Raw genomic sequence first — 144,179 nt, forward strand, 5'->3', positions numbered from 1 at the left:
ATGGCTGACTGAGAACACTATAGACAATCACCCGTAGTGTGGAGGCTTAAAAAAATACTTAAATATAGAGACAAAATGAATCGTACACCACATTCAATAGTGAAGACATTTGGCCATATGTAGGAGCAATAAGTGCTTTCGTTGATGCGGTGACATGTTCTATGCATATAAGGGCAAAATGAGTAGTAAAAAAATGCAAACATAAGACGGCAATATATGTATATTTGAAACCCATTGTCTTCTGGTTTATTATAAAAATATTTTTTATGGCAATTGATTTAGTACATTACCACTCACTGAGATTTTTTTTCTACCGGTTATGAGACATACCCGTCTCTTTATCTGAACAATTACTACACCAGCATGCAAACAATACTACCATAGTACTATTCACACACGTGTCGAAACCAGCAGGCACAAATCTTGGTGAGTGGTTATATACTAACGTTTTTGTAAAAAAAGTAGAAATGACTAACCACAAAGTATATAAATATTAGTGATTTGTTATCATTTAAACTGTGCTACAAAATCTTCCTCAAGTGGGTGCAAAACTTTAGCTGGAATAATAAGACTGTGCAACGGCTTCCCCAAGTCAGTGGCGCTCATTTCTCTCAGAGAACACGCTTTTATTTGTTGCTCCGGTGATCCAACTCTCGCCACTCCGATTACTAAGGTGTCAGCAATGATATCTAAAAAATAAATGTTCAAAATGAAACAAAATTCCCTCCAACATTATCGTTCAACACATCTGAATTAAACCCATTTGCAATTTAAAAAAAATGTAATTTTAATACCTGTCCCAATTCTTTTTTTAAACGTTTTATCGCAGAGGTTTTGTCTTATTTGTTTGCTATTTTGTTTAATATTTTTTTTTATAACATTCTAAATATTTTTCAAATGTATAAAAAACCTTCAGGTTTTACCAAAAAAATCTGTTGCACAGTAAAAAGGTAATAAGTGGCTTGATATTTATTTTTAATGCATATTTTTCAATTTTAAAAACAATCTCCTGAAAAATCTAGTTTTTTTGATATTTGACGTTGTTGAAAGGAGTGAGCGAAATGTATAATTTACTTGCTGGTAGCTTATAAAACATCTTTACCTGTAACAATAATAAAAATAATAATACCTGATGCTTCAGTTTTCTTCCTATTTTCTATAATTTCTAGTAATTGCTTAGATGCTTCCATTACAGACATAAATTTGGGGTCCATATATGTTCTAACCTTCTTTGTTAAACTTTCCTCTGTTGGTTCTTTGACTTTAATATCTGAAAACAAAATGATATATTTCCACGTTAATTTAAACTACGTTACAATATTTTGATTTATTCTTAAAACAACATGTAAAATAATTGGAGAAGAATCTTACATACATTTCATGAAGGTCTCTGCTAAATAAAAAAGCTTACTCAACTCAACCTTTACATGGTGCCGAGTACTCACATAAGAAAGGTATCAATTAAAGCATATATATATATATATATATATATATATATATATATATATATATATATATATATATATATTAAATTCTGAAAGTTGAGTAGTGTGGTTGTAGAAGAATGGTGAATATTACAGAAATATATTAGATACATATCGCTCACTCCTTTGAACAACGTCATATATCAAAAATCGTCAATTTTCAGTTGTGCATGTTTACGGAATGCCAAGAAAATGTACTATATCCCAGCAAAAGCGGCATATTTTTAACTTAATATTTACCCGCTACAGGGCAGAAAGTGTTGTTTTTGCATTTTGAAGTAAAGGTTTTGTTCAATTATTTTTTTAAATATACTAAATATTTTTAAATTGGAGAAAAAACATTGAGGTTTTACATAAAAAGATCTGTTGCACAGTAAAAAGTTCAATAAGTGGCTTGATATTTATTTTAATACATTTTATTATACATTTAAACTTAAAAAACGATCTGAAAAATCAAGTTTTTTGATTTATGACGTTCTTGAAAGGAGTGAGCGATATTTGAAATATATTTTACACAAAGAGCAGTATCAGGCACATAGTAATTTTACGAAATAATATATTGTTGTACATAAATAAACATAAAATACCTAATAAACATAATGTGTGCAGTCCCCTGGAATAATTAGACAATATTTTAGTGAAAAAGCTGTCAGGTTTCCACGTCTCAGTCCAGTATGGAATAGATATGGTTTCTCCGAAGCTATACAATTGTAATCCGCAACATCCAACTGCATTCAGGATAGAAGCGTTATGAACTACCTAGAAAGAAATGCAAACAGAGAAATTATAAAATTCCAGAATTTAATGAGAAAGTTCACTACTGTTAATAATTGTTATTTAATTTCACTTTGGATTATGAAATTATGTTTATTTTACATAAAGGTGGGGACTGACCTCCACATTTCGTCGTAACGTAACACATTACGATGCGAGCATTTGTATAATCAGTACAGCTTTTCGAGTGCTCCATCCGAAGTTGGATGCTCGCCGCGAATGCTATGTTACGACGAAATGTGGAGGTCAGTCCCCACCTTAAAGTTTAATTTTGTTTCAATTAACAGTAGAACCACAATTTTCCGGAACTCTATTATCTGGATTTTAAAATTTTTATGATATCTGATTAAAATATATATAAAATTAAAGTATACAAAAATTGTGTGCGACCCATCATGACATGGGATAGAATGCAGAGCTGACACTGCAGTAACAAAAAATACGCTAAAGGTATCAGAAAGAGGACTCATGAAAGAGCATATCTGGCAAGAATTTACGAGATAGAATGAGGAACACCAGGATAAGAGAAATATGCGAAATCGAAGACGTCGTTAGGCGGGGAAGACAACAAAGAAGACGGTATGCGCATGTGAGGAGAATGGAACCATTCTGACCACCCCACATCGCACTGAACGGCCAATCCCAAGATAAACGAGTCCCAGGCAGACCACCAAAGAGATGGATTGACAACTGGGAATCGACATCGCAGAAGGCTAATCCCTCTTAAAAACAGACCACAGGGTATGCCCTGTGTATGCACCAAGAAGAAGAAGAAGATAATATCTGCCTTAATCACACTCTATTTTCCTTGCATTAGAGAATTGATAAATGTTCGTAAGTGATCGGATATGTAATATACTACAATCGGTATTGAAGATTTGGTTAAAGTTTTATTTCCACTGATTTTCGTCCACTGCACGCGCAAGTCAGTAAGTCACGAAGCCCGTACAAAATATTTTAAAATTAAAGTTTACGTAGTAGGGAGCTTCGTCGTTTGTTAGAATGTTTTATTTTGTAATATTTTAACAATATTTTTATTTCAGATGAATATTTTTTACACTTGCAGACCGCTGGCGACGGGATTTGATAATTATGTATGTGTAGTTAAGACCTTAACAAAGAGATTGGTACATAATATTCATATAAAAACATTGGATAATTCCCTCTTTTCTGACTTTGAAATGAGGCTGGCCCAGAAGGTAAAAATACATTCCCATCGTTAAGCATCAATCGCCCAAAAGGTAGAAATATCTTTCCCGTCCGAAGTGTATGAATACATGTGTGATAGACGCCAAAAGATATAAAACGATGAATGACATATATTTGAATGGTGAAATAAGAAAAGAATGCAGGGCTGAGATAAGCATTATCGATAAATTGAGAAAGATACATTGAGATAGTTCGGACACATGGAATGGTAAAAATACCCTTCTCGTCCTTAAGCTCCGATCGACTGAACGGGTAAAAATACGTTTATTATAACCGCAGACAGTTGGTAGAACTCTATATTGAATTGTTGGGTAGTATATCCAAAATAAAACACGGTTTTTTGGATTGAATTATACATTAATTTATGTACATGTTAATACGTGACGCGTTTCGTCTTCTTAGGATATTATCAAACACTCGTGTTTGATAATGTCCTAAGAAGACAAAACAGGTCACGTATTAACATTTACATAAATAAACGTATAATTCAATCCAAAAAACCGTGTTTTATTTTGGATATATTACCCAACAATTTAAAAATACGTTTCCCGCCTGAAGTGTGTTAAGTAGCGTAACTCACCTGGAAGGGAATGCTCATTTCCTTCGCTCTCAAGAGCATATCGGTGTGTGTTGTTGCTCCGAGAGGATCTCCAACAACTAATAGTGCAACATCCTTATCAGTGGCCCCGGCCATTATGTCAGCTGTACCACTTTCACACATTTCTCTGTCCGCAACAATCAGTTCCCGTCCGTAAAATTCTTCCTGCAAACGTTTGGTTAATATAAATGTATGTATTGGGAAAGAAAATAATAATAATAATAATAATAAAACCCTTATCCGCACCCCAATGGTGCATAGGGCACTGCGTCATATAAACGCAGTGTTATCTTGATGGTTTACACATGAAGGAAAGGTGATCAGCCCTCCGCTTCAGGTACCAGTCCAGGGTAATATTGAATAAATATGACTGTGAAAAAATCACTTATATTTATTTTACCCCCCTTGGGAATCGAACCCGGGACCTCCAGAACGGTAGCCGAGCGTGCTGACCATTACACTACGGAGGCGGACGGAAAGAAAATAAGATGTTGATATTCACAGGGCGTTTTTTACAGTTCACAGTTCCTATAATTGCTTAGTTCTAATTAAGACAAGAGATGATTTAAATTATTTAAACATACCAAAGATTCCTTGCCTACTGTCAATATTGATGTATATGCCTCTAAGTAAACTCGGTCGCATTTTTTTATTATCTCTAACCCTTTCACTGTAACATCTTTAGCATCGCCTAGACCCAGACCTATCAGAAAAAACATGGCGTTTTTTGAGAAAATATTTAAAAAAAATAAAGCTCTGGATTTCACGCTATAACTGATAAAATATTTCTTTAAATGAAAAGAGGTTATATCTGTCAATGTGTGAAAATGACAGATACAACGTTTGTTGCCATAATTTGTTAATTTTTCGTATACCAACACTTAAAATTATTTTTTTTAAGAAGGAACCTACTTACTACTTATCTTTAAAATTACCCTAAGAATAAAATGTTTTCACCCAATCAAAAATAAATAAAAAATAGTTTTTTTCGTTTTATGTAGGTACCTCGAATGCAATATCTTTAATAAAAAATTAACATACCTTGCTGTAGTAATTGAATGCTGAAATTATATAAATTATATCATTCATAAAATAAATTATGTGCCTACATAAAGGAAAACTAATAATAAAAATAAGAAAAATTATATTCTTACTCATAAAATTGGCTAAATAATAAAAGTATTTAAACATGATCAATATTAATACAAAAATATATTTTAAGAAAGAAATATCGAGAAAACAAATGAAGATTTTGTTTTTTTTAATGAAAAAGGTTCTTAATAATTTATGTCCAAATGATTATATGTGTGTAAACATGGTTGTTAGCTATCTTCGAGGTATTGTTATTCGTTTTGAGGTAGCTGAATATGATTGTGATTTTTTTAGTTTATGACATAACTTCTCTAAGATTAGATTTTTTATGAGACGTATAGAATTTTCGAATCGTTAGCGAACCATTTCATTTTTTTGAGCGAGAAAATCCGATGAAAACCCTTACAAGGGTCTAGAAGACATTTTCAGTTTCAAGATTATCAATTTCATTTCATTTGCTAATTTATATCCGTTTGGCTTTATCTCATCTCTATTACGAGCGATTGGCTACCATATACGAGTATGTGGTTCAATTGTGGCCAAAATTAAAATGACGTTTTCGTTTTCGTCTTAAATTGGTCACACGCATTATTGTCAAATGTACTAACCACTAAATAACGGAGTTCTTAATAGATGTAATGATTTTAATATATATATTTAAAAAATCTAACTTGTTAAAATTATACAACACAATGTCATATTTGTTTTGTAAAACGTCCAATTTGATTTGTTAAACGTCACATTTGATTTGTAATGCGTCCAATCTGAAATAAAAAACCTGTATAAAACCGCCTTCGTTTTTCCATATATTCCAGCTGAATTTTCGAATATTTCTTAGTATAATATCAGACATGACATTATCTCGGTTATAATCTACATCATTTATATTACTCAAATCGACCCACGCAATGGTAACTACGGTAACACAAGACACAACATTCAATGAACTCTGCAAAAAAATCAGTATAATTAGAACCTGAGCCATATAATTCGCCCAGATCGCTTTAACCACGCTAATGTTAAACTTATAAAGGAAGAACTGCGAAACGGTCGTCACCCATCACCATCATCACATTTATCAGATAAGGTAGGTACTAACAAATAAAATACACAACACCTATAGCCATATACCTCATCCTCAAGGGAGTCGTTCATATTTGAACCTTACAAATCTCCCTTGTCCGCATCCAATGGGGCATAGGGCACCAGATCGTATCGATACAGTGCTATCTTGATATTTAATTACACGAAGCAATATGATCAGTCTTGTTTCAAGTACCAGTTTCAAGTACCAGTCCAGGGTGATGTAAAATAAATTTTTCGGGGTAATTACAAGTACATACTTACTACAACAAGGTCCTCTTAAATAAGCTTTGTTGGGAAATTGAAATATAAAATTGTGAGCAGTTTGATAAATCAGTTTATTTTTATATTTTTAAATTACTATAAAATAAAATAAATCTTTATGGTTATGTGCGTTATGATATATATTTAAACCACAAAATAGAATAAAAATTTTAGTGTCTAACTAGAAAGAATGGATTTGAAGTTACCTAGTTGTAGTAATTACTTCATTAATTTATTCGACAGTCACTTTATGGGAATATCTATTAATTTTGAATTCCAGTTTTACTCGGTAAATACCACTATTTCTTAAAATTACGATAATTACGAAATTAAAAGAAGCACGTGACACAATATATTTTAAGAAACAGTGGTATTAACCAAATAAAACTTAAATTAAAAATGAAGTAGTTACCGCTCGATATCATAGTGAAAAATTACGTTTATTTATTGTGATCCCCTGGAAATAAACCCAGGGACCTCCAGCGTGGTAGTCAAACGCCCTATACACTACACCACGGAGCCGGACAATGGTTAATATCCCATTTTTAAGAAGTTCCTATTTATATTTTTATACAATTTAGATATAATGAAATTTTAAACCAAAACTGCTTCAGATCTCATTTTTCTCAATGGTTTATTTCATCGATTGTCGAATGTACTATACATACACCCCGCCATATCGGACAGTACGCCTGAATACTGAAAACTGAATCACATTTTATATTAACAAAATGGTTTTTTAAAACGTAAATTAGATATTAAAATGCCATTAACATTTTTATGTACATAATTTATAGAATGTATCTATTTCTGTAGGCGTTTTAACAATGTTTGTAACCCACGAATATCTGAAGATGGCAGACGATCTGTACTGTTCGGTTGTAAATCTGCTAACTTTGCAAAGAGCAATAAGTAACCTGTTACGTAATTCAGGAGGCGTATGATAAACAAATTATAAAAATTAATGTACCTGCATAACGTTTTTAGTATCAATTGTGATATTTTAAATATATTTCTTTCGACGACTACCCAAAAAACCTATATTATTTTATAATTAAAAAGTAACTTTGTTTTAAAATCACTATAAATATTTTATTATCACTTAATTATAAAGCCTACCGGTTTCGAAGCTAACCGCTTCTTTATCAAGACTGATTTATACTAAAACACTATCTACTTAACAAAATTCAAAATATATTGAGGACTTAAATTAGATTACTTAGAAATATTAGAAATTTAAAAGGCAATTAATAATATATTACAATTAATAAATACACAAGTAAATGATTTTTCTAAAAGTCCGTTATTAAATATGTTTCCAGTCACTCATTATCCCTGATCCCTTTTGACTGTGACTGCCAATCAACAAAAAAAAATAAAGCCACTTGAGATATACCCAAGCTCCTTTCCCTAACCGTCAAAATATTTTGAATATTGTTTAGTAGATAGTGTTTTAGTATTAACCAGTCTTGATAAAGAAGCGGTTAGTTTCGAAACCGGTAGACATTATAATTAAGTTATAATGAAATATTTAAAGTAATTTAAAAACAAAATTACATTTTAATTATAAAATGGAAAATCACACAGTTAGTTCTTCAAATATAAATTATATCTAATCTTATTAGTTTTTAACTGATTGAAAATATTAACCAGTAGATAGAAAATATTTTAGGCTATAAATATTTTTTTATTATTTCTTGGTACAAAAAATTGTATTTCATTTACTTCATTTGATCGATGAAATATAACAAAAATGACAAAAAGACATTAAATTAGATGAATTACAATGAAAGGATAATGCATCAAATAATGTGTAGGTACTCGTTATATAAAATTAAACATAGCTTTTTAAAGTAATTGTAATGCAAAAATAAACACGCACACAGTGTTTACGGTGCGCACGGTATTAAACCAAAGATCTTAGATTTTCTTACATGTTAAAAATATTACGTCATATTATTAAGTACCTACCTATAAATAATAATAATAATAATACCCTTACCGCACCCCAATGGTGCATAGGGCACTGCTTCATATAAACGCAGTGTTATCTCGATCGATTACACATGAAGGAAAGGTGATCAGCCCTCCACTTCAGGTACCAGTCCAGTGTAATATTGAATAAATATTAGAGTGAAAAAATCACTTATATTTATTAAACCCCCCTGGGAATCGAACCCGGGACCTCCAGAACGGTAGGCGAGCATGCTGACCATTACACTACGGAGGCGGACAGACCTATAAATATGAATGTTAATTTCCTAAAACCCCAAAATAGATTATAAAATATGTTTTCAAAATACATATATTCTAAAAAACAAAAACTGAAAATCCAATAAACATTCCAAAAAATAGGCGTGTAGTGGCATTCGGCTCTCAGCGCAGCCGGACGTTTTCTTCTTCTTCTTCTTCATCTTGTGGGCCTTGTGGCCTGTTTTTAAGAGGGATTAGCCTCCTGCGAGGTCGATACCAGCTACCGACCCATTTCTTTGTTGGTCTGCCCGGGAGTCGTCTACCATGGGGTTTTCTAAATCCTATTATTGCGAGTGAATCCTTAATTTTAAGATTTTTGTTTTTTGTTCTATTTAGATATATAGCTTCAAGTATGCGGGGATCTGGAGAACTCACTCACACCGGGATCTTCCCTCCCGAGGGTCTGCGCCCTCCTCAGGGCCTACATACCGCCATGGAGGGGTTGGCCAGGGAAGTCCTGCTCAAAACCCCAACGGACATTTTCGCCTTCGCCGCGGAATACTTTGAAAAATTAATTCGCATCAGGGAACAATTCTCATATGACGGTACACTTAAAAATACTTGATATCGCGCACTCCTTTCAACAACGTCATATTTCAAAAAAAATAATTTTTCAGAAGATCGTTTTTAAGGTTTAAAAATATAATAAAATGTATTGAAATAAATATGAAGCCACTTATTGAACTTTTTACCGTCAACAGATCTTTTGAGGTAAAACCTTAATGTTTTTTCTCCATTTGAAAAATACATATTATATTTTAAAAATTATAACAATACCTTTTCTTCAAAATGCAAAAACAACACTTTCTGCCCTGTAGTGGGTAAATATTAAGTTAAAAATATGCCGCTTTTGCTGGGATATAGTACATTTTCTGGGCATTCCGAAAACATGCACAACTGAAAATTGAAGATTTTTGATATATGACGTTGTTGAAAGGAGTGAGCGATATGTATAAAAATGCATAAAATATCAACCCAATATGGAAGTGAAGCATGGAGTTTTTTTCATATATTTTTTTCCAAAGCCTCTACTCGTTTGCGAGTGATTTTGACTCTAACAAACAAAATACATTGTTTCATTAATTGAATCGGCAGTCACTTTGTAAATATCTATCCATTTTTAATTTAAGTTTTACTAAGTAAAGCTAAAATTTAAAAAAAAACATTGTTATTATAATAAAAATGATATAATTGGAGATAGAGAGAGAAGAAAAAAAAACAAAAACAATAATTAACTGATTCAGAAATAAGGGAAAATATAGAATAAATTATTGTTGAATTAATGTATAATTAAATCAAATTAAAGCATAGAGTTTGCAAAAGAAGGATGAAAGCAGATTGAATGCAGACGAATGTGCGACAAAATTATGTACAGCTCAAGTTATGCAAATGAAATAAGTGTGAAAGCCGTAATTGATACCATCCATCAATAATAATTAAAAAATGTTTAAAAAATGGTAGATTTTAAGATGATTAAATATGGAAATAATGAATTAAGATAGGCGTGTTAAGATCATGATCACAAAACAATGTATGATAGATGTTTGAAAGGTGAAATAAGGAAAGAATGCAAGGCCGAGATAAGCATTATCGATAAAATTATCAAAGATGTGTCGAGATCATTTGGACATGTGTTGTATGTGAATGAGGAAATAACGGTAAAACAAAATTTAGGAGTCGAATGTAGTTATAAATAAAAGCAAAAGAAGAACGAGAAAAACTTGGCATGATCAAGTACCACATTTCAAATACTTGAAATTGGTCAGGTCAAGAGTCGGAATGATAGGCGAAGATTGTTTGTGTGACATTCTTATCTCTCTGCCAACCCTTGCGGGAAGCGACGTGATGGTTAGTTATAAAATATAATATAGTTGAGAGTATTGGAAGGAAACATTGCGATCAATCAACAAACGTTTTTTTCACCTGTCTGCCATATGAAGCATCTCATAAATTTTCCGTTTGGAAATTACTGTATTTGCTTTTAATGCTCTCAAAATGTTCATTGTTGAATTATTTTTGTTTGTAAAGAATCAGAATATTTATGAAATACGCAAAGTGGAGATATAAAGAATTTGTTTTTACAGGACAACCAACAAACATAGAGAATTTAGTATTAGCTAGCTTGAAGAATAAAGGAAACATTGAGAATGTTACACGACAAAATGACACCACGAAAAATAAAATATGGTATCAAAAGAACCAAACGCGCAGTCAAGAAGTCAAACCAAATATTTACAACTCCAATAAAACACACGTCACACCAAAAAGTAAAAGTGTAGAAACTTCTAACAGAGTTAGAACGCCTCCCAAAACAGAAAAAGCAGAAAAATTCAACGGAGCAATTATTTTACCTTCACCTCCTATAATATCTCCAGATAATACAAAAGTATCTGATAAAGACAATGCCGTTGTAGAAGAGACACCGCAACTTGAACCAACAAAAGAAGAAAAAGCTGTAGAAGATGTCGAAAATGATGAAAAAGACAAAATAATATTTCAAGATCTGCAAACAGGAGATCAAAGAACATCTTCCTCGAATAGTTCGACTCACCAAAATACTAAAAGTCCTGAATTGGTGGCGTCTGATAACTTATTCTTATCAATTAATGAGCAAGTAAATACTGTTACAACAAATGCTGAAGAAAGCAAAGATACTGAAGTAGAATTAAATTCAAATGATAATGTAAAAGACATAACATCTTCCTTCATAGACCACGAAAAACTTTTGGCCAATAATCTAATAGATGATTCTCAAACTGAAGACCAAAAAATATGTACAACTGAAACAAGTATCCCTGAAAATAAAGAACCTTTAGATAAAAGTACTTCTAGCCCACATGCATTGTCAATTGAAACGGTAGAAAGCGCGTTGGAAGGTATAAACGTAAATAAAAATGACGTCGAAGATGAAAGTCTAATAGAAGATATAACATCTCTAAAGAACTTGGAAAATTCACAAGTAATACAAATTCTTCATTCAACTGCTGAAAATGTACCTGATTCAAGTATATCTGACAGGGAAAAACGTTCTGCATCATTGACTGAAAACGATCATACAAATGAATCTGAGAAACTCCATGAGTCTGTGGAAGATCGGTCACTCGGAGCAATCAAACCTTTGGATACCAAATTTTTGGATGATTCGATAGTTATAGATGCAACATCAGAATCAAAGTTTGATGATTTAAATCTGACTGATTCTTTGGTTGATAGTAATATTGCAGTAGAAGTTGCGAATGCTGAAGAAATTCTTTCAGATGATAAAAATGATAAAAGTGAAAATATACCATCTGAGTTAAAAAATTGTATAAATGATTCAACTAAAAGCATTGACGAGATAAATGAACAATTAGAAGATACTAAACAAAGTTTGGAAAACGAAACCATTGTTTCGGCAGTGGATATAACTGAACCAGCCAAGGAAGAAACGGAAGATAATGAAAGTTATGAAATCGATGTTAAAATAACAATGAATGAAGAAAAACATGCGACGACTACCAAGGAATCAGAAAATATTAATCCTGATATTGATCCTAGTACTAAAATAAATTCACAAATGGAACACGCACCCGAAATAACAGAGATTATGGAAGATGTTACACTTAAACCAGCCGAGGAACTGCAAGAAAAAGACAAAACGGAAAGTGATAAAAAAATAGGAACGGAGCCAGTCTCTGTGGAAATCGAACAATTTGGTGAACATAAGAATACTGAAGATAGCAATCAGAACAATAGCAATGAAGATGAATTGAACGAATACATAAAAGGTGTTTTGATTCAAGACTCTAGCACAATTGAGAAAGATCTTCAAAAAAATGATCCTACTGGTATAAAAGAGTCAATAGACAACTCAACCGATCATCTGGCAGATGAAAAAAATCCGGTGGATGACTCTTTATGCAATGAAAATGTTCAAGTAAATGATAAAGAACAAATCAATTCTGAAAGCTTGGCTAATAGAGTCCAAAGCCCTGTAGCCGATGAAATATTTTTAACTGAAGATGAAGAAAAGTTATCGAAAGAGAAAACAGTCATAGAAAATGAACAGGCAAAATCAATTGGTGTTGATCAAGATGAATCCAATCTAGTTGTATCATCAAATGATAATGAAAATGAAACATCAGATTTAAATAATTCAAACGAAAAACAGATTATTGAAGATTTTCAATGTACAGTGAAAGTGGTAACAAAACCAGGAGAAACAGTTACCATCAATAAAGAGATTCTGTCCTCGGAAGGAGAACGTGGCGCTTTCGAAAAAGCTTGTATTTTGATTCAAAAAGTGTACAGGGGTTTTCGTGTGCGTAAAAATTTAAACAAAAATAAAAACATCGTTGATTCTCAAGAAAGCTCACTTCAGAAGGATGTCATACACAAAATAGAATCACAGGTACTACAATAAAATATTTATTTGTATTTACATAATTATGTAAGTAAATATTTTATGCTGTGAAACATAATTTTTCTGAATAACTTGTACCCATTGTAATGAAACAATATGTGTAGTATACTGGTGCATAATATACATATTCAATTAGATTTCAAATCATTTTTATTTTATTAAATTTATACAAAGATGTTTATGTTTAAACCGAAAATTTAAAGTTTGGAGCATGAATGTACTCGGGTTTTAAATATAATTGTGTTATCTTCCAAAACAATTAATTAAGATTAACTTTTAACTACCTACTGTAAATTATGTTCTGAACGTTTTTTTTCTAATTTAAAAAATCATTTGAATGCGTATTTACTTCTGTAAGAAAACAATACAGTACATAAATAGGGAGGCATTTAGTTTTCAAAGACTAAGTAACTATACTTTGTACGCTTTCAAGTAAAAAAGTAAGGTGCATGTCCAATATGCACGATTCAAGACAAAAAAAGACAAATGAATCCATTTTCTAATATTTTTCGCTTTAGTCTTCATTACATTTGAATTAATTTATTAGCGTTAAAAAAATAGGTAGGGGTATTTTTTATGTTAATTAAATTCGCTTTCATAAATATGTAATATGAATTTCAGGATACCGATAACATTTTCGGGGAAAGCAATGACCTCAACGAAGAAGTCAAAAAGAGAGCCGATAGGTTTTTTAGAAGCATGTCATATCAAACGGCCATGGATAATAAGCTGTACACAGTATCGGAAGAGAGGAATTCATATTCAACAGAAGAGGAATCGTCAACGTTTTCGAGTGCAGCGACAAAAATACAAGCTGGAGTTCGGGGCTTCTTGACACGTAAATATTTCCAAAGAAATAAAACTGGAAATTCATCAGACACAACAGCTCCTTCTATTGGTGAGGATAGTAGGTCTCTAGATGAACTGGGCAATATACCTGAACTGCAAGCGAGTACAGATGACACAGTGAGCAAAATTATTGTCGCTACTTCGACAATCCTGTTAGAGCAATTGGAGCATTTTGAAAAGATGGATCATAATACAACTAGCAAGCATATACCTGACATTCATTTGATAGAGGCAAATAAAGAAAGCGAAGAGTCCATAGGACGCTCTAATCAAAACAGGAAACGCTTGAAGAGGGAGGACGCAATTCAGGTGCAGTCTCCTTATAGCAGTGGAGAAATCCCTCTCAACAGGCAAGCTAGTAAAGTTAGCGAAGACGAAGAGTCCATCGGAGACTTGGCTCAGAGTATCATCACCGAAATTGTTTCAAACGTTTACACACCCGTTGTCCAAATCAAACAAAGTAATCGAAGTCCGACTATGACGCCCCTTAGCGAGCCAATTAATAGCGAGGATGAAAAATCTGAAGAAAAAGTAGCAAAAGAAGTGCAACAGGTAAAACTTATACCAAAAGAAAATGATTATGACACAAAGAAACAAAAATGCAACATTTTTTAATTTTCAGGATAATGACGTCCACTCTGAAACAGGTGAACACGAAAGCAGGGGTGATGAACCGACACCCGATGTAGACAATAAGAGTGAAAAAAGTGTTTTTATACCAGCATTAGATCTCCCCTCTGACGATGATGACGCCGAAGATAACGCCCAGAATACTGTTTCACCCTATATAGATACAGAAGAAACCAAAGTAAAAGAGGAATCAATCGTCAAAGAAGAAAAAGTCAGAAAAGCATTACCAAGATATGTCAGCGCTGATGTAGAGACACTAGTCTCCAAGCAATTGAAAGAAAATTTGGATGACGTTGCAGATGAACTAGAAAACAATGTCGTACACAAATCGAGCACTATTTCTGAAATGAAAGAGGATTCGCAAAACAACTCGAAGGAAGAATTGGTCGTGGAAAAACCCGAGGAAATAGCTGTTGCAGAAATTGGCTTTAAAACACCAGAAAAAGTTGAGAATAGTTTGGACAAATTTACAGGAATCTTGCATTCGGGAGAGTTTCACGACACAATTGTTTTGCCAACTAAAATTGAGAGGAAACTGAGTATTCAAAAGGGTAAGTTAACCTAATTTTCATGTATATTTGCACAATGCCGCTCTGTGATATGTTGAATCATTCATATTCAAATTACACGTAATACATGGCCAGTTATCTAGTATGCAATCGCATCAAAAATATGTTGAGCCAATTTCCTTCTCTCCTGGCATTTTTCCAAATGTAAATTATACAGAATGCTCGTCCTCCCGTGAGTATGACGGCTCCGAAACGGTATTCCGCGTTAACGGCGTCCTATGACGTAGGTCTGACGTCAAATTCTCCGTAAGTTCCCTTATATTATATCCAATTTATTAAAAAACTATCTTCCCTCATTAATTTTTCGAGCGTCACCGAAGGAAGCTATGTGCAATGACTCGACGAAAGACGATAAAAGTAATTTTGTCTTATTTTAATTTTTTTTTCAAAGAGAAATATTTTTATTTTTATTATTTACAAAAATACTTCAATTTCTTAGTATTTCTGTGAGCCTCAGCGGGTCATTATTAAAAATATATATATATATATATATATATATATATATATATATATATATATATATATATATATATATATATATATAAATATATATATATATATATATATATATATATATATATATATATATATATATATATATATATATATATATATATATATATATATATATATATATATATATATATATATATATACATATGTATATATATATATATATATATATATATATATATATATATATATAAATATATATATATATATATATATATATATATATATATATATATATATATATATATATATATTTATATATATTTATATATATATATATATATATATATATATATATATATATATATATATATATATATATATATATATATATATATATATATATATATATATTTATATATATATATGTATATATATATATATATATATATATATATATATATATATATATATATATATATATATATATATATATATATATATATATATAATGAAAAAAGAACATAAGATAAAAACTGTAAAAAAAGATAATACTAAAAATTAAGTGAACTAAAATTATTTTAAGCATCACATGTGTTTGTCATTTTCAGGCAGTTAGATCATCTTTTTCATAAATTAAAAAAAAGTTGGGATGAAAAACTCCTATATTTGAACATGTATGATAAATGTTCGAATGGCGAAATGTAAGGTATTATCGATAAAATTAAGAAAGTTGTGTTGAGATGGTTTGGGCATGTGAATCGAATGAGTGAAGAAAGAACTATAAAACAAATTTATGAGACGAACGTAGTTCTAAATAGGAGTAGAAAAAGACCGAGGAACACTTGGCATGATCAAGTATATCAAATACTTGGTCACGTCAGGAGTCAGAATAATCGGCGGATATGTATGTATGAGGATGTATGTATGTATGGATGTGAATGAGGCGAAGATTGTTAACAAAGATATATTGGTGCGGCGTTCTATTCTCTCTGCCTACCCATGCGAGGAAGCGGCGTGCTGGTTAGTTACTTTTAAGTTCTTTTACATTTTATGATTTTTAGCAACGTATCCAGCTGTCGTAAAATTTAAAAAGCACTAATTTAAAGTATTTTTAGGGTAATTTTGAAGTAGAACTTCTTCACGCACTGTAAAGTGAATTGTATTTATAGGACTGAATATATAACCGTAACGAAACGTTGCATAGTGTAAAATAAACAGTTTTTATTAGTGTATTTTAAAGTAAAATATTCCCCTGATTTGTATGTAGATTTTGCATAAATAACATTTTTATCTGTAGTGTGAATTTATTTGAAAACCTAAAAACCTAACCTGTTCCTAACCTAAAATTGCCTTACCTAATTAAATCCAACCTAACGTGTTCCAGTGGTTTGTACGTAGATTATGCATAAATAACATTTATATCTCTAGTGTATATGTTAGATTTTCTCTGAAAACCTAATAAACCTAGAAAATGTAACCTGTTCCTAACCTAACATAACTTACCTAACCCTTTCTTCTAGTTTCTACGTAGATTGTGCATAAATAACATTTTTGTATGTAGTGTTTATGTTAAAATTCCTCAAAAAACTCGTAAAAATTAGCATCGTAAAACTAGTAAGCTAGTACGGGCATTTTATCCATATTTAAAAATTCCGTTAGAATTTGACCCAGTGAAGAAATTACCATAGAAAACAAAGATGTTTAGCCAGTACTCAAATCTTAATTCATGTAAAATCTGCTTTCGCTCTTGGATTTTGACAGATTGGTCTAGAGCAGGGTTAGGGAACCTTTTCATATCTAAAGACCACATTCGTGAATCTCATTCAATATAAGGCCACGTTTGTAAAATAATCCAGTCAACCCATCGACTACTTTTCAAGTTTTGTGGACACAAACATACGGAAGCAGAGTTTAAAAAAATATATATTTAGATATTTAGATTTATTTTTTAAAAGTGTCACACTTCAAAAGGTTAAAAAATCATGGAATATGAATTATATTTAAGAAATTATAAATTTTCAGAGTTCGCAAACCATTACATAGATAAAAATCACACATATAACGTAGAAAAATAAAAAAATATTAATACGAAAAGTCATAAACTGTATCATTTTGAAACAGTAGACATTCATAAAAATCTAAATAATAATAAACCCATAATTCACAATATGACAATGACTAAGGCCTCCTTATTGTCCATGTTCCCACTGAAAAAAAAAAATAATAACTCCTACGTCCAAGGACAAAACTCTAAAATTTAGATTTAGCTTCATAGACAGTGTTTGAAAATGATCTGGAATGCATCGAAACACGTATTACAATAGATTTTATAAAACAGTTGTATTTATCAGGTAAAATTTTAACTAAAAATCTAGTAGTGGTAATTTACTAGAGAATGTAATGATATGAACTGAATGAGGGTAGAATACAAGAATGTTTTAGTACATAGGGTAGCAAGTTTAAGTAAAAGCTGGTTTAAGTACATAGCGGGTAAAATACAAGCAAGTTTAAATACAAGTAGCGTATATTTTTGGCAGTCCAGTTGTATTTTTTCATTTAAAAAAAAATATACTAAATAAATGAGCAACGGCTATTTAGACAACTAAAGTAGCGTAAAGTAATATTGGTGTAGGTTTGCTTATATGTACTGTGACGTCACATTCTTTGTGAAGTGAGGGAGCTATAATTAAGATTTTGTTTTTCATTCTTCGCGTTCCTTTGAATATCGTAACGGAGCAATATGGAACAAAACCGCGGATGTAAATTTCTCTGCCAATTTTTTTAAAAGACAAAACCATATGTTATTATTTGAGTCTAGCGTTATTGTACATAGTTCACAGCATGCCAAATCTTTTTAACTAGGATTTTTAATGTTGTTGTATTCATCGTCTATTTGCCGAACAATACAGAATAAAATTAACATAATTTAAAACAACGAAGTAAGGCGTATAGCTGCAAGAAAATCTAATTTTCTTCTTCTGCCTCGTTTTTTATTAGCCTCCTGCGATGTCGATTCCCAGCTGTCAATCCATCTTTTTGGTGGTCAGCCCGGGAGTCGTCTGTCTACCTGGAGGTTGCCAATGCATCGTTGCCTTCCCTACCTAACGATAATATACACAACATAATCTTTGACAAACTGGGAGACAAAATGCCTAACCCTCTTCTAGTGGAACGGAAGGTCTGTTGACGACAGTCGACAGTCCAGCTTCTCCTGAGGAGTTTTACGTGGTTTCCTCCCAGCAATGAGCAAATACTGAGAAGTTCCTGACTGGCCCACACCAGATTATCCCTCCTGTTCCCAACACAGATTTAAATAAAACATCTTTACTTAGTTATAAGATATCCACTTAAAGATCTATAAGCCTTGTACATAATAAGCAAGGTAAATAATAATGCAATTCCCATCTAAAAAAACATCTTCGATCTCGGATATTTCCCTTATCCTGTTGTTCCTTATTCTGTCTCGTAGACTCTTGCCAGATATGATTCTTAGAGTCTTCATTTCTGACACTATAAGTGCGTTTTTTGTGACTACGGTGTCCGCTCTGCTTTCGATCCCATATTATGTCATGATGCAAATTAGTTTTTTTGTATATTCAACGTTATTCGTTAAACGCATTGATATTCAAATAGACACCATTTATAATGGGATAAGTGTGACGCTCTCATGACGTCAAGATTCCAATCAATATGACTAAATGCTGCGGAATCCCATTCGCATATTATTCTATTTTCACGTGCGTTTCGCGAGGGGATATTTATTTTCGAGTTCAAGGTGTAGTTACTGAAACATTTACAAGAGAAGAGCGGAGACGTTTAGGATATTCATCATTCTTGGACTCCCACACAAGCTGCTCCTACCATCTAATACACTCACTCCAAACCGATCATTGCGCGTAAAATGTAAATAATTATGGAAACATTAAGAGCTGACTTGCTTTTGATGGAAGGACGAATTCCTCGCAATCCAACGCTTGACTTGGTAAACAAGTAAGCTATTTGAATCATTGAAATCATTGAATATCATGTTTCCAGACGTTTCCCAGTATGTAAATCAATTCAGTAATAATTCAGGATTCGGACCTCACATGATAATAAAAGAGTTTCTGCTAAATTAAAATCTTCTTTTCATCTCACCAATAGATGTCTCTAGTGAAGTTCTAGTGATTCAAGAACAATGTTTCAAAATTGGTTCATATATATAGAACTTCCAAGAATTTGAGTAGTGTGGTTGTCAATAATGGGTAGAATTGGTGAATGTTACACGTGTGTAAAGTGATCACTTAAACCAGCCTATGACGGTCGTCAGCCCCGTAAATGCCCAGACTTCCATATTCTTCTTCATCTTTGATGAGATGTCAAAAAATAATATAATTCGGTAAATATCTTTCATGCATTTAAATAAAATGGTCTCTGCTAAATAAAAGCTTACTGAATTCAGTTTTAGATACTGCCGTAAACTAAATATGTATATGAAAGTATGATCTTCTAGTTTTTCCTTTCTTTACTCATTTATTCTTGTTAAAAATAATCTTTAAACCCTTATCTGTACTCGATGGTGCATGAGGCACTTCAACATATAAACGCAGTATTATCTTGATCATTAATTAGCACATGAAGGAAAGGTGCCATCATTAATTAACACATGAAGGAAAGGCCTCCGCTTCAGGCACCAGTCTAGGGTAATATTAAATTAATATTATTGTGAAAAAATCACTTATATTAATTTGACCACCCCCTGGGAATCGAACCCGGGGCCTCCAGTACAATAGCCTAGAGGCGGATAAAAATAGTTTTGGGAAACTAACAGCAACATTTAAATATGATCCAGTTTATCTTTTATAGTTAAACTGTAACTTTGTTATAAAATCAATATAAATATTTTATTATAACTTAATTATAATGTCTACCGGTTTCGAAGCTAATAGCTTCTTTATCAAGACTAATTGATCAGTCTTGATAAAGAAGTGGTTAGCTTCGAAACCGGTTGACATTATAATTAAGTTATAATAAAATGTTTACAGTGATTTTAAAACGAAGTTACATTTTAATTATAAAATGGAAAATCACAAATTTAGTGCTTCAAATATAAATGAAAGTTTTCCTTTCTTTATTAATTTATTCGTGATGAAAACACTCCGTGTAAAAAACAGTTCGGACTCTAAAACTAAAATTTATTTATTTATTTATTTAATAAAATAATAAAAAATAAAACCCTTATCCGCACCCCAATGGTGCATAGGGCACTGTGTCATATAAACGCAGTGTTATCTTGATCGTTTACACATGAAGGAAAGGTGATCAGCCCTCCGCTTCAGGTACCAGTCCATTTTAATATTAAATAAATATTACAGTGAAAAAATCACTTATATTTACTTTACCCCCCTTGGGAATCGAACCCGGGACCTCAAGAACGGTAGCCGAGCGTGCTGACCATTACACTACGGAGGCGGACATATACATACATATAATATTCACAATGCGTAATTTCTATTTCTCATTTTGGGACATGGGATTAAGGTTAACAAGACTGGCATACAAAGAATAAAGTAACAAAAAAGTTTTTCTTTCTTTCCATAAAGTATTTTTTTCAGATCATTTACGAGTATGTTGGATCCCCGAATGGGTTCTATTTTATATATGTCAGGCAGCTGGTGAATTTGGGTATAGGCAATATATTTTAAGGACCTTGCTCCAAATTTAGTAGTGTTTATCGGCTCCACATGTATTTTTTTTAAGTCCCCGTGTATTATGATTATGAGTTTCTTATTATTTTTTGATATCTCATCAAAGATGAAGAAGAATATGGAAGTCTGGGCATTTACGGGGCTTACGACCGTCATAGGCTGGTTTAAGTGATCACTTTACACACGTGTAACATTCACCAATTCTACCCATTATTGACAACCACACTACTCAAATTCTTGGAAGTTCTATATATATGAACCAATTTAGAAACCTTGTTCATGAATCACTAGAACTTCACTAGAGACATCTATTGGTGAGATGTAAAGAAGCTTTTTATTAAGCAGAAACTCTTATATTAGTATATGAGATCCGAATCCTGGATTATAATCACACACATGAGAAACGCCAGAAAATACCATTTTCATTTTTATTATTAAGCTTATAATTTGACCAGATAATTTATTTACAACATTTTGAGTGTGTCCAAATACTTGTTCACAAAATCTGGATTATCTCCAATGATGTTTCTATGTTATGAGTTTCTTTGTTAAAAATCGGTATGGTGTTGCTGTGAGTCGTTATAAACATTATTTGAAGCATTGTATTTGTAATCTCATAAGCTGGTAGTTGGTAAAATCCGACACTGGTCATAATAACAGAGTAATATTTGAGACATATTGTATTACAATTTTGTCACGATTGGCAAATGCTTTCTGTTATTTTTCACTCAGCATCTTCTGCAGATATTCCCGATTTAAATTCCCTAACCATGACCAAGATGACAAACTAGACAAGCTATGTTGTATGTAATAATATACGTAATATTGGAAACTATCCAAGACGTGTTTGTATAAGACTCATTTTCCGAAACACTAAACATTGACGACAACTTATACATCATTTGATCTAACTCGTGCTTTTCATTTATGATAGTAGGAAATTCGTAGAATGAATCCACAAAATATTTGTGTGAAACATAATGCTTGACACATATAATATTCTTCTACTTCTTCTTCTAACCCTTATCCGCAATGGTGCACAGGGCACTGCATCGTATTGACGCAGTGTTATGAATATAATAATCACATTTATAATATATTATTAGATTAAAACCATTTTTTTTAGCTTTTCCACTTTTTTTATTTGACCAGCGACCGGGTTTCGTCGTTACCGACATCATCAGACTGGTGGGAGGCTATACAAATTGTTATGTTATATATAAAACAAGGCAGGAGTTGATAACCATGATTTGATATATTTTTATTGAGAAATTAATTTAATTTGAGTGAATTTAAGTATTTTATGATATTAAAAATATTTTTTATAAAGGTTTTTTGTATTGAGAGCACGATTTTATATAAAGTTATATTAGATTTGCATTTTTTGTGAATGAATTTAAATTATGTAACGAAGTATCAGGAACTGCTGGTTGACGGCTCCCTCCAATACGCTGCGGTTGTCCGGGGGAAATCCAAAGTTCTCTGAAATGTAAATTTCCCGGCAGTCATTTCTTATCGACAAGACATTAAGGCATCTATTGTTTCTTTTCTAACGGGTAAAGTAAGGGAGAATGAATGTGTGTTACTTGATCATTTAATATGTCTTTATTGGGACAATTTTTTAACCTATTTATTTCTGTATCTAATTTTTTACCTTTACTACATTTCTAATAATATATTAAAAATGCAATTCCATCACGAAGTGTCAGTGGATAATATAAATCTATTAAAAAATCACATTTATTTTTAATAAAAGATTTCTTTGTATGTTTTTTGGTCTTAAGTTTTGGTGTACCGTGAATTTTCCTTATGATCAAAAGTGCTCCCTGACTTCAGAAAGGTTTAGAACTCCTGGATTTACTAATAGAAGTCTGATCAATGTGTCCCAATTTTATATTAAAATTGTATTTATTTGTTAAAATTGTATACGTACCTACGTACATACATTTACAAACAAAAAATATAATTATTATATTTTTTTGGCGGTAACCCACCTTATGTGCCACCTTATGTGTCTTGTCGGTGAAGCTCTTTTCACATATTTTTTATACTCTTTTTTGCACTATTTTAAATATTGAAAAAAAACTATTTTAACGTAAATCATAAGCAAGAAAAGAAAATAAGTGAAAATAAAAGCTGAATAAACAGTATTAGTAATGTTAGTAAATAACCACTCACCGACTACTTCTGTCTACCGGTTTCGAGACGTACCCGTCTCTTCGTCAGGACATACACTACAATTTAACAATCATGCGAACAACACTACACCACACCCACTTAGTACTATTCACATACACTATCACTACACATGCAAAGCATGCAGAGCGAGTTGTTAGTCCCACCATAGTTTCCCAAAAGCATGGTGGGACTAACAACTCGCTCTGCATGTTTTGCATGTGTAGTGATAGTGTATGTGAATAGTACTAAGTGGGTGTGGTGTAGTGTTGTTCGCATGATTGTTAAATTGTAGTGTATGTCCTGACGAAGAGACGGGTACGTCTCGAAACCGGTAGACAGAAGTAGTCGGTGAGTGGTTATTTACTAACATTACTAATATCAATTAAAATGTTTGACCACAAAGTAAATGCTTTGAATATAAATAATATGAATAAACAGTGTTCGTGTCCGTGGTGATTACACCACAAATGGTGTAAGTTAGTGTTTTAGCTACCATGCTGGATTCGATTCCTAGAGGGGGTAAAAATAAATTCTACTGATTTTTTACCCTAACTTTATTTAATATTACCCTCGACTAGTGCCTGAAGCGCAGGAGTGATCACCTTGCCTTCATGCAAGCAACGATCAAAACAGCACTGCGTCAATACGTTGCTGTGCCTTATACACCATCGGATGCGGATTAGGGTTAGAAGAAGATTTTTTTTTAAAAATTAAACCTTTATCGTTTACCCATTCCATTATTTTGCTATACAATATTTTTGTTTGCCCTCTTACCGCCGTCAACAACAAAAAAATGCTCGGCCACCCAAGTATCCACCCTTCTTTCTGAACCTAATTCTAGAATTGCGGACATAATTTCTAAAATGATAAAGCTAAACGCATTTAAACTTTAATTTTGCATTAATTGTTATTATTTTCTATTATTCTTTGTTTGTAAATAAAAATAATACTTGACTCTGGCAGAAACATCCTTTCACTGGGTGACTGCCAAATAAATCTTCTTCAAACCCTTATCCGCACCCCAATGGTGCATAGGGCATTGCATATAAACGCAGTGTTATCTTGATCGCTAACACATGAAGGAAAGGTGATCAGCCATCCGCTTCAGGTACCAGTCCAGGGTGATATTGAATAAATATTAGAGTGAAAAAATCACTTATATTTATTTAACCCCCCCCCCCTGGGAATCGAACCCGGAACCTCCAGAATGATAGTCGAGCGTGCCGACCATTACACTATGGAGGCGGCCAAATGAATAGTCTAAAAAAAACTTGTTTTGTAGTGTTCTTTCTACTTCCATATTTATTGTTCAGTCTTGGGACCATCAACCCTTCGTTATGGGTGAAACGAGTTAATAGTCGTGTATTAGAGGATTTTTATACTTTTTACTAGTTTGTTGCTATGATATTCATCCGCAGTGTTCCACGTATTCGACCGCATTAGACTGAAATCGGTGGACGAATGCAAATATTTTGATGACAGCAACACCTGAGTACATTAATGATATATCTGTCATCATTAATGTAAATTACAGAGAAGTGTATATTCGCAATTATCTAGCATATTTTAGATAAAATATATAGCAAAAAACTTATTTCGCTAGTTTTTATAAAGCCTTCGGGTTGATCTGTTACGGCCCAATATACGATAAATGACAACTTAATTTTCTTTAAACCCAGGTAACATTAGACGTTATTGATTTTTTTGCTTCCTTAAGCCCCTTGGGTACTCGCAAATCTCCAATACACTAAGCGATCGGCCGCGCGAGGTAACAGACGTGTCTCTGCTCACATTTGAAAAATATATAAGTATATGGAAAAAAAATATTCCTTAACTTTCAATAACTCATTTTTTTTCAAATCCATACACTTATTTCGAAGTTAAACTTATTTTTTCAATACATTTAAAAAAAAGTATGGTAAAAATGCAATATTTCTTTTGCAGATACTAACTGTTTCTCTGCGTGTAACATTCACGTGCGGCTCGTGTTTATACTCACTTAAAGACAAGCGAGTATAAACCTGAGTGATAATTCGATAGAAAGGCACATACACTCGTAAATTATACATTCATTCATGAAAATAAATTATTTATTTTTTGTATTTTATTTTGTTCATTACACACTGACATTTTTGAATATTTTGTCAAGACTGTTGTGAAAGGTTAACATTTAAATAAGTGATGATACTTTTAATTTGACTCGTTATTATTACTTTTAATTATACGCGCCTAGAGCGTATTCCGCTTCGAATGAAATGTTAGAAGCAAGCGCCAAATTAAAAATATTTTGATTTGTAATTTAAGAATTATAATGACATTTCGCTCACTCCTTTCAAGAACGTCATAAATCAAAAATCGTCAATTTTCAGTTGTGGATGGTTTCAGAATGCCCAGAAAATGTACTATATCCCAGCAAAAGAAGCATATTTTTAACTTAATATTTACCCGCTACAGGGCAGAAAGTGTTGTTTTTGCATTTTGAAGAAAAGGTATTGTTTCATTATTTTTTCAAATATATTAAATATTTTTCAAATGGAGAAAAAACCTTCAGGTTTTACTTAAAAAGATGTGTTGCATAGTAAAAAGTTCAATAAGTGGCTTGACATTTATTTTTAATTCATTGTGTTATATTTTTAAACTTTAAAAACGCTCTCCTGAAAAATCAAGTTTTTTGATTTATGACGTTCTTGAAAGGAGTGAGCGATTTGTTAAAACTGCCATCTGAATAAAAACAGTTGAGTAAATACAATATACATAATGATATTTTGTAGATTCCCTTGTAATTGTGTTTTTGTTGATTTTAGAGTTTGACGCAGTGTTACTCCTGTTTCTTATTTGGAAATAACGCTTGCTATCCGCCACTTCTAAAATATCCGGATTGAAATTATATTCCGCCGTGTTGAGGGTGATATTTGGACAAAAATTTGGATTAAAAAATATAAAATTATTTAATATTTGACACATATTTAAAACGATCGGAAATCTGCCACTCGCTGCAATGGTAAATAGTTCTTTTTCGGTTTTTAGTTCATGTTTTTGCAAAACGTAGACTCATCCAGCACTCACACTGACAAATCAACCAATCATCACTAGGCATCATGTCTAATTCTGTTCATCTGTGTATATATTAAATTGTGTAGCCGCAATTTTTTATATTTACGGAAGCTTCGGTAATAAATTCTTAGTGAAAACACGTATTATAACTTCCATTATACGGTTCAACATATCCGTGTTTAGATAAATTACATCAACGACGCAAGAAAATAAAATTCTCGTATCGATTTGAGTCTGTTTCTGATATTTTTGTATACAAGACTTCTGTACGCACTTCTGGTATCCGAATTGCGAAATTTTTATATATTTTTCCCTGAATATCTTTGTAATTATGTAATTCTTAATAGATGATGTTCGTTTGGAGCAGTAGTTCCCAAATTTTGGGCCATGGACCCACTACTGACTGCACTGTACCTGTTACAAATAAAGTCGGTTTACATCGCTCACCAACTAATGTATCATTAAATGTCCCATTGTGCAGAAATTAGAAAATAGTCCTTAAAACATGTTTCGAAAGGCCTATTTTCCAATTTTCGCCTGTTCGGTGTGTTACCCCAGATTAAAAATAATACGAAAAGGGATGACAACGGGATTACTACCGTTCACGAAATCGGTTTTAAAATTAGCTAATAATTTTTAAATTCAATGTCATTTATTATATGACTTCCATTTTAATAAAAATGTGTCTCAATTTTTTTTAATATCAAACTTTGCATGAGCTTCCTGACGTTGTTCTTCTTCTTCAAACCCTCATCCGCACCCGATGGTGCATAGGGCACTGAATTATATAAACCCAGTGTTATCTTGATCGTTAACCCTTGAAGGAAAGGCGATCAGGCCTCCGTTTCAGGTACCAGTCCAGGGTAATATTGAATAAATATTACAGTGAAAAAATCACTTATATTTATTTGACCCCCTCCTATGAATCGAATCGGGACCTCCAGTACGGTAGCTGAGCGTGCTGACCATTACACTAGGAAGGCGGACGTTGTTCAGAGACCCCCAAATCAATTTTAATTTTCCACAGACCCCCTGAATGATCCTGAGGACTCCTGGGGGTCCGTATACCATAGACCACTTTGGGAACCACTGGTTTAGAGTCATAGTTTTCCAAAGTGGTCTATATGGACCCTCAAGAGTCAAATTCGACTTGAATATTCTTTATGCGTAGTTCCATATTCTATTACACTTACACGCATAGTTCATATTTCTAAATTAATTCCACCTACATAAAAAAGTACGTCATTAAAGAAAAAGAGGGAATTCTAGAGCATTTTTTAATTCAGTGCGAAATCATATACCACCCAGGTAATATTTTTCTTAGCCGAATTTCGTGACTCGAATAAAATCAAAATAAATAATAAAAGCACTCTGTCTACGTGGGATAGGAATCAACACTTAACCCTTTCATACAAATGTTTTTTTTAAATAAGTATAAAGATCTCTAGTGCAGAATTTCTTTAGATAATTAGACACGCACGCAAAATATTATTTTCTTTGGTTTTATTTTTGGAAATTATACAAGGGCCTCTTATGAGGTTTATATGTATTTGATCGAGCGAAATACGGGACTGTATCTTCTTTATATGATAACGTTTATAAATAATAAACATGTACATATAGGTACAATAAAATGTATTTCTTTATTCTAATATGACAAAATATGGCAATGAGTGTGAATAATAATACAATGTACTGAACAATTTACTGATAGTGATATTAGAAATAATCTGATTTTATGTGGGTGAATGGAAATCTTCAAAACACCCTATGTTCCATGGTTTTTCGTTATATAGTTTGCAAACGAAACGAATTTTCCTCATAAAGCCGTTATGGTGGTATTTTCATCAAGCGAGTCATAAAATAATTTACTGTAAACAAAATTGTATGAAAATAATTTTTTTAACAATTAGACGGTACTATTTCTAAGACCTCCTATAAGGACTTGATATAGAAGAGAGTTAGCTAAAATCATACAAAAACGTGACACTTTCCTACTTATTTCAATGTCACAAGTACCTTTTTATGTTTGAAAAAAAACGCTTCAAATGGTTGAAATTTTACAGGTGTCTCAACTTGATATGAAACATCTATTGTTCCTCTTAATATGAAAGAAGATGGAAGCCTGAGCATCCCAAAGCTTACGACCTATAAATTGACATCTCATCCGTATGATAAATAATCCAGTATCTGATATAATAAATAATATTAATATGTTCGAAATTTCTTTGAAAAAATGGCGAACAAGCGCCCTTGAGGTAGTATTTTACGAAAATGGCGCTATATAAATTATCCAAATTTATTGTTATTATTTACATATGAGGGCTTAATGTATGAGAGGGTTAATGACGTCATTCCATGTCAAGCATACGTTTGTGATTTATTTATAAATTAATTCATATAATATTTAAGTAAACTAGAGCTATAAATGTCCCGTTCCACATAAGTGTAGTAAAACTTAATGCTTTCCTAGATTGGATGACCTGTTTTATTATGGTGACCATTTAGTACAGCTAACAGTACCAGGATAACAGGGGGGAGTCCAGGAAAATTTACTGTTTGTCTCTTGAATTGATACGAACTTTCCCCATAGTTTTCTATAAGATACTCACCTAGATTGCGTCCAGATTTCTGTTTACGCAAAACTGACAACTCTAAAGCAAGACTAGGGGGTATAATGCTATCGCAAGTCAGATTTCACAAATTTTTATAAATGTACATACAGAAATAGAAAAATGCATATCTATCTTTGCAAACAATATTCGCATTTTCCACATTCATGCAACTAATCGGTTCAAAGTGCTGATATTGAGGGTCCACGATTCAATACGGTTATCAATCGTGGGTAGAATTGGTGAATGTTACACGTGTGTAATATGATCACTCAGCCTAAGACGGTCGTGAACCCAATAAATGTCCAGACTACCATATGTATCTTCATCTATATCCAGATGTCAAAAAAAATCCGTATAGAAGTACTTATACTTACTTATAACCCTTATCCGCACCCAATGGTGCATAGGGCACTGCATCAAATTGACGCAGTGTTTTCTTGATCATTACTTACATGAAGGCAAGGTGATCACTCTTGCGCTTCAGGAACCAGTCCAGGGTAATATTAAATAAATATTACAGTATGAAATCACTAATAATTAATCTCAACCCCCCCTGGGAATCGAACCCGGGACCTCCAGCACGGTAGCTAAACACCCTGACCATTACACCACGGAGGCGGACAAAATAGGTATGGAAGTACATACCAAAAAACAAAATAGGTATAGAAGTACAGACCAAAAAACACAATAGGTATAGAAGTACAGACCAAAAAACAAAATAGGTATAGAAGTACAGACCAAAAAACAAAATAGGTATAGAAGTACAGACCAAACATAAATATATTTCAATTGTTTCAATAAACCCAACATTATTTTTGGAACGGGTCTGTTGGGCCCACTCGGTAGACAAAGGGTTAGAGATGTGCAAAAATTAAGTAGTTACACCTATGGTATATCTATCCTATGTTCCGCTATGTGCGTGATGTAAATAGAAACATTTAGGCACAGAATCCAGCCAGGCCGTCTGGAAATATAAAAATAATTTCAATTTACGCACAGCCAAAATATGATTACTGATCCTACGTGAGCTGACCAGACGTCCATAGATAACCTATTTTTTATACGTTCTCGATCATTCTTGTTGAGTTTATCAAAGATAAAGAATAAGTAATAATGCAACACCATACATCTGTTGTCCGCCTCCGTAGTGTAATGGTCAGCACGCTCGGCTACCATACTGGAGGTCCCGGGTTCGATTCCCAGGGGGGGTCAAATAAATATTAGTGATTTTTCACAGTAATATTTATTCAATATAACCCTGGACTGGTACCTGAAGCGGAGGGCTGATCACCTTTCCTTCATGTGTAAACGATCGAGATAACACTGCGTTTATATGACACAGTTCCCTATGCACCATTAGGGTGCGGATAAGGGTATTTTTTAATACATCGGTAGTGTAATGGTAAAGGGGTATATCTGTCAAATTTTTCATTTTCTAAGTTTGTTCCACAAAATGTCTAATATAGTGTATTCCATAATCTGGCAAATATGATATACGATAGCTGTAGTTGCAATTTAGTTTTATTACGATATGTACGTATAAAATATATAAAACAAATTAGTTATTTAATTTCACAAGTTTGTTTTTGTTCTCCTGTAAAATTTGGTCTGAGACAGATATACCCCTTTACACTACCGTCAATAAGGACGGGAGTTACTGTATAGGAGTACTGGTATAGAGTAGACAATTTTTTTTTAAATTTCAGTTTTACTTAGTAAATACCACCATTTCTTAAAACCTACTGTGACGCGTGTTTCGACGCATTCCGCATTATTTTCAAACACCGTATGTGGAGCCAAGTCAAAATTTTAGAGTTGTATCCTAATACAGTGTACAATAGTCTTGGTGCAACCCTAATGTATATAATTAAACCATGGAGTTGGCAAATGAAGGATGAAATCAGTCAGAATGCAGTCGAAATGCGATCTCTCAGACGAGTGTCCAGCAAAACTAATAAAATAAATCTCATAAGTCACTGGAACATTAGGTACAGCGGATTCTTGTTTCCCCTGCTATCTGTGCAGTAAGCAACTCACTAGTACGTCACTGATAAGCGCAGACAGCCCGTTACAATTTCCAGTGATAATGACGTAAAAGCTCGCGAGGAAAACAGATCACAAGTAGATATGATATCGATTGTACACGTTTCACATTAGAGCCCGTCATCTGTCGCTTGTCACAGCATCCATCTCGTGTGATATTCGCGGCCGTCTTGCGCCATTTGTAAATTGAGCACTGCTCGCTAAAATAACAAACGGAATTCCACAAAATTGAGTCTTTTTCGTTTCTTTCCTGGTGATGAAGGAATCCGCGATCATTGTAGAATTAGCTGTTTTTCAATTTATTTATTTATAATTAACATACACTTTACAAACTTCAAATTTAAAGCGTATACATTAAAATACATTATAATCGAAAATAAGCAAGAATACCATTGCTAAAGGTGTAGAAGAATCCCGCTTCGGAAAACTCCTTCAGACACATGGAACAGATCAATATCCAATGAGATATTGTTCCTTTTATCCTTGTTCTTGATCCTTTTAGAAACATTGAATTTAAATAAATATGACTTAATTCACAACATTTTAAGCTTGACAAAATCTTTGTTTTTTCAAATGAACAGATTGTCTAAATTTTTCCAAACGCTTTAAAAATATGAAATTAATATAGGGGAGGTACTGAAAATCAATCAAAATATAATTTATCCGTCAATAAAATCAATAAACAGTTAGTCTAAATCATGGGTTGGGAGTTAATTAAGCAAAAAGAGCCAAATTGTTATGGAAATAGGGTTTAAAAGTTACTAAATAGACCCACAGTTTTTCTAAATCTTTCCAGGCGGTGTAAAAATGTAAAATGAATATTGGGGAGTTACTGAAAATCGATAAAAATTTAATTTTTCAATCAATAAAATCAATAAACAGTTTGTTTAAATTATGGATCGAAAGTTAAATAAGTAAAAATAGTATTTTTTATAGAAATAGGGTTTAAAAGCTGCTAAAAAGCTGCAAAGTCTGTCTTAAATCTTTCCAGACGCAGTAAAAAATTAAAAAATCATTACGAATCCACTGAAAATCGATTGAAATATAATTTTCCATCGGCTAAATGAATAAACAGTGAGTCCAAATCATTCTAGACGCTGCAAAAAATATTATTATGAATCTACTGAAAATCTATTAAAATATAATTTTCCATCGGAGAAATTAATTAACCGTTCGTATAAATCTTTCTAGACGATGCAAAAAGTTACATAATTTATATAAATCTCTAAAAAATCGATTGAAATATTATTTTCCATCGATAAAATGAATAAACAGTTAGTTCAAATCATTCTAGACCCTGCAAAAAGTTGTATAATTAATACGAATCCACTGAAAATCGATTAAAATATAATTATCCATCAGTAAAATCAAATGAACAGTTCGTAGAAATCTTTCTAGACGCTTCAAAAAGCTCGCTTTGTTTTCCTCAGTTTTTCTCCGGCCAAAATATTTTAACGCGGAATAACAAATAAAGAAAGACATCAACGCCACCTCCGTCAGTCGTAAGTTCGAAGATGAATGGTCCATTAAATGCATTATTATAAATATATACGAGCGGAATCGTTAAACGCATTCAATGTCGGTACATTAGTAACTCAAATGCAACCTGTTAAAAATAACTAAGGTCATAAACCAAGGTCTGTTCTTACACATGTTTACGAACTCATACACACACGAACATAACAATATATGAATTAATGAAGGGAAAAAAGAGAGTTTTCCTTTCATGGTACAATTTCATTAATTGGACTATTTCAATGGTATAATTTCTAGGTGGGTAGATTTACTACAAAGGTAAAATAGATTACTGAATTCAGTAATTACAAAACAGGATAAAAATCACATTTTTCTATAAGACCTACATTTGAGTAGCCATTTTTGTCGGACAAACATTTATAGTTTCTACATTACCTAAAACTAACTAACTTACTAACCATCACACCGCTTCCCCGCAGGGGTAGAGAATAGAACCCCACACCAATCTGTCTTTACACGCAATCTTTATTTCTTCCATATTCATACATCTTCTCATATATACACGCCGATTATTCCCAAATCTTGACCTGACCAATTTCAAGTATTTGAAATACCTACTTGATCATGCTATGTTTTCCTCGGTCTTCCTCCGCTTTTCTACGTTACCTAGTTATTACACGCGCCAATTATCCAGATAGTCTTGGTGTCTTTTTAAACGCATGTATGACCTGGGATTATAATGTCATAAAAAATATTTTCCCCGAATTTTCTTCCGCACTTACTCCATACTTGTTCACAAATCTGGGTTCTCCGCTTTGTTATTTTTGTATTTTAACATCTCAACATACCCGAAATTTATTTTAATAAACTGACAAACAGTCCCATTACGTTGACCTGTTGTAGATATATGTACTTGTACGTACTTGTGCGTACCTTCCTGAATCTGACATTTTATTCCGTGTCATTGTTGCATAATTCTGTTTTTTTATGGTTCAGGTAGAGATCACTCTCCATATGGGTGGAATGCCTTATTTAAAAAAAAAAAAAAACATCTCAACATAGACGAAGATTTACAGGGTTTATAACCTGCCATAGGCTGGTTAAGTGATCACTTTACACACGTGTAACATTCACCATTTTACACATGATACTGTGGAGAAAACCCAAATTTGTGAACAAATGTTTGAACACACACAAAATGTTGTAAATAATTGGTCTAATTTCGCGCTCCCCTTTGCTACATCTTGCACGTATTGACTGTCTACAACGTAAAAAAATAAGGGAATCGTTTCGCTTTTTCGATGGTACTAATCCTAAAAAACGCTGTGAAACCCGTGTAAAAAGTTAATCCAGTATATAAACAGCACTTGACCTTTGACTTGTGAAAGAGAAACGCCCATTGCGAACGAACGGTTATTATTTCCAATCGAAGTAGCAACTGTGATTTATTTTCCACTCGAGTGTTTACCATCGCAGCATTGCAGTATGTTCAATCAGTGTTCCTAGATACATGTCAATAATTGTAGGACAGGGTTGAATTCAAAATAACAAATCGCTCACTCCTTTTAACAACGTCATATATGAAAAATCGAAAATTTTCAGTCGTGCATGTTTTCGGGATGCCCAGAAAATATACTATATCCCAGCAAAAGCTGCATATTTTTAGCATAATATTTACGCGCTATAGGGCAGAAAGTGTTGTTTTTGCATTTTGAAGAAAAGATATTTTTTATTTTTTTATATATATATTTTTATACTGAATATTTTTTAAATAAAGAAAAAAACATTCATGTTTTTACAAAAAACATACCTTAAAACTCTGTTGCACAGTAAAAAGTTCAATAAGTGGCTTGATATTTATTTTTAATACAATTTATTATATTTTTAAACTTTAAAAACGATCTCCTAAAAAATCAAGTTTTTTTTTATTTATAACGTTGTTGAAAGGAGTGAGCGATATGTTTTTATAATATAATAAAATTTAAATATAAATTTTCATGTGTGCTAGCTATATTATGTAACCAGACTGAGCCGCAGAAACACAGTATTTTGTTAAAAATAAGGTAAAAGCTAAAAATTAGTGTTTATATCTGTAACAAGTTAAAAATGATTTATCCAGGTTTTTTGACCGAGATGGCAGCGCCATCTCTTTGATGTAAATCAAAACTAATTTCTACGAGTTATTTGAGGAATGCTTACCTTAGTTTTTGAGGAAAGCTTACGTAAAGCTTACCTTATTAGGTTATATGATGATAAAAGCAAAAATTAATAAAAAAAATATTTAAAAATAATCAAGACGTAAAGTAAAGAAAAACGTTGTTTTCCTAAACTGAATGTAATGTTTGTATTGAGTTCTTCAAAATGTTTATTTTGCTCGAGATTTCCACCTAGTCGGAACGAACATAAATATTGTGAAAAAAAAACTAAATTAACACCACGTCCCGAAATAGTACTACACATAAATATAAATAACATTTATTTACGAATTATAAAAGATGTATATATGTAAATCGACTAGCAATTTTTTTTCGTTATTTCCATTAATATTATATATTTTTTTAAATGTCGAAGCTAAGGTTTTAATGGAGTTATTTATAATCCATTTTATTTTAGTTATTGAGGTAAGAAAGGTAATAAATAAATAAGAATTTAAATGATCAGATATTGTGTTTTGAATATTGAAAGCATTAACTTTGTGAATCATATTGATGTATTATTTCGAGAAAAAAAAAATACTTTGTGTTCTGATCCACTCACATTTTTATTAACCAACTAGTTTCGGCAACAACCTGTTGCCCTCTTCAGGGTTCAGGCCCTCTTTAGTAATAAATAAACCCTGAAGAGGGCAACAGGTTGTTGCCGAAACTAGTTGGTTAGTAAAAATGTGAGTGGATCAGAACACAAAGTATTTTTTATTTCTCGAAATAATAGATCAGATATTCTTTTTTTCAATAACTCTTTTCTTTTCAAAACTATATATTTATTTCAAAGAAAAACATATTTTTTCAATACAAAAACAGTATTTAAAAAAAAACAATCACGTCAAATGTTACCTGGGTTTAACGAAAATTAAGTTGCTATTTAACAAATACTTGGCCTTAAGTGGAATTTTGAAAAGTGAACGATGAATGATTAGCAGAGTTGGACACACTCGTAAATAAATTATCTGGTCAAATTATAAGCTTAATAATAAAAATGAAAATGGTATTTTCTGGCGTTTCTCATGTGTGTGATTTTAATCCAGGATTCGGACCTCACATACTAATATAAGAGTTTCTGCTTATAAAAAGCTTCTTTACATCTCACCAATAGATGTCTCTAGTGAAGTTCTAGTGATTCAAGAACAAGGTTTCTAAATAGGTTCATATATATAGAACTTCCAAGAATTTGAGTAGTGTGGTTGTCAATAATGGGTAGAGTTGGTAAATGTTACACGTGTGTAAAGTGATCACTTAAACCAGCCTATGACGGTCGTCAGCCCCGTAAATGCCCAGACTTCCATATTCTTCTTCATCTTTGATGAGATGTTAAAAAATGATAAGGAGAGTGTTATCTTTAGGAAGCTTGAGATTTTTAACAAACGCATATTTACATTTCTGTCTATAAAGATATTCATATTTATTTATTCGCTCTTGCATATTTTTTAGTAATAATATTAATATATAATATTAAAATATATTAAAATTAAACTTTTAAATATACCACTTTAATGAGTTTTAGTTTTATTTACGACTAGTTTCATCGTTTTCGAAACTAGTTGTAAATAAAAATAAAACTCAATAAAGTGGTTTATTCAAGTGTTTAATTTTAATAAAATAATCATGTCATTCCACAAAGTTAATGTCGAATCAATAAATAATATAATATTATTACATTTAAGTTTTGTAATGAGATTTTCTGTTGGAACTACATTTTACATAATAAAATAACAACCACCAGTCTGATTATGTTGGTAACGACGAAACCCGGTCACTGGCCAAATAAACTTTAAGTAGAACAAACTATATAAGCAGTTGTTATTTTATTATGTTTAAGTTATAAAATAAGTGAGTAGTCTACTTGAAAGCCACAGTATGTTAAAATAAAGTTTTTAAGCCAATGGCTCCAATTGGTAGAAAATTAAAAATACTCACTTCCATATTTAACATAATCGGCTTAGGAATAAAATGGAATAGAAAAATCAATTCTCTTGCAAAACTCGCAATGCTGATCGACAGTTCACTTTCTAAAATCTCTCGAAAAAGCTCAAATCGGTAGATAAGATATTCTACCGGCTAAAAAACTTAATTTGTTAACATAACGTGGTTTGCAAGTGGACTACTCGAGTCAAAATATAAATAATACTTAATGATACAATATTTCAGCAATAATTTACCTCTCTACTCTAATAGAGCAGTAACACTTTAAACAAAGAGGTCAAAATTATTTTAATAACATGTTATTAATTAAATAAATATGAGTATATTTGAACAATTTTTTTTCTTTGTTTGCTGATTTTATGATGATAATATCCCTTAAGTAGGCACTGTAATGAAAATAATAAAACACACGTTTTGATGTGAATAATTAACCATATCAGAATGCAATGTCAGCAATAAATTATGCCTTTCTCGGTCCATTCATTGTCTTATCTCATTGAGAAACAATCTTCAAATCAAATAATATAAGCATCAGACAAATAAAGATATTAAAAATGTTTTCAGCAGTACAGTAAGTAAACGTTCGCGAAAGATAATAAAAATCTGTTTATCCTTTTAATTCTACGCTTGAAACATTTTTCTAAATTTACTACCGTAACTTGGGCAGAGTCGGCATTGGAAAATGCCTACCAAATTTTACATATCGCTCACTCCTTTCAAGAACGTCATAAATCAAAAAACTCGATTTTTCAGGAGAACGTTTTTATTGTTTTAAAATATAACACAGTGTATTAAAAATAGATATCAAGCCTATTATTGAACTTTTTACTGTGCAACAGATCTTTTTAGGTAAAACCTGAAGGTTTTTTCTCCATTTGAAAAATATTTAAAATATTTAAAAAAATAATTAAACACTACATTTTCTTCAAAATGCAAAAACAACATTTTCTGGCCTATAGCGGGTAAATATTAAGTTGAAGATATGCCTCTTTTGCTGGGATATAGTACATTTTCTGGGCATTCGGAAAACATGCACGACTGAAAATTGACGATTTTTGATTTATGACGTTCTTGAAAGGAGTGAGCGATATGTACAGAGGTTAGACAAGGCTAAATTTGATATTGAATTAGGTTAGACTAGAATCGGCCGTTAAGATATTATTATTAGTTTTTCTTTTTAATTTTATTTGGGAATTTAACAGATCAGTAACGTCGAGTTATACTACAGTAAATGGCACTCTCCATATCATTCATCGTTCACTTTGTGTAATACCACAAAGTGAAAGATAACAAAGAACCACAAAGTTAACAATGCTTTTAATACACAAATATACTATATGGCTCCAAATGCTGGACGATGTAGGGTATAACGCCTACTCTATATGGTCAGCTGGAGTGTCCTTTAGAGTCAAAATAAAGAGTTCGTGCATTCGTGGAAGCCTGGGTGTAACATACATCAATATGAAGGTAGAGGAAAAATGTAGAGGACCTGAACATATTGTAAACCAGGGAATTGCCATGGATCTCCCTCGAAAGAGGAAGATTGAAAAATTCATGAATGCTACAATAAGATAACACGATCAAAGGCATGACCTAGGTGACGTTGTCCATGATAGAAGGGCCTACAGCCTGAGGACGAGGAGAGCAGACTAGAAGTATATCTATGACTGGAAGTACTTATTCATGTTAATTGTTTCTGAGCCTTCTTCTGTTTTTCGGTTTTTCTTCTGCTTCTGAACCTTATCAGGACTCAAAAGTGCTTGGTCATTTTTTGTTAATCTTTTTAGTGGTGTAGAAAGTTTGTCTATTCTTAATGATTTATTTAATAATTAATCTTTTTTCAAATATTTTTATAATATTTTGTCTTTTACTATACACCTAGAATTGGTACAAATAAAAAAAATACATAAAAAAACGTGTTTTATATTCCAGGGCATCGATTCCATACGAAAGTTAAAATTTTAACTAAGTTACTTCATTTCTAGACTTTTATTTATGATGAATTTCGCGTTTTGAAACGAGTTGTCGATCAGTTTTGTCAGAAAAATAATGCTACCGAAAAAAAAAATTATAATTTGTATTTGAAGAACTAACTTTGTGATTTTACATTTTATAATAAAAATGTAACTTTGTTTTAAAATCACTGTAAATATTTTATTATAACTTAATTTTAATGTCTACCGGTTTCGAAGCTAACTGCTTCTTTATAAAGATAATAAAGACACCAAATAATAATAATAATACTAAATAAATACTAAAAAGACTTTATAATTAAGTTTTAATAAAATATTCAGAGTGATTTTCCAAAAAAATACATTTTTGTAATTTTGTGGCTGGTTAAAGCTATATTTTAATTAGAAAATTAATTAATTAGGTTTTTTATGTAATATAAATAAAGTCAAAGTTATCTACATTACGTAGTTAAAATTCCGTATGGAATAGATGATCTATTGTGCAAATTCGCATAAAAAAATACTTGAACTACATACAAAAATAAGGGATAGGTTTCATTACATTTGAAAATCGCATAAAGTATATCCACATAAAAATAGACCCAATCGTACTATAGTTTTTTGAATTTATAATATTTTTTTAATATCTCAATATTCATGAAGAATATGAAAGTTTTTATATTTAAAGGGCTTACAACCTATCATAGGCTGGTTTAAGCGATCGCTTTATACACGCGTAACATTCTACCAATAACTGGCAACCCAGATTTGTTAGCGAAATACTATGTACTTATATAGTTTTTTCCAAATTTATTTAATTTTACCAGTGACCGGGTTTCGTCTGATGACGTCGGTAACGACTGAATTCGGTCACTTATCAAATAAAATAAATGATATTTTACTATATGAATTATTAAAAGACTGAAAAAAATCAAGGTTATTTCGCATATTTTAAAAAAAAATCTTCATTTAGTTAACAAGAAATTTCACCTGTTTATAAAATATTTTTCCGTTTGTTTTCAGATGAATAAAAAATACAGCAACGTTTGCCGCCGCCCGATCCAGGCCTGGAGCGAGTGCCCCGCGTTGGTCATCTTCCAAGGCGAGAGATGGGAGCGCGGAGGGCGGGAGACTCGCCATGTTGACATCACTGTTCCGTGCTCTTCCCGACCCAACTCACTGCTCAGTGAATACTCACACGCGCTGCCGGCCGCTGCGACAACTCGACAAGGAAGAGACATAGCTTCGAAGGACTTAGGCAGGATCGGAAAGGAAATCGGGGAAGAGTTTTGAAGGACTTTGAAAGAATTTAGAGTCCCCGGTGTGTCTTCGATGCAACTGATAATGAACAACGCGGAGCAACCAGCCTCTGTGGAGGACCGCAGCGCCGTCAAGATCCAGGCAGGAATCCGAGGCTACCTAGTCAGGAAGCAGCAAAGACTGGCGAAGGAAGCCGCCACCAAAATCCAAGCCGGCTTCAGAGGATTCAAAGCCAGAAAAGACATCAAGAACGCGAAGCAGACGACATAAGTAACGTTTCGTTCTACACAGTTCAATCATTCCGACGGTGCTTCGAGACAAATCAAATCGTATTATACTGCATTTTTAATCGTATAATTAGGAGTGCGCTGTGTTCTGGCAATGCCGTCCCATCTGTTTTTAGTCTAAAATTAATCCTCGTTGTTTGTGTTAGGAGTTACTCCTTTTTTTCTAAACCGGGTGCGATCGGCCGCATAGTGAAAATAACTCGCGAGAAGAATAATTGAATGTCAACTGATAAAGCTTACTTCCAAAGTGATTACTGATTCAAATTAGTTCACCGTGTTCGAGTTGAGGCGGGCAATTTTCCCGATAAATCAATGTTTACATTAATTAATTGATGCGATTAATATACGGATAAAGTTTAATTCAAAATTTGCGTAGAATATCAACCAAATGAGACGAATATTTCACGTCGTGTTAAGTTATTTTAATGAAACTTGTCTCACGTCAAAAAATTCATTACACTGTTTAAAAAATGTTTTATAAATAGCGCACTAAATAATGAAGAATTATATAATTAGCACATCTTTATACCTAGAATATTACAGTAATGGAAAATACAACACATACCAATGATTTTAGTAATAAAAATATATTATTCTTACGTTAAATATTATACTAGAAATAAACATATCCTTTATTTTATAATATATAATACTTACCTTGGTAGTTTTATATTTATGATAACAAAAATATTTCAATAAATGTTTTGGAGATAAAAATATAGTGAAACGTTGTTTTATTGGCATATTTGAAAGTTGGATGTTATTTTACTGATTTAATTTTGTTGATCACATTATCAGTCATATGTATAATTCAAAACACGATTTATGATTACACTTAGTCAATTTATTTTTCTGACAGCTGTTTTGCCTTTAATAGGGCATCGTCAAACTGTATGGAAAAATTCGAGTTATTCATAAAATATATTATATATTGAAGTACAAAAAAATACCCAAATTGTACCCAAGCTCCTTCGCATAACCGTCAAAATAATTTGAATTCTGTTTATTAGATAGTTTTCAAGTATTTATCAGTCTTGATAAAGAAGCGGTTAGCTTCGAAGCCGGTAGACATTACAATTAAGTTATAATAAAATATTAATAGTGATTTTAAAACAAAGTTACATTTTAATTAAAAAATGTAAATGTTTGATTGTTCATCTGTCAAAGTTATACAAATACCGTCCAAAAGTATAATTTACGTGCTACAGAAGATGATAACCAGTCTAATATAAACTTTTTGTATCAAGCTTCCCTTACATTGTCAAATATAAACAGGATTTATGAATACGGATATTATTATGATTTCTTTTTGGTTGGATAAACTTTTATTTTTAAACAAAAGTCAATCTACAAACATATTACATAAGTATTCCTATTTTTAATGACGGATGCTAAGGCTATTTGATTGTTTTGAAATACATTTGTATATTTATTTTGACACCCCCGGTAATCGAACGTGGAACCTCCAGAACGCGCGGTAAACAAGCGCGCTAACCATGGATATAAGTATATGTAAGACCAATTTCTTAAAACATTATTGTTATTATTATATCCGTATTGTAAAGGCAAAGGGGTATATCTATCAAATTTTTCATTTTCTAAGCTTGTTCAATAATTAAAGAAAACACTTCGTTTTTTACCACTTGAGTTTTATTATAGACTACATGTTTCAGAAGTTAAACTTCCATCATTCAGGTCTGTATTATAACTATTATTATACAGACCTGAATGATGGATGTTTAACTTCTGAAACATGTAGTCTATAATAAAACTCAAGTGGTAAAAAACGAAGTGTTTTCTTTAATTATTGTAATATGTCTTACCACAAAGTTAATGCCGAAACAATAAATAAAATACTAAGCTTGTTCCACAAAATGTGTAAAATATAGTATTCCATAATCTGGCAAAAGAATAAAGCTGTAGTTGCGAGACTTATTTAGTTTTCTTAAGATATGTACATATAAAAATCCATAAAACAAATGAGTTATTTAATTTCAAAAGTTTTTTTTGCTCTCCTGTAAAATTTGGTCTGAAGCAGATATACCCCTTTGCCTTTACACTACCGATATATCATATTTATTGTTCATTTTCAATCATTATGAATCCCACTTCGGCTGTCTCCGCATGTCATCGGCTGGTTGGTCACGCCCATAAACACAAAGTCTCTCGATTGATCATTGTGTTTAGTCTGTACGCGATACGCACCTACAACATGAGCAGGTCAAGAATAAATATGAAATAATGGTGAGAAAATGATAAAATAATAATGAAGAAAATTGAAGTATGATAAGTATCAACTTGAAAATTATTTATTTAAAATGTAACATCAATGGTGTTTGATAAGCAGCAGATGTGACTTTGATCTCATAAACCAGCGGTCCCCAATCTGGCTGCCCTGAGAATGCTACCACAGCACTTGAGGGAGAACTCGCAAACACACAATTCAGAAAGCGACCGCCTAAGGAGGGATAATCTATAGACAATATTAATAGATAGCTACTTAATTTTCTTTAAACCCAGGTCACATTTAACGTAATTGAAAATTTGATTAAAACACCGTTTATGTATTGAAAAAATAGGTTTTTCCTCGAAATTAATACATACTTTTATGATTTTGAAAAGTAAAGAGTTATTGAAAGGTAAGGAGTTAAAAACATATATTTTCTTTAATGTTTTTCGCAGATACTTTGTGAAACATTTTAAAAACTTTATAAAATAAAACAACTTTGTTTAACCACTTTAAAATGTGGTTAAAACAAAGTTCTTTTATTTTATAATGTTTTTAAAAACATACATTTATTTTTTCAATATGTGTACTGGTTTAAAAAAAAAAACAAATTCCAGTACATATTATTATTTTAAAAAAATGTGTCTGGCAGCCTGTCGCGGGGTGAATGGTATATTTGCAAGCACGCCTTTAAATCCCTATTACCATTTCCGACATCCTAGCTGTGTGAAGTAGAGTTTTCTGCAGGGACAGAAACCAAAGCAAAACAACGGAATAAACCGGACATAAGCAACACACTTCGGGTGTCATAGTCAGTTTAGGCAGGATAAAGAACAACTTATAAAAAAGTACTCACTAGAACAGTGTTCCGTAAAGTGTGTGCCGCGGCACACTGGTGTACCGTGGTGATTAGTTGGTGTGCCGCAGAAAAAGTCTAGTTTTTAAGATCCTTGTAAACAATTGCTCCAAATTTTGGTCGCCTACGCTCAGTAAAACAGGCTCACATTTCGCATTAAACATAATTTGTTACATATGTTTTCGCTTTATATTAATTTTTATAATAAATCAATATTAAATAAACCTTGTTTTTTCTTTGGTCACCTAATTTTTTTTTTAATAGGCAGGTGTACCCTAAACAGAAAAAGTTTGCGGAACACTGCACTAGAGCCCGCAGACGATCATAAAGTTCTACGTTTATTTTTGATATCATATAAAATACTTTTCTTTTTTTAAATAAAATACATTTCTCTGCGGTATGGCTACTATCATTATAATAATATTGTGTACTCGCAGTTGATAATAATAATAAGTATAATTTGTTGATGAAGATTTACGGGCATAAGGACAGCCTTGGTTAGCAATAAGTCAATTGTATGTAGTTGCCACTAACTTGTTCGTAAATCAACAACGACAATAATATTCCAGACAATTATATTTAACACGTACAATCGAGGAGAAAAATCTCTATCCTATTGTAATCTGTTGAGAAACGTCTAAATATGCATACTTACCACCTTTCATAATTTCTTGTCAATACAACGCAAACTCGCGTTACCAACAATATTTTTTGTCGAGTTGAGGTAAATATTAAATAAGTAAATTATATATATATTTTTTATAATTTTTTATAATATCTATTTCAATACATTTGAGTATTTTTGGGTCTGAAAAGTACATAAACAAATATCTATATAATAAAACATTGTACTCTAGTGTGTTTTCTGTAAACGTACGTAATGCAAATGAGACACATCGCTCACATTCTTTTCAAGAACGTCATAAATAAAAAAACTTGATTTTTCAGGAGAACGTTTTTTAAGTTTAAAAATATAATACAATGTATTCAAAATAAATATCAAGCCACTTATTGAACTTTTACTGTGCAACAGATCTTTTAAGGTAAAACCTTCATGTTTTTTCTCCATTTGAAAAATATTTAGTATTTTAAAAAAAATAATTAAACAATACCTTTTCTTCAAAATGCAAAATCAACACTTTCTGCCCTGTAGCGGGTAAATATTGAGTTAAAAACATGCCTCTTTTGCTGGGATATAGTACATATTCTGGGCATTCCGAAAACATACACAACTGAAAATTGGCGATTTTTTATTTATGACGCTCTTGAAAGGAGTGAGCGACATGTGAAATGCATTAGAATACGTGCGTGTTTTATATACCTTTGATTTCAGCTGTGGGAGTTAAAAACTTGTTTCTTAAAATAACAGCTTTTTTACCTCAATGGCAGCCCCATCTGTTGAACGTGACAGCAACACGCTATACTTAACATTTCTAATGGCGAAGAGCAGAAAGAATATTAAAAACGTGTGCTTTCTCTTTTCTTTCTATTTCATTTAACCAGACTGAGCCACAGAAACGCATGGCCGGGTACAGCTAGTATTTTGTAAAAAATAAAGATTTTTAATCAAAAAAATGTTCTCACTAGTAATCCCGTGATTAAATTTTTGTGATCCCGTAATTTTCCGATTTTATTTCTGATCTAAACATCAAATTCTGGATTTGCCTTTCGCTTATATGATTAAAATTAAAATATATTTTTTGCAAGCTTATTGATATTTATGAGGAAGAAAATTAATGGTAGAGATGTTCAGTGATTTTTGACTTTTATTGTATTTACGTAAGTGTACCTACGTACTGCATAGATACGTCATCGTGGTTCGAGAAAATGCCGTTAGAGGTGGTTTGATCTGGTGACTACGTCATTATTTAATTCAACCCAATAAAATATCAAACGCAATGCGACCACGTGGGTGCATCATAAAAAATGTTATTATTCCATCACCAAATAATTTGAATAAATATTTAGGTAGGTACCTATTTGTAGGTACTATGTATTTAGGTAGGTACTTATAGATGATAATAAAAATATATTCACTTTTAAATTATTCGACATTACAAACTTAGAATAGTGTATTTGCATTTTTTATTTCATTAACATAATTGAAACTACACAAATATTATGTACACAAAAGAAACACTATATTATTATTTTTTAATTTATTAATCATTTAGTTTCATTTTTTAAATAAACAATTTGATACAATTTCTATACATTTATACATATATCAAACTTATAATTTTAGTTTAGCTGTGCCTCTTAAAAAAAGAGACTGAGCTTTTGTGCTTGGAGAAGGACTTTTAAGGTTTATTGTTTTATTTGATTAATGGTATAATAGTCTCTTTCTTTTCATTTATATGTTTTTTAAGGTTTACATATATTACATTAATTTTAATAATACGTGTAACTTTTATCTACACCTAACGGTGCACAGGGCACTACATAGCGTCGACGAAGTGTGTTCTTAATATTTAATCACATGAAAGCAAGGCGATCAGTCCTGCGCTCAGAAACCAACCTAGGCTATCTTTAAATATTTTAGCGAAAAATCAATCATTCAAACGCACTTACCACTACACTGAGGGGGCGGACCAAAAATCTTTGGTTTTTTCAAGATATATATTTATTTTTTATAGGTACGTATGCATAATGTGTACAGCTAATATTTTATGTTTTAGTTAAAATAACCAACGAAACCTCTATTTTAGAGGCTTGTCTGCAGGTAACAAGGTAGATGCCAAAAATTCGTCACAAATACCCAGAGCAATTGAAAATATGTATATATTTATTAGGCTCATTCTGCAACCGTCGGGAATCAAACCCGTGAATTTCTCAGTCGAGAGTCTACCTGACTACGTGATGGCTCCTCAAGACGGGGACGGAAAATATGAAATATACACCAATAGTAACCAAAAACCTTTTTCGTTACTCTGGCGCCATGTTCGTAGTTGCCAACCCAAGTAAGCTAATACGACGCAGTCGATCTTTTTTGCGTTGAATTAAATATATTTAAGGAGATATATTAAAAAAAGAAAATATTGTGTGTGAGATTTTATTATAACGAAAATTCCATAGATTTGTGTAATATCAATAAGTTTTTATTTACGATAGATATACGTACATATTTATTAAAATACATCAAAAACTAAGAAATTTGTAGTTTACTGTGAATTAAATTTTATTAACGTACTTTTTTCCAATTCCAATTCCTGTACATCCAATCCTATATGTCCAATTCCTATACATTTTTATAATTCGACCATTTATCGGCACATTTAACAGCATCGATAATATTGATAATCATGACCTCTATTTAGAAATAATGTACATTGTCAAAATGTGGTATGCGAATTATGCATACACCTCCAGTGCCTGTACTTTAAGTTGTTACGATTTGACCGGGACAGTTCCGGTTTTCAGTCAAAATCCCGGTGTTCCGACCGGTTTTCTTCGCGGCCCAGAAAAAAATGATTATGTATGACAAAAAAGTCTAAAAATAATTAACTTTGATGGATTATTTAGGAAAATTATGATAATCAACCCACCAAAGCCATGTACTCCTGAATACCCGCAATGGTGGGAGCATTCCGGAACATTTCAGAAATCTGGCAAGCCTAACTTTAAAAATTATAAGTCGATTCGTCCGAGAGTGACAAATTGAAAAAAATATTGTTTTAATTTGGCTGAGTGCAATAGTTAGCCGAAAAAAACAAGCAAGAATAGCAATCAATAAAAAATCTATTAAATCGGATGGAGACTGACCATAAGAGACCATGGAAACTGACCAAACCAAGTATCACAAAGATTGTAACCCACGATGAAGAACTGCATAATGGTCGCAAGTCACAGTATTATTTAACCCAGTATGCCGTACGACACTTCATGACATTTTAAGGGGGTCACAGAAAAAAATCTAAGTGGATTCAAATCACCATTCGATCCCAATAGAATGCAAGATCGAAAGACCTAAAAAAAAGAGGACCACAGCCAAAATATATTGAGATTTTTTTTGCTACTAAAAAATAATAGTAACGTTAAAATTAGTCATGTAAATCTTTTAGCAGATAAAGGTTATGATTTTATTTAATCCGAGTGGAGAGAGGTGCGATATAATAATTCCACAAGTAATAAAGTAAAGTTTTGTTATATGGCGCTCAGAAGTTTACCGACGCTATCTTAATTAATTATTTTAATATTTATCTATGTTGCAGAACAAAGTGCGAGAAATAATAATAACTCTTATCATACAATTTTACTATCAATTGTTGTGATAAGTTGATAAGCAATGTATGCCATCTATTGAACAACAAAAGAATGACAAAAATGTAACTACTTTTTAAGAAAATTGGCACATACAAAATAATATTTGTTTTATTACTTGTTTTTAACAAAAAAATGGATTCATATTTTTTGTATGTTTAAACTTAAGAATTCTTATATTAGTATGTTCAATATAATGTATAATGTGTATATAAAAAATAAAACCAATATAATTTAAGGGAACGTGTGACTGAATTAAAAAAAAAAAGTATTATATACAAAATTTGTAAATCTTTATAATCTATACATAACAATAATAACAAAGTAAACAAGCTCACGAAAATAATAACGGATACTTATTTGTAAAATAATAACTTATAGGTATTTGCATTGTTTTATGTTTCAATAATTCCTTTATCGAATGCATTTTGTTTCCACTAAAATCATTTAATTTAATAAAGATATAAATGATAAATAATTTGTTTCATACTAAATACTTATTTCAATATAAACAAATTATTTTTACTGTTTGTTTATATGTTTATTTGTTTATATATAAGAAAAAGCCAACCCATCGAAGGTTCTTGAATTTTTACAACCTACCCCATAATTATTGTTTCCCTGTGTCTAAGCAGGTACTTTTTTTGATAAGTTTTAAAAAATACCTGACCATACTTTTTCAAAACCCTTATATTTTTGCGTGGTACGTATTTTATTATAATTTTTATTTAACCACGGAAACCAGTCAAAAGTTAAATCGTTTTGAAATACTTTACGTTTTAAAATGTATAAAAATGTCCGTTGATGCTTCGTTTCGATTTTTCCCAGTATTTCTATTTGGACAAACTTCAGAGCGTACTTCACGCTGTAGAAAGTCAAGATGAGGTATAGTCAGTCGATTTCTTCCGATTAGGCCGTTTTTTACTTAAAACTCTCCACAAATCTCGGTATTTGTTCACATATTCTTAATTTTTTGTATTTTTAAAGTGTAAAATTCTCATTCAGCAGTGTGTTTAGTATATTTTTGTGATAAAAAGTACTTTTTATGACTTTACGTACGAACCCTTCAATCTCCATCTATTTTCAGAGCTAGGTACTTTTCTATGAGTGTTGAGTCTTTTCGCAGCATCAAAAACCATAAGTGATATTCGTTTTTTGGTATTTTTGTAACGTTCACGGTATATTTCTTTCGCATTTTAACGCAAATAGTTACTACGTGACCCGTAAAATATGGATAAAGTGTTTATCGGTTATTCGTTCTAATGGATTGTGCAAAAATGAGGTTTCATTTACTATCTCAACGGATGGCGAGTGATGGCGAAAATACGATGGGATACACCTTCGATGTGAAAATCTGCGCTTTATTGTCACATTAAAATAAGTTAATTGCGTAATTGAAGCGATGAGATTCGTGTTATTTAGTTGTTAAATGTAAAGTGAGTGTGTAATTGTCAATAAAACATTAGGCGAAACCGTTCTTGTTTTAGATCTTGTCATTGGCGGACCGGCTGATGTTCACGTTCGGGGCGTGCGTGTATGTGTGACTTCAACCTTCCTTAACATAGTCATTTTGACACGCCTTTGAAAAGAAAAGCGAATTATATTAAGAAGATCGCCAATTTACAAAATATAATTTGACATATGAGCGATAATTACGTAACTTTTTTGTAATTGTGGTAACAGTGAGACGGCGATGTCCCGAGTGCTCTAGTGCTCTAGTGCTCAGTGCCGCGGTGTTTTCTCCAGCAAACTCTTGATGAGTGTCAACTCGGGCCACTGCTACATGACCGCCTTCTGCACATGTCATGAGTATCTCTGTATTTACCACACTGGCTACAATATAACATGCTCCGATTTTTCAATTTGAAAGAAAATCCCCACTGATAAAAGCTGTTGACATTTTGTCAGAACCATAGTTTATCATACTCCACTTGGCATAATGTCTTCTGTAGACAATAGACAGACATTTGTAGATAGAATAGACCCCTACGCTAAGAGGTCACTCAAAAAGAAGACTAAACGGTCGCAGGGGTCATCGAGATATAGGAATAACCAGGATGTGGAACTACAGACCTTGCCATTGCTGAAAGGTGAGCCCTGCACATTATCTTCTCGTTTCTGGTCTCCCGATCCCCACAACCCAACACTCCAATGTAAATGTAACTAGAGATATCTAGCAATCTCATTTTATTTACCTTCATTTATAATAAGCTCCTTAACAAACTATGTGTTGTTTATGTTGGAATGTTGGCCAGTTTTATTTATCAGAGAAAAGATGGATCAAATCATTTTTAGGCAAAACTTTTCTTACAATAATGAGATATAAAAATATCACCCATTCGCTTCAATGACATAATTAATTTTTTTTTTTAAATAAAGATTGATTGTTACTTTTTATTGAAATGCAAAATTGACATCAGGATTTTCACATGACTTTCCTGAAGAAAAAAAGATTGTGACATTGTTACAACAAATGGATGATATGTCGCTCACTCCTTTCAAGAACGTCATAAATCAAAATACTTGATTTCTCAGGAGAACGATTTTAAAGTTTAAAAATATAACACAATGTATTCAAAATAAATATCAAGCCACTTATTGAACTTTTTACTGTGCAACAGATCTTTTTAGGTAAAACCTGAAGGTTTTTTCTACATTTGAAAAATATTTAATTTATTTATAAAAATAATTAAACAATACATTTTCTTCAAAATGCAAAAACTCCATTTTCTGCCCTGTAGCGGGTAAATATAAAGTTAAAAATATGCCTCTTTTGCTGGGATATAGTACATTTTCTGGGCATTCCGAAAACATGCACAACTGAAAATTGACGATTTTTGATTTATGACGTTCTTGAAAGGAGTGAGCGATGTGTATACTGATTTTTAACCCTCGATAAGTAAACTATATTTGTAGATGTGTGCCATTTGTGGATGGCACGATATCGACATTTCTAGTAGCTGTGCGAAATGTGAGTTATTGTTAAATGGCTGTTACATTCATTCCATTAGGAATGGAACCAAACTTAGGTGCCATGTAACCGGTTCCTATTTTTAATAAATACTTTTATATTATTTTTTGACATCTCATCAAAGATGAAGAAGAAAATGGTCTCTGCTAAATAAAAGCTTACTCAACTCAGTCATAGATACTGCCGTGAACTAAATAATATATATCAAAGTATGATCTCACATCATACATATAATATTCACAATGCGTAATTTCTATTTCTCATTTTGGGACATGGGATTATGGTTTAACAAGACTGGAATACAAATAATAAAGTAACAAAAAAGTTTTTTTTCTTTCCATTAAGTATTTTTTCAGATCATTTACGAGTATGTTGGATCCCCGAATGGGTTCTATTTTATATATGTCAGGAAGCTGGTTAATTTGGGTATAGGCAATATATTTTAAGGACCTTGCTCCAAATTTAGTAGTGTTTATCGGCTCCACATGTATTTTTTTATGTCCTCGTGTATTATGATTATGAGTTTCTTATTATTTTTTGATATCTCATCAAAGATGAAGAAGAATATGGAAGTCTGGGCATTTACGGGGCTTACGACCGTCATAGGCTGGTTTAAGTGATCACTTTACACACGTGTAACATTCACCAATTCTACCCATTATTGACAACCACACTACTCAAATTCTTGGAAGTTCTATATATAAGAACCAATTTAGAAACCTTGTTCATGAATCACTAGAACTTCACTAGAGACAGACTTCAGACTTCCATATTCTTCTTCATCTTTGATGAGGTGTCAAAAAATAATATGAAAATAACTCCTGTAATTGGAGATAATCCAGATTTTGTGAACAAGTATTTGGACACACTCAAAATGTTGTAAATAAATACTTTTGATTAAGTTTCACGTCCGCCATACAAACGTTTAGTTATTAAGGGTTAAGAATATAATTAATAATAATAATAATAAAACCCTTACCGCACCCCAATGGTGCATAGGGCACTGCTTCATATAAACGCAGTGTTATATCGATCGATTACACATGAAGGAAAGGCGATCAGCCCTCCACTTCAGGTACCAGTCCAGTGTAATATTGAATAAATATTAGAGTGAAAAAATCACTTTTATTTATTAAACCCCCCTGGGAATCGAACCCGGGACCTCCAGAACGGTAGCCGAGCATGCTGACCATTACACTACGGAGGCGGACAGAATATAATTACAATATAATTTATATCATCAATAAATAATATAGCTTAGTCATCAACCAGCAAATGATGTGTTTACCCTTCTCCGTCCGCAACACACAGCAAGAAATATTGTTGTTGAAAATATTAACAAATACTAAATCTCATCTAGTCCTTTTTTTTTCTTCTTCTTCTTTTCAGCTATGAGAGGTCGCATAGTGCTTGTTTATGATTTTTTTTCCAGAATGGAGACGATATTTTTATAATACGATTTGGATAACTTTAAACACGAGTAATATTTATATTGATTCAAGTGAAATTTAAAAAATAATATTTGACGATAATATTGTACAATATGGTGCTATACACATACAAAGTTATACATTATCCCCCACTTAATAAGCAGAATATTTTCAAATCCGGAGAAACGAAATATTATTTTGTGTATTTAAATAATGTTTTTGAAATCTATCCATTTTTAATTCGAGTTTTATTTAGTAAATACCACTATTTCTTCAAATCAATTGTGACACGTGTTTCGATGCACTCCGCATCATTTTCAAACACCGTGCGTGTTTCAAATACAGTGTTTGAAAATTATGCAGAATGTATCGAAACACATGTCAAAATTGATTTTAAGAAATAGTGGTATTTACTAAGTAAAACTTAAATTAAAATTGGATAGATTTTTCCACAAAGTGACTGCCGAATCAATAAATGAATTTTTAAATCTCACTGAATGATTGGAAAACATTGTGGATATATTGATTACTTTGCTGATTTGACAAGAAATAGCCGATACTTCGTAAATATCATTTTGACTTACTACATATGTCTCAATGCACGGGTATGTTCCTACTGCTCCGTATGTTAATTGGTAAGTGCCACAAGCACATTTTACATGAGAAGAACAAAACACATTTATTGTGATCTAAAAATCCATATTTTACTGTTTGGAATACAGTAAACCTATAATGTTGAGATAGGTACTGCGTTATCGCAGGGAACGATGACAGGCGCCGGGACGTAGTTGGGTAGACATTAGACTGCGAAACTGGTGTCGCGGGTTCGATTTGATCCCGCCAATTGCAAAATGAATTCAAGAAAGATTTATTTTCGATTTGTCTGGGTGTTTGTACTGTATTTTTCACATTTACCTTCCCCATCCTAACTCTCCTACTTGCAGACAAGCCTCTTAAAGTAGACGCTTTGCGGGTTATTCCTTTAAAAAAAAACCACTAAATAAAAAAATAACATAAGGGGTTTATGTTTTAATTTTTTTTTTTCATTTTAATCGGCGGAAATAACTGTAATGAATAATTTGAAATTAAAATACAATTGAAAAACATTCACCCCTTGTAATGTTACCTCCGATAATGCGGTACCTATTTCAACGTTATAGGAGAGTTTACTGTATTGAACAGGTATACAACAATATTGTGCAATATCACATGTTGAACTAATGTATTTTATAATGCTTTCTATTCATTTCTGTTTCTCAAATGATCTTTTTATTTAAACTGCTTATTTTTTTTCTATTACCCAACGTCTAAGTGACTCTGAAATCTAGCTACGGCTTATGCAATACCGTTTATCATGGCCCTACTTAGGGGCTACTTGTAAGTGGGTTTACTCTTTATGTTTAATGTTACTATGATGTCATGTAATTCTTGAGTGAAAATTCTAGGCAAAAACACTCGTTATCTCGCTAAAGGCATAATTTTAATCAATTCAATAGTTAGCAATGAACTTACGTAGGTATATGATGTTAGTTCTATGATTTGACTTAAGCCATATCTATTTTGACACATTGTTGTCGGGCGGTTTTTTCATCAACCCCGACCCTAATTATACTCAGTTTTCCGCCCAACTCTCAGTGCAATGTTTTTTGGCGTCTCTCGCGCTCCACCAAAATTAAGCAAATCTCTCTCTCTGGTCTCAATCCTGCGGATTGGTCTGTAGCAGCAGATGACATCTCTTTCGCCATTCTCGCCTATTTTCAGCTCCTCATACGTCGAGCAGCCCATGTCTTCGTAAAAGTCGCTTAGGTATTCGCGTCGTGGGTGTCCTCTGGCGTTTATTCCCTCAATTGTCCCCTCTATTATTTGGTGCAGGAAACCCTCTTGTCTTAGCACGTGGCCGATCCATTTGGCGTGTCTTTTGGAGATAGTCACGAGTAGGTGCTTACTTTCCTTGATCAATCGCAGTATCTTGTCGTTGGAGATGTGGTCTCTCCAGGATATCCCGAGCATTCTTCTATAGATCCACATCTCCAACGCAAATAGAATGCTTATAAGTCTCCCGCTGTCTACCAATGGTACGTAGCCAAATGTGACTATTACTACACTACGAGGCCGTAATTTTACGTAAATGTAAATATTTTTCTATATGCCATGAATGTTGAAGTTCTTAGGTGTTCACAGCCGTTTTTTAAAATTGGTCATTGTAGAAGAGGGGCTTAAAATTTTTGATTGACTGAAGAGTAATCAATCCCTTTCAATAAAAGAAGCTTTAGAAATATACCTATGTGGCGGGATGCGTTTAAAGATTACCTTTGTATCTGATTATGAGTAATGTGATAATGTACCAAAGAACCGGAAAAGCCAGGCTGGGTAGTACAGTTTATATGTAGTATAAATTTATATGGATTATGAATTGACATTTTTTTGTGCAATATTGGAAATGTATCTTTTTGGTGAAGACCTCCAAAATTTGCATTTAAATATAATAAATATGGCCAGTTTATATATTTTATGTATTTTTTTTTTGTAGTGTGGTTATCAATCATGGGTAGAATGGTGAATGTTGCACATGTGTAAAGTGATCACTTAACCAGCGCATGATAGGTGATAAGCCCTGTAAATTCCCAGACTTCATATTCGTCATCATCTTTGTTGAGATGTCAAAAAAATAAAATAGTTTATATAGCGCCGTTTTCGTGAGAAATCACAATAAAATGTGAAATTCAAGCCTTTACCTACATATTTTGTGACATATTATTTTTATAAGAATTGTGAAGATTTTTATTGGTAGACGTTTCATAATGCAAGGTGAAAAAACCGTTTTTTTTTTTTTTGTTGATTTTCACTACTTCTACTACCATCATGCCGTTTCCTCATAGTAGGGTAGGCAGAGAAAATGGGACACTACACTCTTCTGTCCCGACATACACTCCTCGCTTCCTTCACATCCATACATCTAGTCATACATGCCCTCCGATTACGCAGACTTTTGGCACCACCAGATTTTAGGTTCCGATTGATCTCATCGTGCCAAGTCTCGTTCTGTTCTCCCACTCACATTCGCCATATATTTTCTTAGTTTTCTCTCACTATCCATTCGCTCCACATGTCCATACTATCTTAATCTTCTTAATCTTTTCAATTATCCCTTATTCAACCTTACATTCCTTTCTTATATCTTCGTTTTTAATTCTGTCATACAATGATTTTCCACACATTCGTCTGAGGGAGTGCATTTCAACAGCGTTCACTCTGCTTTCATCCTTCCCTTGTCAGTTCCGTGTTTTGCTTCCATATCAGTGTCGTTACCAGCACTCCGTTGTGAACCGCATAGTGATTGTGAGAAAATTATTTCAGTACGTAGGGTAGAAAAACTGACCAATCGCTGTTTGGTCGTTTACGGTTGGCAGTGAAAAGCCGACTAGTCATCTTTGATAGAAATTTATAAAAATGAATTTGTTTTATTTTTCTAATCTAAAATAGTACTTATTATTTTTCTATTAACATTATAACTCATTCTTAATCGGCCATACTCTTATCTAATAGATTTTAAATTACATAAATTTAATGAAATTATTATATTCATTTTATATCTGTATGGTAAACTTATACGATGTGTAGGAAGTTGGATGCCTTGAATTATAAATATGCAAATAGCTGTAATGTATAGGATGCTTTTATCAAATATATGATCTTTGCTACTTGAAGCTAATATTGAAAATTTGTAATAAAAACTATTGATACACAAAATTTTGAGTGTGTCCAAATACTTGTTCAAAAAATCTGGATTATCTCCAATTACAGGAGTTATTTTCATATTATTTTTTGACATCTCATCAAACATGAAGAAGAATATGGAAGTCTGGGCATTTACGGGGCTGACGACCGTCATAGTAATACATACTAATATAAGTGTTTCTGCTTAATAAAAAGCTTCTTTACATCTCACCGATAGATGTCTCTAGTGAAGTTTTAGTGATTCAAGAACAAGGTTTCTAAATTGGTTCATATATACAGAACTTCCAAGAATTTGAGTAGTGTGGTTGTCAATAATGGGTAGAATTGGTGAATGTTACACGTGTGTAAAGTGATCACTTAAACCAGCCTATGACGGTCGTCAGCCCCGTAAATGCCCAGACTTCCATATGTCTTCTTCATCTTTGATGAGATGTGAAAAAATACTATTGATACAGATTATTTCGGTAAAATATGCAGTTATTTTTCTAGAAATGAAAGCAGAAAGCATTTTCTATTGAAGCGGTAGTTTATATTGATTTAAAAATTGTTATAAACAAGTTTATCTCGCTAGTTATATATTATATATTGATTTTATTTATAAACAATAAATTCAAGGGTTTTAAAGGCAAATACGGATGAGAAAACTAGTTCACGATAAGAATCTTTCATAAATTTATATCATACCTTAACCCTTGGTACTCCTCAATAATTAATTTTTATGACTTTTTATAAATCCATTGATTAATTGATTTCAAAATAAATTTTAAAAAGGGTCTTACGTTAGTTACATTGTAGAGTGTGTCAACTTTTTCTTTATTTGTATTAAATATTTGCCATAGGAGAACTAAGGGTCAAATATCTATAAAGCCATTGAATCAATTTTACAAATGAGGGGGGAATAAAAACATATTTTGAAAATTTAACATAACTTATTTTTAAAAAAAAATACAATATCTTACTAAAAAGACTTACCCTGTACCGAAATTTAGTATAAATACAAATTTATGTATGTATGTTTTACCCATACAGTCAAATATTTGTGTGTAATACTAGTTAGTTTTACTTAAAATAATTGTAAGGTTTCAGAAACCGCCAACAGGCTGGATTTTGTATTAATAACTTGTTTCTGACACTCGTTCATTATCCAAGATGTGAACCCAAGTTTGGTAAAAAATATTGGTTTGCAATGTATGTAATAATTAACCTAGCCGGCGCGAACAGGGGGATTGAAATGCCCCAAATATTAATTTTAATTTGATAACTTTAGTAATATAAGAGCTACTTACTCCATATTTTTTGTAATCTGAAAAATAATATTGAAAAGAAAAATCCATTTTTTTTTATAATTTCAAATCTTAAGTGTTTTAAAATATAGTGTTTGATAAAAACCACGATCAGTCGGAATTGCTAGAGTTCTACAAAAAAAATTAACATATTATAAGGATGTTAATTTTTTGCCTGTTAGGAACATGTTGTTTCCACTCGTTTAAAGGTGGGGACTGACCGGAGCATTTTGTTGTAATGTAACGTCGTTCGCGGCGAGCATCCGACTTCGGATGGAGCACTCGGAGCGCTGACCATACGAATGCTCGCATCGTAACGTGTTGAGTTCCGACTAAATGACTCCAGTCAATCCCCACCTTCATAAATGTGGTATTACCAGAAGGAGAGAGACAGTTAACTCTGCTTTTGTTTGATCCCATTTCCGGTCTCTCGCTTATCGGATGGTCTGGGTAGGACGTGGAATCTATGACGCACATGGCAGCAAGCTACTAGCGATATATGATTTCAATACAAATATGAACTGGGGTCTTTTGGTACCCCGCTTCGGATCCCGTGTAATTTTTAGACGATCGGTACGGGAAAGGTTAATGCTCATTTAACTGATGACCGCTGGTTAAATGATAACCGTCAGTTAATTTTAATGTGTATTTGGGCAACTAAACGAAGGCATAATGCATTTAATGACCTTTAAACCTTTATTCTTCTGAAGATGCATCATAATCTTGCACCTAAAAGAAGGCATAATGCATTTAATGACCCTGTAACCTTTTTGGTTCTGAAGATGTATTTTTTTAACCCTCTCCGCACCCAATGGTGCATAGGCCACTGCATTGTAGCGACGCAGTGTTATCTTGATCGTTAATTGCATGAAGGCAAGGTGATCAGCCCTGCGCTTCTTGTACCAACCCAGGGTGATATTAAATAAATATGAAATTAAAAATCACCCATATTTATTTTGACCCCCTGGTAATCGAACCCGGGACCTCCAGCACGGTAGCCAAACGCTCTGACCACTACACTACGGAGGTGGACAGATGTATAGTCTTGCATATCTGGAAACTATCAATATTATTACTGACTTTGTGTACGCAGATGCTTAGAATAAATGCTGTGCATACATTAAGCGCACATGCCAACCAACATATCGCCCACTCCTTTCAAGAACGTCATAAATCAAAAAACTTGATTTTTCAGGAGAACGTTATTAAAGTTTAAAAATATAACACAATGTATTAAAAATAAATATTAAGCCACTTATTGAACTTTTTACTGTGCAACACATATTTTTAGGTAAAACTTGAAGGTTTTTTCTCCATTTGAAAAATATTTAATATATTTACAAAAATAATTAAACAATACCTTTTCTTCAAAATGCAAAAACAACATTTTTTGTCCTGTAGCGGGTAAATATTAAGTTAAAAATATGCCTCTTTTGCTGGGATATAGTAAATTTTCTGGGCATTCTGAAAACATGCACAACTGAAAATTGACGATTTTTGATTTATGACGTTCTTGAAAGGAGTGAGCGATATAATAATTAACAGACTTATCATCGTTGTTTTGTTGCCGTAAGTGAAGTTAAGGACATGTCTGAATACATTACTATAATAAAATATCAAAATAGCTAATGTGCCTTTTTGATAATTTTCGACTGAGGTGAATATATATTATAGATATCTCTCATAGAAAGGAAGATGCAAGTGTTTTTGCCTAGAATTTTCACTCATGAATTACATGAAATTATAGTAACTTTGAACATAAAGAGTAAATCCACTCACAAGTAGGCATAGGCTATGAAACTTATAAAGTTGAAGCCTGAGTAGGGACATGATTTCATTCATCATTGATAGCTAGATTTCAGAGTCACTTGGACGAAGGAAGACATTAGAGCCATGAATTATTACATAAAATAATTGTTACAATCAAAAGATGCATTATTTTCCTGGTATTTTTTTTATTTTCTTCATATAACCAATAAAGGAAAGATCTAACTAACAATTCTCAAGTTAGATATGTAATATTATCGAGTATGTGTAAGATAAATAAATATAAGTGATTTTTTCACTGTAATATTTATTCAATATTACCCTGGACTGGTACCTGAAGTGAAGGGCTGACCACCTTTCCTTCATGTGTAAACGATCGAGATAACACTGCGTTTAAACGAAGCAGTGCCCTATGCACCATTGGGGTGCGGATAAGGGTTTTATTATTATTATTATGTGTAAGATATCTATTAAATTTTCCTTAAAATATCAAGCAGATGTGTCAAATATTCATGAGAAAGAATTATGCACAAAGTAGAAGAAAAAATATATAATAGAATTAGTAATAATAGAATGCTATTTTAAAATAAGTGATAAATTATTTAAAACTTAAAATTACGAGTTAAAAATAGTTTTTTTTTTACGATTTTTTTTTAATAAAATGTTTCCAATACTAGAGAGATCAGTATTATAATTTAGTTATTTTGTTCCCGATTTGAAACATCAGCAAGAAGTGTTAATGACTACTATTACCGACTGACCCAATGGTGCATAGGGCACTGCATCAAATTGATTTATTTGATCATTTATTATTGTATAAAGGCAAGATAGTCAAGCCTGTGCTTCAGGTACCAGTTCAGGGTAATATTAAATAAATGTTAAATGGCTGAAAAAGCACATTTATTTTGCCCCCCCCCCCCCCTTGTATTCGAATCCGGGACCTCCAGTATGGTAGTCAAATGTGCCAACCACCACACTACGGAGGTGGACAAACATGGCATGATAACTAGGAAAAATTCTTTCAGAATCTTTTATGACATTCGTTCATCATTTATTTGAGAGCGTTATTTATAATTTATCCCGTATCTTATTTTTCAATCGGATGACTGGATAATTTTTTAGCCAATACCGATTGTATATCAACTTTTAAATAAATAATTCTTAATAATATTTCTAATTACTCTGCTAATTTCACTTTCATTAAGTTGACCCACAATGCGTGCAAAGTATATGAAAAAACCAGTTAGAGAAATGTTTTTTATCTTTACCATTTTTATATATAACTTTCTCATTGTAGACTACTTTGTACTATGACTTGGATTAAATATTTAATTCTCTCTTTCCACTATCTGCTCCTAATGGTGTGTGGGGCACTGCATTGGGCTGATCAGTCATTATTTAATTCCGTTTTTATCTTAATTAAATTCTATAGTTACCAAATTGATTTGCAAAAATTCCTAATAATACACTAAGACCCCACTTTGCGTCGTAGATACGTTCCAAAATATCACGACGCAAATTGAAACAACGCAAAGCGAATTGTTTTTTTCCATTGGAAATCGTATAAACATAGCGAAAACGACGCAAACGCAAAGTAAAATGACGCAAAGCGAGGTCTGAGTGTATAGATCCACGTAAATTGGAAAATACTTATAACGGCTTTTTTGAAAAATATGTAAATTCAAGTTCTTTTGTTAGTAAATTAATTTTTACTAATATAATTAGCATATTGTAGTCATATAGGAGAAAGTGACCAAGTGCATTTTTTTACAAAAACGTGATCGTTGACTATTTGATATCTCACTAGCTTAATATAACCCTGAAAAAAGTCCCAAAGGATTTTAAACTTGGAAGTACAATATATTGACTTGTTAAAAATGACTATCTGCATTGGTGTTTATTTTCTTGCCGAGCAAAGTGACTTAAATGGCCCTCCTGAACATTTTACGTTTTGTTAGTTGTTCATTTTCTCCTGTACGGCTACGATATGTCCATTTTTGTCTTCCATTTGATTACATTAAGCAGAAATTAAATCCATTCTGCGAAATTGTCAATAAAATATTTGTCATAACCATTCCGACCACAGTGACTCATTATGAAAAATGAACAATATAATGTTTTTATTTGATTAGGCAACCATTGATTAAAGTATTATTCAAACATGTGTTATAATTTTCTAATCTTTGGCACCATAATTCCTGCTGATTATTTTTTTTTATTAGATTGTATCTCATCTTGACAAAACTAAATCAATTTAAAAAATGGAGCTCTGTGATATCACTTGAGACTTCTAACTTCCTGGTAATTTTTCAGGGCTGGTACCTGTACGGCTTGCCTTTGTAAGATTGTCGAACAAGCTAACACTAGTTCTCAATTTATAATTATCGCTTATATAGTCATGGTTTGCAAAATTTTGTCTATCAAATGGTGTATGAAACATTTCTGAATTTCTTTCCTCTACAATCTATGAAAAAAAAACAAATTACCATTTGTTTGACTTAATTTCAAGGCCTCCCTCCGTCCTTTTGTCCGCCTCCGTAGTGTAATGGTCAGTACGCTCCGCTACCGTTCTGGAGGTCTCGGCTTCGTTTACCAGGGGAGGGGAATCAAATAAATATAAGGGATTTTTTCATTTTAATATTTATTCAATATTACCCTGGACTGGTAATATTCAATAAATATTAAAATGAAGCGGAGGCTGATCACCTTTCCTTCATGTGTTAACGATCAAGATAACACTGCGTTTATATGATGCAGTGCCCTATGCACTATTGGGGTGGGGATAAGGGTTAAAAAAATCAAAGATGTAGAGTAAAAATATGAAATGTCCCTTCAAAATTGGTATCATCCACTGTATGTCAACATACATAGAACCACAATATCAAAAAGACAGAAATACATAAAATATTATTGAATGTATACCATGTTTCGTCAAAGGAACTTTTGAGTATTACGCAATAAAGCTGTAACATTATCCATAAAGTCATTGAAAAAAACTAAACTGTATATAAATGAGCTGTTAATTAATGCATAATGGAGGTGGGTAGATTTGAAATAGATACTATCATTCGGCCATGTCATCCATTCATGATTGCGCGACTCATGATAGAAAATAACTTAATTATAAGAAATATCCCAATAAACAAGTATTTATGCCCTTGGCACGCAAAAACCCAGTGAGGACACATTATCGTAAATATGTGTGCGATGGAAAATAAATCAATTAATGGAAAATAATAAAGCACATGTAAATTCATGTACTAATTTTAAATCAAACACAGATTTTTTGAGTTTACTAAGTTGTATTTTACTAACAAAAACACATAAAAAATTAATATTGTGACAATTGTCTCTCCTTGTTAGGGCATTATCAAACGAATGTGAAGATCAAATGGACTACGGTCCATATGTAGCTATACAATTCTAAGTGACAAGTAAAATACAACTTAGTAGACTCTGTGTTTGATAGAAAAAAAATCAAACCCTTATCAGCACCCCAATGGTGCATAGGGCACTGCATTATATAAACAGTGTTATCTTGATTAGCCCTCCGCTTCAGGTACCAGTCCAGGGTAATATTGAATAAATATTAGAGAGAAAAAATCACTTATATTTATTTGACCCCCCCTGGGAATCGAACCCGGGACCTCCAGAACGGTAGCCGAGCGTGCTGACCATTACACTACGGAAGTGAACAAAATAATAAATTAAAATGGAGTTCTACAAATTAAACCCCAAATCAATAAATAAACACATGTAAACTGTTGACTGATACTCTTTTCAGCTGACCACGTCTGATCTGATTATGCTTGCTCGAGTCTTTAGCTTTAATTTGATGTTAATTTGATGGAGCAGCTCGGAGCGCCGTGTGCCGACGTGCTAATTGGCCGTTTCCACAATACCAAACTCAAACGGACCACTGTGTAATGATGTTTTTGTATTCTCGAAAACCAACGTACGACACCCGGACGGGTGATATGTCTGCTTTGTAACTTAAAATGGATACCATGAAATACTGCTCAGTTTAAATCGACACATCCAAAGAATAATATCACTTTTTAATTTTTTATTTAAGTTTTTCTAACCCTTATCCCCGCACCCAATGGTTCATACGGCATTGCATCGTATTGATGGCAGTGTTATCTTGACTGCTACTTAAATGAAAGCAAGGTAATTTACTCCTGCGCTTCAGGGACTGTTTCAGGGTAATAATATTAAATAAATATTGAGTAAATACGCTAACCATTACACCACAGAGGTGGAGAAAATTGGAAGGAATTAATAATTGAAGTTTTACTTGGTAAATACCACTGTTTCAATAATTCACTTGGAAATAGTGGTATTTATCATGTAAAAGTTAAATTAAAAATGGATAGATTTTACCACAAAGTGACTGCCCAATCAATTATTGAATAATATCACTGTATCTTCCGAAACTAGTCGTAACAATATAGTAACAAATTTTGTTTGTGTTTTGTATTATTTATCTAAATACTGAGTTCATATATATATTTTTTTATTTGTATTAAATATATTTTTATACAACAGACTTTCGGCATTAACAGACACCCCCTCCCCCCCTATCAGACCGTTGTATAGAGGTTTTACTATACTTTGTTATGAAGCATATTACTAAGGTGCCTACTGAAACATGCTCCGAAAGAATATTTTTTAGACAGTGTAGCGTTCATTCATGTATATTTATGTTTGTGTGAAACTGAGTTATTCCGGGAGGTAAAGCTAATTGTGTAGGTGTTTATTCTGTTTTATTTTCCACCGAGAAATAGTACGTTGTTGCCAAACAGTAGGCGTTATAGTGTGATGTTGCATCTTGTAAACTATTACCGTTTCAATACCCGTCATCTCTAGCTTCCGTCGGGAGAGGCCCTCGTGCATATAGGGCTCTGTAGCTGACATCTCAACATAGATAAAGAAGAATATATAGAAGTCTGGTATATACAGGACTTCGTACTTGCCTGTCACAGGGTGGTTAAGTGATCACTTTACACACATCGCTCGCTCCTTTCAAGAACGTCATAAATCAAAAATCGTCAATTTTCAGTTGTGCATGTTTTCGGAATGGCCAAAAAATGTACTATATCCCAGCAAAAGAGGCAGATTTTTAACTTAATATTTACCCGCTATAGGGCAGAAAGTGTTGTTTTTGCATTTTAAAGAAAAGGTATTGTTTAATTATTTTTTTAAATATATTAAATATTTTACAAATGGAGAAAAAACCTTTAGGTTTTACCTAAAAAGATGTGTTGCACAGTAAAAAATTCAATAAGTGGCTTGATATTTATTTTTAACACATTGTATTATATTTTTAAACTACAAAAACGTTCTCCTGAAAAATCAAGTTTTTTGATTTATGACATTCTTGAAAGGAGTGAGCGACATGTAACATTCACTATTCTACCCATGATAGATAACCACGCTAGTAAAATTTTTGGAAGTCAGAAGTGGGCTCCACATCTAACGGCTTGTCTGCTGGTAGGAAAGTAAGGACAAAGAATGTAAATGTGAAAAATACATCACAAATATCCAGACCAATTGTAAATAAATCTTTCGTTAGTTTATTTTTGCACTGAACAAGAATCGGGTTGCAGTCCCGTGGTTAGTGTCGCGGACTCTTAAGTCAGAGTTTCTCGGTTCGAACCCACTCTACCACAATTTGATACCTATTTCTAATAATGAGCCGCTTAGGCTCTCAGAAATAGTATGAAATTTAAATATTTGTGTAAATAATAAAAATATATATATATATTTTTTTTAAAAACCTGCGATCCCAGTTTCGCATTCGAGCGTCTACCTAACTACGCCATGGTGCCTGTCTTGCACACATCTGGAAGCCAAATAGTAAGTCTTCCTAGATATCCAGTATCTGGCTAAAATCTTGACCCGTTTCGTCTCTAGTCAATACCTCATTTTTTATTTTACAAAATTTCTCCTCGCTACTCTTAAATCTGTGGAATTCAGGAAACCAAGCCTAAAATGGTCTGTGCCGACTCATATTTATAATGGTACTAATAATAGAATTAATCATAATTATCATGATTGTAAGTAGCAGATGTTTCCACGCACGTAGATTACATTACATACTGTCATAAGTTTGTTGTGAACTTGAAGCACGTATGTATTTTTGCTTGTCATGTAAAATTTCATTCTGATCGTTCCCATTATAACTTTCAGCATACGTGAGACAATATTGTTATGCATTATCAATACAATATGAATTTTTTTAAATGTAAAATTTAACCCTTTCGGATGTGATGGGCATACTTGAGAAACGGGAAACTTATAATATAAAAAGGTTTTTTTTTTTTCATTATAATATTTTAACACTCTCCTTATCATTCATCGTTAATCCTTATCAGTCAAGTTGTATTACACAATGTGAACAGTGAATGATAAGGTGAGTAATATAATACCATACCACAAAGTTAACAACGCTTTTAATACACAAAATGCTCTTGGCAACATTCAATATGCTTTTGTGTTTTTAATGTACTTTCAAAATATTTTGATTTAAGACTGCAAGATGGAACTAATAGATATAAAAGTAGTAAAATATGGTATGTGAAAAAGTATACTATGTGTTTTGTTTCTCTCTATCAACATGTACAAAATGTCATTGAATTCAGAGTATTCCCAACGCCATCAGAATTGATACGACAAATACATACTCGGGTGTTATTGTTGTTTATACATCCCTCTTTAAACACAAGCAGTTTTGCTCCCTTGGACTTACTACTTATTTATTATATATCGCTCACTCCTTTCAAGAACCTCATAAATCAAAAATTGTCAATTTTCAGTTGTGCATGTTTTCGGAATGTCCAGAAAATGTACTAAATCCCAGCAAAAGCGGCACATTTTTAACATAATATTTACCCGCCACACGACAGAAAGTGTCGTTTTTGCATTTTGAAGTAAAGGTATTGTTTAATTATTTTTTAAAATAAACTAAATGTTTTTCAAATGGAGAAAAAAACATTCAGGTTTTACCTAAAAAAATCTGTTGCAGAGTAAAAAATTCAATAAGTGGCTTGATATATATTTTTAATACATTGTATTATATTTTTAAACTTAAAACGTTCTCCTGAAAACGTTTTATTTATGACTTTCTTGAGTGAGCGTTATTATATACTAAATATTAGATTTAAGTTTTGTACTGATTTTTTTCTGCGCATATTTTATTTGACTAGTGACTGTGTTTTGTCATTACGGACATCATCATACTTGTGATTTTAGCCACTAGTCTGAGGATGTCAGTAACGACGAAATCCGGTCACTAATCAAATCTAATATACGTGGAAAAAACTATGTAGTTGTTATTTTATTATGTAATATACTTAATTTATAATATATCTCGAGTTACAATTTCATTGAATGTATCGACATGTACAAAATGTCATTGAATTCAATTTTAAACACATAATCGTAAACACGTGTCGCCAATTTTACATTTTAAGAAAAAGAAAAATTGTAAAATTTCAATCAAAAAGGATGCTGTACCCTACCTGACAGATTTTGTTCCACCAAATTTCCATTTGTTCTGGTTGAACCAGTCACCAATTTGTGGAGAATGTATTAGTTTGTGTTGTATTAGTTAATTTGTGAGAAATAAAAATATATTTGGGCAACCGGATTGCTTAATGGAACCAAATTTCCTCATTCCAGGAATAACTTGACAGTTTAAATACTATTTATTATATCAGACACTGGATTATACACCCTACGGATGAGATGTCAATATTATAGGAGTCCCAACGTGATATGAAACACCTCTTTATATGTAAGAAGATGGAAGTCTGAGCATCCCATGCATATATATGGGTCTCAAGAATTAATGCAATATGGATGTCCAATAATGGGCAGAATGGCGAACGTTACACAAGTGTATAAAGTGTTCGCTTAAGCCAGCCAATTGCCAGGTTGTAAGCCCTGGGATGCTCAGACTTGCATCTTCTTTAATAAAAAGAGTAAGGGTGTTTGTGCACTACACGGAATTTTACCGTCCGGCACTTCAGTTAGCGTGATAAAATGATGATTGGCTTGTGCTTTTGTCCATCTTTCTTCGGATCGGTGCGTGAAGACGTTGCGTGTAAATTCCATCACGCTAAACTGTCGTAGTCGCTTTTATTTTTCAAAACCAGACTGCCGGATTTTGCCGGTAAGATTCCGTGTAGTGCACAAGCTGCCTAACGATATATGTTTCGTATCAAGCTGGGTTAACTTTAATCATAAGTTGACAGCCTGTGATATGGGAGAAGATTTTATATTTGGTTGGACGATACTTTAAATTAATGTAAAATATGGTTTATTTTCTAATAAACCATTGTATTTTTAAAACAAAAATCCCTCAAAGCTTATTTATATACCAATATGTATAATATTTAAAGTTCATTGATTTTCATAAACCCCACATTGTCATCTAATACATAATCCAATTATGAAATGTTTTAAAGTGAGTAATGTAGACACTCAGTCATAACAAATTTGGTACTTAATTTCATACATGAACACAATTATTATATGCTACGATAAATAGCTAATAACATAAGGTTTTAAAAAACGTACCCTATGTGAGCGTTTTTGCTTAGAATTTTCACTCATGAATTACATGAAATTATAGTAACTTAAAACAGCGAGAGAGAGAGAGAGTTACCGCTATGTTGAACAATAACACACTGGATATTGATCTGTTCCATGTGTCCGAAGGAGTTTTCCGAAGCGAGATTCTTCTACACCTTTAAGTCTTTGTGCTTACTTTTAATATATACGCCTTGAATATTGTTATTATGTATATATTAATTTTTTGTTGTGGAATAAATTATTGTTGTAAAAAAAAACATGAAAAGTGAACCCGAACATAAGTAGGAATAGGGTATAAAACTTATAAAGTTGGATCCTCTAAGTCGGGCCATGATAAGTGGTGTTGCATAAGTCATAGATAGATTCCAGAATCACTTGGATGTTATTAATAATATTTATTAGTTGCCTTAGAAAATTCACCTCGCCTATATGTACAAGGATTTATATCATATTTAGTTTATACGTCTTAATGATAGTTAACACATTTCGGACGGGTGTTTTTTACGCCTGCGGACCACTGGCGTGGGATTTGATAATTATGTACATTTAATTAAGACCTTAACGAATAGATTGGTACATATATAAAAACGTTCAATATGTCATTCCTTGTTTTCTGCCTTTGAAATGATGCCGGCGCAGAAGGAAAAAATACTCTTCCCGTCCTTAATCATCAATCGATCGAACGGGTAGAAATACCTTTCCCGTCCATAGTGTGTTGATAATAAATAAATGAATAAGGTTGATCCCTAAAAACAATACAATAGATACAATGAATTTAATATCTTCATCAATCAAGATTTGTGTGAAAGCACTAAAAATAAAGAGTTGATATGAAGTCAAGGTCCCGTAAAAAGTCACTTGGACGTTATTAATAATATTTATTACTTGCCTTAGGAAAATCTCCATGCCTATCTATTATGTACAAGGATTTATAGCATATTTAGTTTATGTTTTAAAACTGATAGTGGATGTGTATAATTAATAATAAATTAATAAGGTTGATCCCCAAAAACAATACAAAGGATTCAATATATTACATCAATCCAGATTTGTGTGAAAGCACTAAAAATAAAGAATTGATATGAAACACTCTTTTTATCATTCATCATTCACTTTGTGTAGTACAACGATGTGAATGTTGAATGTGAAGTGAAGGATGAATGATAAGGAGAGTGTTGTATTACCATACCACAAAGTTAACAATGCTTTTAACCCTCTCCGGTCCCCCAAAATTAAAAAATAAATTATCTATGTAGACAGTTACATTCAAATTGGCAAAAAAATCTTTTGTCCTCTGCTCCACATACTGTTGTAATAGATACGAGTGACAAAAATGTAAGCTCGAAATTCAAATAAATAATACTAATGTTGAAAAAAATGTCCAATAACATCCGACATGGGACCTAAGAGGAAAAAATAGATGTCGAATGAGATTCGACATTGGACCAGTAAGGGTTAATGTACAGAATAAATTGATATGATGTCAAGGTCCTTGGAGTGGTGGTGGGTAGTTTGAGTGGTGCCTGTGTGGTAATGTGGTTGCGGCGTGTATTGCAGATGTGTCGAGCGGGGAGCAGGAGGAGCTGTTCATGCGCAAGCTGCGGCAGTGCTGCGTGGCCTTCGACTTCATGGACCCCGTGGCCGACCTCAAGGGCAAGGAGATCAAGCGGGCGTCGCTCAACGAGCTGGTGGACTACATCACCGGCGGCCGGGGCGTGCTCACGGATCCAGTCTACCCGGAGATCATCAAAATGGTAAACAACCATAACTTCTCCCAACCCTCAATATCACATATCGCTCACTCCTTTCAAGAACGTCATGAACATGTTTTCGGAATGCCCAGAAAATGTACTACATCCCAGCAAAAGAGGCATATTTTTAACTTAATATTTACCCGCTACAGGGCAGAAAATGTTGTTTTGGCATTTTGAAGAAAAGGTATTGTTTAATTATTTTTTTAAATAAACTAAATATTTTTCAAATGGAGAAAAAACTTCAAGGTTTTACCTAAAAAGATCTGTTGCACAGTAAAAAGTTCAATAAGTTGCTTGATATTTATTTTTAATACATTGTGTTATATTGTTAAACTTTAAATACGTTCTCCTGAAAAACAAGTTTTTTGATTTATGAGTGAGCGATATCATAGATAGGTGATCAGTCCAGGGTCTTCTTCTTCAGCCTTGTAAAAATAACTCCCAAGTGGAGATAATCCAGATTTGTGAGCAAGTATTTGGGCACACTGAAAATATTGTACAAATCATCATGCTATCTTCTTTATACAGGTCTTATTCTTCCATATAGGTAGAAAAGCAGTGCCTATTCTAACTTACCCGCGTGACATATAAAAACGCAACCACCTACCCTACCTACCAGTAGTACCAGCTTACCCACTTCTGACTTCGCTGGGGTCTCCAAAAAAGACATTTTAAATTCAAATGTATATTTGAAACTAGTGGTAATAGTCCTTTGAGTAGTATTGCCATTCATCCTGATTATTGGGACATTTCCTTTTATTTTAAATATGGTGAATTTTATTTCGCAAAAGTCTTGAAAATTTAAAATCATTTAACTAAATCGAATATTTGATTTAGTTTCCATTTTTGATATTTTTTGCGTTAAAGTTTTTGCCCCCTGGCACATATTGCACACATTTTCTCACAGTCTATAGTGCCACCCCTAGAACTTTCCAGCGCCTTTAGAAAATTACCGACTTATTTTCACATCTATATGGACTTTCTATTGTATGGGAATATATTATTTATATTTGCAAAAATGTGAAATATCTTGGATTTTTTAATTAAATTTTATTAAATGTCTGTATATTTTTTACACTGAACTTACACTTAACCTTTGAATGGTTCTTACAACATTACGACATGCGGATAACATGAAAAATTTGATAATATCGAGAATGAATTCACAAATCCAGCAAAGATAAGGAGATAACAATCCCAAATGCCTATCTACTGAGCCGCCGTCACACTCCGCGTGTGCGTCTCGACGGGTGCTCTGATAACTAATCCAATGATCGTTAATAAGAATACCTAGAATATAATCATTCCTTGATACATTTATGTTTTCCTGATGACTGGAGCCATCTGTATGGCTTTTCCGGTTTCATCCGGTACCGATAGTCGAGCAATAAAAAAATTCCCAAAAATCAAAAATATAGAAAAATTTGATTGAATGGTGTTATCTAGTTCATATGCTCATGTTTAAAAAAAAAAACGAATAATATCAGGTTATTTTACTTTTTATTGAAATTGTTTACATAATTTTAAAGTCCAGTTCAATAAACAAAACAGATGAAATAAAAAATGTAAAAAATCTTAACGTAATTTTAAAAATTAAAACAAATCTGACTATAATTATAGTAAAAAACATTTTAAAAAGGTAAAAATGCGTCATTTATTGAAGAATTTCATGAGAAAATTCATGAAGCATCCAAAGAGAAAACATGATTCGAAGACATGGCCTAGGTGACGTCCATCATAGAAGTACCAACAACCTGAGGACGAGGAGAGCTGACCCCAGCAGTCTACAAAGATGATAAGTTGGGATGTAGGCAGGACGAAGGTTTATTGAAGAATTTCCAATAAATTCAATAATCGCAGTACTCCAATGCTGCCGCATGTCCAGCCCCATAAATTCTTAAATGAAATGAAATTACTCTTATGTTCTATAATTCGTTAGCCGTGACTTTTATCAGTAGCCGATGTATTAAATTCTTAATTTCTAATTCCCTGTGACATTTCTTCATTATGTTGCAACTGACATAATCGTTGATATAAAATTGAACTTTTGTGTAGTAATTTTTACTTGAAATATAAATTTTGGCGGATGTATCACTATCCAAGATGGCTTAGCAATCTTGATTTATTGCCCGCGTTGTGTATTGTGGGAATACAATATCCACAAAGGCATATTATGAACTCATTCATTACACTTGGGATGGCAAATTAACATAATTATTATATATATGTATGAAATATGATGCAAAAATCATATGTATTCACAATATTTTGAGTGTGTCAAATCTTTGTTCACAATTTCTGGGTTTTTTCAACTTGGGAGTTATTTTTATCAATATTTTTTTGATGTTTTATCTCTATATGGATATATCAAGAAGAATGTCGTAGGCTTACAACCTGTAACAGGCTAGGCTGGTTTATGTGATAACATAGTTTCATTTTTCAGTATTCAAGAATTTAAATAATCCCATACAAATGATTGATGAATATTGGAAGATTATATTTATTGTGTTTAAAGTCGGAAGTTGAACCCGGGTATCATGTGTGTGGTAGCCTGACTTTTCAACTTACTAACCATGCACACCCTTTCTGGAGACCTTGTATAGATTCTAACATTATGAGTGTAAAAAAAAGGTTTCTGTTTTCACGGAAAAAAATCATTTGAATACCACATTTTCAATTGTTCAATAGGCGTTATACGCTATGCATAGTTTAATAGCTCGTGCACCGCTGTGAGAACACTCAGCCAGGCTTACTTTACATTCTGTGACATTGTCTGAACAGATGTGAGTAGTGTGACTGATGGGAGCGTACAATGGTGAGATATTCCGCCGTGAAGTGTTATCTGCCACACACTAGTAGAGCAGCACTGTGATAAGAAGAGACTCGCGTGACGTAATGCGTGCCTATCTCTGGCTGCCTATCAGATACTAACCTACTTGCCCGGCATATTAGATGATCTCTGCTGAGATATGACCCGATGGAGATTGCATATATTTATAATGTAATTTTAATTAATTTCAAGGATAACAACAGCTAATAACAAACAAAAAAATACAATATTTGCATGTAAAACAAAAATGATGGGTTAATTGATTAAAATTTTCTCTATAAAACTAAGTGCAGTGCCAAAAATAGTTGATAATAGAAAATTAAACATTAAAAACAGTATACAATTTTTTTCATAATTTGGTTCTAGCATTTTTTTATAGTTAAGTCGCAACTTAATTTTCTCTAAATCCAAGTAACATTTTACATAATTGATTTTATTTTTAAACACCATTTTTGCATTAAAAAAGTAGTTTTTCTTTGAAATAATTATATGGTTTTGAAAAGAAAATAGTTATTGAAACGTAAGGAGTTACAAAAAAATTATAAAAGTATTTTTTCTATATGTATTCTAAATAATTAAAAAATATCCTATATCATATATATAAAATATAAAATATATTCTTTAAAAAAATTGGACTTCTAGTCAGCCTGTGATTGAATTCTGTATTCTGAATTGTAAAGGTGAAGACTGACCGGTGCATTTCGTTGTAACGTAACACGTTACGATGCGAGCATTCAGGCAGTCAGTACACAGAGTCGAGCGCTCCATCCATAGTTTCTTCGGATGCTCGGTAATGCTCGCCGCGAGCAATGTTACAACGTTATGTTGCGACGAAATGCTCCGGTCAGTCTCCACCTTAAGGCATACTGAGTGCTAGTGGATAAGTTGTTATACGACGGAATTAACGGTAGGGTGTTGTGTGGTCGGTTGCAGATATCGGCGAACCTGTTCCGCACGCTGCCGCCGAGCGAGAACCCCGACTTCGACCCGGAGGAGGACGACCCGACGCTGGAGGCCTCCTGGCCGCACCTGCAGCTGGTCTACGAGTTCTTCCTGCGCTTCCTCGAGTCCTCCGACTTCCAGCCCACCATCGGCAAGAAGGTCATCGACCAGAAGTTTGTCTTGCAGGTAGCCACCCTGTTACACTACCCAACTACTCATTGTGCAACTTATTCTTATCAGTCAGGTTGTGGTCCCGTGGTTAGTGTCGCGGACTCTTAAGTCAGAGTTTCTCGGTTCTAACCCACTCTACCACAATTTGATACCTATTTCTAATAATGAGCCGCATAGGCTCACAGAAATAGTATGAAATTGAAATATTTGTGTAAATAATAAAAACACAAATATTTCTCTTTTTTTATTAAAAAAAAAAAACCTTTCCAGGAGTGACTTATTTAATTGTATCCGATCCATGAGTGAGTTTTTTTTTTTTTTAAATAAAAAAATTTCATTAAATTAAATTATGCAGATGAAATGTTTTAAAATGGGTAAAAAATATTACTTACGATTTCCACATTTTATCCAAAGAAAAGTGGTAATCCAGGGGTTGCAAACCGTCAATTAACAAAAAAGATACTTTTTCTCTCCCTTTTTATTCAATTTAGTACATCGCTCACTCCTTTCAACAACGTCATATATCAAAAATCGTCAATTTTCAGTTGTGCATGTTTTTGGAATGCCCAGAAAACGTAATATATCCCAGCAAAATTGGCATATTTTTAACTTAATATTTACCCGCTACATGGCAGAAAGTGCTATTTTTGCATTTTGAAGAAAATGTATTATATAATTATTTATTTAAATATATTATATTTTTCAAAAGGAGAAAAAACATTCAGGTTTTATCTCAAAAGATCTGTTGCACAGTAAAAAGTTCAATAAGTGGCTTGATATTTATTTTTTAAACTTTAAAAACGATCTCCTGAAAAATCAAGTTTTTTGATATATGACGTTGAAAGGAATGAGCGACATGTACTACCATACTCCTTTGAGAAAAATTCATACTGTAGTACATATACTACCGTACTCCCGGAAAAGTTAAAGTTATAAAAAGGCATATTGTTGTCGGGTGGTTTTTTCATTATCTCCGACCCTAATTATAGTCGGATGGTCTGCCACACGACCCTTAGTATACTAATCACAAGTAACCCCAGCCTACCCTCAGTATAATAATCACAAATAACGCCACCTGACCCTCAGTATACTAATCACAAATAAACGCAAAACACTTGAAAGTGAATACTGAGAACAAAATTAATGGTGCACTGAAATCAATTTTAGCAAATAAAAACCTATCAAAGACAAACTGGCAGTACACAACAGAGTCCTGGTTCCAACCCTAATGTATGGAAGCGATGCATGGAGTTGGCAAAAGAAGGATGAAAGTATACTTAATGCGGTCAAAATGCATTCTCTCAGACTAATGTGAAGCAAAACGTATTATAGATGTTCAAATGATGATGAAAGGAAAGAATGCTGAGATAAGCATTATCGATAAAATTAAGAAAGACATAAGTTGAGATGATTTGTCATGTGAATCGAATGAGTAAAGAAAGGATATTTAAACAAATTTATGAGGTGAATGAGGTTGGTAATAGAAGCAGAGGAGGATTGAGAAAAACTTGGCATAGTCAAGTTTTTAAAAATAGAACTCGAAATAATCGGCGAGTATGTATGAGTCGATGTATGAATGTGTAAGAAGCGAAGATTGTTTGCAAAGACACATTAGTGTGGCATTTAATTCTCTCTCCCTACCCCTGCGGAGAAGTGGCATGATGGTTATTTAGTTTAGTTTTTTTTTTTAATAATTACTTGAATGAATGGAGAATGTTCACCATAAATTTCTGACATGAAGTAATAATTTTTCACCAGTAATTTTATTTGTTTGTATTTTCTACATAATTTTTTCAAACTTTGTCACTGCGTTTCAAATCAGTTGTGACACATTTACACCACACAGTGCAATGACAACATCTTTTATTATTTATTTAAATCACTTGAGAATCATTGATTTTTTATTACAATAACAGATATTTTAGTAAGTTGCTAACCATTCTGATAATAAGTTATCTCTTTTAAGCTTAAAGAAGATGACATATGTAATCACTCAAAACAAATATTTATACCATGCGTCTCACTATATTTATTTTATCTGATTACGGCAACTGCCGAGATCAACGTGGCTGAATTTAAGCATCTAATTTGTACAAAAGCATATTTTTTTTCAGGTTTGTATCCATAGATGTCGATAATATGGACTAAGTTATGTTTTCAGATAAAAATCATTTCAATGTCAATACTTAATCCAGAGATATTGAAGTTCGAATGATGCCAACTGCCAAAAAAATATTGTCAATAAAATTATATATCACAAAGTATGGGAATCTGCACTGTGTTGCGTCTGGGTTTCTATTAATCAAACTTACTAACCATCACTCTGCTTCTGCAGAAGTAGGCAGAGAGAATAGAATGCCATACCACTCTGTCTTTGCAAACATTCTTCGCCTCTTCCACGTTCATGCATCTCCTCATACATACCTGTCAATTTTTCTGACTCCCGACCTGACTACTTGAAGTATTTGACTTACTTGATCATGCCAGGACTTCCTCGGTCTTTCTCTGCTCCTATTTACAATTATATTCTTCTCATGAAATTTGTTTTACCTTTCTTTTTTCTTTCATTCATTCCACATGTCCAAACCGTCTCAACGCACCTTTCTTAATTTTATCGACAATACCTTGCATTCTTTTCTTATTTCACCATTCAAATATCTATGATACATTGTTTTGTATCTTTTGGCATCTATCATACGTGTATTAACACACTTCGGACGGGAAAGGTATTTCTACCCTTTGGCAATTCATGCTTAAGGACGGAAAGAGTATTTTTACCTTCTAAGAAATAGAAGGAATTATACAATGTTTTATGTAAATATTATGTACCAATCTCTTTGTTAAGGTCTTAACTATGTGTACATAATTACTAAACCCCGTCGCCAGCGTAAAAAAAAACACCCGTCTGAAATGTGTTAATTAGTAGAGTGTATTTTATTTTTTGTTTCGGCATTCAATTTGTGGTAAGACATGATGAAACTGTAAAAGAAAAACACTTGTTTATATTTAGACCTGAAGATGGAAGCATAGATCGCGAATCTAGTTCTAATAAAATAAACTCAAGTGGTAAAAAACAAGTGTTTTACTTTTACAATTTTTTTTACTTCACTTCAAACCCTTATCCGCCCCCCAATGGTGCATAGGGCACTGCATCATATAAACGCAGTGTTATCTTGATCATTAACACATGAAGGAAAGGTGATCAGCCCTCCGCTTCAGGTACCAGTCCAGGGTAATATTGAGTGTTATTAATAAATGTTAGTAATAAATATTAGAGTGAAAAAATCACTTATATTTATTTGACCCCACCTGGGAATCGAACCCAGGACCTCCAGAACGGTAGCCGAGCGTGCTGACCATTACACATTTATAAACAATTTTTTAGTAGAACGTAAATGTACGGTATTGTTTTGGCCCGTCGCTAGTTGCTGGACCTGTTTGACTCGGAGGACCCCCGCGAGCGAGACTTCCTGAAGACGGTGCTGCACCGCATCTACGGCAAGTTCCTCGGCCTGCGGGCCTTCATCCGCAAGCAGATCAACAACATCTTCCTGCGCTTCGTGTACGAGACGGAGCACTTCAACGGCGTCGGCGAGCTGCTCGAAATCCTGGGCAGGTCAGCACTATACTGAGCAATTTTTTTCAATTTTCAATTTCAATTTATTCAATAATTAATATAAACATAACAAACTAACATTAAAGGCGTATACATTAAAAAAACAAATTAAAAAGTAAGCAAGAAGACTCTTGTTAAATGTGTAGAAGAATCCCGCTTCGGAAGACTCCTTCGGACACATGAAACAGATCAATATCCAATGTGATATTGTTCAACATAGCGGTAGCTCTTCCTACAGGCATAACCATTGGCAGGTTGGTCCTGTGTATAGGAATGTGAAACAATCTATGCCGACGCTGTTTTAGGTAACTATCGGGAACTACAGACCAATGCTCCGGATAATTTCAGGATTATTGATCATACTGCGCAACAATAAAAAAAAATGCGTAATAAAATACACATTCTTTCTAGTCTCAAAACTATTGCACTATATTCTCGGCAGATCCTCCCTACTGAACATAACGTGTCCGCTCGATTGAGATGCCAGTTGTCAGGGCCAAATCTCGAGCAACGGAAACCAAACCAAGTCGGATTATGATCCCATGGTTAGCGTTGCAAACACTGAGTCAGGCTTTCTGTTCACCTGCTCTGCCACAGCTAGATTTCTATTCATTTTCAATTAATGTTTTACTTAGTATATACCACTATTTCTTAAAATCCACTGTGACACTGTGTTTCGATGCATTCCGCATCATTTTCAAACAGATTTCTGTTCCTGCAAAAATTTGGCTATGCAAGTTTTTCAACCTTTTTGTCCACACCCAAATGGTTCTTCTCATTTATCTAAAATTATTTTGATACATTTTGTTCAATCTTAAAATTTCCCAGTTTTTTAAACAGTTATGGATGTTGGGTAATATATCCAAAATAAAACAAAGTTTTGTTGGATTGAATTCTACATTTATTTATGTTTATCTTAATACGTGACGCGTTTCGTCTTCTTAGGACATTATCAAACACTACTAGTAGTGTTTGATAATGTCCTAAGAAGACGAAACACGTCACGTATTAAGATATACATAAATAAATGTAGAATTCAATCCAACAAAAACCTTGTTTTTATTTTGGATATATTACCCAACAATTCAATATGGAATTCTACCAACTGTCTGCAGTTAAAATATATAAGTTATGGATGTCCTCATCAAAACATTACATTTCCATTTTAAATGATAATCAGGAATTCTAGCCTGTAAAATTGTTACGTTTTGGTGCGATTTAATGATTTCATATTGGTTTAACACAGGATTGGTCACATTTTGTCGCAACCCTTTCCGGTCCCCCAAAAACTAGGTAGACAGTTACATTTCAACTGGAAAAAAATATTTTGTCCTCTGCTCCCACATACTGTTGTAATAGATACGAATGACTAAAATGTATGCTTGAAATTTAAATGAATAATACTAATGATGAAAAAAATGTCAAATTAGAGAGACGATGTCGAATGAGATTCAACATTGGACCAGTAAGGGTTTATTAGGATTTTGATGGAATACAGTAAACATAACAGATTAGCAATTAAAGGATTTTTTGTGAATATTGGAAATATAACTCCACAGTCGTGTTATCAGTTATGATGTAAGTAAGCGGTTTGGGGTGTAGTTTGACGAGTGTGGTGTTGTGGTGTTGCAGCATAATAAACGGGTTCGCCCTGCCGCTGAAGACGGAGCACAAGCAGTTCCTGGTGAAGGTGCTGCTGCCGCTGCACAAGGTCAAGTGCCTGGCGCTGTACCACGCGCAGCTGGCCTACTGCGTCGTGCAGTTCCTGGAGAAGGACGCCACGCTCACGGAGCCCGTCGTGCGCGGCCTGCTCAAGTTCTGGCCCAAGACCTGCTCCCAGAAGGAGGTCAGTCGAACCGTACTACCAGACATCCATGTCACAATTTGAAGGATTACTTTGTATCGCATCATACTTTAGGCATATAAAAATTATCTTACCATTTGGACAGAGTTAAGGCCCAGATCTCAAGCTTGTCTCCAGCGTTCAGATCAGAATGCGTTCAGCCACGCTCTGGGCTGGTCGTGTGCTCACGCTCAATATAAAAATTTATTATATATATGTTGGATATTTTTTTGTTTTTTAGAATATATGTGGAAAATATATTTTTAAATATTTTTTTAACTCCTTACCATTCAATAACTGCTTTTCAAAAGCAAATAATTATTTATTTATTTTATTTGTTTAGGAATTGTACAGCTTTACATTAAAAAAAGTATATAATAAACAATATTTACATCAACAATAATAAACATTACATTGCGTTAACAAACATAGTTACATTAATAAAAATAAAGCCAATTAAACAATTCAACATTTATGTTATAATAACTTTTAAAAACATTAAGAGATACAAAGAAAAACTTAATTTTTCAATGCAAAAACAATGTTTTATGTGTAGAGAGCTTTGTTTTCTAATCGAAATTAGATTAATAACTGTAAATTAGATTTTCTTATTACTGAACAAATATTTTTTTTAGATTGTGGTTTGAATTTTGGTCCTTACAATCTTAAAATGGCTGAATTAATTGAATTAGCTGTGGTGAATACGCAGAAATCTCACAATTTGTTTTGCTGCATTATGACCCCTAACATACATTTGGGTGAATGCTTAAATTTTTTATTTATTTTATTCACATAAACGCCTCGAGGGCTTTTATAAGTAAAATTCAAGTAAGAAATCTATTGTGTAATGCCAGTTTATGGGAAGATAAGGAATTAGAAAAAGTATCTGAAGCCATACTTTGGATGTTACCAAGATTATGGATTGTTGGTAAGGTAGCAAATTTATGGTAATTGGCGGAAGTAGTAGGAATGTGAAACAGATCAGTACATCTTGTACTTTTTGAAGGTACTCTAAAATGAATTAAGTTTAAAAGGTCAGTAGTATTTAGAATGAATTATTTTGTATAGGATTATAAGGTAATGATTAAAGAAAACACTTCGTTTTTTACCTCTTGAGTTTTATTATAGACTACATGTTTCAGAAGTTAAACTTCCATCATTCAGGTCTGTATGATAACTAAAATATAAAATATAAAATTGTTCTATAAATAAGGAGAGGGGAAAGTAAGGGGAAGGGGTTAGTCAAGGGACGGAGTTTGAAAACAAAGGAAAAATGGAAAGCAATGGTGAATAATTTTGAAACAATATATTATTTAATAAATTATTATTAGAATTCAGGTTTTTTTGGATTTCTAAATTTTCAAGATAATTCATAATTTGGCCTTTATATGGAGCAAGGTGTAATAATTTTAATTTACGAGAGTGAAATGAATGATGGAAGTTTAACTTCTGAAACATGTAGTCTATAATAAAACTCAAGTGGTAAAAAACTAAGTGTTTTCTTTAATCATTGTAACATGTCTTACCACAAAGTTAATGCCGAAACAATAAATAAAATAGGACTATAAGGTCATTAATAGTTCTTCTCTCTGAAAGTGAATTTAATTTTAGGCTTGATAAAAGAAAATTGTAGTTAATATTGTGAATTGGAATAGACGTCTTAAAGTTAATAAATCTTAAAAATTTATTTTGAACTTTTTCAATATTTTGAGAATGTATATTATAGTGAGGAGACCATATTGGCCAGTTATATTCTAGATTGCTTCTAACAAGAGAACAGTATAGTGTCTTGATAGAATTTATCCAATTGAAATTTTTTGTTGTTTAGCCAGGTTTCTATAAGACATAATATCATGATTGAGAGACAGTAATGATGTTTTTAAATCATATAGTTTAGATTTGAAACCTCTCACATTCATATCGACAGCCCCTACGTAAAGTACTCTATCTGCAAATCTGTTACTTTACAGGAGAGAGCTTAGAAGATTTTTTCAACATATTTTTTTTATTAATTAACGGTTTTATCTGAAATTCTAATCTAGTATTATACATTCAATGTATTAAAACATTTTAAAACTTTATGCTTTGTCAAAATTAAGTAGTTAGCGTTTCAGGAGTTCAGTTCAATTCGAAAATTCGATGTAGATAGCGTCTTATACGCCTGAAAACTAGGCGTAATTTATTTTATATATATATTTTTTTATTTATATTTGTAGATAACGGTCAGTTGATAACATACACCAAATATCTCAAAATTGACAAAAATGTAATTAGAGCACTTTACGTAGGGCACATTGATATAATATATATCATATTTATTTAGTTTTTTTAAAATCGTTTGAATAATATTAGGACATCCGTGTATATATTTTATTGTAAGATTTACCTTTACCGCCTTTTATCCTTTCTTCCCACTCTTTCTTAAGTTGGAATAAATATTTCTGTTGAGCACGCGTGAGGTTGTTTTTTATATATATTTCCTTATTTGTTAGTAGTCTTCTGGCTTTAAGTATTTTTTTTTATTGCCAGGCGTCCCTAAATATGTATAACTTTGATAGGGTGTGGTTTATTGTTAGGATTAGTGCCTAGTTAGACTTTTTGATTTGATCATTTAATCTTATCGATTTGTACATTATCTGTCTCATTTAAGTTATGAGTATGGGTTGAAGCGGGTACTTCTTGCACCTTGAAGATTATTACAATGTTTTCTCTTGATCTATCATTCATCTCGGCAATGATGTTTTCTGTTTGTCTAGAGTGTTTGTATAGATTGTTTTGTTCTTATACCTTTAACCTGCCATCGAAAGAATCCAACAAACGTGTTAGTCTTTGAAGATCACCAGACAGGCTTTGTTTAAATTCTATTAAATTTTCAAGCATAATAAATAATATAGAATTGTAGTTATTCATATTAAAGTGAGTTGAAAGCACTGAATTTATTTACATATAAAAATACCAGCAATGACTCAAAGTGAGACTTTTCCTTTCCACTTTTTTGGTGTCACTATAATGGGTTTACATATTGATTACTGAGTGGACCAACTAATGAGAGTTGTTTTTCTGTTGACAGGTTATGTTTTTGGGAGAAATAGAAGAAATCCTAGATGTTATAGAGCCATCACAGTTTGTTAAAATACAGGAGCCCCTGTTCCGGCAGATCTCCCGGTGCGTGTCCAGCCCCCACTTTCAGGTAATGTGGTCTCCGAGCGATGCTACCGCGACGCTAGTAGCGATTGAGCGGTAGGTTGATGGAAAGTTGTCTTGCAGGTGGCGGAACGGGCGCTTTACATCTGGAACAACGAGTACGTCATGTCGCTGATGGAGGAGAACAACCAGATGATAATGCCCATCATGTTCCCGGCGCTCTACCGGATCAGCAAGGAGCACTGGAACCAGACCATCGTGGCGCTCGTCTACAACGTGCTCAAGACCTTCATGGAGATGAACTCCAAACTGTTCGACGAGCTGACGGCCAGCTACAAGGCCGAGCGCCAGAAGTGAGTTACCTTCCTCTTGATCTAGTCATCGGTCACCAGTACCTACCACTCCCTGTAATTGTGTCGTTATCTCGGTTTGTGTTGTGCATTGCAGAGAGAAGAAACGCGAGAAGGAGAGGGACGAGCTCTGGAAGCGGCTGTCGGAGCTGGAAGTGAGTCACAAGAGCAAGGGGCTGGTGTCGGGCGGCGCCAAGTGATGCGCCGTGCGGGCAGGCCGCCGGGTGCTGGGCGCGGGCGGTCCCACTGTCACAGCGCACCACATCTCGTAGCGACTTTCCGTGCTTTAACACTAACGCTAATTGTAGGTAGAGCGTATCTCTCAGCCGAGGAGCATATCTCGCTACTCTCCACAGATAGGGAAATGGCCAAACTAAGTAGTGGTAACCGTGTAATTCAATCCGACAGCTTTTCTATGTGAGATTATATACATACTGTAATGTATCCAATGTACATACTTTTCTTTATTTTTGAGTACGTCTAGTATCGAGCATCACTTCGGGGAGACGAATTTGCAAACTATTCCTTTATCTAGTGTAACCTATTTGAAAACTTGCGTTATAAAGCCACTATCACCACTATACTTGTATATGTTTAACACTAATTAGTAAAATTGAATGTATGTATAATATAACACGACGGATAAAACTGGAAAGAATAAATATTGGCCTCGTTTGAACATTGAGACCCGCTTGTCCAGTTTATTTCCTCCTGTAGAGTCTGGAGTCGGCTGTACAGTATGGCTTGGACGGACGCTTCGTGCTCTTCACTCGCTGCCCGCCACCCGCGACCGTCTGCACCCCTTTCCGCATCTCCGCTCTTGTACAAATATGAAGGTGCGTCTCGGTACGACAGATAGAAAGGAAATGAATTTTACAGTTTTTTTATCGACCAAATAATTTGATAACGATCTCGCGGAAATAGTTTTTATCCTCGGATGCGGCCGAGCGCTATTCGCTATATATCTACCTTAGTGCGGTACCGAGTTAGGCCATTTAACGTGTAAGCTGTGGTTCTAACCATGCCTATTTACGGACTACAATTACGGACAAAAGCATTTCAAACACCCTGTTATATTTTCCTTAGGTATATTTCTGATCGGAGAGTGAATGTGTTTTCTGTTAGAGTGCTCGCATAATTATCTTTATTTACCATTATTATCCGGACAAACAAGCTACGCTAAAAGTCTGTTGATTACAAATTCTAGGGAACCAATCAAATCCATTCCCAAAAGTTTGTCTTTACCTCATCCGGACTCACCTCGCAGAAGAGTGCAAAAATATTATAATTTTACAATCAAATGAAATTGTTCAGTTCCAAGAATATACTTTATTGTATTCCTACATACAACTACATTCAATACAACAAAATATATTTTTGGAATCTATTCATTACACTTCATGGTAAAATTATGTTTTCACTCGACCATATAAAGTAAGTCCAGATTGAGTTAGGGCACTTTGCTTTGAAGCCGACGTGTAAACCTTATTTAAATGTTAAGTGTGTTAAATTACAAAATATATAATTGTGCACTTTTAAAATATAAATAATTTACCAAACTCGGGATTGGAATTTTGTTGAAAAGGTTAAAATTGTTCGGAATATATCCTCGATTTGTAGTTTAAGTTGTTGTGTCAAAGCTAATATTTGTAATTATTGTAATGAATGGACTTTTAGCGCATTACAAATGTACAGAATGAAGTATTCAATTGTTTAGTCGGACGGCCAAAGGAAATGAGAGTTCCCGTTTTGTTTACGGTACACGTACATGGTCTCCCGAATATATTTGTTTAGTGGGTAGTCTCGCTGTCTGGCGACTTGTTGATTTGATCATTTGGCATGTTTCTTTATGGTGTTGTCTAAAGTTGGATTAACTGATTGAAATTGTTAAGTAAGGCGTACGCTTACATACGTATGTTTGTATAAAAATAACTTTGATTTTGCTTCATATGTTTATGTGTTAAAGTTGATTAGGTGTTTAATAGAATTACCCATACCTGTAGGTTCAAGTGATCACTATATATATAAATATATATACATATACATATATAGAGGGAGGAAGTGTTTGTACATATATGATCATTGGCGGGTGGAACCCTCCACTGCACCACTCTACTATCACACATCCATATTCACTCGCGGAGGAAGAGGACTGGTGTAATTTATAATTTTGCTATGAAATAGGGATAAGTAAAGACTAGCGCGGAGTTGTCTCCCGAGTTGAGTAGCGTCCCCTGTACAGAGGCGACGGGGACAGCACGGTTCTGCCCGCAGAGCTACCTTAGTGTCGCCATTATCATGTTTTACACCGCTGTTACTGTGTAAGCAATTTTATACAACGGGAGCATTACTTCCCGCTGAATGGAGACGAGTGAATGAGATTATCTAATTTTCCAGCGCGGTTCCATTTCTCTTAAAAAGGACTAAATCCGTATAATATAGTTCCATACAAATGTATAGAAGGAAGGGGGAGTTAGCATTGTAAAGTATGTTCGCATGTACGTACTGTTGCCGCAATGCGTCCTAATAATAATATAACATTATTATTTAGCTAACGGTGAGCCGCCAAATAAAGTGACAGTTTATAGGAATGTGATGATGATTTATGTGAAGTCCGCAGAGATCTCCAATCTCTGCAACAATTATACATTCTGGTTTTAAAATAAAAATATTGGTATTATACAATCCTGCTCTTCTGTTTTACAACCAACCGCCATCTAACGCTACCAGCTTCCTCCACTCCTTTTCAAATTATGAACATAATCAAATTAGTCAATTTGTATTTGTTATTTGAATTTGGGAATCAGTGTTAAGATCCATTCAACGTTTAAAAAATATTCTATGAGAATCATATGGTAAATATTCCAACAAAAACATTTTTATATTCATTAGGTCATCGCATAAGTAACGCAGTTTCCTTTTCTTCAATTTTATCCATATGAGCATATGGAGTATCGTGAGAAGCATACAGAGTGCATCCTCCAGTTCGGACAAGGATTACCGATTGTCAGCAATGAAGGACCTGATGCCTTGTAAGAGGCAAGCTTGATGGCGGCTTTCAGGAGTCATGCAAATTACACGGCCTAGCCAGAATCGCCTTTTCTTGACGACAGTTGTGACCGTAGAATGCTGCATCCTGTTATATTTTATCAAAAAGTCAAACCACCGCACAAATAAAAAATTATTTTAAATTTAATATCTGATTTTAATGCAAGATATCGACTGCCCCTATGTAAAGTACTCTGCAAATCTGTTACTTTACAGGAGAGAGCTTAGAAGATTTTTTCAATGTTTTTTTTAATTATTAATTAACGGTTTTATCTGAAATTCTAAACTAGTATTATACATTCAAAAGCACGATAAAATGATGTATTAAATCGTTCTAAAACTTTACACTTTGTCAAAATTAAGTACATAGTTAGCGTTTTAGGAGTTCAGTTCATTTCGAAAATTCAATGTAGATGGCATCTTATACGCCTGAAAACTGGGCGTAATTTATTTTATATATATTTTTGGTTTATTTATATTTGTAGATAACGGTCAGTTGATATCGTACACCAATATCTCAAAATTGACAAAAATGTAGTTAGAGCACTTTACGTAGGGCACGTCGATACGTTTCGTATTAGTTAATAAATTTTCGCTGTCTTTATTTTAATTTCGCAATTATCTTTTATTTTTAGCAGAAAAATATATCAAGCTTTCTCAGGCAGGCAAGTGCCTTAGTTGGGCTATGGAGCTGTTTGAGGTTAACCCATAATCTTTGTCATATGGTATTGTTCTAAAGAATTAATTTTCTTTCCCTTTTAAAAAATTATATAGAAGTGGTTGCCTTTCCAATCCGCAGAGGTGTGAGATGCAGATGATTGAACGTACTAATGAATAATTTGCATCCATTCCACTGCATTTGGCTCCATTTTAAAATTATCCTTTTTTTTCTCACTTTACTAAATAATCGCACAAAATATGCAATATGATAAATGAAAAATACTACATTACTTATGGGATGATGCTACTTAAACTAGACAGCAAAAGTATGAAGATAAAATGGCGGTCTTTGCTTGTTTCTCAATAAAGATCTCAATTTGGTGGTCGCAGAGGCAGTGAGAAGTCGGCGCAGCAACTGCTTGGAGACTGAGATGGAGATAGGGATCCTTTCCAGGGTCTATCCTAAGGACTTAGTCGATGTTACATTGAATTTTGAGCAAAACGCTTTAATTCATCATAAGTTTTGTATTTAAATATTGTCGCAGGAATCAAAATTTCATAACATTTTAAAATTATTTTTTTAAATGTTGTGAAATTTTAAGATTTGTACTATCATTGTTCACATTGTAGGCATTAAAAATATTTTATTATTATTATTGATTTGATGTTTAATTTGTAGAACTCCATTTTAATTCATGTATTTTAAATCAAACACAGATTTTTTGAGTCGACTAAGTATTTTTTAATTTAAAAAAAACACAAAAATGAATATTGTGACAATTGTTTCGCCTAGTTATGGCATTTTCAAATGAATGTGAAGATTAAATAGACTGACGGTCCTTATGTAGCTATACAATTCTAAGTAACAGTTTTAACATGTGCACTAATAATTGTCACAATATTAATTTTTATGTTTTTTTTATTTTAATAAAGTACAACTTAGTAGACTCAAAAAATCTGTGTTTGATTTAAAATACATAATAAAAATCTACATGCTGAGGGTAATTGTAGAACTTAAAAATAATAATAAAAGCCATATTTAATTGTTTTTTTATATTTTTTTAAATTAAATGCATACACAATAATTTATTTTACAAAATAAAATATGCACAACATTCATTTATTGTGAAACATCGGGCCCATTTTTTTTTTGATAAAAAAAATAAATGTAAATCTTAAAGACTAGTACAAGACATAAAGATTAGTGTTTTTATTAAAACAAAAAAAAACTCAAACAAAAACCCCTTAGGATTCCTTATAAATACACTTAATTCTAAAGTATGGATTATAAGCTTGTTATATTCTTAACCGGATCCACGCGGCTCGCATAACCGTATGTGTTTTCACAAAACATTCCCCGTACGCGGCTGACATAACCGTATGTGTTTTTTACTTTGCTCCAAGTTTCGAACCTCAGTTCAACTTGGAGGGATTTTTTCATGGTGTGGAACTTTGGATAAAATAATACGTCAATCCTTGGCCTTATGACATCTGTTGAAATATCTGACTAATAATTTGTAACATCACAAGGATAAATAAAAGAACAGATCCCTGATTTTTCTTGCGGATCGTAATTAGTCCGCGCCATAATCATACCCTTTATCTGTCTCACTCTCGACGCTACGCATCGCCAGTGTGTAAGAGTGACACAAGATGTGTGCTTTGATTTATTTATGTTACGATCTTATTTGTTTATATTACAATATATTTCAAGAATAATGTGACACGAGTGTATTATAGAGTACCAAAAAGGGACAATGAATCCCATTGAACGTTTTTGTTTAGGAAAATAAATAGTTTCTTAACTAAATACATGATAAAAGTTTGAAAAACGGCAAAATACGCCACGCACGGGCGTATTTTCAGGAACAAAGTGAATGCGGTTAAAAGGTTAATCAAAGTGCATAGTATAACCCTCCCAACAGTTGAACTATGGAAAACATAACAGCGACTTAAATGTTTATTGTTAGATCAATCCGTTAGCTGAATCAATTACGTAAAAGATTTTTTTTAGTTTTGTTAAATTACTTGGTAATCAATCAAGCATAATAAAAACATAGATATTTACAAAGCAGAATAAAAGTCGTTCAGGACATATATTTTGAAACTAAGGGTTCCAAAATACTACACATCTTGTTGCGAGTTGGTAAATAACGTAACGTATTGGAAACAGACATTGCAATCTTTAAGCGGGTAATAATTTTGAGTTATTTTGTTGAGATATTTGAAATATTCTCAAATAATCCTGCATTTTTATAAAATAATAAAAATTAAAACATTTAAGCTGATATTTCAAATCTTTAGAAAGATTTTTGTCTTCAGAGTAGTCTCAAAACAATAAGGCACCCTATACACATTATGAAATAAAACGACAACAGATGTGGATCTTAAAAATACGACATATAATATTTTGTGTTGAAATATTTTCAAAGTATGTTATTTTTCTATCTTACCACTATCTATCTAATATATGAATTCTTCATAAACATTTAACAATGAAAATGTCTAGCAAGGACGTTCGAAAAAAAAATCTTTTGAATCATTTTACTTGGTAATTTTATGCCATGCACGATATAACAGATAATATTCCGCGATATAGTCGTATAAAAGCGATAAGATTTTTTTAAAGTATAAGTATCATAACACATATTATTACACTGCTTGAATACAGCTACTGTATGTACATATTAAAATAATGAACAAACACAGTTGCAAATTACTAGAGCACCCCAGCATTATACAGGATTAAAATTAGTAAGTGAATTTTGAAATTATTTTATTTAAAAAGGATATTTGTGGAAAAATAAACCAATTATATAATGCCCTTGGCTCAATCCAATATCAAATATACATTTTCAAAATTACAACTGTAAAACGTTTTGAAATATTGCAGTTTAATAAAAGCACATATCGCCTGTTAAAAACATTTTAAATTTCTTTTTGTGCGGTAATTTCTTACATTACGAAATTAAGGAATTCAATTACATACATGCTGCATATAAAATTGCCATAACTAAAAAAAAATGCATCTAAACCGCATTTGAAATCAAATTTATAATTTATTACAGTTGTTACTCTTAGTGCAGTGCATCTTAATTGTAAATCACAAGAAGATGGAGGTCATCAACCTCATGCTTTGTGTGCCAATTCAGAGTAACATCTATATAATTAAATCTGGAAATTCTATGTGCTAAATGAACACTATGTTACAATATACGTAAATATATAAACTAAAGAAATTTAAAAAAAAATTAGTTTCCCATAATATATGAGGTGTTTGGTTGGGTTAGTATGTGAATTCCTAAATTAAATTCTTATCTATAAAGTACATACACTGTCATTCATCACAAGCAAAGAAATAAATTAAATTTTAGAAATGAATTAAATTTTATTGGTATTATTTTGAAAAAAATGTATTAAAAAGGATAAACTTTTTTTTACGAAGTTGTATTAAAAATGGATTGCTTAAACCACTTATTTTTCTAATATTACAAGAATTTTCATGAAATCTATCGATCGGGGAGATTGAAAATATTAGCATGGAAAAGGATAGTACGATAGAAGCTTTTAAATTTGAACGATAATTTAAATTTTCCCAGAAACTTTGGACAAGAAAATTTTTCCTTTGGACTAAAATTAAGAGATAAAAGTTATGTATGTGTTTAACAGCTGCGTGGTGCAAATTCCACATCCATACCAAACACATTGTCACTTATTGGCCTAAATCACCACAGATATTTAGTTGATTCAACATTTTAACAGTCAATAAATATCATCCCGTTAATAGTACAGCAGAACCTTGGTTAACCGGACCTCTATTATCCGGATAAAAAATTACTGATTTAAATGAAGCAAAATGCATTTACCATTCTAAGGGCGTTTGTCCACTAGACGGGATTTCACTGTCCGGCAGTCCGGTTTTGAAAAATGAAAACGACTACGACAGTTTAGCGTGATCGAATTTACGTGTAACGTGTTCACGCACCGATCCGAAGAAATATGGACAAAAGCACAAGCCAATCCAATCATCATTTTAAAACACTAAATGATGTGCCGGACGGTAAAATTCCGTGTGATTCCGGGTAGTGGACAAGCGCCCTTAGGGTGGTGATTGACCGGAGCCATTTTGGTTTCGTCATAACGTAACATGTTACGATGCGAGCATTCGTACAGTCAGTACAGCGAGCCGGGCGCTCCATCCATAGTTTCGGATGCTCGTCGCGAGCGATGTTACGATGTTAAGTTACGACGAAATGCTCCGGTCAGTCACCACCCTTACGTTGTAACGCATACCAGTTATTGCTTTATGCATTCTTCTCAACAATGTCCTGAAAGAATATGAGTCATCACGATCAACACTTGCTGTATTCCACATTTGGCAGCTTCAAAAAGAACTGCTGGCTTGAAGCAAAAATTTTAAAAAAGATTTTATTTATGAAAAAAATTATTCAATATTGAAGCTCATCTTTCCTGTTATTTACGATATTTTCGATTGTCTAGAGCAGGCATGGGGAACCTGCGGCCTTAAGGCCGCATGCAGCTTTTTGGCTATTCTAGTGCGGGCTTTTGACTGATGCCAATTTTTGTAAATATGCATTTTTTCTATATTTTTTAAAATCAAAATATTTAATTTATAGGGGGGGTGTCAAAGTTTTCTTTACTGCAGCCTCATGTTGAATCAGATAAGTGAATGTGGCCTTTTGAAATAGAAAGGTTCCCCATGCCTGCTCTGGAGTTTTCCCCATCCGGACCACCTTCATCCCCAATAAGCCGGGATAATCGAGGTTCTAAATACATAATTACAACTAAGAAATTCTTCAGGCAACATTTAAATATGTATTAAGAATATACAATTATCGTAGTAATATTCCTTAAACTCTGTCTTTAGATAGAAACGAGTGTTCCGAAGAACATACTACCAAAAGAATGCCGCGAGTCACGCAAAGACACTAAAATAGATTTTGTTTGTCAATAATAAGATAATAAGAGAATTTTGGAAGGAAAGACGGCCATCTCTGAACCGATATAATTTTTGTTGTTATAATCTATGCACCCGGTAATTTCTCACGCTTATTCATCGAGTTTATATTAATTTGTTTCTTCCAAATTAGATACTTATTTATTATTTTACTCTGTTCATCGCATACGCAGCGAGAAAAAGGGGCCGAAAAGGTTTCTTTTAATTTATTATTTTTTGACATCTCATCAAAGATGAAGAAGAATATGGAAGTCTGGGCATTTACGGGGCTTACGACCGTCATAGGCTGGTTTAAGTGATTGATTCTTTTAATTGATTGAAAATATTCTATAACGTACAGCAGTTTAAACAAGTAGCCAATCAAGCAAAGCAACGCAAATTAGACCTTTTACTATTTCAGTTTTGTTCGCCTCCGTAGTGTAATGGTCAGCAAGCTTGGCTACCGTTCTGGAGGTCCCGGGTTCGATTCCTAAGGGGGGTCAAATGTATAAAAGTGGTTTTTTCACTCTAATATTTATTCAATATTACCCTGGACTGGTACCTGAAGCGGAGGGCTGATCACCTTTCCTTCATGTGTTAACAACGATCAACAAACACTGCGTTTATATGATGCAGTGCCCTATGCACCATTTGGGAGCGGATAAGGGTTTGAATGAATGAACTGTATCAGTTAATTTGAATTGGATCTATATTCATCTTTATGGTCCACAGGAGTTCACCTCGCACGGAAAGAGTGCCTTTTAATTTTACGTTGTCTGTAGCCATAGGGATCAAATTAAAAGGCACCAACATTGATTTTCCTCAACATTTAGCCAAATGCAGAAATGTTCCCACGAATAGACCACAACCGACCATCCTACCCGATCATCACACAAACCAGCTTAGATGGAATAAAAATCCTTTTGCTGAATATGTACATCGTAAGTTGAGGCAAGTAATAACAACAACTCCAATTTATGAAATAAGTTTAAAAGACTTCATTCCGAATCATTTTCAAATACCGTATGAGCGAATTGAAACGTTGAAAATGATTGAAACACGTGTATTGCAATGGATTTTAAGAAAAAGTTGTATTTACCGGGTGAAATTTAAATTAAAAATGGATAGATATTACCGCAAAGCGATTGTCAAATCAGTCAATAAATTACTTATTTTCCACTAGATACTCTGAAGAGTCTGTCCGCCTCCGTGGTGCAATGGATAGCATGTTAAGCTACCGTGCTGAAGGTCCCAAGTTCGATTTCCAGGGGGGGGGGGTGAAAATGAATATTAGTGATTTTACACTCAAATATTTACTTAATATTACCCTGGACTAGTCCCTGAAGCGCAGAAGTGATCACCTTGCCTTCATGAAAGTAACGATCAAAATAACACTGTCAAAACGATGCAGTGCCCTATGCACCATTGGGTGCGGATAAAAGGTTTAGAACAGAAGACTATAAAGGCTATTTTGCGATATTATAATTTCTTACAGTAATTTTTTTTTTCATAGTTGACATTTTTAGGTTAGGAATCATTTCTGTAAGTGCCGTATTTAAATGGGATGGGATGGAATATAGCGGGGCGGGTGTTGTTAGTAGTAGTTGGGGTAGGGGTTCCAGGGGTTGTGGTATTGCGGGGGGTGGTGGTATGGCGCGCCCCACTGCGCGTAGGGCTGCTGCGCGTAGCCCTCGTACTGCGGGGGCGCCTGCCCCCCGCCGCCGCCCCCGCCCTGCACGGCCGCGCCGTACTGCTGCCCCGCGCCCGGGTTGCTGGGGGGCAGCGGGGGCGCCGCCTGGACCTCACTCTTCTTCTTGCTGGAGCTGCTGTTGTCGCTGGAGGAGAACAAATTCAGATTAACCTTTCCCGTTCTGATCACCCAAAAATTACGCAGGATCCAAAACGGGGTACCTTTTTTATTGTTTTGTTTCCTGTTCGAATCAAATATTTGTAGTTTATATCAGCACTTTTAATCTAATTTTATTTCTGATACGATGGAGTTCTGGTTCCAACCCTTATGTATGGAAGCGAAGCATGGAGTTGGCAAAAGAAGGATGAAAGCAGACTGAATGCAGTCGAAATGCGATCCCTCAGACGAATGTGTGGCAAAACGATGTTTGATAGATGTTCGAATGATGAAATAAGGAAAGAATGCAAGGCTGAGATAAGTATTATCGATAAAATTAAGAAAGGTGTGTTGAGATGGTTTGGACATGTGGAACGTATGAGTGAGGAAAGAACGGTTAAACAAATTTATGAGGCGAATGTAGTTGGAAAAAGAAGCAGAGGAAGACCGAGGAAAACCTGGCACAATCAGGTATGTCAAATACTTGAAAGCAGCCGGGACAGGAGTTGTAATAATCGTCAGGTATGTATGAGGAGATGCATGAATGTAGAAGAGGCGAAGAATGTTTGCAAAGACAGAGTGGTGTGGCGTTCGATTCCTCTGCCTACCCCTGCGGTGAAGCAGCGTGATGGTTAGTTAGTATTTTATTCTCACCAGTGCCCTTTATTATAACCTAAAATAAAATGTATACCCAGACAGAGTGGTGTGGCGTTCGATTCCTCTGCCTACCCCTGCGGTGAAGCAGCGTGATGGTTAGTTAGTATTTTATTCTCACCAGTGCCCTTTATTATAACCTAAAATAAAATGTATACCCACACACAGGCTATGCCTTTGTGGGATTTTTTTTGTATTATATTATATATGTTTATGTACTTGTAATTAATATACTTTGGGAAATGCAAAAGAATTTTAAAAAAATTATGAAAAAATACCCCAGTTCATATTTGTATTGAAATCATATATCGTAAATTTTTGGGTAATATATCCAAAATTAAACAAGGTTATTGGATTGAATTCTACTTTTATTTACATCATATTATCATACATGTTTATGTAAATAAAAGTAGAATTCAATCCAATAACCTTGTTTAATTTTGGATATATTACCCAAAAAATTTCAAATGGAATTCTATCACCTGTCTGCAGTTACAATAAATATCATATATCGTACCTTGTAACTCGCCGTTATCTGAGCCACAAATACCAACAAAACAAAAAAATGTTGATTGCTTTGATGTTGATACTCTTTCAATTAAAATTATAATAGCCTGATATTTTTAGTTCTCAGAAAATCAGTTTGAACTGTTTCTCCGCCAAAGTATAAATCTGCAAAGGCTCATTTTTTGTCCAGTATTTGGTACAGGCAAATGGGGAAAAGGGTTAACTTTCAGGTATCTATGACAACCACGCATATAATTGACTTAACGCATGCGGCGGGAACGAAAAGGAGTGGCATTTGAAAATATATCAACACGAACATATGCGCAATGATGAAATAAGTAGCCAACTTATAAATGAAATTATAGATTTTTATAAATTTAAAAAACTTAACCTTTCCGGGAGTGAGTAATTTAATTGTATCCGTTCTATGAGTGAGTTTTAAGAAAAAAAATTTTTTTTTTCATTAAATGGGTGGATTATGAGAAGAAATGTTTTAAAAATGGTTAAGAAAATATTGTCCGCCTCCTAGTGTAATGGTCAGCACGGTCGGCTACCATTCTGGAGGTCCCGGGTTCGATTCCCAGGGGGTCAAATAAATATAAGTGATTTTTTCACTCTAATATTTACACAATATTACCCTGGACTGGTACCTAAAGCGGAGGGCTGATCACCTTTCCTTCGTGTGTTAACGATCAAGATAACACTGTGTTTATATAATGCAGTGCCCTATGCACCATTGGGGTGCGGATAAGGGTTTGAATTGAAAAAAAGAAAATATTACTTACGATTTCCACATTTTATCTAAAGAAAAGTAGTACTATTATCTAGGGCTTACAAACCGTCAATTAACACAAAAAAATACTAATTTTCAACGTAGTACACATACTACCATACTCGTTTAAGCGAAATTCGCGCTGTAGTACACATACTACTGTGGTGCGTGCCTCGCGCAATCGCGAACAGGGCAATAGCGAGCAGTGTGATGTCACCACGCCTTCAAAAGTAGTGACAACGCAAGGTAGATTCTCTTTCGTCCCAAGCCACCGGAGCGACCTGGCCTACCTTCAGTTGCCCATTTACCGCGCCTCGTCGTGACAAAATTTGTAAGATTTAAATAATATTTTTGTGAATACCATACCATACTCCCAGAAAGGTGGAATTGTTTAATTGGCTTTGTTTTTTAACGTAACTATTTTTGTTAATGTAATGTTTATTATTGTTAATGTAACTATTGTTTATTATATAATTTTTTTTTATATGTAAGCTGTACAATTCCCGAACAAATAAAATTAAATAAATTACACACAAAAAAAAGGTTAATATGTTATATGTAATATTCCTCCAAAGTTACAGGACCTAACTAATAAGTAAAATGAATATGGTTCCCCCTTTCCGGGAAGCATCCTCTTACCCGGAGTTCTTGTCCTTGTTCTTCTTCTTGTGCAGCTGCTTGGCGAGGGTCTGGTACTGCGTCAGGGCGTCCTGCGCCTCCCCAGCGTCGTCGCCCAGCTCCTCCAGCAGCTCCGCCTTGCGCTGCAGGAACATCACGCGGTTCTCCGCGTCGATGCCCTCCACCGCCAGGAACTCGTCCATGAAGCCTGAACAAAGCCGGAAATAACTTAACTATTTCCACTCCGATGCGACACATTTCCATGTAGGGCAACATCACTACTTATCTATTATTCCACCATTGTGAAGAAATCCAATACCCAACAAAAGTCTTATAGTAAGGAAAGGGAAGGTAAATGTGAAAAATACACCACAAACACCCAAGACCAATTTAAAATAAATCTTTCTTGAACTTATTTTGCAATTGGCGGGAATCGAACCCGCAATGCCTGCTTCGCAGTGGATCGTCTACCCAACTATGCCATGGTGCCTGTCATAGTGTAGTACATGGGTGGCCAACATTTTCAGTAGCCGTGCCAGATTTTAGAAATGTGATATCCTACCAATTATCTCATTTCGCCGTAAAACAAAAAAGCAAACAAGATATTTATTAGTTACTTTATTAGGTGCTATTTTAACTTATTTGCGTGTTCTAGCCTTTAATACTATACTTTTTCAAGATAGAAACAGAATTATTGCATATTAGGCATGTTTGCTTTATTTTAAATTTCACGAAAAAATAGTACATCTGTCTTAAAAAATTCCCAGTTCTTGTTACTCTTCTATTACTTTGGACTTAAGTCCAACGTCTTAACTACTGAAATTGTCAGGATAGTGAAATATTCACATATATGGGATATGATAGGAACTACGCACGATGGAATGTTCTCTTGGTGGTTTTGTGTACACTAAAGGAAAAAATGTGTGATTTGCTCCGCGGGCCGCCGGTTAATCACCCTTGGTGTAATAGTTTCAGTTAACATAGTGTAGTAGTTTAAGTTTTCACTGACCGACGGCCTCCTTGAGGTTGGGCAGCGCCACGTCGGCCAGGTTGAGGTAGAGGCGCGGGCAGGCGGGGTCCCGCGCCAGCTGGGCGCGAAGCACGCGCGTGGCTCCGGGGGCGTCGCGCCGCACGCGCTGCAGGAAGCGCGCGTGCTTGACGGCAAGCGCGGAGCCCGCCGCGCGCCCCTTGGCCGCCGCCGTGTACTGCTCATACAGGGCGCTGCACTTGTCCAGGTCGCCGCGACGCCGCTCCAGGTTGATGCGTCTGGAAACAACGCAACTCCTTAAATATTTCCCAATAAAAGCACACAAGGGTCGTATTGTGGTATTCACCTAGCGGGATCTAACGGGGGGATCGAAATCTCCAGGTTGATGCGTCTGGAAACAACAATTTAACTACTTGAATATTTGCCAATAAAAGTACACGAGGGTCGTTTTGTGGTATTCACCTAGCTGAATCTAACAGGGGGATCGAAATCGTCCATATATGAATTTTAATTGGATAACTTAAGCATTATTTTAATTTAAAAATATAAATATTTGTATTTTTATTATTTACAAAAATATTATTTCAGTAGAGTAGGTTCGAACCCAGAAACTCTGACTCAAGTGTCCGCGACACTAACCACGGAACCACAACCCGACACGATATTATAACAGCTTGGCTGTCCAAACTCAAAACACAGTAAGGGACAATTTTTCTGTAGTACGTTTTTTTTGCATTTTTGGACTAAGTAGAATCTACAAAAGTCCATAAATGCAAAAAAATACGTACCAAAAAAAAAAAGTCCCTTACTGTGTTTTAAGTTTGGACAGCCGGGCTTCTTCTTACCCTTATCCACACCCAATGGTGCATAGGGTACTGCATCGTATTGACACAGTATTATCTTGATTACAAGATAATACTGTGTCAATACGATGAAAGGTGTTCACTCCTGCGCTTCAGGGACCAGTCCAGGGTATAAAATAACAAATATTAGAGTGTAAAAGTACCAGTAAGTGTACTAATATTTACTTTCACCCCCCCCCCCTGGGAATCGAACCTGGGACATCCAGCACGGTAGCTAAACACGAGGTAGTGAAAAAATGTGTCACTATTGATACAAATAATAAAAACACATTACTTGAGATTGCATAAAACAGCTTTTTCTTGCAGAATTAGGTGTATATTATCAGTAAAGCATTGATCTCAATGTGGAGCATGTCATAAAGGAAGCGTATAATATAGAGTAGGTCATAAAGGAAGCGTATAATGTGGAATAGCATAAAGGAAGCGTATAATGTGGAGTGGCTACCTGCAGGCGACCTGTATGAGGTTGGGGCAGGCCTTGTCGAGGCGCTCCAGGATGTCGGCCGCCTTGGAGGGCTGGCCGTGGCGCTCCTCGAAGGCGGCCCAGTGCGTGTGCAGCGCGGGCCGCTCCACATGGTGGATGGTGCACGCGCGCTCCAGCACGTCCCGCGTGCGCGCCACCAGCGCCGCGCGCTCGCCCTCCTCCGTCTCCGTCGCCGTGCAGCGCTCCAGGTACTGCACCAGCTGGAGATGAAGAGAGACACTTATTTATAGGAGGGATGTAGAGAAGGCATAGAACCAAAATAGAGGATATCATGGGTCGCGTGGCAATGGGCGGGACATATTGCAAGACAAGACCCCTCAAGATGGACCCCAAAAATTGTAAGAGTGTAATTGGGAAAACAAAGGAGGTGTCTAGAAAATATGAGACAAATAAGACAAATAAATTAACTATGTCACAAATCTTAATTGATATAACATATTGAATCCATTGTATTGTATCTGTTGTATCGTTTTTGGGGATCGGTATGAAACCGTACCGGCTGTAGAAACCAAATTTGCAAATAAATCAGTGTGAAAACCAACTCGGTCTTTGTATTTCTCCATTCCTGTCGCTCTTTCGCCTCAAGAATTCGCCGCTGGACTTCGCCTGACTCGCCGTCTCACTGCACCAACAACGGACCGTTGGAAAGCCTTTCTCAAGGCTAGTGAGTACGTTTGAACACACGAGTCAGTGCGATCTCCCTGTGATCCTGCTCTCCGTACCTCAGTCTGGTATCCATTAGACCGATACCCAAGTCGGAGGCCCTTTTCAGGGCCAGTGGATATTGTTCGGCTCCTTGCGACCGACCGGACTGGGCTGCGGTGAGCCGCTCGCCCCTTACAACGGCAGAGCCATAGCTGTACCACAGATGACGGGCCCCCCAGTGGCATAGCGTGCGTAATGTCGGTTACAGAGGCCGTCAGCGCAAAAGTGGCTTAGGTTTGAGAAACACAGTGTGAAAATAATGTGGTTTGTATATTCATGAAATTTAAATCCATGTACATAAATTCTGCCTCTGTAGTATAATAATGGTCAGCACGCTCGGCTACCGTACTGGATTCCATTCCCAGATGGGGTAAAATAAATATAAGTGATTTTTCACTCTAATATTTATTCAACATTACCCTGGACTGGTGGTACCTGAAGTAGAGAGCTGATCGCCTTTCCTTCATGTGTTAACTAACAAGACAACACTGCGTTTATATGATGCAGTGCCCTATGCACTATCAGGGCGGCTAAGGGGCTTGAAGAGACACAAATTATATTATAGATGATTTGATCATCGATTGAAAATTGATTGTAACAAGGATAGGCCAGTTTTGCATTGATTTTAGCATGTTTTAAATAACTTATACATAGTAGGTAAGTCAGGATATGAAAACTTGATGGTTAGGCCACTTTTGCGTTTACGGCCTCAAATATATATTTTTTAAATACATGATATGGTAATGGTAAGAAGTGATGGATTGGCGAGCCTCACCCGGAGCCAGAAGTCCTCGTAGAGGGCGCAGGCGATGAGGCAGCGCTCGTACAGGACCAGCGTGCGGGTCCTGTCCTGCTGCTGCTCCTCCCACTCCAGGTACGCCTTCCAGTTCTTCAGCTGGCAGCGCTCCAGCGGCTTCACGTGGAAGTACGGCCGCTTGATCTGGCAACACGAAGGACATCCACACAATCAGATAACTGGCAAATCGCCTCATATCAAAGTTACGAAGGCTCGGATGATGTTGCGAGAAGAGTTAAAATGTTACATATCGCTCGCTCCTTTCAACAATGTCATTTATCAAAAATCGTCAATTTTCAGTTGTGCATCTTTTCGGAATGCCCAGAAAATGTATTATATCCCAGCAAAAGTGGCATATTTTTATCTTAATATTTACCCTCTACTTGGCAGAAAGATTGCACTGCTTTTGTACCATGCAGTGCCCTATGCACCATTGGGTGCGGATGATGGTTTGAAGAAGAGACTATACACATTGAAATAATTTGTTACGAGGAGGATAAAAGCGACCATTAGTGCATGTGTGGGTTTTTCTGTTTGGACACTTACCCCTTCTTCAAAGTTCCACCTCTGAGCCACCTGCTCGATGGTCAACTTGTGGACCTTGCGGCGTATTGAAACTATGCGCTCCTTGATGGCAGCGCCCTCCTCCTCAGAACGCTGAAATATCATCATACAGATTGTTATCATGTCAATAAAATCACCGCAAAATCATCATACAGATTGTAATCACGTCAACAAAATCACCGCATTTCAAATCGGTTGTGAAATTTTCCAAAGGCAGTGGCAATAGGCTTCTGTCACGATGTTGGATTATTGGCTAATAAATTCATACGAGAAATCACAAGACTATCGATAACATTCTTATTGAAATCTGTAGGGAACTAAGGGAGATATTAAGGTTTAAACTTTAGATATTTTAATAAAACGAAAAACGTATCTCCATACGTTTTTCGTTTTATTCATTAAAAACATATCTCCATACGTCATCAAATTTCCGTCATCGAACGATTTATGACGTCATATGGTTTATTGTCTTTGGTTTATGTAGTAGTATGGATTGTTTGTTTACCACTACACTGCCATTTGTGTTATACAAATATGAGGGGAGGGGGGGTGGGAGGGTGGACCATAGACATCAACAAATAGAGCTGCCAATAATTTAGCAATGATGCCAACATAAAAATAACTCCATCGTTTCTGTGACACCATTCATTGCCAACTTACGAAAATAACATTTTTTCAAAGGCGAATTTTCCAAAAGAAAATGATGAATGAAAATATTAATTACATCGGCTGTTATAAACACAAAACGAGTCTAATACAATCCTTTATATTGTTGAGTATGTTAAATTAGATATTCCTCCCGTCTGACAGAGATCCATTAATTTTTACTAGCATAGGAAAGGTATTTCTACTCGTTTGGTCGATTGATGCTTAAGGACTGGGTATTTTTACCTTCTGCGCAGTACTCATTTCAAAGGCAGAAAAGATGGAATTATATGTTTAATGTTTGTATATAAATATTATGTACCAATTTCTTTGTTAAGGTCTTAACTGTATGTACATAATTATCAAATCCCGTGGTTAGCTGTCTGCAGGCGTTAAAAACACACTTCTGTTAAGAACTGTCTGTACGCAATAGAAATTATAGGTACACTTAAACATGCTAGTTTTAAGCATACTCAAATCAAATACTCCAACACACATCGCTCACTCCTTTCAAGAACGTCATAAATCGAAATTCGTCAAATTTCAGTTGTGTTTGTTTACGAAATACCCAGAAAATGTACTATATCCTAGAAAAAGAGGCATATTTTTAACTTAATATTTACCCGCTACAGGGCAGAAAGTGTTGTTTTTGCATTTTGAAGAAAAGGTATTGTTTAATTATTTTTTTAAATATACGAAATATTTTTCAAGTGGAGAAAAAATCTTCAGGTTTTATCTAAAAAGATCTGTTGTACAGTAAAAAGTTCAATAAGTGGCTTGATATTTATTTTTAATACATTGTATTATATTTTTAAACTTTAAAAACGTTCTCCTGAAAAATCAAGTATTTTGATTTATGACGTTCTTGAAAGGAGTGAGCGACATGTCATTTACTAGTAAGTTCTCTGCCTGCTCAGCTGTAGTGAAAAATGGAAAACAAAAAAGGCTACCAATATAATGATAATTCTCCAAGTAATTAATTGCCATCACTAAAAAACAGTTTCAATGACCAACTATATAGATGGTAATTTTTTTTACAGATAGGTACTTAATTAAATGATCAATCCAATGACAAAAAAAATCAACCGAAATGGAATAAAGGTTCACTTATGGTGTGCTAGTTATGTCATATGCGACAGTTATTATTTTCTTTCTATAAACATTAGTATAGACTTACATATATGAGCTGAACTAATAACTGATCAGTGTTACCATGTTAAAAATATATACTTGTGGCTGTCGAGTTGATATTTATCCAGCATTCAAAATATTATTCTGGATTTCCAAACATTAGTATAGACTTACATATATGAGCTGAACTATTAACTGATCAGTGTTGCCATGTTAAAAAAATATATACTTATGGCTGTCAAGTTGATATTTATCCAGCATTCAAAATATTATTCTGGATTTCCATTAATACTGGCAATTGTATTTGCAATTTTACTCACAATATGATCATCAGACTCCTCCTCTCCGGGTGGGATATCGGGATCGGAGTCTAGCGGCGGATCATTCTTCATTTCTGAACGAACTTCTCCCCTCAGACGCACAAACTCTTCGGTAGACACGCATAGGTTGGCCGGATTGTTCAATATGTGTTCTTGGAAACTGCAAAAACAAAAAAACATATCACTATTTAGAGAATGTCAAAACAAAGCAAACAAAATGCCCAAAAAGGGATTAATATTTTTTTATAAAAAAATATTATAAATTTATTTTACAACATTTTGAGTGTATCCAAATACTTCTTCACAAATCTAGATTATCTCTGCTTAGGAGTTATTTTTAACATTTTCGACATCTCAACATAGATGAAGAAGAATGTTGTGGACTCACAAGTACTGCGTCACGAGTTTGATCAATATATCTAGAAGTTATGCCAAAAATTTGAGTGGTGTTACACATGTGTAAAGAGATCACTTAACCTTGCCCATGACGGTCATAAGCTCTGTAAATACCCAGACTACCGTATTCTTCTTCATCTATGTGGAGATGTCAAAAATGTATTTGACTTTTAATTATTTTTTATAATATCCCATTTAACGTTTCTCTTACGTAATAAACTATTTGTGATATTTTACATTTTTTTTCTGAAAATTTCTGGAAATGGACTGCATTATTAATTGTGTCGGGTTGTGGTCCCGTGGTTAGTGTCGCGGACTCTTGAGTCAGAGTTTCTCGGTTCGAACCCACTCTACCACAATTTGATAACTATTTCTAATAATGAGCCGCTTAGGCTCACAGAAATAGTATGAAATTGAAGTATTTTTACTAACCTTTTAAACGCGTTAACTTTGTTCCTAAGAGACGCTCGTGCGCGGCTGTATTTCGGCTGTATTTCGCCGTTTTTTAAATGATTACTTTTATCATGTATTTAGTTATGAAACGATTTATTTTCCTAAACAAAAACGTTCAATGGGATTCATTGTGCCTTTTTGGTACTCTATAATACACGTGTGTCACATTATTCTTGAAATATATCGTAATATAAACAAATTAGATCGTAACATAAATAAATCAAAGCACGCATCGTGTGTCACTCTTACCCACTGGCGATGCGTAGCGTCGAGAGTGAGACAGATATAGGGCATGATTATGGGGCGGACTAATTACCGACCGCAAGAAAAATCAGGGATCTGTTGTTTTATTTATCCTTGTGATGTTACAAATTATTAGTCAGATATTTCAACAGATGTCATAAGGCCGAGGATTGACGTATTATTTTATCCAAAGTTCCACACCATAAAAAAATCCCTCCAAGTTGAACTGAGGTTTGAAACTTGGAGCAAAGTGAAAACACAAACGCTTATGTCAGCCGTGTATGGGGCATGTCTTGTAAAAACACATACGCTTATGCGAGCCGCGTGGATCCGGTTAATAATAAAACACACAAATATTTCTGTTTAAAAAAAATAAAAAATAAAAATTGCTGGTGGTGTTTGTACTCACTTGTCAAAGTGCGAAGTGTATCCGAGGGTGGGCGTTGTTAGCAGCTTGTCGTACAGCGAGGTGACCTTCACCAGCGTGCCGTGCTCCGTCTCCCACTTGATGAAGGACTCCCACAGGCGGTCCGAGCGGAACTCCAAACCGCAAGCGGCTGCAAGACAAGGGGGATTTATATTTATTCTCCTTAGAACTCAGCTTTAGACGGCCAACGGTGAGATTGATTTACTCAATGAGATAAATCAAGATCTACTCTCATCAGTTTTATAATTACACAGACAGGCGCCGTGCCGTAGTTGGGTAGACGCTCAACTGCGAAATTGACATCGCGGGTTCGATTCCCGCCAATTGCAAAATGAATTCAAGAAAGATTTATTTTCAATTCGTCTGGGTGTTTGTGATGTATTTTTCACACTTACCTTCCCTATCCTACCTGCAAACAAGCATCTAAAATAGACGTTTTGCGGGTCATTCCTTTATAAAATAAAATAAAATCACATTTTGTGGTGACTCGTTTCTCAGTCATGAGTAGGTACCTAAACAAATAAGCAAACCCACTAGATTGCTCGCACTGGTAAACCTACCAGTTTGGACAACTCTTTAATTTATGTATAAAGTGGTAAAAACAAATTCTGTTACAATTCTAAGTATGCAAAAATATTCTCAATAGATATCACTATGCGTTCAATATATTTGTACATTTAAAATAATTGATTTTCTTTACTGAAAGCCCATTTAAAACGGCGCGTCTTAAGATGTAATTTTTGTATGAGCGGCGCTCCGTTCACAGAAAATTATGCGTCTTAAGACGCTTTTGGCAGTTAACCGGTCAAAAAAATCAAAGTGGAATAAAGGTTCACTTATGGTGTGCTAGTTATGTTATATGAGACGGTTATTATTTTCTTAAAAAATAGGAATGACTCCAAATGAATGACTCACCGATAGCTCGTTCGTACTGCTGCCTGATGCAGTCGTGCTCGTCGGCCTTGGTGGCCTTCACGTGGTTGATGAAGTGGATCCACAGGTCCACCGAGAGCGGAATCCCGCGCAGCCCGCGCTCCAGGACCTTCGCACAAACACAGCGTGGCGTCAGCGCATTATCCCCGCACGCAAACCATATACCGGACACATACTATGTAATATGCCATGCTACCACTTGCATGTAAATTATTGTATTCATTATTTTATTTTAGAATATGCAAAAAGCCTTAGAATGATGCCATTTGATATGAACATACCGTTCTGTTGATAAGCGTATATTTCTTCACCATACATACAACCGAAATCAAGTTACTTTACTTTATTACTTTTTACTTTTTCATATTTTTTAGGTTTTCAAGTTTAAAATTTTATTTGAAAAAAAAATTATAATAGTAATAATTTTTGTTTTCTGATAGTCAAGTATTTTTTGTATTTTATATTAACACTATTATTCTAGTTCTACTTATAATAACTATACCCTTATACCCTTTACTATGACCTAAATTATATTGTATACCCACACACAGGCCATGCCTTTGTGGGATCTTTTTTTGTATTTATATTCTATTCATATTTTTTTTGTATTTCAATTTATGTCATGTTTGTATGAGGCAAAAGAATTTAAAATAAAGAAAAAAAAACAAAAAAAGTAACCAAAATTAATTGAGAACTATGGCAATCTATATCTCTAAAACAAATTAAATACTAATGATTGTGATAAAAAAAAGAGTATTCCACGCTACGTTAACCTTTGAGAGAGAATGAGATGAACTTTACGATGTCATTTATGATAAAACTAGAACTATATAATTTACCTTATTTCACTTATTTTTTATTTGACTAGTGACAGGGTTTCATTGTTACCGACATCGCCAGTCTGATGATGTTGGTAATGACGAAACCCTGGCACTGATTAAATAAAATAAAAGTGCAAAAAGCCAAATCGTATTATTTGATTTTATTATATAAAATGCAGTTCCATCAAGAAATGTCAATACAAAACTTGAAATGTGTCACTAGATTTTAAGAAAGAAATAATGGTATTTAGCTAGTGAAATTAAAAATAAAAACTTTCAAATAGTGTGCATTTGATAACATCAAAAGTTCCACCATGCAAATGTAGTTCCGCAAAAAAATGTCAATACAAAACATGAAATGTGTCATAACTGATTTTAAGCAAGAAATAATGGTATTTAGCTAATAAAATTAAAAATTAAAACCTTTTGAATAGTGTATATTTGATAAGGTCAGTTTTAGCTGTATGGTGAAGAGCGACTTGCCAGATTGATTTATTGAATGTATATTTTGTTTAGGTAACTTTGATGGGGCAAATGGCATCGATTCGAGGACCTTTGTGAATATAATTGAAATATAAAATGTTTTTTTAGACATAACACCTTTGGTTATTGGCGAGCGGGACAGGAGCGACGGGACGAGGCGGGCTCCTCCCCCCGGCTGCTGCGACGAGAAGGTTCCTCACACAACACCCACTTACGGCTACATACATATTGTATCATATTCCACACATCCTAAATAGTAAAAACTAATCCCGGCTAGCGGGATGCGGGCGACGCGTACGTCCCACCAAACCACTTAAGTATTGCATCACGTAACTATATCATAATCGTACATTTTGTAATTATAATACTTCATTATACTAGGTAAATATATCATTATGCGTGTCGGGCGAGCGGTGGACACACGGGCGCTGCTGAATTTATCGAGTACCCTTACTCGTACTCCCGGTCGCTGTAGGAAAGACAATTTCAATTCCAATTTAGACTAGGAAAAAACAATCAAATTGGCAGTTATTATTCAAAGGTATAATTCAAAAAGGCATTGTAATTCAATAATAATGTAAGCGGGTACTTGGTGTTTGTATAATCATGCAATAATCAACATTTTCTCTAGAGTGGATGCGACTGACCTCCAGGCACTTCTTTTTGCTTCCCTTGCGCTTCTCATAGTCCGCGTACTTCCTCCAGTAGCCGTAACAGTACGGATAGTGAGAGAGGAACGCGTCGTAGGCCTCCCGAGCCGCCTCTACATCGTTCTGAAAACGCATTAAACTTTCTTATGAGATTCGCGGAGACGACCGCCGCTCGCGAGCTACGTTTTGCCGAAATCCTCACCTTTTGTTTGGCCCGAGCGACTAACTTATTTATGTACAGCGAATTGTAAAATATTTGAAATGAATATAATCAGATATTTCATGTCTATTATTGGTACTTACGATCTGACAGACAGTTGTCTAACAAGATAGAAACAGTGCTCACTAGACGGCACCTCTGGTATAATCTAACAAAGCCTAAAACAAGTGAGGATATAAGATTTCAAAAAATCTAATTCAAATAAGTAATTTTCATTTAAAGTGAACAGTAGAGGCAAACAAAAATAAATAGAATTTGAGGCTTATTGATTGGATAATTGTTCAGCTCTAGCACTTACCTCTTGGTCTACATATTGCAGGAGGTAAGTCCATCCGGTAAAGTCAGTGGCATCGTCATTCACAGCTTTCCAATACTTGTCCAATTCGGGAAGGACTTTTTTCTTAGCCGGTTTTTCCTCCGAAGCTTTTTTTTCTCCCGACTGGGACTTGGCTTCCCCGTCCTGTAAATATTATATAATTAGTACCCATCAATTCCTAATCAAGATTTGAGATTATTAAAAAAGGCGTAAGATGAAAATACACAATTCACAAATTACCTTCACAATAGCCAATTTCTTGGGGGTAGATTCTCCTTCCGAAGTTGGGGATCCGGGATCGTATCCTGTCTCCGCATTATTCCCAACTTTGCGTTTGCGACTGCTCGTCTCTTTCTTGGATGAAGGCAGTTCATCTTCAGATACCACCTACCATCAGAAACATAATGGCCCTTATAATAAATTATATTTATTCAAAAATCAATAATCGATGTTGCAAACATTTTTGAACTATTTACACATTGCACCACTAATAAAGATGACATTATTTGTTCATACAATACACTATTTAATTTTGACACATTTTTTTTATTATATTAACATTATTACACACAAAATGAAAAGTGTAAAACATAAAAGCATAATTTTTTTGTTTGTAAGTGTAGGCGATCTAGCTACACCGTCGAGTTGGCAGCGCTGACGGACACGAAACAAGAGGAATTCTAATGGAGATTTCCGAGCGGAACCAACGCCGAGGCGAGCCGATGGCAAAGGCAGCGAGAGCCACCTACAGCGTTGATAGCATCGGACGTTTTTATTTAGATTTTCATTTTGCTTATTTAATTCATAAATTTATAGTATTGAGTATTTTGTAATTATCCTGATTTCAGTGTACGCACTTATATAAATAAAACAACTGTGAGTAAAAACATTCTTTAAATTTTATTCTGGCATACCCTTATTATACTAAAAAAAATGTGATCACTAAACACAGCAACATATGCCCAAAACTCAAAAATAGCAATTCGCCATAAGTGGTGACCCGACGTAGCAATCTGCTACATACGGTCGCTATATAAGCTAGATATGTATACTTATTGAAGCGAAATATACTTATTTTTGTCATTTTTATGAACAAAGTTATCGTCATTCAGTTTTAATGTAAAAAAATCAATCAAATATCAAGGGAGAAAGCCATACCTCTGTATCAGCGGGTAAATCCGCAGGCTTGGGTCCCGGGAGCTCATCATCAGAAACATTTTCGGCATCTTTGACCTCCGGTTTCTCCACAAGGGGAAGTTCATCCTCTGACACGACCTCCGTATCGTCATCTCGCGCTGACTCCTGCGAGACGTGACAACAAGCGTGTTACATAACCGAGGTACAAGTAATAACCGATATTATTATATTATATTAGAAATAATCAGATGGCCCTTGCCAGTCAACATGTATTGTTATGAGACCATAATAGTGACGACGCAACTAAAATGGCCCAGGCATGTTTATCATCATTGTAAATACTTTTGGCAGTGAAAGTGGACTTTGGAGTAGTGCGGTTGTCAATCATGGGTAGAATTGGTGAATGTTACACATATGTAAAGTGATCACTTAACCAAGCCTATGACGGTCGTAAGCCCTGTAAATGCCCAGACTTCCATATTCATTATGTCAAAAAAGTATATAATTTTTAATTATTTTGTATAATACCCCATTTAACGTTACTCTTACGTGATAAACTATTTACGATATTTTACATTATTTTTATCTATGTTATACATATATCACAACATAAATGAAGAAGAATTTGAAAATATGGGCATTCACATCAATGTAAAATGCCCAGACTTCCATATTCTTCTTCATCTATGTTGAGATGTCAAAAATAATGTAATAAAATAACTCCTAATCGGAGATAATCCAGATTTATGAACTAGTATTTGGACACAATCAAAATGTTTTTTTTTAATCGAATCTGGAAATATCATTTTCTATTATTTTAAACAAGAAGTTCAAGTGCAGCTTCATAATATATTTGAGGTAAACTTGGTAATAAGTTGAAAATCACATAGATATTCATGATGAAAATGTGGTGATCAAAATAATTTTAGATGGGCGACCCCTAAATGAAAAAAATCAGAAAACCAAATACAGTGGAACCTCTTATAACGAGCACCTCACATAAGGAGTAATTCGCATAACAAGAAAAAAACAGTGAAAAAGTTGATCTCTTGATTTGCTATGCGAAACAAAGGGAAGCTTCCAGAGTGGGTATCAATATCTACTACTACTACCATCACGCGGTTTTCCAGCAGGGTAGGCAGAAAGGATGGAACGCCACACTCTTCTGTCCAGACATACACTCCTCGCCTCCTTCACATCCATACATCTAGTCATACATTCGATTACACAGACTTCTGACAACACCAGATTTTTTTATTTTATTTATATAGATAAACTTTATTCTTGTCATTCTGAAAAATGAGCTATTCTATGCGAGTCCACCACTTTTGCTTTAAGGCATGCATCGAAGGGCTAAAATGAAGAAAATAATGTTTAATAATGTTAAAATTATTAAAGAAAACACTTGTTTTTATACCAATTGAGTTTTTTTATGACTACTTCGGAAGCTAAGCTTCCATCTTCATGACTAAATGTAAACTAAAACATAATTAATAATAAACTGTTCTTTAAATAAGGACTAACACAGACTTTTGACACCACCAGATTTTCGGATCGATATTTCGTAAAAATATTTTTTTTTTTTTTTTACATACCTCTATTTCTTTCTTGCTATCATTAGTTTTTTCTGTTTCCTTATCCTTTTGATCTTTTGGTTCTTCGATATTCCGTTCCGGTTCTTCCATCTTGTTGGAACTTCCCGACTGTTCCTCCAATTCCACAACTTCCTCAGTGTCGTCTTGTACCTCCTCCGCATCGTCGGAAGGTTCCTCGGCTTCCGGGTCAGAATCCGAGGATCCTTTCTCGCGGATGAAGTTCATCTCGCTCTGATTGATATTGTCAAACTCCAAGGGGACATTGGAAGAGTCTTCGGTCGAATCGGCGATGGAGACATCCATGGGCTCGATGGGTATGCTCTGGTCGTGGCCTTCCGTGGTGATTATGTTGTCCTCGAAGCAGGTCTTCAGCATCCCGTCCATGCTTCCGTTGCTCTCGTCCCCGAGGGCCCGGGAGATATCGGCTTCCGGAGAATCGTTCTCCAGCGGCTGTTCATTTCCATCGCTGGCCGGATTTTCCTCTTCAGACCCGTGCGCATAGAACTTCTCCATAATCGACATTTCTTCCTCTACTTCTTCAGATTCTTCAAACACCTACAAAAAATATGTATTTATTATAACGTCGTCATACAGGAGAAAGTGACCAAGTACATTTTTTTACAAAAACGTGATTGTTGACTATTTGATATCTTGCTAGCTTAATATTGCCCTTAAAATAATCCCAAAGCAATTTTAAACTTATTAATAATATATTGACTAGTTAAAAATGACTAACTGCATCGATGTTTATTTTCTTGCCAAGCAAAAGTGACTTAAATGGCCCTCCTGAACATTTCACGTTTTGTTAGTTGGTCACTTTCTCCTGTAGGACTACGATATATTTATTTATTGTAAGCCTTGAGGTACAATGTGCCTCTAAGGGTGAAGACTGACCGGAGCATTTCGTCGTAACATAACATCGTAACATCGCTCGCGGCGAGCATGTTACGTTATGACGTTACAGCATTGCAGACTGACCGCGATCAGTGCTCGTTTGTGGCCTTGTGCTCAGTGTTGCCACATGTGACACCAAAAAATCTGAATTAGTCTAGAAATCTGTATTAAATTTGTATAGAATCAATAACCCAAAATCTGTATGAATCTTTGCAACTTTGCATTCGTAGTTAAAATGTCGGACGACGAAGACGTGATTCTTGGTTCTGTGATTATAATAAATTACAGCTTACTCCAGATGAAGAAAAAAAAACATATTCCCCGCAGTTTGGGGAATTTCCAGATTGGCAGATTAGAATTAACAGATTGGCAACCCTGGTATTGACTTAAAATTGCATCGGACTTCGTAACGAGCGGCGAGCAGCTCGGCTCGTTGTACTAACTATACGAATGATCGCATTGTAACATGTTACGATACGACGAAATGCTCCAGTCAGTCTTCACCCTAAGATTCATATGGCGTATAATATATGCATTACAAAGATACTATAGTTCATAATAGCTTAAGATATTTGAATATTTGTACCCGCCTTCATAGTGTGTAGAGCCGGGTTAATTACCTAATTCTGCAAAAACTAATTAATGTTTTCAGGAGAAAGAAAAAAAATGTTCTACATTTGCTATTTTAAATATTCTAGTATTTTCGTTCACTTTAAATTCAAATATTTTAATGCCCATAATTTTATACAGATTTGTGATGCCATAAATAAAACAAAATGTCGTTTATAAGAATATAAATGTAAATTTTGTTTGTTTTTAAACTTCAATTCAGAAAACATACCGGCTTCTTCGCTTTTTTACTACGAGTCGATTTCGGAATAATCGAGGGAGCCGCAGTCTTGGACGGTCGTCCTGAACGTGTCCTCCTCGTAACTGAAAACAAAAGCGATTATTGAAATAACGGAGCAATATTTTTAATCTCGAAAGCAATCGTAGTCATGATAACTAAACGATACAAAAGCACGCGCCATAGCAAAGGCCCCGATTTAAACTTTCTAATTATGGGGGATTCATTATAAATATACTAACCAGAGCCATTCTCATTATTGCTGGAGTCATCTTGATCAAAAGATGACATGATTATGATTGTCTGTTGTTCCTATAATAATATTTTTTATCACAACGTAACAAGAAACCACACGCGACGTATCGCAATATCGCGCGACGGAATATATTTGTGCGACACCTGCAAAATCAACTCGAGGCCTCGGGAGATCTATGGTTTAAAATAATAATCATTTTCATTTATTGTTTATGGTGATCAAAGATATGGCGATTGGTCTCGTGAGTAAGGAAATATAAGTAAGTATTAAAATATTATATTGGCATTCAAAATATATCTCTAAAATATAGGTTTAAAAAATATAAAAAGTTTATTTTTAAATTTTGTGAAGGAAACATTTTAAAATTTTTAATTATATTCAAACGGATTATTTTTATAAAAATTCTTTTTATCTTGTTACATTTTTTAGCATCTATCTATAAGGACTGTTTTATTGATTTTAGCTGCAAAACTTTCTCTAGATTGTATAACAAATGCGGTCGCATGGGGCCTCACCCCAAATAAATCTCCCCCCCCCCCTCCCCTACTGAATACGCATTAGAGTAAAAAATTAACTCACTATTTCGTCGTCGGCTTCGTAAAAGTTTTCAGCTGAAAAACGCATGTGCATTTATTTTTTTTAAATAGATTTCCTAATAAAACTAAAAGAAACAAATGTACAACATCAAAAAACATTACTTTTGATTTTTTTAAATAGTCTTCTTCTTCTTTTTGTAGATCCTCAGTCCTCAGGATCTGTCGGGATGTTGACTGCCGGCTATCTCTCCACCTTTTTGGAGGTCTGCCTAGGGGTCTAAGTCCTTCAGGGTTTCCTTGATGGGCGATACGTGGAAGCCTGTTGTAATTTGTTTGTACACTAAAATGTATATTTTGTAAAGTGTGACAAAAAATTAAAAAAATCTTATTCGATTTTCAAATTTACCCCGGATGGGACTACAACGAAATCATGACGTAGTGTAGATAACTTTTAATTTGATTTGTATTCAGTAAAAAAAAAAAACATTCCAAGGAATGTAATGATTTACCTCAAGAGGTGCCATTAACTTCTACCTTGCTAACTAAGCGATAACCAGTTTCAAAAGTCGTTAGAAATAAAAGTTGGGATACATTAAAATATAAATTCATTTTATTTTTTTGGATGAAATTGTATCCTTTTGATCCTGCAATAATCCAGAAAAAATGCACAAAAACCATTAGCCTTTCGGATAAAAAAAATGGTTGCATTGGTATTTATGGCATAAAGACTTTGTTCAAATCATTTTTTAAATAAATAATAAAACGCACACTGGATATTTGGTGAGTATTTTAAAATTTGGGAGATTATACTTAAAATAACGCTTTGTACATACATTCTTCTTCTTGAACCGGGTCCCCGACGTTGACGATCACTCTGGCGAAAGCTTTTCTATCTCGGGCAACCCGGAATAGTTCCCTCAGATGTCCTTCACGGTCCAATCTCTTATGTAAACAAATATCTTGGCTACGCAACATAAGAGATCTTACTCAGATTGAATTGTTTTGTTGTACTTAGTGCTTTATAATACAAGCAACCCATATTTAAACCGTATTAACAATAGGTAGATACTTTATTGAAAAATATGGAATGTGAAAGTTGCATCTGCAACGTAGTGTGACCTCTATTGATTTTCGGGTAATATTTTTTGTGAATTTATTTCGGTTTCGCATGGCAACACTAAAGTAAGAGTCAAATAAAAAATGGTTGTTTGGCGTTTCTCGATCGTTTTATTAAGCTTTCATATCGAAATGTTCTGCTGTTTAAATGTATTAAGTTTTCTCGAGACATTTTAATGTTATTTTTGTGTAAGTATTGTACAATACTTTAATTTACGTCTGATCGTGTTCTGTCATTGTTTTCTTGATTAAATTATTATCCCTCTATTTTTACGACAGCCAAGTCTGTTTTTGTGTATTTTATGCAAATATCTCGGCAAGTTTTTATTTTTAGCTAAGTTATTTTGCCAGAAAATTATCTTATAAGTTCGCATTATCTATACGGTCTGTAATTTGTGGAGTTCAAGGTTTCACGGACTGTCCTGTTGTTTTTTCAATTCAGGTTATCAAAAAACCAAAAAACTTTTTGTTTCGAAGTTTTACGTAATAATTAATGAGCATTTTGATTTTTCAAAATGTTAATTTTACTAAGATTGTTATAAACCTTTCATAAATTTCGATGACCTCAAGCGAAGGATCCTTAACACATTTTGTTTTTTAGTATAATTTGTCTTTAATTCAAATGACTTTTTAACCTTAGCTGGTGCAATTGTTATACATTTCAATGTTTCATTGATTTAAAATTTTCCTTTTTGAAATACACATGTTGCGAAATTTTTTAGTAGCCTTCTTATTGATGATTTAAATTAAACAATGGATGTTGTAATTAGTAGAAACACTGCAGCCTTCACTGAAACTCGATATTAAGAGTGAGATGTCGAGTAGTAAAGAGTATGTGGAAGGTTTTGCTTCAACATGACATTGTTCCTAATTATATTTCTTAGACTATAATGTTATTTTTACGCATTTTTCTTCTTTATTTCAGGTTCAAACAGTGTTTAGTTTTGCTCGAAGTCTTCAACTAATAAAATACCTCATAACTATGGTAAGACTACGACTACATAAAAGCCATACCTTATAGCAAAATAAATATGTTTTTATTTGAATATTAAAATATTGTTTTTTTTTCAATTTTATTATTTTCCTTTAGCAAGCAGATGATCCTCCATTCCTTTCTGTTGGAACTGATGTTAGTGCCAAATACAAGGGGGCTTTCTGCGAGGCCAAAATCAAGAAAGTTGTTAGGAATATTAAATGCAAGGTATTTATTACAAAGTCTAACATGGTAGAACATTATTTATTACAAAGTCTAACATGGTAGAACATAATTTGTTACAAAGTCTAACATGGTAGGACATTATTTATTACAATGTCTGACATGGCAGATACTTATTTATTACAAAGTCTAACATGGTAGAACATTATTTATTACAATGTCTGACATGGTAGATACTTATTTATTACAATGTCTGACATGGTAGATACTTATTTATTACAAAGTCTAACATGGTAGAACATTATTTATTACAATGTCTAACGTGACAAAATGGATGTGAAACAATCTACCCATCTACCCGAGTCTACCCATCTAGACGAATGAAATTTTTGTTATTGTGGTTTTAATTTTTTTAGCACATTTAATTGATTTTTTTTACAAAAACATTTATTTGTTAACTATACATATACATATAAACATTAATTAAAAAATTAATAAACAATATATATATTTTTTAAGCGTCCCACCAAGCTGCCTTAGGGTGGTGACTGACCGGAGCATTTCTTCACAACGTAACGTCGTAACATCGCTCGTGGCGAGCATCAGCGAGCATCCAAAACTATGGATGGAACGCTCGGCTCGCTGTATTGACTGCCTGAATGCCTGAATGCTCGCATCGTAACATGTTACGTTACGACGAAATGGCTCCGGTCAGTCACCACACTTATGTGTCTTGTCAGTGGAGTTCTTTTAACATAAGTTTTTTTTATTTTATTTTGACATATTTTAACATAATATACACACAAAAAAATAAAAATTATAAATAAAAACTTTTTTACAATTTTCAAAGTATTAACTGTTGATCATTTACCCATTCCTTTATTTTGTCTTTGTTCCATATTTTATTTTGACCTCTTACCACGGCAACAAATTAAAAATGCTCGGAACTATATATTGAAGTGTTCTACTGCCATATTAATTGTTAACTCTTGGGACCATCGTCCCTTCCTTGTGGGTAAAGCTGGTATCATGGGTGTACTAGCTCAGTGGTTCTTAACCGTGTTGGAGATACCGAACCCCACCAGTTTCATATGCGCGTTCACCGAACCCTTAATTGGAATAAAATATTGCTAGATTGAAATATTCCTTTCAAATAATACACTAAACTTATTGGAGAAATGAATATATCGTATGTCATTTAATTTTTCATAATATTTGATATATTCCTTTCAGATAATATACTATATATATATATTGGATAAATGAATATATTGTAAGTCTTATCTTTTTTCATAATATCGAATAGTAAGTTGGTGTGTGTTTTGACCTCCGCCGAACCCGGGAGACTGAGTCACCGAACCCCTGGGGTTCGATCGAACCCAGGTTGAGAACCACTGTGCTAGCTTGTTCTTCAACTATGATACTCATCCTCAATATTCCACGTACCGGAAGTGACTTTATATGGTTAAATATCAAATTAGATTAATCCCTTTGATAGTACATGTTAATTTGAAAACTAACATCAAGTTAAACTTTAGATATTACCATCATTCATATTTTTGTTGCTTTCTGTTTTTATTATGATGCGTTAATGGCTAAAAAAATATTAATTCAATGGTGTGTTTTAATCTCAGATAAGTTTCAAGAATGGCCCGAACTCCGGCTCTACGACCACGGTGACGGACGAAGTGCTGAAGGGGACACTCCGTGTCGGGAACACCGTGGAAGTGCGACAGGACAAGAAGGAGATGGTGGAGGCCACCATCACCAAGATCCAAGACTGCAGTCAGTACACTGTTGGTGAGTCCAAAATAGAAATGGAATCATTTCAACGATAAACAAAAGAAAGATTGCCTTCTGCCGCCACTTCATGCGACCCGGGCATTTCTAAGTGCTCAGTGTAGCAAGGCTCCAGTCGCGTCTTCGATTTGGTCTGTCTGTGTTATCAGTTTAGCTCAGTGCCAAAAATCCATGCAAAAATTCATGCAATATGAATAGATAATAATAATGGACAGAATTATGAATGTTCAATTCAATTAAATTTCAATTCAATTTATTTATTTTCAATTAACATATACATTGTCCGCCTCCGTGGTGTAATGGTTAGCGTGTTAAGCTACCATGCTGGAGGTCCCGGGTTCGATTCCCAGGGGGGTGAAAATAAATATTAGTAATTTTACACTGTAATATTTATTTAATATTACCCTGGACTGGTACCTGAAGCGGAGGGCTGATCACCTTTCCTTCATATGTTAACGATCAAGATAACACTGCGTTTATATGATGCAGTGCCCTATGTACCATTGGGGTGCGGATAAGGGTTTTATTATTATTATTATTAACATATACATTACAAACTAAAAATTTTTAAGCGTAAACATTAAAATAAATTAAAATCGAAAATATGCAAGAATACTATTGCTAAAGTATTATATATATTATAATACTTTAGCAATAGTATTCTTGCATATTTTCGCTTTGAAGGAGTTTTCCGAGCAATATATTATATATATTGCTCGGAAAACTCCTTCAGACACACGGAACAGATCAATATCCAATGAGATATTGTTCAACATAGCGATAGCTCTTCCTACAGGCATAACCATCGGCAGATTGGCAATGTTACACAAGTGCATAAAGAGATTGCTTAACCAAGCCAAAAAAAAAACCTTGATATAGAACAACTGTTACCAGTATATATGGAGCCAAAGCGTGGTGGAGTGGAGCGGCTGACTGCACTGCTCTTTTTTTTGCCACACAATATATCTTTGAAAGCACTGCAGTAAATATGTAAGAACCCTTATCCGTGGATTTACCTTGTATTTATGAGCAGGGTGAAAAAAAAAGAAAAAAACCCAGCCAAATGCCAGGTCGTAAACCCTGAGATGCTCAGACTTCCATCTTTTTTCATATAAAAAGAACGATAGATATAATTTATATTTGTAGCACTAACTTTGTGATTTTCCATTTTATAATTAAAATGTAACTTTGTTTTAAAAGCACTGTAAAATATATTTAAAACAAAGTTAAGTTGTTTTAAAATCACTGTAAAATATATTTAAAACAAAGTTATATTTTAATTTTAGAACAATAGATATTATTTTTTGACATCTCTTCAAAGATGAAGAAGAATATGGAAGTCTGGGCATTTCTAGTGATCCAAGAACAAGGTTTCTAAATTGGTTCATATATATAGAACTTCCAAGAATTTGAGTAGTGTGGTTGTCAATAATGGGTAGAATTGGTGAATGTTACACGTGTGTAAAGTGATCACTTAAACCAGCCTATGACGGTCGTCAGCCCCGTAAATGCCCAAACTTCCATATTCTTCTTCATCTTTGATGAGATGTCAAAAAATAATATGAAAATAACTCCTGTAATTGGAGATAATCCAGATTTTGTGAACAAGTATTTGGACACACTCAAAATGTTGTAGAACAATAGATGTTTCATCTTAAGTTGAGACACCCATAATATGGACATATCATCCGTAAGGTGAATAATCCAGTGTCTGATGACTGGATGTGAATAAATAATAATGAAATATATATGCTTTAATAAAATATAAACATAAATAATAAAATACATTTTTCTCTTGTCTAGTTTTCGATGACGGGGACATCACCACCCTCCGGCGGAGCGCCCTCTGCCTGAAGAGCGGGCGGCACTTTGCGGAGAGCGAGACCCTCGACCAGCTGCCCCTCACGCACCCGGAGCACTTCGGGAACCCCGTCATCGGCTCCACGGGCAGGAGGGGCCGCAGGACCAACCGCACTCAGTAAGCTGGACCATTATTTATCACTCTTCTTATCTTACTCCTAATTTTTTTCTCCACAGTTAAAAAACTTTGTAACTTGCGTCATTAAGTCAAAATTGCATATTTTCGAGTTAACATTTTTTGCCAGAACACCCACGATATTATAATACTTTTATGTAATACGTAATTATATTACGGAGGAATGCAAAAATTCTGAGCCGGTATCTATATGCACCTTCTCTAATAACTTTTAAGAAACGTCTGAGACATTACTATCTATCATTAGAATCCTAAATGTCTATCAAACCTCCTCCCTTAGTTTTTCCCTCTACCCCCTTCTCTAAATTCCCTTTTTCCTTTGCCTCCCTTATTATCATCTATTTGTATTCATGTTTTTTTTTAATGTTCAAGTACTATTTACCCTCTGATTGCAAACAGCTATATATGGTATCAAATGATTTGATCGAAATAAGTAGTCTGTTTTTGGTTCGTTGGAAGATATTGCTTTTTAGCGATAAACCCGCTAATGTACTTATTTCTTTTCTGTACATGAAGTTTAAATAAATAAGTATATATTTTATTTTATATCTATATTCTTGTTATTAGAATGGAATTATAGTAAATAAGAAAAGGTTAATTATTGTCTGGAATGGGGGAAGTTTTTTTAATTTTTTTTTAATTTTATTTATTTATTTTCATAATACATAGATACATTCAATATACATGTTCATTTCATATATACATTTATTATACGTATTACGGCTCTTTAGGCATGGCCTGTGTTGAGCCGAATACTAGCATGTTAATACAATTTTTATATAATTTTTTTATTTTTTAATAATATTTTTTTCTTAATTATTAGATTATAAACATAACATACAGGAGATACAATTTACATAACATACAGGAGATACAAGTTATTAGTGGAATGTCCCCCAGGTCGGATGACAGCGACAGCGAGGCGTGCGAGGCGGGCCCGGCGCGCAGCAGCGTGGAGCGGGAGCCGCACACGGGGCGCGTGGTGTTGGTGCAGTGCCCCACGCCCGGGGAGAAGCGGCGCCCGCAGCACGGCTTCCCCGGCCTCGTGGTCGCGCCCAGCGCGCAGGACACCGTCAAGATCCGCGTCAAGGAGGACTACCTCGTCAGGTCCTTCAAGGACGGCCGATAGTGAGTTACTTACCGCTGATCCAACTTGCTGATGGATTTTCTTTTATTATATTTTGTATATTAAAAGCATTGTTAACTTTGTGGTATGGTAATACTCTGCTTATCATTCATCATTCACTTTGTGTAATACCACTTAAAAACACTACTTCAGGGTCCTTCAAGGACAGCCAATAGTGAGTTTATCTTCTCTTTTTACCAGCAATTAACTGACCAGCATTGACTGATTCAACTTGGTGATAGATTTTGTATTATGTTTTGTACATTACATTTTTCTTAAAACTAAAAAAAAAAAGATTTTCTCATTTTATACTTTTTGTTAAATGGCTAAATTGACCAGGGCGCTAGAATAGCGCCAGTCAGTTGAATGTATGAATCTATAAAGATGTTAACTATTTGAATGGCCTTGGTTTTCAGCTACACGGTGCCGAAGAAGGAGGCTAAGGAGTTTCGGCGCAACAACAGCAACATGGAGTGGGGCGGCGTGGAGGCGGCCATCTTGTACCTGGACAAAGGGGTCCTGCCGCCGCACTGGGACAGGGACATCCTCTTCGGCCAGGATTGCCACTCTCAGTCTGACGACGAGGATACCGACAACGTAAGTGGTTCTGCAAAATCTGATAGCTACTAGTTACATAGCGCGTATTCTATAAACATCTACGGGTTTGAATGTAAACTGTTAATATTAAAAACAGTTTTTTATTCAAACCCGTAAATAGAACCATCTGCAGTTTCCGAAACTAGTTGCCACAAAATAATACTCAAGTGTTAGTAACCAATTTTTAATTTTAAATATTTTTTTCTTCTTCAAACCCTTATCCGCACCCCAACGATGCATAGGGCACTGCATAATAAATGCAATGTTATCGCATTAGACGGCGGCGAGTATAGAAACTCCGTTTCCATTCGGACCAATCCATAAAAGAAAACTTTTCTTTTTTTCAATCTTATTCGATCAATTCAATTCAAACCATTGTCTGCACCTCAATGGTGCATAGGATACTGCATCATATAAACGCAGTATCATCATGATCATTAACACATGAAGGAAAGGTGATCAGCCCTCCGCTCCAGTCCAGGGTGATATTAAATAAATATTAGAGTGAAAAAATCACGTATATTTATTTGACCCCCTTCTGGGAATCGAACCCGGGACTTCCAGAACGGTAGCCGAGCATGCTGACCATTACACTACGGAGGCGGATTTATAATTATTTATAATTTAATCATATCTTACCACAAAGTGAATGCCGAAACAATAAATAATATAGCTACTATAGTTGTTGATGAAAAAAAACATGTTTGTAAACTCTATACTCTTCTAGTTAGAAGTCAGTTACGTGTAAGGCGCTGAAAGTCACTCGTACATTGTGACGGACCCTCAGCGCCATGACTAACAAATTGTCCTGTAGATAAACAGTATGTTTGTTTCGCTTGCAGAGTTCTGACGATGAGCCCCGGGAGGAGAAGGACCATTTCGTCGCCCAGTTGTACAAGTTCATGGACGACCGCGGCACCCCGCTCAATCGCCAGCCCACCATTTCCAACAAGGACGTGGATCTTTACAGACTGTTTAATGTAAGAATATGTTTTGGTCTTTGTAATATATAATATTAACCCATTGCACCACTAATAAATATGACATAATTTGCTCATACAACACTATTTAATTTTGACACATTTTTTTTTATTACAATAACATTAAGACTAAATTACACACAAAATTAAAATGGTAAAACATAAAAGCATAATTTTTTTTTAATTGTGATTTTATTATGAAATCAGTAACCGAAATACACTTATTTATGTCATTTTCATGAATAAAGTTATTGTCATTCAGTTTTAATGTAAAAAAATCACTTAAAAGGCAAACCAGTGAATCGCCGGCTTTGCGAGTCAGTGACAAAATGACCTTGGCCTGCGGTTAGCCAGCTTTGTGTTGCAATGGGTTAATAGCATTTGGCCACTCTTGTACTAGTGGTCAGCCCACTCGGTTTTCGTGAAAACGAATGCAATCAAATACAAGTCACTTAATTTCCTCTTTTATTATTATTATTATTTTACCATATCCGGTCCTTATGTGAATCATGTGAAGTCCATATACTGTCTCCAGGCTTTTCTGTGACCGCCAGCTCCCTTGCATCCTCCCAAGTCACAGGTCCGCGACACAAAGTTCAGACGAGAACTGCAAACTGATTGTCGGCAGTGGTCGTCCTGGGCGGCGCGAACCTGATATCTTGTAAAAGAGGCAAGCTTTATGGCAACTCTCGAGAGGCATCCACACAGTACATAGCCTAGCCAACAATTTGAGACATTTTCCACTTTTAACCGACTGTTGTATGAGAATATTCGTATGATATTTTGAGTGTGTATAAATATTTGTTCTAAAATATCAGATTAGCACCCCGCTTTAAACCTATTCATATGATATAACTAACTAACTAACTAACCATCACGCCACTTCTCCGCAGGGTTGGGCAGAGAGAATAGAATGCCACACTAAGCTGTCTCTGCAAACATTTCTCTCCTCTTCCGCAATTCATGCATCTCCTCAGACATACCTACCGATTATTCCGATTCCTGACCTGACCACGCCCAAGTATTTGAAATACTTAATCATGTCAAGTTTTCTACGGTCTTCCAATGCTCCTATTTAAAACTACAGGCGCATCATGAATTTGTTTAACCATTCTTGCTCACGTGCTTGATAATGCTTGTGGTCAGGGAGTAAAAAATGCCTCAACTTTTTTTCTTTTAGAGTAATCTTTTTTGTTCTTTAACACATTCTATGCGTCAAGCACGGCGCCCGTGTTCATTCAAATATTGCCAGCCATGCGTTACGGTAGTCGTGTTGAATACATATAAGGATTTGTAGCCTGTTTTGTGGGTTTTTTGAAAACACAAATGAATACACTTTTTTATATTTAATTTTTTTATTTAAAAAGGAATAACCCGTAAACTTATATATGGTATTATTTTATAAATAGAAAGTAGAATTTGATTTGGAACAAACTTATGGGTTTTTAAAAATTCTCAAATTTAAATGTTATACACAGTAAAGGTGTTAAATGCACATTTTTTTCTTCTTTTATTAGGTTGTTCAAAAGCACGGAGGCTACAATAGAGTGACAAATCAGAATCAGTGGAAAGCTATCGCAAGTAGACTGGGATTCCACTCTACTAACACAAATGTGCCCAACCTTTGCAAGCAGGCATATAAAAAGTAAGTATTTTTTTTTTACATAGCTACTGTATTTCAAATAAATTTGTCAGATATCTAATAAATTATTACAATATTTTTAATGCATCTTAACCTTTTAACCGCGTTAACTTTGTTCCTGAGAGACGCCCGTGCGCGGCGGTATTTCGCCGTTTTTTAAATGATTACTTTTATCATGTATTTAGTTAAAACGTTCAATGGGATTCATTGTGCCTTTTTGGTACTCTATAATACACTTGTGTCACATTATTCTTGAAATATATCGTAGTATCAACAAATAAGATCATAACATAAATAAATCAAAGCACGCATCGTGTGTCACTCTTACCCGCTGGCGATGCGTAGCGTCGAGAGTGAGACAGATATAGGGCATGATTATGGCACGGACTAATTACCGACCTCAAGAAAAATCAGGGATCTGTTCTTTTATTTATCCTTGTGATGTTACAAATTATTAGTCAGATATTTCAACAGATGTCATAAGGCCAAGGATTGACGTATTATTTTATCCAAAGTTCCACACCGTGAAAAAATCACTCCAAGTTGAACTGAGGTTTGAAACTTGGTGCAAAGTAAAAACACATACGCTTATGTCAGCCGCGTATGGGGCATGTTTTGTGAAAACACATACGGTTATGCGAGCCGCGTGTATCTGGTTAGTTAAAATATAATATTGTGAATAAATAACTGGTCAAAATATAAGTTTAATACAATGTCTTCAAGCGTCTCCTAGTATATAAAATAATTCGGGAAGAATCTTACATACATTTCATAAAGGTCTCCGCTAATTAAAAAAAATACCGAATTCAACCATAGATGCTGCCGAGAAGTAGCATGCAAAAAAGGTGCCAATTGAAGCATAAATATAACTTTTAAAATTTTAGTAGTGTTGTTGTTAACCATTGGTAGAATGGTAAATGTTTATAAAGTGAACACTTGAACCAGCCTATAACAAGTCGTAAGCCCTGTAAATACTTAGACTTGCATTATTCTTTTTCATCTATGTTACTTTGTGGGAGACGCCTAAAAGTGTCTTTACATACTGTTGGTAGAGAGCGGGAGATGCTTATAAGCATTCTATTTAACGCTCTCCTTATCAATAATCGTTCACTTTGTGTAATACTACTTTAAAAAACACTACTTCGTGACTACCGGTTACGGAATAATCATTCCATCATCAGGTCAAATGCAAATTAAAATGAAATTGTCGGAGATTCACACAAAAATATTTTTTTGAAAGATAATGATATGGAGAGTGTTATATGTATTACCATACCACAAAGTTTACAATGCTTTTAATATACAAAATAAAGCATTCTATTTGCTTACTTTTGGTAGAGCGCGAGAGACTCTAAAAAACATTGTACAGATCGGAATTGGGTTTTCCGGTTACTTGTGATTAGTATACTGAGGATTGGGCAGCAGACCGTCTGAGTATAATTAGGGTCGGGGTTGATGAAAAAACATCCCCCACAACAATGTATTAGGACATTATTAATTGTTGAATTTTTTCCTTCAGATTCCTACACAGCTTTGAAGATTTCTATAGAAAACTTGGAGTGACGCTGGTGGCGCATCCTCGGGGTGGCAGGTCCACCGGACGCAGCCTGATCCGCGATAGAGACAAGATACAGCATCAGGCTTCCAGTCCAGCTCATCCCACTACGTCCGAGGTAATCATAAATTACGATATATCCCCATGTCCACTTCCGAATCGAAGATGTCCTGCAAGCCAATATTTGGCAGGTGGAAAAAAACTCAAATGCAATAAATCTGTAAGGTACCTTTTTTTATTCTCTAAACCCTTTTCTAAAATAGTACTAGTATCTTAAATAGTACTATACCCCAGCAAATGCGGCATATTTTTAACTCAATATTTACCCGCTACAGGGCAGAAAGTGTTGTTTTTGCATTTTGAAGAAAAGGTATTGTTTAATTATTTTTTTAAATATACTTAATATTTTTCAAATGCAGAAAAAACATTCAGGTTTTACCTAAAAAGATCTGTTGCACAGTAAAAAGTTCAATAAGTGGCTTGATATTTATTTTTAATACATTGCATTATATTTTTAAACTTTAAAAACGATCTCCTGAAAAATCAAGTTTTTTGATTTATGACGTTGTTGAAAGGAGTGAGCGATATATTTTACTATAATAATTTGTATAGTTTTTGATCAAAGGTTAATTTGTTCTAGGATAAGCCAGTGGCGGAGCCCGTTCCTAAAGCATCCGTCGCCAAAGCTAAAGACTTGGAAAAAGAAGCAAAAGAGAAGGAAGCCAAAGAAAAAGAACTAAAAGAAAAGGAGGCCAAGGAAAAAGAATTAAAAGAAAAAGAAATGAAGGAAAAAGAGGCCGAGCTTAAGGAAAAGGAAGCCAAGGAACGCCAGAAAGAGCTGGAACTCAAGGAAAAAGAAGCCAAAGCCAAGGAAAAAGAAAAGGAGAAAGAAATGAAGGCCAAGGAGTTGAAGGCTAAAGAAGCCAAGGAGAAAAAGGCTAGGGAGGACGAGGCCAAGGAAAGGGAAGCCAAGGAGGCCAAGGAAGCCAAGGAAGTCAAGGAAGCCAAGGAAAGAGAAGCCAAGGAGAAGGCCAAGGAGGCAAAGGAGGCCAAGGCTAAGCAGAAGGAAGCCAAGATCAAGACGGAGGTGGATATCACTACCGATGAAGAGGATAGTGGGGATAATCGACCGTTAGCTCCTTTGTCAAGGTGAGTTTCAAATCACACCTTTTCTGGATGGGAGTTGCATTTATTATTTACCTTGCTTATTATGTACAAGGTTTATACACTCAGACCTCGCTTTACGTCGTTTTTTATTATTATTATTTTTTTTAAACCCTTATCCGCACCCCAATGGTGCATAGGGCACTGCTTCATATGAACACAGTGTTATCTTGATCGTTTACACACGAAGGAAAGGTGATCAGCCCTCGCTTCAGGTACCAGTCCAGGGTAATATTGAATAAATATTACAGTGAAAAAATCAGTTGTATTTATTTGACACCCCTGGGAATCGAACCCGGGACCTCCAGAACGGTAGCCGAGCGTGCTGACCATTACACTACAGAGGCGGACTGAATTAATACTCAGTTTTGCTCTGCGTCATTGTTTTTTCGAATTGCGTTGTTTTTTTTAACATTATTATTCATAGAATCATTTTTAAATTTTCTAAAAGGTAATTTCCCATTTTGTAAATTTTAATTTTTTTTATATTTCGGGGAATCTTTTGGAATGTATCTACGACGCAAAGTGAGGTCTTAGTGTAGTTCATTAAGTGGATTTTTGTTTCTTCTAACTTAAAAAAAAAGTTTTATTTTAATCTGTGTTGGGAACAGGAGGGATAATCTAGTGTGGGCCAGTCGGTAACTTCTCAGCATTTGCTCCTTGCTTTGAGGAAACCATGTAAAACTCCTTAGGAGAAGCCTGTTGTCAACAGACCTTCCGTTCCACTAGAAGAGGGTTCGGCATTTTGTGTCCTAGAATGTATCGTACTATTTGATTACAATGATTAAGAAAACACTTGTTTTTATATCACTTGAGTTTATTGATTGCTACTAGTTTCGGAAGCTAAACATCCATCGTCAGGTCTGAATAATAAGTAATATAACTAATAGTAGTCATTAGTAAACTCAAGTGGTATAAAAACAAGTGTTTTCTTAATCATTGTAACATTTCTTACCACAAAGTGAAACAATAAATAAACTATTTCATGAATTTTGTTGTTTAATATTAAACAGTCAATATTTTCATAATGTTAGTTGGTATATATTTTTATAATTATCAACCTATCTGTAAGCAAATTCTCAACCTCGCAGTGTTTATCAGAAAACTTATTTTCATGGTAATGAATTATTTTCGGCATTTTTCAGCCGAATATAAAAAAAAATCAGTGGAATACACAATGCAAGAATTAACTATTTATAAGAAGTCAAAAATTGTAGCCTCACAAATGCCGCTTCCATTCTTGTTTCCAGTAAAGTAGAGACGCCTCCCCCCGTTGAGAAGCCGGTTGTGGAGAAAGCCAAGGCCACAGAGACGCCGGCCAAGGCTGCGAAGCTCGTCAAGAGCTCCTCCGGACTCATCGACACCAAGAAGGGGGAGAAGGGATCGGCCAAGAAGCTGGGACACCGCCGCAGCTCCTTGCCGAAGTGCAATACCAAGGACTCCGCCACCCCTGTCAAAGGTAAACGGGAATGAGAATAATTGGTAATGATTTTAATATACTTTGGTCATACCACTGCTGACAATTCGTTGGCAGTTCTCGTCAGAACTTCGGGACGCGGATCTGACTTGGGAGGATGCAAGGGAGCTGGCAGCCGACAGAAAAGCCTGGAGACAGTTTGTGGACTCCATATGCTCCACCTAGGGAGCGGATATGGTTTAGTTTGGTCATAATGGCGCGACTACATGTATAATTATAATAATATAATAATAAAACCCTTATCCGCACCCCAATGGTGCATAGGGCACTGTGTCATATAAACACAGTGTTATCTTGATCGTTTACACATGAAGGAAAGGTGATCAGCCCTCCGCTTCAGGTACCAGCCCGGGGTAATATTGAATTAATATTACAGTGAAAAAATCACTCGTATTTATTGAACCCGGGACCTCCAGAACGGTAGCCGAGCGTGCTGACCATAACACTACAGAGGCAGATGTATTTGATTTGAATTTGAACTTGGTGATAATATTATGTGAAAATAATTCAAACCTCAAGGTTTGTTATTTTGCTCAATAAAAAGCTTCTTTTCATCTCACCACTAGATGTCTCTAGTGAAGTTCGAGATATAATCTATAATAGAGTTATAATCACACACATGAGAAACGCCAGAAAATATCATTTTCGTATTTATTATTTAAGCTTATTATTTGAGCAGATTATTTATTTACAACATTTTGAGTCTGTCCAAATACTAGATTTTGTGAACAAGCATTTGGAAACACTCAAAATGTTGTAAAATAAATAAAACTCAAGTGGTAAAAAACGAGTGTTTTTCTTTTACAATGTGTATCCATTTATATATTTCAACAGTGGAAGCCCGCTGCAAGTCCTCATCCAGCGACTCTTCCACTTCCAAGAAGCCCATGGAAGACAAGGACAACAAGAGCAAGGAACTCGCTTTGGCCAGGAAGGGCGCCGCTGCCGCTTCGTCCAGCGATAAAAACGACAGCGACAGTTCCAGCCGTGGCAGCAAAAACGGGAAGACGCCTTCCCGGAGGAACGCCACTCCGACTGACACCCCTCCCTCCACTCCGGGATCTTCCGCAAGCGGGCCGGCTCATCCCAAGAAACCGAGGAAGAGGAAGATCACAGAGTAAGCATGCTTTTTATTACATTATTTTTTGATATCTGAACATAGATGATGAAGAATATAAATGTCTGGGCATTTACAGGGATAACTACCGTCAAAGGCTGTTTTAATTCAACCAATTCTATCCATGATTGACAACCACACTATTAAAATTCCATGAACTTCTAGGTATATTGTTTAAATTCAAAATAAAGTGCTTGAATTCACTAGAATTTCACTAGAGACATCTATGGTGAGATGGAAGGAGCTTTTTTATTAAGCAGAAACTCTTTCATTTAATAAAAAAGCTCATTAGTATGCGAAGTCCCAATCATGGATTATACACGCATACTGATATATAATCCTGATAGTGTGTAAAGGAGACGTGTATTTACCAGTGCTTACTACAATTTGTTATTTTATTATTATTTTACGTTATAAGGCTATTTGTTATAAGAGTTTTTGTTTCTCTGTTAGTGTATTCATTAGTGTATTTTTATATTACATACTGTATATATGTATTATGTTAAAGGCTTTAGCCGTTCAATAAATAAATAAATAAATACTCAGGAAACGCTAGAAAATATCATCTTTATCTTTTATGCTTAGCTTATCTGTATCTATTATATTTTATATTGATATTCTCATTTTAAAAGTTGTGTTTTAGTAAATACATATCACCGGGATAGGAAGGTTAAAATTGATTTGAGATCTGTCGTCCCCAGGCCGTCGGCGGACGCTGTGGTGATATCGGCCGTGGTCGGGGACAAGCTGAAGGTGTTCTACGGGCCGGCGCAGTCCGAGTCCAAGGTGACGTACGAGGCCAAGGTCATCGAGGTGGACGGCAAGGGGCCGGAGACGCTGCTGCGCGTGCACTACACCGGCTGGAACACGCGCTACGACGAGTGGATCAAGCCCTCGCGGATCGCCGACAACCTCTCGCAGAAGGGCAAGCACAAAGACAAGGTAATCCTTTTTAATATATTATTAGATTAAAACCAATATTTTTAGCTTTTCCACTTTATTTTTATTTGACCAGAGACCGGGTTTCGTCGTTACCGACATCATCAGACTGGTGGGAGGCTATACAAATGGTTATGTTATATATAAAACAAGGCAGGAGTTGATAACCATGATTTGATATAATTTTATTGAGATATTAATTTAATTTGAGTGAATTTAAGTATTGTATGATATTAAAAATATTTTAATTTTAATTTTAATTTTTTATTTTTTATTTTTATTTTTATAAAGTCCCCCCAGTCTGATGATGTCGGTAACGACGAAACCCGGTCGCTGGTCAAATAAAAATAAAGTGGAAAAGCTAAAAATATTGGTTTTAATCTAATAATATATTAAAAATGCAATTCCATCACGAAGTGTCAGTGGATAATATAAATCTAGTAATCCTTTTTATTTATGGATTTGGCGTTTAATTTGTAGAACTCCATTTTAATTTATGTATTGAATGTTTAATCAAACGCTGATTTTTTGAGTCTACTCAGTTGTATTTTATTGTTAAAAAATATATAAAAATCAATTTTGTGTGAACGCCTTTGACGCTTCAACTTCTTCAACTTCACTCGCGAGTGTTATGATTTTTCAGACTGATTTGTACCACAAAAATCAATGTGTTTAGTGCGTGCTACCTTTTTCTGCATTTAAAGATTATTTCTATGTTTGTTCTCGTTTTATCAGGTGCAAAATATTAGCGCCTCATTGTTTGACGAGCCATATCACCTCACCCCGGGCGGGGCAACTTTTTTACTTGCAGGGATACATTCAATTAGTGTATTTGCATACATATTTTGAAAAAAAAACTGATGTGCAGATGGGTTAATACATAAAATAGAATGCAACTTAGTAGTCTCAAAAAATCAGTGTTTGATTTTAACATTTGATATATAATTTATTTTATTTTATGTTTTGGATATTTTTTCTTCTGTCGACCTTTCCCGTACTGACCATCCAAAAATTACATGTGATCCGAATCGGGGTACCAAATAACCCCAGTTCATAATTGTATGGAAGTCGTATTACATAGCCCGCCATAGTCACAGATTCCACATTCTCTCGGCGGCGAGTATAGATACTCTTAGTTTCCATTCGGACCCATCCATTAAAAAAAACTTTTCTTTTTTTAAATTTTATTCGATCAATTCAATTCAAACCCTTATCCGCACCCCAATGGTGCATAGGGCACTGCATCATATAAACGCAATGTTATTGTGATCGTTAACACATGAAGAAAAGGTGATCAGCACTCTGCTTTTGGTACCAGTCCGGAGTAATATTGAATAAATATTAGAGTGAAAAAAATCACTTGTATTTATTTGACTCCCACCCCTGGGAATCGAACCCGGGACCTCTAGAATGGTAGCCTAGCATGCTGACCATTATACTACGGAGGCTGACATTAAAAATAGTAACATTTAAAATAAAATTAAGTACAATTATGCAAAAAGCACAAAAAAATGTACTGTAGAACGGGGACTACTGATGTGTTACTTGAGCCCAGTACAAAAAAAAAAATCATATCTGTATTTATGTCTACAATAATGAACGTATCGACATGATTCATTGTTTCCCTGACAGGTGACACTTATTGTCACGATACGTTCATTATTGTAGACCAAATACAGATTTAATTTTTTTTGTACTGGGCTCAAGTAACACATCAAAGTTCAAGTAGTCCCGTTCTACGGTAATTTCAATTACATACATATTTCAATAACGAAAGTTAGCTGACCATTACACTACGGAGGCGAAATCTCATTACAGTATCTGAACTACCACAATATAGATCAACGAGGCAAAGGTATGTGAAGACCCTTCTTTGATTTCCAGGGCAGGCGCAACACCCCCAACACGGGCACGGGTCCCCCCGAGAGCCCCGGGGGCAAGAGGCACCGCGGGGCGCACCCGCCATCCGCGCCGCCCTCCACCCCCACGCCCTCCAGCAAGCCCCACACGCGCAACAGGAGTAGCTCCAACAACACCACGGCCTCCAACCAACCCACAACAGGTGAACATTGCCAGTTGACATATCGCTCACTCCTTTCAAGAACGTCGTAAATCAAAAATCGTCTATTTTTCAGTTGTGCATGTTTTCGGAATGCCCAGAAAATGTACTATATCCCAGCAAAAGAGGCATATTTTTAACTTAATATTTACCCGCTACAGGGCAGAAGTGTTGTTTTTGCATTTTGAAGAAAAGGTATTGTAGAATTATTTTTTAAAAATATACTCAATATTTTTCGAATGAAGAAAAAACCTTCAGGTTTTATCTAAAAAGATCTGTTGCGTAGTAAGAAGTTCAATGAGTGGCTTGATATTTATTTTAAATACATTGTATTATATTTTTAAACTTTAAAAACGTTCTCCTGAAAAATCATGTTTTTTGATTTATGACGTTCTTGAAAGGAGAAACTAATTAACTAACTAACCATCACGCCGCTTCCCCGCAGGGGTAGGCAGAGAGAATAGAACGCCACACCACTCTGTCCTTGCAAAAATTCTTCGCCTCTTCTACGTTCATGCATCTCCTCATACATACCCGCCGATTGTTACGACGCTAACCTGACCACTTTCAAGTATTTGGCATACCTGATCGTGCCATGTTTTTCTCGGTCTTCCTCTTGAAAGGAGTGAAAGGCCCAAAAAGGTTTTATGCTCCAAAGTGCTGTAAGGATAAGGATCTGGATAATATGTTTAACCTTTCCCTTGCGATGCTAAAAAGTTCCGCGTGCACAGGTGATATGTATACTGTACATCATATGAAAATGTGGCTTCAAAACGGAAAAAATTAGGATATTTCTAAATGTTGCTTTTATTGACCATACTTTTGTTATTTACTTCCGTCACTGCAAATGAATAACTTTATACTATAATACTTTCATGTAATATATTATTATATTACGGAGGAATACAGAAATTCTGAGCCCGCATCTATTAAGTTGGATACTGACCGGAGCATTTCGTCGTAACATAACGTCGTAACATCGCTCGCGGCTAGCATCAGCGAGCATCCGAAACTATGGATGGAGCGCTCGGCTCGCTGTACTGACTGCCTGAATGCTCGCATTGTAACGTGTTACGTTACGACGAAATGCTCCGGTCAGTCGCCAGTCTCCAGTTTATATTTCATATTGATATTCTCATTTGAAAAATCGAGGTGTAGTAAATACATATCACTGGGCGGGGAAGATAAATAAGAAAATTTAATAGCCAAGTAAAACACAAAAAAATATGTGTAAAATGCTCACCTTTTAGATCACAGGTTCCCAAACTTTTTTAGTCTGGCGCCCCCCTATCAAAATTTTCGTCGAAGAGGAAAATTAAATACCCAGAATGTCCCATGATAGAAAGAGGAAAGGAATAAAAATATATATCTTACTTCTTAGCTTTTCTATCTGTCTCTTTGGGATTCTTATGCCCTGTAAAAGTCTTCTAGAATGCCCACAATGGGGCATTATCACCTTAGGTGATGGATTCTTTCTGAATTTTTTTTTACACTAAAACATCAGTATGACCGACTAGTTGGGGGGAGGGGGTATCAGTTAAAGCTGAATAATAATAATTAACAAATTAAATTTCTCTCTAGATGCTTCCAACCATTCGGATTCGGATAGCGATTGTGAATCGGACTCCAGCTCTACGAATTTGAGAACACCCAAAGTGCTTCCGGAAGATGCCAAATTACCCAAATTACCAGACAAACGTAAGGAAATTTCTCATCTATTGATTCAGCATCGACTTTGATTATTTAAAAAATGAAACACTCGTATAATAACCTCATATTTATTTCATTACACACGACTAGTTTAAAAAATTACAGTTGTTTTCGACAGGTGATTACTTAAACTGTTATTATTAGTCTTAGTAATCACCGGTTGTTGAAATCAACGGTAGTTTTAGAAACTAGTCGTGTGTGTAATGAAATAAAACTCAATTTTCTTCTTCTAACCCTTATCCGCACCCGATGGTGCATAGGGCACTGCATCATATAAACGCAGTGTTATCTTGATCGTTTACACATGAAGGGAAGGTAATCAGCCCTCCGTTTCAGGTACCAGTCCAGGGTAATATTGAATAAACTCAGTAAGTGGTATTATCTTCTTTAACCATATCTGCTCCCTATGTGGAGCACATGGAGTCCTCAAACTGTCTCCAGGTACATAACCGATAATTACGCTGCGAGTAATATTTTCCTCTTAAAGGCACCCTCGCTGATGTGAAAAAGGTCGATATGCCAGGAGATGCAGTTGAGCAGGGATACTGCCCTCCCAATTGGCATTTCCATCGGCTGGCTCGTTCTACCGATTGGGTGACAAAACAACCTGACCTCCCGAAACCTGAGATAGTTATCGGGGACATGTCATTCCTCACAAAGCCAAACCAAGTGGTATTATATAAGTGTTTATTGTTGGGTAATATATCCAAAATTAAACAAGGTTTATTTGGTTGAATTCTACATTTATTTATGTATATGTTAATACGTGACGCGTTTCGTATTAACCTATACATAAATAAATATAAAATTCAACCAAATAAACCTTGTTAAATTTTGGATATATTACCCAACAATTCAATATGGAATTCTACCAACTGTCTGCAGTTACAATAAATAAGCGTTTATTATTTAATTTTTAAAATAATCAAGAAAATTTCAACTGTTTGTGGCTTTATTCTGTATTTATTTATTTTTTGAACGGCTAATGCTTTAAACGTGATTAATACGTATATACAGAATCTAATATAAAAATAAACTAACGAATACACCGATAAAGAAACAAAAAATCTTAAAAACAAAATAAAATAAAATAACAAATAGTAAGCACTGGTAAATACACGTCTCCTTCACACACTATCAGCGAGCAGCGAGAGAGTGAAACACAACGTTTAAATTTATCCATTATAACATGTAGGAGAAATGCTGAAAAAGTACAGACTTCAAGGTGGATAACAATATATTAAATAAATCTTTGAAATTAAAATTAGTGTAGTGGTTAGCGCGCTAGGCTACCATGCTAAAGGTCCCGGGTTCGATTCCCAAGAGGGTCAAAATAAATATTAGTAATTTTTCAGTCTAATACTTATTTAATATGACCCCGGACTGGTACCTGAAGCGGAAGGCTGATCACCTTTCCTTAGTGTATTTAACGATCAAGATAACACTGTTTCTATATGATGCAGTGCCCTATGCACCATTGGGGTGCGGATAAGGGTTAGAAAAAGAATAAATAAATCTATACTTTCAAAAGCATGGCTTTATTCGCAGAGATGAATGGATAATGGCCTCTTCTAACAGGTTTCTTCTTCTTTACAGCCCCGAGCGAGTCTCTGTGCCCTTCACCCGTACACAATATTCTTAGTGAACCGGAGAAAGAGAAATTGATCGTCCCCAAAGTCAATCGAGGCAGCAGGAGTCCTCAGATTAAAAGGAACGCGGAAAGTGCCCAGATGAGGGTCAAGCGGTTGCGAATCAAACCGGAAGAACCCGAAATCGCAAGAGGTGAGTTGTAATTTTACACGGTGGATTAATCAATTTTTAGAATGGTGAATGTCGCACGTGTGTAAAGTGATCACAAAACCACACTGTGACAGGTCACAAGCCCTATAAATACCCAGACTTCCTATTCTTCTTTTCACTTATGTTGAGATTTGTGAACAAGTTTTGGGACACACTCGAAATGTGATTAAAAATTAATTTATTTTGTATATGCTTTTAGCATTGTTTACTTTGTGGTATGGTAATATAAAAATATAGGTAAACTGTTGTTAAATTGTAAATATAAAGAAGAAAAGCTAAACAAGACAGCTCATAAGCTCTGTAAATATGCGGACTTCCATATTCTTCTTCATCTATGTTGAGATGTCAATAAATTTATTTTTTTACAAAATGTTAATAAAATTAGTATATAACCACTCACCGAGATTTTTACGTATTTTTTTTACATTTTTTTACGTATTTATTAATTTTTTATATTTTTTTTACGTATTTATTAATTTTTTTAGTATGTTTGGTGTGTAAATAATATTATTTTATTAAATTTTCAGGAAGGGACTTTGATCTCAACGAAATACGATCAGAATTAAAGGGTCTAGAGAAAACCATCAAATCCCCGGCTCCCGAAGTCATCAAGGTCGAGTCGGAACCGGAAACTCCCGTCAAGCCGGTCAAAGTGCCGGAGGATCCGCCCATGATCCTTGTCAAAGTGGAAAAAACCCCGGAAAAGGTCACCGAGGACATTTACGAGTTTAAGGAACCGGAGCCGTTTGAGTTTGAGGCGAGAAAATCGGAAGAGAAGAAAAAGCGTCTGACTCTGCCGAGGATATTCGATGACCTGCCTCAGTTAAAGCTGAGTCCGACGCCCTCTCCCAACAAGTCTCCGGCGCCCGAAGAAGATAAGACTCCCCCCAAGTCGCACAACGATAGGGTATTCGATAAACTTTGCGAATCAGAAAATTATAACGTAGATAGTAACAATTCCGGAGAGAAAGAGGAGACTCTGTCGCTGTTTAGCGAAATGGCCGGAGAAGACAGCGGAGACAGACTTCTCATATCCGAAGCCGAAGATTCCCAGGGACCTCTCTTCACTTACCAGAAGCAAGAACTCTTCCCGGAGAAGTCGTTCCCGCCCTTCTTCAAAGGTTTCACTCCGGCCAAAAATCAGGAGACTTATTCTAAAAAAGACGCCACAAACAAAATGAGAGATATCCAAGACGAGTTCACTAACAGCCCCGTTCTCAAGAGGGAACATTCCTCGGACGAAGACCCCATCGACGCGGCCATCCAGCGGGTTAACGATCACTCAATGTCTGATGACAGCAACGACGGCGATCTGTTGATCAAAACCCCTGCGACCCCGACGCCGCCCTCTGGCAGCATATTGTTCCCGAAGATATCCGAAATTAAATCCCAACTGCCGAGCAAGAAGGAAGAAGAAAGTTTAAAACCAGACCATCAAGTTCCGGAGACTATCGGGGAACCCGAGAAATCGATCCCGGTATCTCAAAGTACAAATGTAGTCAGTAAGGAAACTCTCCCCGTTGTAGTTAAGAAACCCGACCCTATTCCCCGTGAGTCCAGCGAACCCGCAGCCTCCTCTGTGACTGTAGAGGACAGCGACTCCCAATTGGATCCAAAGAGCGAATCGGAAGGAATCGCCGCGTACACGGACGTGATAATCCCGGAGCCCCCAGCGTCTCTGATCCACAGAGAAGGACCGTCCATAGCCGAGAAGGTGCTGCGGGCAATCAGTTCCGCCAAACGCGCGGCGACTCCTACTCTTAAAGAAACGGCGAAATCCGCAAAAGCCGAAGCGCCGAAGATAACCAAAATCACGCTTCCGAGATTGCAGGCTGTTAAAATAAGTGCCCAGTGCAGTGATTCCAAACCCGTCATTCCGGAAGCCAAAGCGATCACCGTGGACGTATCGCAAGAGCTCTCTCTTGGAGCGGAACCTCTCAAGGTGTCTCCAAAGTGCGAAGTCTCCAAGCCGACGGTCGGCGAAGGTCTGCTCAAGCTGGACGGCAGCGCCAGAAAGGAGAGCGCGGAGAGGAGGAAGAGCGGGGCGGAGTTGGGCGGCAAGAGCAATAAGGTGCTGTGCGAGACCATCCAGAAGCTGTCCAGCCAGATCAGTCAGCCGACTCCAGCCCTGCCCGAGTACAACACGGACGACAGGAGCGAGGAGTCTGATAGCGATGATTCTGATCGCAGGTAACCTATCTTGTAACCTAATCCAGTAAATGCTTGCTAACCCATTGCAACACAAAGCCGGCGAATCGCCAGCCATGGTCAATTTGTCACTGACTTACAAAGCCGGCAATCCGCTGGTTTGTCTTTGAAGTATTGAATAGCAATAACTTTATTCATAAAAATGACATAAGTATATTTCGGTTACTGATTTCATAATAAAATGTAATATGTAATCACAATTCATTTTTTTTATGCTTTTGTGTTTTATCTTTTTTACTTTGTGTGTAATTTAGTCTTAATGTTATTGTAATAAAAAAATGTACCGTAGAACAGGGCTACTTGAACTTTGATGTGTTACTTGAGTCCAGTACAAAAAAAAATTAACTCTGTATTTGGTCTACAATAATGAATGTATCGACATGTTTTATTGTTTTCCTGACAGGTGACACTTATTGTCACGATACTTCGATCGATACCACAGTCAAAATATTTTTTTGTACTGGGCTCAAGTAACTCATCAAAGTTCAAGTAGCCCCGTTCTACGGTATCAAAATTAAATAGTGTGCTTTATGAACAAATCATGTCATTTTTATTAGTGATGCAATGGGTTAATTCTGACAGTGAAAATTGTCACTTTTCCATACTTAAAATGAAGCTGTAATTTTCTAGTTTCCCGATGATTTTTTTCACATGAGTTTCCTCCCCCCAAAATAATTGATAAGCCATCTAAAAGTCTTGTCTTAAAATGATTGTCTCCCCCCCAGACTGGTTATTGACAAGCTGAGCGAGGAGGAGTCGCAGGGCGCGCTGGGCGAGGCGGCCGGAGGCGGCGCGTGCGCGCGGCCCGCCTCGCGTGCGGGGTCGCGCGGCGCCTCGCCCGCGCGCGAGCCCGCGCGTCCCGCCGAGGAGGACAGCAACATCTCGCTCCTGCTGTGCGAGGAGACCATCCCGGGCAGCCCGGCACCCGAGTGCCTGGGCGACGCGCGCCGGGACAAGCGCTCGCGGAACCTGGAGATACCCTTCGCCTCCGCGCCGTCCATCAGCCCCGACCAGGCCTCCAAGGATCCCCTGTCTCTGAAAGGTGAGACAGCGTTTTACGTACAAAATATTACGCCGTTTAACCCTTTCAGGACAACTGGTTACTGCTGCTAACCACAAATTTAAAATAAATTGTCTAAGTGCCTGTTTCTAGTTAAAACCATAGTGCAATGTGTTGCCTATGTAACAGAAATAGTGCTTGTATAGATTTCATGTTGGTATCATTGTCTTGGAGCTTATTCCAGTCTTATATATATTGTAGTCGTACAGGAGAAAGTGACCAACTAACGAAACGTAAAATGTTCAGGAGGACCATTTAAGTCACTTTTGCTTGGCTAGAAAATAAACATCAATGCAGTTAGTCATTTTTAACAAGTCAATATATTATACTTTCAAGTTTAAAATCCTTTGGGATTTTTGCAGGGCAATATTAAGTTTGTAAGATATCAAATAGTCAATGATCTTGTTTTTTTTTAAAAAATGGACTTGATCACTTTTTCCTGTATGACTACGATATCAACCATTACGCTTTGCATAATCATGTTGCAATATAATTTAAAAAAAAAATTAAATGTGTTTATAGGCAAAGAAAAGTCACCATTGTTACAGATAGTTGTTGAAGACTCTGAATCCTCCCAGAGCACTAGGTCAATGTCACATGTTTCATTGCTTGTTTCAGACACACCCCGCGAGAACTCGCGCGACGGCATGCGCAACGAGCGCGAGCGAGACAGAGACAGGGATAGGGAGCGAGACAGGGAGAGGGACAGGGACAGAGACAGCTTGCCCGGAAACAGCGGCGCTACCGACATGGTGCTGGACAACACTCCGCCCATCACCCCCGACAGCAGTTTGGACAACATGTCACCATCCAGGTAGGTGATTTGTGTATTTATTTGTGTTGTCATATATTTATTTGGGTTAACATTAGCAACACATAAAAAACAAAACATTTTACCTCTAAGCTGCTCAATTACGAGTGTCAAACTTTCCGTCCCCTGCTGGATTATTTTGTATTACAATATTTTTCACAAAAAAAAAACATATTTTTGCCAATTTTTTGTAGTGAAACTTTCGGAAGTCGTTCGGATATCCATTATAGATGTTCACAGTACACTTTAATTAAATACTTAAATTTTTTTCAGTATATTTATGACATCTATTTTTTAAATTTCTTTAGGGAGTTTATTGAGATACTTACTAACCATTTGTATATTTTTGTTGTTGTAGAGAACAGCCGATGTCCGACGGAGATAACCCTAGCGATGGAAAGGCCAACGATGACGATAATAGATCCATGACACTTTCTAAGAAGATACACGACATAGAGAAAAGTAGCTCAGGTATGTCTGAATTTTCATACACATGAAAGGCTTGTCGATTTAAAATTGAGGGAACTGAAGTCAAAGATCGCTCAATCGCCGCTGACAACAGACAACAAATTTTACTTTGTAATTATTTAGGTAGATGTCAATAGACATCATGAATAAGTTACGTTTTGAGCAAGGTTTAGTTACAATCTGATTATTTTGTCACAAAAAATTATCTTTAAAATCTTTGATACTGCCAAATCTTACATCTACATATCTGTGATTGTCGCATTGCAAACATAATTGTGGATATTTATTTATTGATTTGGCGTTTAATTGTAGAATTCCATTTGAATTCATGTATTAATTTTAAATCAAACACAGATTTTTTGAGTCTACTGAGTTGTATTTTATTAACAAAAACACATGCTGCACATGTTAAAACTGTCACTTAGAATTGTATAACTACATAAGTACTGTCAGTCCATTTGATCTTTACATTCGTTTGAAAATGCCATAACTAGGCGAAACAATTGACACAATATCAATTTTTTATGTGTTTTTGTTAATAAAATACAACTTAGTAGACTCAAAAAATCTGTGTTCGATTTAAAATTAATAAAATAAAAAAATAATAAAAAATAAACACAATTGTGTATCTTTACAGACATGTGCGTCAGTAAACTGCTACTGAAGTGTGTGTGTGTGTGTTTTAAAAATTTGGAAATTTACGTTTTGTTTTCGCCTTTACAATGCCCTTTAAATTTGATATGGAGTCTTCGGCAATTTTAGCACACATGTAAGATAAAATCTCAACACTAAAACGGTTAAGAAAATTATAAAACACTATCTCAGCACTTTAACGGTTAAGAAACTAAAATACAAATCTTATCACTAAAATAGCCCAAAAAAATTTAATACAAAAATAACAAATTACCGCATTGTTGTCGAGCGGTTTTTCCATCATTCCCGACCCTAATTAGTGTACAAATTAAGGTACAAATTAACCAACAGTGTGCGGAAGATGCTTTTAAGCGTTTCTCGCAAACAATGTGTTAATATATTTTTTTAATTGTAAATTTTCATTTCCAGCTGGCAATCTGCGCGGGAGTGCCCCGGGCAGTCCGGGCGGAACGGGGGCGCGCCGGGGGCGCCGCCCGCGCTCGCTGCGCGCCTCCGAGTCCGAGGACCACGGGCCCCCCGTCTCCGCCAGCTCCATGAGCTCCGTGCACTACTCGCAGCACCGACCGCTCAAGTACAACTTCTACGTTGAGCTGGGTATGTTCCATATATCGTTTTGTGTCTATTGTGGGGTTTTCCGGGATTTTACTAGGGTTTTTATGTATTAAATGTTAAATCAAACACTGATTTTTTGAAAGTTGTATTTTGTATTTTATTGAAAAAAACATTCACATTCACATTCAATTTTGTGACAAATGTTTTGCCTACTTAGGGCATTTTCAAACGAATGTAGACTAAAAAAAAAACCGTGTTTGATTTAACATTTAATACATAAATTAAAATTGTGTTACAAACTAAACGCCAAATCTATAAATAATTTTACTAGGGTTTTATTAGGGGTTTTATTGTGGTTTTATTAAGGATTTTCATAGGCATCACATCATAAAGCACACATTTTATACCGGCTGTACTTTTTGAAACATATATCCGTTTAATGGTCTGATTTAAAAGATTATGTTTTATAAATAAAACAGTTACAGTTAACACGTCACATTTCTACCAAATCTGTTTACATATCTAATACCCAACTTCAAAAAATAAGATCATGCTAATTTGTCAACATGCTAATTTAGTGTAAATATTATATATGACTCAATTTGCGCAGATAACGGTATGGACGCGTCGTCCCGCATATCTCTGCTGACCTCGCGGCTGTCTGACCTGAGGAAGGCGTACCACAGTGTGAAGGCGGAGCTCGCCACTATCGACAGGAGACGGAAAAAATTAAGGCGGAAAGAACGAGAAGGTACTATACATTTTTCTTAAAAAAAAAGTATTTAAAAAAAATTATATATTTTTCAAAAATGGAAAATTACGTTCCACGCAATATTGTGTAAAAAAGTAAAAAGTATACTTAAATAAAAATAAAATATGGCTTTAGAGAGGGTTTGCCATTTTGTGTCCCAGCTTGGTTCATGGTACTAATGTCCTTCATTTTTATTATGTATGATAGTGCTCCTCAACTGGTGTGCCGGATACAAATGTGCCGCGGCCAAATTCAATGTATTTGACATTTTCAGATTTTGACAGGCGCTGTGGCGTATTTCGGTAGACTCTCGACTGCGAAACTGGCATCGCGGGTTCGATCCCTGCCAAGTGCAATATAAATTCAAGAAAGATTTATTTTAAATTGGTCTGGGTGTTTGTGATGTATTTTTCACATTTACCTTCCCTATCCTTACCATCATACCTGCAGACAAGCCTCTAACAGAGGTTTTGCGGGTTATTCCAATTAAAAAGAAAAAAGTTGTATTTAATACACAATGACAAATTATTTTCCATAATATTGTCTATTTCTCAGAATGTAGTATACTTATATATTATAACTAAATAATTTTTCAATGGTCTTTATATTTTACCTATATATTTTAGCTTCTGGTGTGCCGCGGAATTCTGGGAAGAATTTTTGTGTGTCGTAGGTGAGAAAAGTTTGCAGAGCACTGATATATGACATATGATCACCTCTCGTGAGAATTCCTCATTAACTATAGCGGATCCGAAGTCGGATAGGTCCTTATCCAGCCATTAAAATTGAACATTATTTGATAGATTTGTTTTGTTTCAGCTGTGAAGGCTGCCAAGGCGGCGTGCTCGTGATATTGATGTCTGCTTAGGAGCGTAATATAAGTAGATTGCAATTAGTCCCCTGTCACACAGGGTCCTTAATACGTCACTCGAGAAACTCTGCTAAATATAATGTCGGTACTATTTTGTATATACATACTGCGGATATTTTATTGTATACAGAATTATGTGTTTTATTATTTATATATTTCTATGTTTTATATAAATAGCTAACTAGTACTCATTACACCATTATACAAAATGTTTTGTATATATAGGTTTTTTAAATTAATAAATAAGTATTGTAATTTTATTATGTCTTTTTTATTTTATTATTACAAACCCTATAATATTGACCCCCGGTCCCCCGGCAATGACTGCATACAGGCCGAGCTTCTAAAAGAACTAGGGGATAAGGGCATAAAAACAGTGCTGGATCTCTGCAACCTCATATGGAGAACGGGAACATGGCCTCAGGAATGGGCTGAATCTGTTTTCATTCCTCTTCACAAAAAAGGCTCATCCAAAAAGTGTGAAAACTATAGGACAATAGCACTTATCTCTCACACCAGCAAAATAATGCTATATGTTCTAAAAGCACGATTACACAGTTACATTGGTTGGCAAATACCAAAGGAACAAGCTGGTTTTGTGAAAGGAAGAGGAACAAGAGAGCAGATCCTCAACATCCGCCAAGTGATCGAAAAAAGCCAAGAGTTCCTGACGCCAACAGTTTTATGCTTTATCGATTACAAAAAAGCTTTCGACTGCGTGAAGTGGGAACATCTGTGGAAAGTACTCATGGAGATGGGAGTCCCATCCCATTTGATAAAACTCATCCATGGACTTTATGCCCAAAGTAAGGCAATCGTAAGAATCAATGGCATAAACACTGCAAGCTTCCCCACTGAGAAAGGTGTAAGACAGGGATGCATACTCTCCCCTGACCTGTTTAACATCTATGGGGAATACATCATGCGCAGGGCTCTCTACGAATGGAATGGAGGAGTGTCCATTGGTGGCGTAAAGCTGTCCAATATACGATATGCGGACGACACAACACTTCTGGCCAAAGACCCAAAAGAGATGGTAGATCTCCTTAAACGAGTAGAGATTGAGAGCAAGGCACTGGGACTAGAGATTAACCAAAGCAAGACCAAGATCATGATCATAGATCGATCTAAGAAGTTTGGTGATCTCGGGAACTCACTGGAAGGTTTAGAGATAATAAACGAGTTCCAGTTCCTTGGATCTCAAATCAGCAATGAAGGAACTTGTGAAGGAGAGATTAGACGTCGTATCGCCATCGCCAAAAGTGCCATGTCTAAGCTAGACAAAATTTGGAAAGACCGGGGTGTGAGTAACAACACCAAGATGAAGCTTGTCAGGAGCTTGGTCCACTCCATTTTTCTCTATGCTGCTGAAACATGGACTATAAAAGCAGCAGAAAGGAGAAAAATTGATGCCTTCGAAATGTGGTGTTGGAGGCGCATGCTCCGAATTCCATGGACAGCTAGACGCACCAATGAGTCCATTCGCCAGGAACTACGCTTGGATGGCTTGTCTCTGGCCAATATCTGTACCCGACGGATTCTCCAGTTCTTTGGACACGTTGCGCGTGGCAACGAGGATAGCCTGGAACGACTAGTTGTGATCGGTAGCCTGGAGGGAAAGAGAGGGAGAGGAAGATCCCCCACACGATGGACCGATCAAATTAAGGCAGCAGCAGGCACCTCAGTGGTTGGAGCGCTACGTGCAGCGCAGTCAAGGGATAACTGGAGAAGAGTCATTGCTTCTGCAAGGGTCACAACCCTCAGCAATGAGGATTAAGACGGAGAAGAAGAATAATATTGACAACATTTTGAGTGTGTCCAAATATGACATCTCAACATGGATGAAGAAGAATATAGAAATCTGGGTATTTACAGGGTTTATGACCTGTTATAAGCTGGCTTAAGTCATCACTTAACACATAATATATGTAACATTCACCATTCTGAAGAAACAAACATATATATATATATATGTATTTATATGTTATATATATATATATATATATATATATGTTATATATATATATATATATATATATATATATATATATATATATATATATATATATATATATATATATATATATATATATATTATATATATATATATAATAATAATAATAATAATAATAAAACCTTTATCCGCACCCCAATGGTGCATAGGGCACTATGTCATATAAACGTAGTGTTATCTTGATCGTTAATACATGAAGGAAAGGTGATCAGCCCTCCGCTTCAGGTACCAGTCCAGGGTAATATTGAATAAATATTACAGTGAAAAAATCACATTATCTGGTAGACATCGAAACAATTCATTTTACATATCGTAGTCATACAAGAGAAAGTAACCAAGTGCATTTTTTACAAAAACGTGATCATTGACTATTTGATATCTTACTAGCTTAATAATGCCCTGAAAAAAATCTCAAAGAATTTTAAACTTGGAAGTATAATATATTGACTTGATAAAAATGACTAACTGCATTGATGTTTGTTATCTTGCCAAGCAAAAGTGACTTAAATGGCCCTCCTGAATATTTTACGTTTTGTTAGTTGGTCACTTTCTCCTGTACGATGATATAAAACTGCTACAAAGTTTACTTCCGAATCAATCAATGAATTATAGTTTCCATCCACTATGCAGCGTCTCTTGCAGGCGTTCAAAGAGACG

General features: G+C 34.6%; 5 protein-coding genes across 5 annotated transcripts; 3 read left to right on the forward strand and 2 right to left on the reverse strand.

Annotated features, from left to right (window-relative positions):
• Positions 1-202: 202 nt before the first annotated feature.
• Positions 203-4,903, reverse strand: Dph5 (diphthine methyl ester synthase). Its single transcript, XM_088266315.1, has 5 exons — positions 4,650-4,903; positions 4,048-4,230; positions 2,072-2,243; positions 1,130-1,270; positions 203-689 (listed from the first exon to the last, which is right to left on the reverse strand). Exons 1-5 carry the CDS (start codon positions 4,782-4,784, stop codon positions 508-510), a joined length of 813 nt encoding a protein of 270 aa, XP_088122441.1. The 5' UTR covers positions 4,785-4,903; the 3' UTR covers positions 203-507.
• Positions 4,904-6,175: 1,272 nt separating this feature from the next.
• Positions 6,176-41,071, forward strand: LOC148305682 (uncharacterized). The gene is made up of 6 exons (XM_088266330.1): positions 6,176-6,244; positions 9,094-9,302; positions 10,842-13,147; positions 13,781-14,560; positions 14,631-15,189; positions 39,831-41,071. The coding sequence occupies exons 2-6, from the start codon at positions 9,110-9,112 to the stop codon at positions 39,836-39,838; spliced, it is 3,846 nt and encodes a 1,281-aa protein (XP_088122456.1). The 5' UTR covers positions 6,176-6,244; positions 9,094-9,109; the 3' UTR covers positions 39,839-41,071.
• Positions 41,072-48,792: 7,721 nt separating this feature from the next.
• wdb (serine/threonine-protein phosphatase regulatory subunit widerborst) lies at positions 48,793-82,821 on the forward strand. The gene is made up of 8 exons (XM_088266374.1): positions 48,793-49,787; positions 69,042-69,238; positions 73,002-73,196; positions 76,607-76,797; positions 78,430-78,643; positions 81,711-81,830; positions 81,908-82,137; positions 82,232-82,821. Exons 1-8 carry the CDS (start codon positions 49,637-49,639, stop codon positions 82,332-82,334), a joined length of 1,401 nt encoding a protein of 466 aa, XP_088122500.1. The 5' UTR covers positions 48,793-49,636; the 3' UTR covers positions 82,335-82,821.
• Positions 82,822-91,317: 8,496 nt separating this feature from the next.
• On the reverse strand, positions 91,318-111,497 carry Prp39 (pre-mRNA processing factor 39). Its single transcript, XM_088266373.1, has 16 exons — positions 111,350-111,497; positions 111,102-111,193; positions 109,367-109,921; positions 107,793-107,936; positions 106,875-107,021; positions 106,617-106,778; positions 106,096-106,221; positions 104,127-104,253; positions 103,194-103,341; positions 101,693-101,852; positions 99,579-99,689; positions 99,012-99,176; positions 97,493-97,731; positions 96,206-96,462; positions 95,218-95,404; positions 91,318-92,634 (listed from the first exon to the last, which is right to left on the reverse strand). The coding sequence occupies exons 1-16, from the start codon at positions 111,396-111,398 to the stop codon at positions 92,394-92,396; spliced, it is 2,910 nt and encodes a 969-aa protein (XP_088122499.1). The 5' UTR covers positions 111,399-111,497; the 3' UTR covers positions 91,318-92,393.
• A 1,581-nt stretch (positions 111,498-113,078) lies between these two features.
• Positions 113,079-141,766, forward strand: htk (AT-rich interaction domain hat-trick). Its single transcript, XM_088266316.1, has 24 exons — positions 113,079-113,204; positions 113,941-114,000; positions 114,106-114,216; positions 115,806-115,971; positions 117,775-117,949; positions 118,868-119,095; positions 119,510-119,690; positions 120,533-120,670; positions 122,188-122,315; positions 123,832-123,985; positions 124,508-125,016; positions 126,282-126,490; positions 127,343-127,625; positions 128,327-128,567; positions 130,449-130,626; positions 132,205-132,321; positions 133,930-134,115; positions 134,661-136,323; positions 137,067-137,383; positions 138,020-138,215; positions 138,571-138,683; positions 139,743-139,928; positions 140,497-140,637; positions 141,457-141,766. The coding sequence occupies exons 2-24, from the start codon at positions 113,998-114,000 to the stop codon at positions 141,486-141,488; spliced, it is 5,655 nt and encodes a 1,884-aa protein (XP_088122442.1). The 5' UTR covers positions 113,079-113,204; positions 113,941-113,997; the 3' UTR covers positions 141,489-141,766.
• The last annotated feature ends 2,413 nt before the right edge of the window (positions 141,767-144,179 follow it).

This window comes from Brachycentrus maculatus, unplaced genomic scaffold (genome assembly GCF_059751285.1).
Source record: "Brachycentrus maculatus isolate JH-2025_06_01 unplaced genomic scaffold, ASM5975128v1 h1tg000266l, whole genome shotgun sequence".
Taxonomy (NCBI): Eukaryota; Metazoa; Arthropoda; class Insecta; order Trichoptera; family Brachycentridae; genus Brachycentrus; species Brachycentrus maculatus.

Coding starts and splice junctions, on each gene's coding strand:
- Prp39 (XM_088266373.1), bottom strand. CDS start 111,398: ATGTCATCTTTTGATCAAGATGACTCCAGCAATAATGAGAATGGCTCT. Junction 101,853..103,193: donor TACACTTCGCACTTTGACAA/GTGAGTACAAAC, acceptor TTGTTTTTGCAG/TTTCCAAGAACACATATTGA. Junction 92,635..95,217: donor AACAAGGACAAGAACTCCGG/GTAAGAGGATGC, acceptor GTTCTCCTCCAG/CGACAACAGCAGCTCCAGCA.
- LOC148305682 (XM_088266330.1), top strand. CDS start 9,110: ATGCGGGGATCTGGAGAACTCACTCACACCGGGATCTTCCCTCCCGAG. Junction 9,303..10,841: donor GGAACAATTCTCATATGACG/GTACACTTAAAA, acceptor TTGTTTTTACAG/GACAACCAACAAACATAGAG. Junction 14,561..14,630: donor TAGCAAAAGAAGTGCAACAG/GTAAAACTTATA, acceptor TTTAATTTTCAG/GATAATGACGTCCACTCTGA.
- htk (XM_088266316.1), top strand. Junction 120,671..122,187: donor ATCTTTACAGACTGTTTAAT/GTAAGAATATGT, acceptor TTCTTTTATTAG/GTTGTTCAAAAGCACGGAGG. Junction 123,986..124,507: donor CTCATCCCACTACGTCCGAG/GTAATCATAAAT, acceptor AATTTGTTCTAG/GATAAGCCAGTGGCGGAGCC.
- Dph5 (XM_088266315.1), bottom strand. CDS start 4,784: ATGTTTTTTCTGATAGGTCTGGGTCTAGGCGATGCTAAAGATGTTACA. Junction 4,231..4,649: donor CAGTAGGCAAGGAATCTTTG/GTATGTTTAAAT, acceptor AAACGTTTGCAG/GAAGAATTTTACGGACGGGA. Junction 1,271..2,071: donor GCACACATTATGTTTATTAG/GTATTTTATGTT, acceptor TTTTGTTTTCAG/ATATTAAAGTCAAAGAACCA.
- wdb (XM_088266374.1), top strand. CDS start 49,637: ATGTCTTCTGTAGACAATAGACAGACATTTGTAGATAGAATAGACCCC. Junction 76,798..78,429: donor CTGCTCGAAATCCTGGGCAG/GTCAGCACTATA, acceptor GTGGTGTTGCAG/CATAATAAACGGGTTCGCCC. Junction 78,644..81,710: donor AGACCTGCTCCCAGAAGGAG/GTCAGTCGAACC, acceptor TTCTGTTGACAG/GTTATGTTTTTGGGAGAAAT.